Source organism: Protopterus annectens, chromosome 1.part0 (genome assembly GCF_019279795.1).
Source record: "Protopterus annectens isolate FY-2018-M chromosome 1.part0, PAN1.0, whole genome shotgun sequence".
Lineage (NCBI taxonomy): Eukaryota > Metazoa > Chordata > Ceratodontiformes > Protopteridae > Protopterus > Protopterus annectens.
In genome coordinates, this window is record NC_056725.1 from 944,020,612 (window position 1) to 944,164,790 (window position 144,179).

Here is a 144,179-nt window from a genome sequence, read left to right on the forward strand (position 1 = left end):
TGAACTTAAAACAATGTGGCAACATTGCCATCTGCTGTAAAGAAAGCTAAGTCAAGGAATTCTTGTTGGTCCTTTGAAATTAAAATTATTTCATCACTGCCTTTGATGTTTTACAAGTTGGCTCCAGTCTGGCTAGATGAAGGCTTCCTGCCTATTGTTTTAAGGCTAAAGTTAATGACCAGAATTTATATCTGGAATGTCCTTAATTGCTCTAAGTGTAAAATAATGTAAATGCAGTTTCTGTCATACTGGGAACTCCAGGAAGTGTAAAAAGATGATGTAATATTTTAGCAGAACTGCAATTTCAATTTAAACAGTGAGAACCAGAGATTATTAAGCATTTTTGTCTGGACATCCAACTCAGCACTGCCTTATGCTCTCTTATAGTAGTATGCTAGAACAGTGTTTTCTCCAAGAAGTAACTAGGAATTAGAAAAGATTAGACTAAGTGTTTTTCTGTGATGTCAGAACTGTAATTTATTTTAAGTATTTCTGTGTGATCTCTGAACTTGTGACTAACACTGTATAGTAGAAAGTATTGTTTTGTGGTTTTAATTATTTATTATTAAATATTTTAAAACCTTTTAACTGTAGCTGGTTTGTATAGAGATAAGTTAAGCTCTAAGAGTACATTGCATGTATTTAAGGATCCTGTACCAAGTCACTCTAATAAGCCTTTGACTGATTAGTCACACTTACCAATTGGATAATAATATTGCACAGTAATAATTGGAAACCCTTTTAAGGGCCTTTGGGTAGCTGCTAATATTAGCTGGGTGGTGGCAGTAATTACTACTGTATAGTCTGGGTAAAAGGGGGCACAGCTGGAGAACCTGTGCCAGCCTTCCCCAGAAGTGTCTGTGTGGTTGTGTAAACTCTTATCTCAAAGTGTGTGTGTGTCATCTACTTGGCCAGGGGCATGAAGCACTGGTTGGACAGAGAGGGTGCTGGAGATTTTAGCTTGCCCAGCTAGGCTGAGATCTGGACCCTATAGCTGTGCCAGTAGGGAGTCTTATTGGTGACCTGGGGAGCAAGGGAGCGACTAGCCCCGGACTGACTGTGATCTCTGTGTGCTCTAAAGGGAAATTACACTTTACTGCGTGTATTTGCTATCCTTTCCTCATATATGAGATGCCCTCTCTAGTTTTAGTGGTGAGGATTGAGGCTACTTGATTGCTGGGCCAGGGCACGGGCGTCACAGAGGGATTAAGAGGGACAGAGCTAAGGTGTGAATGGAAATCAGGCACATTTGGGAGGCATGCCTGTCAGTGTAGAACAGCTGAGTATCAATGACATGTCATTGCCATAAGTCTAAGACAGAATTACTCCTCTAATCCCTATTCTCCATACCTCCATCCTCCCATCTGCATCCTGTTATATGGAGAAATCAATTCCATACTTGGTGGAGTGCAGTTGTCCTTTGTTAAACTTTGTTTCCGGTAATCTTTTGAAAATGTGCTCTCTGTGTGAGGTAAGTCTCATACAGACATGTTCCCCATAACCAGCTGCTTGCCTTTTTAAGGTACTGCTCATTAACAGATACTTGTCTCTGCACCAGTCTGTGGCTCTCATATGGTAACTGCAGCCAAAACAGCTGAATTGCACTATCATTAACCAATGACATGCCACCACAGTGCAATAAATAAGACCTTCATGTAAACTCGGGCCCCTTTATTAGCTAAGATGGACATTACTGAGGTGTGGAGACTACAGCATCTCTGTGGGTGGGTACCATGACTGTCAACTGGAGATATTTATGTAGTATGTCCACAGTTTCACCTCATATGTGTGGTCAGTGTCCCATGACATTGTGGTCATCTGGCAGTTCACTGGCAAACATGTGGTTTGAGGTCAGTAACGGAAAACACACACTTGAGTGTCAGACTTCATACTCCTTCCAATATGCATGCTACTATGTAAGAGCAAACTGTAAAACATGCCCCAATCTCTGGAACCTTTGACCCCCCCCCATTAAGTATGGCTGTATCCGAATTAATTGTGCTATGCGGGTTGAGAGGTATGGTAGGTCTGCAGTAGCTACCTTTACGTACAGATATATGTGTGCTACAGGCTGCAGTTGCTGCTGCAGCCTAGAACACATGGGAGGAGTGCGAACACTTTGGAGGACAACAAGTTGTACATGTAACTGTGGCAGCTGTGGCAGCCCTGTCATTATGGCAGAGCCAGGGCCAGGATAACGGTACCCTTTATAGTCCAATCAAGGTATGTGATTAAGGTACATCTGTTATGCAACAGTGCCAATAACAGAGTTGTAGGTGACATATAGTTATGCTATACAGATATTTGCAGTGTGCCCCTACCTGCAGGCCTTTGACTTGCAAAGCTGGATAGCAGTTCATTAATTAGCAGAAATCTGTGTGGATAAGGATTGCATGACTCATTAATTGCTGTCTCCACAATAATGTAATTGAACTGCAACACAAGACTGGATTTGGACCCAGGACTGTGTGTGGCAAAATGTATTGCATGCAAGGCATTTAACACAGTGAGCTACTGAGTCACTGCTACAGCAAATGTATTTGCAAGGTATATATGCAGAGATACAGGCTGTGGCACACTTTGTCTGCATTCATAAGTATGTGCATGTTTTTCTATGGCTGTATTTCTGCACTAGGGTCCAAGCTGAACATGTCCTTTGCCATTGCTGCCTCAGCAGATGTCTTTCTACATGTTGCTGTCACAAAGACACATTACACTTACATCAATTTTTTATGTCCTTAGCTGTCTAGTGGTATATTATTGCACCAGAGTCTGAGGTACATTCCCACTTTTCCCTTTAATTTTTAATTCCAGTTTGCACAGTGCAGCACAACATGCAGCTCTGCTGAGACATGCCTAATGACTGTAAGTGATGATAACTATGTTTTGATGAAAACACTTTTTTTAATTAAGACTTGTATGGTGTGGTGGGTTAATGCAGTCTGTTGTGGGTGTGTTGGACTTGGGTTTGAAACATGACAGAGGTGTCTATTTTGTACATGTGTCTAACAATGTTAAAAACACGTTTATTCATTAAACCTTTATTTAGCAGAGCTAAGCAAAGCTGGGTGGCGTGGTGCACCATGCAGCTCTGTGCTAAAAAATATAAAGAAAAGAAAAAAGAGGAAATAGGAAAGTGATGAAATGGGGGCATAGCAGAGTGAAAAACATAGTGAAAGTCAGGTAGGGATGTGCAGGAAGGGTGTAAGAAAGAATCATAGCTATCCATTTCTTTGTACAGCAGCAGCTGTTGCACTTTGACAGATTTTGTAGATGAATTTGGACTCTCCATCCCCAGAGAGAGAGAGAGAGAGGTGAGGACAACATAACTGTGTTGTCAAGCTAATTGGACCAAATTACTTGTGTCCAGTGATCACATGTGCAAAATGGAGAGCTATGTATGGGGTGATTATTTTTTATTTTTTGGGACAGGTGCCCATTTATTTTTATTAAGGTGATATTGGAATGATGGGGAAGGGACACAGGTACATGTGGGGAGGTAAGCTGGGTAGGACAGGATGCATTTGCCAACAGACAAGACAGCAGACAGGAGCAGTGTGTGACACATGAGGTGGGTGAACACCTTGGATGGGGAATGTGTTATAAAATCCAAGTTGCACATGCCTTCAGACAAGAGAAACATGACTCATGTCCCTACCCATGGGACTGTCAGCACTGATCCTTCACTGCCCCGAGGGTGGCTGTGCTGGAGGCTTGGCACCAGAGCAAGGCTGCCCCACAGGTCAGTCAATGTGCTCTCAATCTGGTGCAGGCAGCATTCATAGCTGGGATGAACAATCCTGTGCACCATGACCAACAGTTGATCCTGGGTGACAATGGCCCCTGTTCCCTGAGGTGGTCCCACCCAACACCACAGGTGGTGCAGGGGCAGCAGAGGGGACATCACAAGTCTGGGTCCCAGATATGCCAGGACCTGGTGCCACGGCCAGTTGAGGCAAGGCAGGTGGATCAGCCAGAACCGGTCTACCCTGATGTGCTGTGGTAATGGAGGTATCACAATAAGTATAGGTTAGTTTTGAACAAATCATTGTTAGTAATAACAGCATGGCAGAACATTGGAAATAACTCAATTACATATCAATGCATATTATGTAAAATACAACAATAAATAACAAAACAGTCAGTATGTTAACAGCATGCCAGTAGCATTTACAGCATAACACCAACAAAATAGGTAATTTAACAAAATATGTTAATATGCAACCATTATAATACATAGCAATAATAAAACACATGTCCCAAAATACAGTTAATGTAACAACAATGAATAACAATAAGAAATAAATGAAGATAAGGGGTGAGGAGACAGAGAAAAACAGTCCATTAGTGACATTTCCGGTTATTTCCTTGACAACAGTACCACTATCTACTTTATGTGTCTGTATTTTCTTTATGTTTATTGTGACTACATACATGTTTATTGTAGCACATACATACCTCTCAAGCTATTAGCATGGGACACTATGGGCCAAGCAGTAACAACTACAGGCATACACAGACCTCCCAACTGTTCCAAATTATTCATTTTTTACCGAGTTTTGGGTTCCAAATGAAGGGATGCCACGATTCCCAAGTGGCACCCCTTCATTTCCAATTTTTTTGCTGTTTTTTAATTGTCGCACTGTCAGAGCTGACGTCATCACATGCGCAATGACATCAGCTCTGTCAAGCTACCAGCCAGTCATAATTGAGCTCAAATCATAATTTCCGGCTGGCTGAATTGAATTGCAAGCGGGCTTGAATGGGGAACAGCAGAGGAACTTGTGTGCGACTGCGAGCAGGATTTGAAGCTGAAACAGCAGAATTTGTGAGCAGGAACTACTCAGAGCAGAGTTCCTGAGCAGAGCAGGGATTAATGGCAGAGGAACGGGAATTACTCAGGTTAAGCTGGAACCACTCATTTTTCAGGGTAAGCTTTGATGCTGAAACCACTCATTTTTCAGGGTAAGCTTGGTGTGTGTGTGTGTGAAAATGCCCCCATGTAATACACCTGGTGGCAAGAGGTATTCAGGCTCAAACCCTGTACCTTTGGTACAGGGTAAAAAGAGCCTAATATCCCTAGCCACCACCATTTCTGAGCTTTGTCAACATTTATTTTGTGCTAAGAGTTGAGAGTTATGATGAGAAGTGAGAACATTTTTTTTCTGCTAAGATTTGAGAGTTATGTTCTGAGCTTTGTCCAGATTTTTTTTGTACTAAGAGTTGAGAGCTATGATGAGAAGTAAGAAAATGTTTTGTGCTAAAAGTTGAGAGCTATGATGAGAAGTTAGAACACAGTTTGTATTCCCCCATTATTGTTTTGTGCTAACAGTTCAGAGCTATGGTGAGTGAAAAGTGAGAACTGAATTTGTATTCCCCCATTATTGGCTTTGTTGTTTGTCCATGTTTTTTTGTGCTAAGAGGTTAAGAGCTATGTTGAGAAGTGAGAAATGAATTCACTAAATGAAGGCCATTAAGTTTCAGTCTTCTTATTTTTCAGACAGCTACTGATTTGGCATAGTGGTATGTTGTTCTGACTGTAGTGTATTGGGTCCTGGGTTCAAAACTTTCCAGTGAAATGCATGGTGGTAACATAACATTTTATTCTAGCAACTTTGCAAAATTATACAAGCAATGTTTAAAATGTGTCCCTGGTTTTTGACCTTTTGTCTCCCTCTCCCCCAAAAAATGAAATTGAAAATAAGTGTGAGATGCTATGAAAGATGCCTATGGCTTACACTACTGTCATTCTATTTATAGTGTGGATGTGGAAGCAGACTTTTATGATGGAAATATTCTAAATTGGGCAGTTTTGTCATTATTGGTTCATGTGTTTTGTTTCATTGCCTACAGTACAGCCTACTGGTAAAATGTTCAAACAATAAATTTAAAATGCGCTCTAACAAGTGCGTTGTATTATACAAGGAATATAATTTAATAAAGTCAGGAAGGTTTATAAAGAAAAGAACACATGTACGTTTCTTGTTTTGTGTGCAATGGGCCAATGATTTGAAAACAGCCCAAAGGTAATATTTATCCACCACTGGACAGATGCATTTTCTTTGGATGTGGTGTGGGTTTTAGTGCTGTTTCAATGAATGTGAGTTTCAAGGGCAGAGAAGTTTTAATGTCAAGCTTATTTTCATAGTGAGACAGTATTGCTTTGTTTACCAGATGATGTCGATTAGTGCATTGTTGTGCTGTAAAAAGTAATAATAAAATCCAAATAATCATTGTAGAAGTAAAGCAGTATGCATACATTAGTGTTTATGGTAAATGGGGTGAAATAGCCAGGTAATGAGACATTGGAATGGCTGCGGGGGGACTCTGGTACCATATTTTGGTTGTATGTTCTTCAGTTTGCATTTGAAAGTTGGTATCCCACAATTCCATTGGAGTGGGTGGGGTTACGGAATTATGTATGCAAATTCAATGTTAATCAATGTACAGATTTGTACCTATTTTTCATGGGCCTTCTCCAGATTTTTGATGTTTCCAGGTTGAGAGGTATGGGTACACAACTACACAGAACACTCGCACATCAGGTGGACGTATATAACTACCATGGTGTTCTGTGGGCTGATTTGGTGATACTTTGCAATCTAGGTAATCATTTCCATGGTAATCCTGTGACAGAAGGATTACACACTATTAATTACATAATGTGAAATCGTGACACTTGAGAGACATGTATGTGTACAGTGCAGACACTAAACAGCTGTCATGCCTTGGTTGGTAGGCATGGGACTAGAACCTAATAGCAGTGACTACAGAGGACATCTGTATAGAATGTATTAATTAACTGCAGCAACTTTTAACAGACACCCCAGGCATATAGCCATACCGGAATTACACATTTTACTTCTGAATGAACATTGCTAGTGAACACATTCTTGCTAATGATTTTAACAGTCTGTGACATCTAAACACACAATTATATACTCATAATATGGGCTAATTCACCCATTTACCTGTAGTTCCTATGGAGAGAGAAATTATCATTATGTGATTGCTACTGTAATATTTACTGCCACATACCACTGGATTCGAACCCTGGACTGTTTGTGACAAAATGAACTATACACAGAGTATTTAACAAACTGAGCTACTGAGTTGCTGATGATTACTGACTGATTGATATCTGTCTAGAGCTCACCTGGAGCCAAAATATGACCTGGTAGTACTACTACAGTGTTACACTAGACTGCAGTGACAGTAGAAGATACATGCATAAAATACAAACATAACGCAGATAGTAGGTAAGCTGTATTTCAGTATCATATCTGTGAAGTCAACAAACAATATCAGCTCATGGAGTGGGCTACTTCACCCATATACCTTTATTATCTGATGTCTGTGAATGACAGAGCCTTATGTGATGAATATTGGCCTAGAGACAGCCTTGAACAGCACTATATGAGTTAACAAATACAATTTGCAGCTATTAGATTTGCATTCTACAGCTATTATACTATTATGCTTGACTGCAGCCCCTTACCTTAGAGCCTCAATGCATACAGCTCTACTGCAGTGGGTACGACAACACCATCCTGATGTACACCATTTTCCTTGGTGTTATTGTTTCATGTTTTTATTGACTACAGTTGGCATTATTCATTTATTGCACTACAGCTCTAATTCCACATTTATTGCACTACAAACTTTATTGTATATACTTTAATGCAGCTACTAGTATTTTTTCATGTTGTTTTATTTTTGCACTACAGTTGGCATTATTCATTTATTGCAATACAGCTCTAATTCCACATTTATTGCACTACAAACTTTACTGTATATACTGTATTGCAGTTAAAGATTTACTCTTTCTTGCTTATTTCACTACAGTTAACATAATACATCCATACTCACCGCACTCATGGTGCAACCTGGCCAGGCATCTGGCATGTGACTCAACATCGCAAGCCTTCTGAGCTGCAGCTGTTTGAAGAGAAGCACACCATTATGCATACAAGTTTTGCAGACATTCAGATTAGATATTGGTAAAACAAAGGTAAAATTGCTTACATAATTGTGGGGCATTCCCTTCCCTTGCTTCTTGGACCCAGGTGTCCAAGGTTCCTCTCTTTCACCTTTTCAGGTCATCATGGTGGTGATGACACTGCTCACCTGTGTGGGGGATACCAGTAACACTGGTGAGTTCTCTGGCCAGCAGGTCCCAGGCCACCACCTTACATTTAGAGCCCTGGAAATCTCCCTGCAGCAGCCTGTCATCATGTTTTTTCATGAGGAGCTCAACCATGACCCTGGACCCAGAATGCCCCAATGCTGTGCCCAAAAGTGCGCACCTTCACCAACACCACCAATCATATTATACCTTCAGTTGACAGAACTCCAGTGGATTCTGCTGTATTCCCATCTATTGGGCTTAATATATGCTGTTTTCCCGCACTTACACATCATTGGGCAACATTCAAAAAAGCTCAGCATCGCTTAGCATCACACAAACCAGCGCAGCTGAGCTGAGAAGTTGAAAAACTGGCAAAACCATAGTCTTAGTGGAGCTTAGCAGTGCACAAACCAGCCAAGCAGAACCAAGCAGTGCACAAACATTGGCAGATGCTACATTTATGCAGTGCTTAGAAGGTCTTAGCACAGTTAAGCAGAGCTTAGCAGAGCACAGCTGGTTCATGTTTTAAAATTGTCTGCATAATATGTGTATCAAAATTAAATAATATTTTCCCTTTGATGTATTCAAACTCTGGACCTACTGCACACAAAGCTGTAACTATCTCCATTTAGCTATGTGAATATTTAGAAATCCAGTATACCTTCACATATACCACTGAGCTAACTATAGGCAGTGCTGCACACTCTGCCGGCCCACGCAAACATGCTTAGACATGCTTAAACACATCTTTAAATAAATAATTAATTACATCCAGTAATTACATCCAGTTTCTATATTTAGATGTCTGGTAGGCGTCTGCTATCTTATATGTGAGTGCACCTTGGCATTGCTGCATTCCATGCTGCGCCACGCAAACATGCTTTTTTTAAAAAAATAAAATAAAATAAAAATAAAATAAAATGATATTGCAGGGGGTGTCATACTCATTTGCAGCCACAATTAGCACTACACCTCTCTTTACACTGATTCAATAACCATGTTCCCGGCTCTCCCTCAGCAACATGCCATCATTAATATGTATGGCTCGCTGCTGAGGGGGAACCATACCATGAACATGGATACATTCCATGTAGGCTCTACACAGTGCCTACACAGATTGTATTAAATCCTGGGTTTGTGTAGCTCACCAGACAGCAGGTAGAAATGGGAATTAAAACAAAGCTATTTCATGTCCTGCTGCTACTGTTTACTGGTCAGTGCTGCCTGCTTTAGGAGCAGACACAATGCTATCAATGCCTAGGGGGTGCTTAACAAATGTTAAGCATCCCTCATAGTGTTGTTAATGTTGAGTCTTGTGATATAGCAGTGCTGACCCGGGAAATAATTTAGCCATTTCTTAGAGTAATCAGGGTGCTCCACACACTACAATTAAATTACTTGCAGTAATAGCACTGTTTAAAGAGACAAAGACACCCTCAATATGTTTCCGTTTGGTACTCAACTACTTGTTAGTTTATGTAGTCAAATAAGTCAGTCTACATTATTACAGTTTATGCTTAATATCATTAATATATTTATGCTGTGCTGTGAACATTCTGTGAGCATTTCGTATGCAAAAAAATATTGCCATACTTTGAAAGCACCATTGATATCACTGTATTCTATATTTGTCTTTGAAAAAAATCCCTTATGAGTCCTATGAACTTCCAGTTAAGTCAACTATCGAATGAATGAATGACTAGATAACCAAAGGACTTAATAGGCTAAGCAGGATACTACAGCAGAACATGTATCTGAGCATTTCCTACTTCTATCTTGACAAGAATTTTAGTGTGGTTAGGGAATAAATTAGAAAATACTTGACTGCTGGGATAGTAATATTGGTAAAATACTGGCTAGGAAATTGGGCATAGAATATCTCAGTAAATGGTGTCTGAAAGTAAAAAAAAATGTGAATGAACACAGTGACTACATTCATCAAGCTTCTTTACCTCTGCTAAGCAAGATTTAGTAATTCACAAGGATTGTTCTAAAAAGAGTTATCTTGGATAATTATTTTGTTATTTTTATGTTTTCAAATTCTACAAGGCAGTATAGTACAGCCTTCTAAACCTTAGAAGCTGCTTCCCCCTGCATATGATGTTGCTACCATGTAAAGAAGGAGGCAGTGCATGCTGTGGTACTAGCCCTTTAATTACTTTGAAAATGAAATCCATACTGAAAATAATAAAGGAACAGGATTCACATTATATATCATGCAATATAGTCACCTGATGCACAAGATAGCGAGTGTGCTATGCTGAAATACATGATAGCCCTCTCTGTGGTTTGGCATAACTTCTTTGAATTGATGATTCACAAACTTAGCTAAAAGTTTCTTAAGTTTAGTGAATTTTTGAACCACCAAGAAAAAGGAAGCCAAGTAGAATAAAATGACCAAGACCAGCACTTCAAGAAGCACATGTTTAATAAACTGGCAAACTCTCTAGCGCCTCAGCATACAAGCCTTCCAGGAGACATCTCCTGGAAGGCTTATATGCTGAGGCACTAGAGTTTAGTGAATTTTTGATCTGTTATACTGTCCAATATGTATCTAAAATCACTCCATGAGTTATGTACAAGGTTTTCTAAATCAAGATTAAAGACTAATTAAATCAGAGCACTGTGAGCAGCAGGGCACCTTAACAGTTAGCACATCTCTCAACTCTCCTTGTTTGGATAAATGCTACTAATTTTAGCACAAACAGTTGCTCCATCCCTCAGAGAAATAGACTTTATTGAGAAGTTATAAGTCAATATACCAGTACTTAAAAGCTGTCCTTATTTGGGGCCTTTCTTACAAATTATTGTTGTTTTGTCCCTATGTCTGGGCTGAAAGGTTAAAAGCCATAGTAGCCATAATGGTAATCATCAGTTTGTGAGTAGAATGAAACATTTTCTTTTCCAGTGATTTAACAAAATTATGCAAAAGGACTGGAGCACATTAAAGAACAGATAAAAATACAATATTGGATGAGTGATCCCTAAAACAGAAACTTAATGGCACTGCACAAACACAGAATAATGAACAGAAGAAGCAAAACGTTCCAAGGAAAGGAGTGTCCCAGCTCAAGGAATACAATTGGTACAATGCACAAAGTGACCTACTTGAAATTATATTAAGAGAAACAACTAGCATGGATAGCAGAGGGAATGCTGCAATATGAGGGGGTTAATAAAAAGAAAACCTACACCGTTATCTCACAGAACAGGCAATGGGTGAAACCCCATTTGAAATATTGTTTGCAACTGTGGGAAAGTTGTTTTTCAAAAATGTTTATGAAGACAGAAGCAGTTCAGAAGAAGCCAACAAAGTATCAAGTAATTTACATCAACGGTCATACAAGGAAAGACTACAAGATCATAATGTAAGATTTAGAAACACAACTGAAATATTTAATTACCTCATGGATATCCGTGGACTGCAACTCACTATGACCTTTCATACTAAGAAATACATTTGAATAAGAGAATGCAAATTGTTAACCAGGTTGATAGACTGGTTCGAGAGCCTTTTTAGTCACAACCAGAATTTTAAAGGTAGAGGCAGCACACAAACAGTTTGCATACATTAGTCATGTGAAACTGAAGAGAAATAATGATAAAAGTAAAGGTATCTGGGAATCAAAATGCACCCAATGCTGTTACGACAAATTCTTCACATACAATATGAAAAAAGCAGACTGACTTAAGAAACAATATAAGTGCAACATGATACTCTGATAACCACAGTTAAAATTAAATTTATTAACAATATTCATTTATTATAAGGTGACATCACCATGATATCATGGATATATAACCATAATTCAGCATATATATTGCCTTAGTGTATAAACTATCTGTGAATGAAATTAGAATATTTGTGATTGCTGCTGAGCTGAGGTAGTAGGATCAAAATGATAGACATTAAATACTCCCAAACCATATTTGATCGGATAAAATATGTTTTGGAAACATTTTATTTGTAGCAATAGTCTGATGCCTCACACTTCAATGTTACAGACCGCTTTTACATTGATTTCATTAATCAGATAAGATTTTAGAGACTTCTTGAACTGCTTGCAATTTTCAGTTTTTCTAATTGTTTCAGGAATGCAGTTCCAGCTAGGCGGTGCAATTAAACAGTATTCCCCTTGATAGATTATAGTGTGAAAGGTAGCCTAGGGAACTGATTGCAGTCATGAGCCATGTTACTCATGAGGGAGTAAGATTGATTTCTAATGTGCATTTTGTGTACATTAAGTTGAATAATCAAAAAAAAATACATGGGGAAGTAGTATTAAAAAGAAGGCTAGTGGTTGTTTAGAACAGGCTTTGTCTAGAGGAAGTATGGTCAAATGCGCTAAAATAATTCAAAAAGTTGTGTTCCCAGCAAGTTTCATTTCTTATGAAGAGTGGGGTAAGAAAATGAAAGAAATAAGGAATTAAGTTTTTGCCTAAAGAAAATATGTTGCATATATAGTTAGTAGGGAAGTGAATAGAATAGGTCAGCCTAGTGTCTCTTACTCTGACAATAAAACTGTGTGAAATGCTTTGTGTAAGCATTTTAATTCATAACAAATTATAATCATTAAACAAGCACCAAAAAAAAAAAGATCGCTATACAGAATGTTGTGAATCTACAGCATTTAGTCTATCCAAAAATAAAGAAATCACACCAAAACCTATAACAATGGTCTTTAGATGTCCTTTGACAACTTCTGCAACTGTTTGCTGTGTAGAGGACACCCCTCCCCATATCTACATCCTTAATTTAATTTTCAATGGTTGCCGTTTCCTTTTTTTGTACAACAGCTTTCTTTTGTTATACTTCCAAACAATGTGTGTTTATATTGCACCGTTACCCTGAGATGTTTTATACCCTTTTAACACTTGTTCATTCATTCATTGTGAACCATTATTTTTTGAGTACAGGCATGGGTTTTGCAGTTATTTCCTGTAATACAGCATAGGATCAAAGACTGCCCTGTTACCCCCCAACACACATAATTTGACCAATTTGGCTCCTGCTTTCATGGAAGTCCACTTGCTAGAAAAGAAGTATGGAGAAAGCCTAAAAGTACTGACGAATTTTCAGTATTTCTAATAAACAATTAGTAAGCTGCTATTGGCAGTTTCATACTATCCAACTGTTTGGAATGTGGTTGGGATAAAGCATAAGTACCATTTGTTTTTTTAACTCATAACTCCAGCAATAATCAATAACTGTGAGAATGATTTATAGAGTATTCTTCTTATGGCCTGAATTATTAACTTTGGCACTGTCATTCTGCAATTCTGTCCCAAATGGCAAATTTTCTTTTACTTTGCAAAATATCTTTTGGAACAGAATTTTAAAATAATACTGGCATAGTTCATTGGATTTGGATATGCATTGTATATGAAAAAAATGACTATCTGGTATATTTACAAAACGTGTTTGTAAATTAATTTAATTTCATAATCATAACAAAAAGCATTAATTACTATTGGCTAGGTACTCAAGATTTTTCTTGCTATGACCCCATTGCCCCTATTACATAATTCATCATATTGCTATTGTACATTCTCCCATATTGAATAATGAAACTAAGCTATTCAGATGAAGAAATGAAAACCTGAGCATAAATTATAAAAAAATGAGAACAGCACAGCATGCCTTCCCTAAATGAAACTTTATTAGTTTATCACGCATTAATAATTTCAGCTTTATTTTCAGTTTCATTATCCTGTGACTGTGGCTCATGAACTGTGGAATTGTTATTGAATAATTCTCAAAAAAGTGATGATTTTGTAATAATGTGGCATTGGCATCCTGGGCCGGATTGTAAAGTTAAAGACATAGTTCATGAGTTGAAGGTACACTGTGCAAAGTTTCATGCAAAGCATAATTTTTCAACATCAATTTTTAAAAACTTAATACTGTTTCATAAATGGCATCTTGAAAACAAGGGCCCAAAATATAGAATACCAACAAAACTGAAAGCAAATATTTTCAATTTAAACTCAGACTTTTTCATAATTCTGGAGTTTATTAGTAATGGTAGATGAAAGTTTTTTTTTTACGTTTTTTTAATGACTAGTGTAATATGGCAGTTTCTTAACATCATGGCTTAGCATTTCAGAATGTAACATAATCACCATGCCTGATAAACTATGTAGCCATTTTTTGTAATTCCTCCAAAGAGCATCTTGCGCAGTAATTACAACAAAAAAGTCACTTTTCTGGGCAGCAATAGTCCTATAGCCATGTCATGATATTTTCCCCTTAAATGGGCAGGTGTAACAAAATAGTTGATACTGATAATAAATAAAATTAAACAATAGTGCAATGGGTTCTCTGGGACTGCCAAGTCAAAAATCAAATGAAAGAAAGGAAACACAAAACTAAGGAAAATAAAGAAAATGTCTTTACCAATGTGCTCAATAAAGATTTAGTTTAGTAAATATTTCCTGCCACCTCTTCCAAGTATCTAAGTATCTCATGGATATCCATGGACTGCAACTTACCATGACCTTTCACTTTAACAGATGTACTATTAGTGCATCAGAGCACAGGTCTGACAAGAAAACTTATTTAGCAGTTCCTACAAAACTACTACCCTCGTAGGATTTTTCATGTTTTCTACATTACATTGTGTAGAAGACCAACTGAGTGGTTGCAATAAGAGCTGATGAAACACTGGAAATCAATAATTTTATTAAATTTTGTAAATATTACCTTATAACCCAGGGATATAAATGTAGGTGTATCTCATAATGAATATGACAGCACAACTTTTCAATTCAAGCCAATATATTTTTATGATGTTGAAATGAGTGTTTAGGTTCCATGCAGTACAGTTAGCCAAGTAACAGGTATTTTTACGTTTACCAGCTCAGTCTATGAGAAAAAATCATATTTTTAAAAGTTGCAGTGAAACACATTGTACACTAACAATTTTGTGATTCTATGTTGACATTCTCAGCAACAGTTTTGAATGCTTGTAAATATCGACACTTGACTTGAAATGTCAGTGATAGAAATGTCATCTCAATTCATTTTCTCAATCTAGCAGCAGCTATTTTCTGATCCATACCAACATGTAATACAGTTTGCATTCAGAAAGGACATTTTTATTTTTTTGCACAATACATTTTAGATATACACACACACACACACACACACACACACACACACACACACACACACACACACACACACACACACACACACACACACACACACACACGTCTACTTCAGTAGACCGAAATTCCACTTACCCGACTTTTAAAAGACTGAGACGAAAAACCCAAAATCCAAGGAGACCAACCGCTCAGAATAATGACAAGTCACTACAGGTAAGTAACCACTTGGCCAGCATGTTGACCTTTGCCCCTTACATCAGTGGTAGTGCAATCTGGGTGGGTTTTCTTTGCTTTGGTTTTAGTGTGTTTGTGAGGTTGGGCGAGCAGTTACTTACCTGTAGTGATCTGTCATTGTTTTGACCGGACGGTCTTCTGGGATTTTGGGTTTTTCGTCTCAGTTGTTTAAAAGTCGGGTAAGTGGGATTTTGGTCTACTGAAGTAGACCCATAAGTATATATATATATATATATATATATATATATATATATATATATATATATATATATATATATATATATATATATATATATATATATATATATATATATATATATATATATATATATGATAGATATATATTCTGTCTTTAGACTGCACATTATAGCTATATATTTAGAAAATATGGGCAAGAATATTAAATAGTGCCAAAGGGTTTTGATGCAGGTCACTGTAATAAGCAATACCTCAATGTAAGCTTAACCAACATTATGTCTGCATTGTGACAGTGTGCATCCTCCTCACTCCCATCTTATATTTTCCAGCCTACATTAGCACCACCTCCAAGAAATAGAAAACACTGTAACATTATTCACGATTATGAAATGTAATGTTGACATACAATGGTAGTATGTTCTGTTCTTCATACCTTTCAAAGAGGACCTTGACAACATTATGACTGCAGTATTTGCTACTTTATTATGAGGCTCCCTATATGCCCACCAAAAAGTTTTAAAATGCATGAGAAGAGAGACTATCAACCATTGTGCTTCTACTTTAAATTTGTTTTTTTTGCAGGAGGGCAAACCCCCCACTCCCCCAGATGTGTATATACCATCGGTGATATTGCTACACCTCAACGAAAAGGGAATATCCTAAGAAATACCATCTCAGACTTAATATATGTAAGTCCATATTTTTGGGCATTCAGTTTCCATGTTTCAGAACTCATTCTAGTGGGTACCAGCATTTCAAATTGTTGCCAAGTTGCCTTGTTAATGAAGCTTCTATCACTGCTTTTCCTTTGGACTATATAAAGTATTTGGTAGTTATTGAATTTACATATCACACTTAAGGGAACAGTAGATTTAAGCAGACCAATTGTCGTTGTGATATAGTGGGATATGATGGAACTTGAATGAACTTGTCTGGCATGCACTCTCTCGAGGCACTCCTTAAAATGGAGAACATCGACATCTGTGCAGTGACAGAGACCTGGTTCAAGGCTCCAGAGAGTACCCCTGCATTACTAGGCTATAATTCATACCATACCTTTCGGCCACCTAACCTGGACCGAAACACTAAAGGTGGAGGCGTGTCCATATTCATTAAGGATATCCACACCTCCAGGCTAGTTGCTCAGCATAATGCATCCGAGATTATCCAAGTGCAACTAACTCTGGGCAAGACTGCAATCCAAATTGTAGCTTGCTACAGATCCCCCACCATGCCCCAGGATTCCCACTCCTCATTTCTTAATACACTGGAAAATATTAGGGTACAACCTAACACCCTAATAATGGGCGATTTCAACTACCCTACCATTAACTGGGAAAACTACTCATGTACCAACTCTTGTGCTCAACGTTTTCTGGAATTCATAAATTCCAATGCCATGGATCAACTTATCCACACCCCACCAGGGGCAGCAATATCCTAGACCTGGTTATTAGCAACATGGGCAACCAGTGCTCCACACCAGAGGTCAATTCCTCATTGGTCAGATCTGACCATAAGCTAATCACCCTAGACATCCACATCCCTCCCCCACCACCCATTAGGGAAACCACAGTAAAAAATTTCTCCAAAGCCAACTTCACGCTTCTTAAGACAGAAGTGGCAAACTTCATGACACCCATGCTGACGGACAATAGAGGTATGACTGTTGAATCCTACACAAATGCACATTATAAGCACTTACATGAGTGCATGGATCGTGCAATCCCTAACAGAACCAAGATGCTATCCTCCAAAAAAAGGAAGCCAATCTGGTGGTCCCCTGCCATAAACAAACTCTACAACAGAAGAAAGAAACTGTTGCAAAAAAGAGTAAAATCCCATGATTGGAGAAACTCCCTGGTCAGCTTCAGTAAGAAGCTGAGTTCCCTCATAAAATCCTCCAAAGCTAGTTATGAAAACAAAATCGCCACTGACTCTAAAGACAACCACAAAGCATTCTATAGCTATGTCAAGAATCTCAATGGCAACACTCAGATCTGCTCTGTGTTACAGCACAATGGCACTAAATATACAGACCCAACGGATATTGCCAACATCCTGCCAGATAGGTTCAGTGCTAACTTTACCCCTCTGTCATCCCCTAAAGGGTCCATCTCTATACCAGAAGAATGCAAAGTTCCTGTAATCACGGCTGCACAGGTAAAAAACACACTATCCAAAGCCAAGAACACAGCATCCATGGGACCTGACGACATCCCAGGCTGTATTCTACATGAACTACAGAACGAACTGGCACCCCACCTAAGTACCATGTTCAATCATAGCCTCACCTCAGGCTATGTGCCCACTGAATGGCGCACAGCGACAGTTATCCCACTCCACAAAGGGGGAGCCACCACAGACCCTGGAAACTACCGCCCCATTAGCCTAACGAGCCTGGTCTGCAAGGCTACCATCATGTATCATCATGGAACTTATAAACAATGACATTGGTAATCTCCAAACTCAGGACCCCACCCAGGTTGGGTTTGTAAAAGGCAGATCATGTCTCCTAAACCTGATAGACTTCTTTGAAGCAGTCACCAAAGCCGTAGATGAGGGTAAGGTGGTTCACACAGCCTATCTAGATCTCGCCAAGGCTTTTGACACCATCCCCCACTCTGGAATTATAGATAAACTCACTAAACTAGGTATAAATCCCTATGTCACAAGATGGGTTGCCAACTGGCTCACTGACAGAACCCACACTGTGAAAGTAGCAAACTCCAAATCCAGCTTCAGACCAGTGACAAGTGGAGTACCACAGGGTTCAGTCCTGGCTCCTCTCCTGTTTGGTATCTACTTCTCTGAAGTACAGGCCAACACAGAAGGTCTTTGGCTAACAAAGTTCGCAGATGACTGCAAACTAGGAGCCATAATCAAAACTCCAAAAGATGTGGACATCCTACAAAAGTGCCTTGCTGAGACAGATGCCTGGTGTCAAAGCCATGGCCTCAAGCTCAATGCCAAAAAGTGCATTGCCATTCCTTTTGGTAAAAACTCAGTACCCATGAACTACCACATAGGTGGTAGTTTACTTAACACCGAAAGTGTGATAAGAGACCTTGGGACACAGGTGGACAGTAGTCTCTCCTTTGATAATCACATCGCCACAGTAGTCAGGAAATCCTTCTATGTGGCACACCTCATCACAAAAGGTTTCTCATCCAGGAAAAAAGAGGTAATTGTTCCCCTCTACTCATCACTCATTAGACCCATTATAGAGTACAATGCCCCTTTTGGTATGTACCTCACAAGACATCTACAACAACTGGAAAGGCCACAGAAATACCTCACAAAGAGGATTACAGGCCTCAAAAAGATGCCCTATGCAGACTGTCTCAAGAAACTGCAGCTTTACTCCGTTGCATATCGCCTACTCAGAGGCGATCTCTGCCTAACACACAAAGCTATGTCAAACCCAGAGCTGTTGGACATGTTCCACTTAAAGAAATCCCAATCCCTATGAGCTACATGCTTTAGGGACCAAAACCTCATCACCACAATAAACAGAACGTGCTGGAGGGATAGATTCCTGTCCCAGAGACTTCCCATACTCTGGAACAAACTACCTATCTATATCAAACAAAGCTCCTCATTAGCATTGTTCAAGAAAAATCTTGATGATTGGATGGGAGATAGGAAATTCACCCTGGGGATCACTTCTGTGGCTCTGCTTGACAGTGGCACAGGAAAATAATTTTCTTGGGTGGCGAAAGCCAGGGTACCTTTGGCTAGCCTTATATAGGCCCTAGGGCCAATAGCCTAGTACCTACCTACCTATGAACCTATGACATATACAGATGAGCAATATCATTTCTATTACATCATATACAGCGTAATCACCTTTTCTCCTGCAAACAGATGCTTAACACTAGTAAATATATTTTTGCAAGACTGCAATCCAAATTGTAGCTTGCTACAGATCCCCCACCATGCCCCAGGATTCCCACTCCTCATTTCTTAATACACTGGAAAATATTAGGGTACAACCTAACACCCTAATAATGGGCGATTTCAACTACCCTACCATTAACTGGGAAAACTACTCATGTACCAACTCTTGTGCTCAACGTTTTCTGGAATTCATAAATTCCAATGCCATGGATCAACTTATCCACACCCCCACCAGGGGCAGCAATATCCTAGACCTGGTTATTAGCAACATGGGCAACCGGTGCTCCACACCAGAGGTCAATTCCTCATTGGTCAGATCTGACCATAAGCTAATCACCCTAGACATCCACATCCCTCCCCCACCCCCCATTAGGGAAACCACAGTAAAAATTTCTCCAAAGCCAACTTCACGCTTCTTAAGACAGAAGTGGCAAACTTCATGACACCCATGCTGACGGACAATAGAGGTATGACTGTTGAATCCTACACAAATGCACATTATAAGCACTTACATGAGTGCATGGATCGTGCAATCCCTAACAGAACCAAGATGCTATCCTCCAAAAAAAGGAAGCCAATCTGGTGGTCCCCTGCCATAAACAAACTCTACAACAGAAGAAAGAAACTGTTGCAAAAAAGAGTAAAATCCCATGATTGGAGAAACTCCCTGGTCAGCTTCAGTAAGAAGCTGAGTTCCCTCATAAAATCCTCCAAAGCTAGTTATGAAAACAAAATCGCCACTGACTCTAAAGACAACCACAAAGCATTCTATAGCTATGTCAAGAATCTCAATGGCATCACTCAGATCTGCTCTGTGTTACAGCACAATGGCACTAAATATACAGACCCAACGGATATTGCCAACATCCTGCCAGATAGGTTCAGTGCTAACTTTACCCCTCTGTCATCCCCTAAAGGGCCCATCTCTATACCAGAAGAATGCAAAGTTCCTGTAATCACGGCTGCACAGGTAAAAAACACACTATCCAAAGCCAAGAACACAGCATCCATGGGACCTGACGACATCCCAGGCTGTGTTCTACATGAACTACAGAACAAACTGGCACCCCACCTAAGTACCATGTTCAATCATAGCCTCACCTCAGGCTATGTGCCCACTGAATGGCGCACAGCGACAGTTATCCCACTCCACAAAGGGGGAGCCACCACAGACCCTGGAAACTACTGCCCCATTAGCCTAATGAGCCTGGTCTGCAAGGCTACCATCATGTATCATCATGGAACTTATAAACAATGACATTGGTAATCTCCAAACTCAGGACCCCACCCAGGTTGGGTTTGTAAAAGGCAGATCATGTCTCCTAAACCTGATAGACTTCTTTGAAGCAGTCACCAAAGCCGTAGATGAGGGTAAGGTGGTTCACACAGCCTATCTAGATCTCGCCAAGGCTTTTGACACCATCCCCCACTCTGGAATTATAGATAAACTCACTAAACTAGGTATAAATCCCTATGTCACAAGATGGGTTGCCAACTGGCTCACTGACAGAACCCACACTGTGAAAGTAGCAAACTCAAATCCAGCTTCAGACCAGTGACAAGTGGAGTACCACAGGGTTCAGTCCTGGCTCCTCTCCTGTTTGGTATCTACTTCTCTGAAGTACAGGCCAACACAGAAGGTCTTTGGCTAACAAAGTTCGCAGATGACTGCAAACTAGGAGCCATAATCAAAACTCCAAAAGATGTGGACATCCTACAAAAGTGCCTTGCTGAGACAGATGCCTGGTGTCAAAGCCATGGCCTCAAGCTCAATGCCAAAAAGTGCATTGCCATTCCTTTTGGTAAAAACTCAGTACCCATGAACTACCACATAGGTGGTAGTTTACTTAACACCGAAAGTGTGATAAGAGACCTTGGGACACAGGTGGACAGTAGTCTCTCCTTTGATAATCACATCGCCACAGTAGTCAGGAAATCCTTCTATGTGGCACACCTCATCACAAAAGGTTTCTCATCCAGGAAAAAAGAGGTCATTGTTCCCCTCTACTCATCACTCATTAGACCCATTATAGAGTACAATGCCCCTTTTGGTATGTACCTCACAAGACATCTACAACAACTGGAAAGGCCACAGAAATACCTCACAAAGAGGATTACAGGCCTCAAAAAGATGCCCTATGCAGACTGTCTCAAGAAACTGCAGCTTTACTCCGTTGCATATTGCCTACTCAGAGGCGATCTCTGCCTAACACACAAAGCTATGTCAAACCCAGAGCTGTTGGACATGCTCCACTTAAAGAAATCCCAATCCCTATGAGCTACATGCTTTAGGGACCAAAACCTCATCACCACAATAAACAGAACATGCTGGAGGGATAGATTCCTGTCCCAGAGACTTCCCATACTCTGGAACAAACTACCTATCTATATCAAACAAAGCTCCTCATTAGCATTGTTCAAGAAAAATCTTGATGATTGGATGGGAGATAGGAAATTCACCCTGGGGATCACTTCTGTGGCTCTGCTTGACAGTGGCACAGGAAAATAATTTTCTTGGGTGGCGAAAGCCAGGGTACCTTTGGCTAGCCTTATATAGGCCCTAGGGCCAATAGCCTAGTACCTACCTACCTATGAACCTATGACATATACAGATGAGCAATATCATTTCTATTACATCATATACAGCGTAATCACCTTTACTCCTGCAAACAGATGCGTAACACTAGTAAATATATTTTTATTTCTCTCTCTCTTACACTACATTCTTGTCAAGGACTCTTTAGTAATAGCTAACTTATTTTCATTTTCAACCTTGAATAGGTTTTCTCAATGCATATCACTGACCATGCAACATTTTTTTTTATTTTTTCTCTTTAATTCTATTTTTATATTTTATATTTGAGTACAGCAAGTAATTTTTCTCACAGTTAGGCAAACAACTTACATATTCCATAGCACAAATAGCATTTTTGCAATCCATTAAATATAAAAACATGACATAATTCAATGCAAACTCATACAGTGTTATATAAATGGAGTCCAGTATGTAACATGTAGCACTTATTAAGCACCACATCTTTCATAGACATAAGGAATAGTTACACTGAAAAAGAAGAGTGTGCCATAGCATTTTTTTGCGAGCATAGCTTTACAGGAGAAGAAACAGATTGAGTAGTCCAGTCTTTTATGTCCTGATAATGTTAAAAAAAATTGTCAGATGCAGATATTGCAAATGTGGCCATGTAGTTCAGAGTCCAGCAGTTCCATGCTAGCAAAACCACACTATGCAATTCAACAACTGCCTGAAAGGTTCTGGGCAAATATGGAAATTCTGAATATTATTTGTAATATGCATCATGTGAACTCTAAAACAGCTGACCAGCAGAGCCTGCTACTCTGCATTTAGTCTCAAGAAAATTCTGGTAGGCTACACATGATGACCTAAGCATATCCTAGTTGTCTGTATCAAGGACATGGATTCAGTTTTGTACTGCATGCTTCAGCATGTGAGATAATATATCATATTCACAGCTATCTTCAAAGGAATAAAACAAATGCCATGCAAATGTTCCACAGAGATTCATAACTGAAAACTGTGCCTGTTGTTATAACTGGTGCCAGTATGTGACTCACAATAGGCATTAAGGTAATCTTCTGTTTGAACTGGGAGAAGTTTCCACCAACTAAGTGGACAAGTGATCAGCAATGCAAATGCCAGCCCCACCCATTTCTGTTGCAAGCAGTATGGGTATGTATGACAGGTATAACAGGGAGCAGGTGACAAGCAACACACAAAAGCTTCACTGGTAATTTTTCATAATACTTATTTTACATGCTTAATACATATTTGGATAATGACTATTATCCAATATCTCCAAATGAGGATATAGCCAAACATGTAAGTAGAAGAACATGTGTTTGACATCCAGAAGGGTCAGGCAGGTGTATGGATGCCTTCAGAGGTATGATCCAGTACTTAACATAAAATATAGTGTGCATTCTCCTGTCCTGTGCTGCATAGCATAATGTGTTGTTGCAGCACAAGATGATAATGTGGCAGCAGCTAACACCAATTCAGGATTAATGTGGCAATCAAAAGCCATTTAATGAATCTGATCTTTAACAACTGCCAGACAACCAGGACACTACCATATGTGATGAAGATACAGATGCCTAGGATCAGCCATTCAACACACATATCACAGCAGCCATCCTGAAGCACTTGTCATTTTTAGTGCAACTATCCATGCCTTGGTCGTAGCATGATTGTAACTCAGTCATAGGCACTACATGCAAAAAAAAAAAAAACTGATGCTGGGTTCATGACAGTATGGCTGCAGCAAGGCAGTTTGTGACACCAAGGGAGCAATCCATTGAGCATGTCTAATAGCAGCCATGAATGCCATGATGGTGCCTGTGTGAAACACTGCAGAGAAATTTCATAGTGGCTCACAAAATATGAACATGCAGTATATGTTCCTACACTGCTCGTCCCTGCTACTACATGCAGACACTATAGGCAATGTAAGTGGATATCCTGGAATCCACATCAAAAGCTCTGGCTGACATGTATAATGTCACCTTCTCAAAACTCGCACAAAGGTCCCAGACATCATTTATCATACCACAAGTCTTGGTATTGTTGTTGCTGTTCACATGGAACCCTTCTCCACTTCAGCCTTCAAAGCTCTAGTTTGAATATCTGGTAACCTACTGTAATGAGGTATGATTGCATCAGACACAGGTGATGCTGCCAATGGTGTCAATTGTACATCCCCACCACATACATGTTCTGAGTCCACGAGGTGTACAATACAGACTGCCCCATAACAGCATACAGATAGTTCTCCTAGTCAGTTGGCACACACTATTTCCAGTTTTCATAGACTGAATGGAAACATTGAGTAGCTGTACAGGTACTAGAACTTATTAAGCTGACACCAACATTACAGATTCTCTCTCACTGTATCCCTACTTAATTCAGCTGAAGGTACACACTGTGCTGTGGGATGCCCCTCCCCTGTTTTACACTATGTGTAATATATTGACACTGCCATCACTTTTGACACAAACTGCCTCAGCCACCCAGGTGTATATCTGTTTCACCTTCTTTTCAATGACGTTAGATGTGTCCCTGTAAGTTATGCATTCTGATGCCAGTTTTTTTCCCATAGTGGTAAGGAAATTACAGCCAAATGTTCTGACTTTCTCATGCTGACATTGGCATTGCTGTTCACATTAGATGTGCTACCTGCATGCATGATATGCCAATATGCATTTCACAGTGTATGTTTTAATACATACAAACTACATTTCAGAAACTAATTGAAATGATGCCCAAAGCCAACTCACCTGTGTAGACACAAACATCAGAAATTTACTGCTGTCTCTGACTACCAATGTTGTAAGGCTCCAATGTCACAACTTGTGTTGGCAGTTGGAATGGTTGTACCTCCATTCTCCCATTCTGCAAGTGCTTGAGAAAGTAACTGTACAAAGCTGTTGAAGTTGTTAGATCTTGTAAACACACACATGCATATCAGTAATTTCTCCCTCTCTCTCTCTTTCTCTCTCTCTCTCTTTCACTATAAATGATCTAGTTCACATGACTGAAAACTCAAAATACTGAATTTCATTTGACCGAGATCACAATATCTTATTTTCAAAATACCGAAAACTCATTTGACTGAATCTCATTATACTGAAAGCTTAGAATGCTGAATTTCAAAATACTGAATTTTAAGCCATAGACATGCACACTTACAACAACAATGACTCTTTCCAAAACTTAAAAACTACTTACTTACTCTCTCTTAACAGAAACCGGATGATATAAAAGCAAACTCGGTGGGGAGAGGGCTACATCCCCCACACCTCCAATGTGTGAGGCTGCACTCCCTACACCCCTTAATTATATGTACTAACTCCAGGATCACACTACAGTGGGAAAAGGGCATATGCCTTTTATTTACCTTACAGTACTGTAACACACTGCCACTACTGCGGGAAGCACACAAAAACGTCTGCAATATTACTTTAGATACTTCCCATAAAAATGTAAACAGACATACCCACATTTAGAAACACTACAACACTACTTTCTACACTACTATTGGTATTCTGACAGTTGGCACTTTAAGTAGAGTAATTTTTTTATCACAAGCGACAGGTGAAGGGAAACACACATCACATCTATTTTGAAATTCAGCATTGTAAGCTTTCATTATAATAAGACTCAGTCAAATGAGTTTTCAGTATTTTGAAAATTAGGTATTGTGGTCTCAGTCAAATGAAATTCAGTATTTTGAGTTTTCAGCCTTGTGAAGTAGACATTAATTATATATAGATAGATAGATAGATAGATAGATAGATAGATAGATAGATAGATAGATAGAGATATAGATATAGATATAGATATATAGATGTATATATCTACACACACGCACACTCTCTGTTTACTATCACAGTCTTGAAGCCAACATTTTTGAAAATCATAATTCTGACAATTTAATATTGAAAAACTAAAATACTTAAGCCCAAAATATTGAACTCCCACACTTGCACCTCTGCCCTGCAGCACTCATTCCTAGATCAACACCCAAGCTGAAACCATGTTAGTGCTTGTTCCTAGGTCAACACCTCTGCCGAACCCATGGTAGCACTCGTTCCTAGGTCAGCACCCCTGCTGAACCCATGTTAGCACTCATTCTTGAATTCATGTTGGTAGGGAATTTGCTAACATTTTTAGACATTGTTGTGTTCAACATTTCAGTCTTTTAATATTATGGTCTCAGGATTTTGATTTTCAAGAGAGTGTTTCAAAACTGTCATTGTAAACCCAGTGTAATATCTCATCCAAAGAATGACACAATCAGGAGTGCAGCACCTCCCTTATGTAGCACTGCAGTGTTAACAGTTATCTCTCTGGTGTGAGAATAGAACCTATAGCCTTCTGCACCAAAGGTAATTATACTATGTTTTGCACCACTGACAATGCATACGTGAGTTACACTATGGATAAGTTTGAGTATGTGCTATCACAGTTCATATTATGGGATATCATAACTAATACAGGGCAACTGATCAAACCCAGTAGTGAGAAACAAGTCAATAAGCTGTCCAGACAATTGCACTACTCAGTCTTATATTCATAGATTCATTTATATTCCAAGGCCACTAAGTCTCATAAATATTCTTAAACTATAAGCCAGTACCCAGACTCAGGCAGCATCTCTATTCTTCAGGAGGGCCATACCAGTCAATTCTGTAGTACATTCTTGGCTACCCATCCAATCTTTCAGGATATGGTGAAAGGAAGGTAGTGAGTTGTACTGTTTAAAATGCAGGGGAAGTTTATTACACAGTTTGCAAGGTTCTGGGTTATCTACCGGTAAAGATTTAGGTCCCTGGTTCTAGTATTAATGGAGATATTGGCCTTACACAGAAATAGGAGGTCCAGGACAATCCAGGCTTTAATAGTTCAGTAAGAGAGGCAGAGATTTCCCCTCAAGAGTCTGTTGGAAAGTGAGTAAATGGATTAAGCTTCCAGTCTCTCTTGGAAGTTCAGGGACTTTAGGCCTGTGAACCTTTTGGTTAGGGATTGTTTGGCAGGTTTAGTCTGATACATGCAAAGGGGGACATTGTACTGGATAATTGGCCTGATCAATGCTGCATATAAGGAAGTGATTACCACTTAAAACATTGATGATATTCCATTGACAATTAGCTGGGTTAACTGAAAGGATTTCCTGACAATCATTATTACATGATGATCAAAAGAGAAGGAGCTATCAACACAAGTACTTAGGTTCTGAACTAGATCTTAGTTTGAACAGGTGTATTTTCTAAACATTATGATGACAGGAAGGGTTGTCTACCAAAAGTGATGGTATTACACTTTTTAGCATTTAGGTTGAACCCATTTTTAGTAGACTGAGAGTTTGCTAAGGCAAGTTCATTCTGGAGAGTGTCATAGGATGATTTAATAACAACTCCCAGATTACAATAGTCTGCAAATTTTGCTAGCCAGATGTTTTGATTCCCTACCCATAGATTTGAGAAGTAATTACCAAAAAGGAGAGGACCGTGCATCAGCCATGAGGGACACCTCTGGTCACTTTCATACATTCTGATGAGGTACCCGCAACTCACACTGTATGGGTTCTATCAGCCAGTTTGCTATACATCCTACTGCATATGAGTCAATGTTTAAAGCATTTATCTTTTATATGATGGGGAATGTTGCCAAAAGCCTTACACGTGTCAAGATATGTCTTGTGCACTGCAGAGCCTCTGTGACCCTGTCAAAGACATTTACCAGATTAAACAGATAGGATCTAAACATCACAAAACCAAATTGTTGGGGCTTTAGTCTAACAAGATTCTTTATATCACAGTTTATGAGGCCAGTTATAGTATAACTCATGGCTCTGCAGATGTGGCTTGGAGGGCTGTTGGTTCTATAATTACCTGGGTCGGTTGTAAAGCCATCCTTAAGGAGTGGCATCACCACTGCTGTTCCTCTTTTATTAGTGAAAATGAATAGATAAATTTATGTTAAATCATTTGAGGAGAGTGCCTGCAAGGGAATGTTTAATGGTATTGATTTAGCAATGAGATATATCTTCAGGTCTCATGGAGGAAGTATTTTTGGTCTTGACTGGTACTTTCACTAAATGATTATTTCACCCATATTATATGCAAAATAAGTACATAGCAAAATTCAGACAATAGTAAGATGGAATACAGATAGGGTAACATTAAAAGGTCCAGTCAGAGCACATTAAGAATATATATATTGGTCTGATAAACTACTTTTTCTTTTCAAACTAAGTAAATTATTTAGTAGTCAAAGCTTTATTTATATGCATCATTGGCATGACTATAGTCATTGAGATTCTTAAATGCAGAGATTGTCATGGTATCTATACTGATCAGCTGAGAAGACTATTATTTCTTTGCTTGCAAAGTCTTTCCTTATTATTATTTTGGGTGTTAAGGCTATGTGCTGTACATGGATGCTCCTCTGTGTTAGCTATAAAACATACTCCAGCCATATCTTATCATTGATACGTATTCACTGTAATAAATGAGATATAGTCTCTACCCAAAAACAGTTTTTATGCATTCCTCCATTACAGATAAGGATAAAAATATCCCTAATATGTTTTCTTCTTTCACACCTTAGCCACTCTCTGTTTAAATAGACTTGTGACTTATTTTGGATAGCAACTATCACAGCCATAAGCTTTCCTAAATGCCAGTACTCATTTATTTACTTGGATTTTCCAAATCCAGATCACCTGTGCAATTAAAAGACCCATTACCAATGCTTTAATTTTCACTGATAGAGATCTGACATTTTGGCTTTTAAAATATGTAACTGAAAAGAAACTTCCATTTGCCTAGAGTTATGCTTCTTTGCTCCCTTGAGTCTAAGACTGCAAAATGCAGAGCACACTTGCATGTTTCCAATAAATGCATGAAAGGGAATGGGGCTTTCTGATGGTCAGAAATAAATTGAGATCTTATCACACTTAAAGCTAGTTAATTAAATGTATCCCTTCCTCAGTTTACATTTACAATGCAAAAAAAAAAAAAGTAAGTGTGTACTACAATAGCTCCACTAAGTTTTTCTTAAAGTTCAAAGCGTATCATTTTGCATCTCTCTTAATTTAGTAGTTAGGACTCAGTAGTATAATATGCAGTTTTTGTCTTCTAACCATTAACTGACAATTGCTTGCATTTGTTTTTATTAGACTTACAATCCTCTTTCTTATTTTAACCTTTTCTAAAATCAATAAATATATTTATTGCACAGCTTTTCTCCCAACGCTTCCACTGAAGATGGCCTTGTTCCCAGTCAGATTATCATGATAAACATATGTTTATAAATATTAAATAAATCAAAATAAATCTGTATATTCTGAATATATCATATAAAGTAAAGACATAGACTGACTGACAAATAAATATGTAGATAAAGATTCTGAAAGAGAGACAAATAGAGAGATAAAATAAGCTATTCACCCAAGAGAAATATTTATTTTACTATTCTGCAAACCAGTAATGTGATGGCCATCTTATATAAAGATCCCCATAAGTGATGGCATTACACTGCTCCAGTATAAACTGAGTTCTCTATATATGTATTTATTGTAAAGCTTTTCTCCCCATGATACTCTGAAGAGGTTCCTTATGCCAAGTCAGATTATCATGGTAAACACGTAAAAAAAAATAAAATCTAAGTAAATATGTACATTCTGAATATATCATATAAAATGAAGAGCTAGCGAGACTGACTGACAGATAAATATGTAGATAGAGATTCTCACAGAGAGACAGAGAGATAAAATAAACTACTCACACAAGAGAAAGACTTATTTTACTATTCTGTAAACCAGTAATATGGCAGCCATCTTTCATAAAGATTCCCATAAGTGATGGCATTACACTGCTGCAGTATAAACTGAGTTCTATATTATAATGATATCAAGGAAATAGGAAATTCTACAGGCTATATCAACTTTAACTGGAAAAATAGAATCCTTAATCAGGAAAGGTCTGCAAATGTGGAGGGTGAGTGTATAGTGCTATTGGGAGAAGGTCATGACTCTAAAGACTGTGATAAGTTAAATTTGAAGTTTAGGTTTATTGTTTTTTAAGCATTTTATTAAACATTTAAGAATAAGAACAGAATTTGATAAAATTTGACATGTACAATAATATAAAACATACATAATTCCTATAAATAGAAAGAAGATTACAATATACAATACACCTGAGATCAAGATTTTAAAAGTGAATCAGACTAAAATTGAAATCCTAGAAATAAAACTATAATGTTTAACTAGATGTAGAAAATGAGTCTACAGGGGGCATAACCTTCAAACAAGAATTGCTCTTTAATTTGTTAGGATACATTCTTCTCTCTTTTGCTGCAGTTTCTTTGGTTGCTGTGTCTTTTAGAAGAATTAGAAAGTCTTCAATCTTTGATTCAGTAGAAGTCTTCCAGTTCCTTGTGACTATTTTTCTAGCCACAGCAAGTATTGTGCAAGTTAGATATAAATAGTATTTTTTTTATTTGTGTGTCGAAAATATAAACAAAAAAACTATTTCTTTCTTTAAAATTAAGGTTTCATTCCACTAGGTTTTAAAAATTCTTGAACCTTATACCAAAAATGTCATACCATACTGCAATCATAAAACATATGTGACAAATTAGCCTTTATATACTTTTACATCTCCAATATTCAATACTGGTTTCTTTTCTCATTTTCGCAGTTCTTTCAGGAGTTAAAGAAGCTCTAAAAAAAATGTTTCCATGTAAATATACTCCAGTAAAGTGTCCAAGAAGAGTTTTTAATAGAAGAAAGAAGTGTTTTTATTTTGTTCAGAAAAACTACAAAATGTCCTTTGTAAAAAATAACAGTTTTGGAAATATATTCTTGACTAATCTCTATGCTGTGAACTTTTGAGTTTGAATTTATAAGAACTACACGTATCTCAGTAGCTATAGTAAATAATAAAGTACAGAGAGGACAAACCTGTGTAGTTCCTTTTGTTAAATGTATGAAACTTGAGCTATATGGACCTAATTTTATGTATGATTTCTTATTAGTATATATAGCTATTAACATTTTAATAAATTGTAGAGGGAAATCAAATAAATATAATACTTCAAATAACTAATTCCAGTATATTGAGTCAAATGCTTTTTCAATATCTACAGTTATAAATAATGATTATTTTTTTTTATTATTTATCGCATCGATCAAAGTAATTAAGTTTTTTTCATATTGGCAGATGTTTATCTTTTATGGATCAATCCAGATTGGTCTAAACTAATTATATTCAGCAAAATCAATGTCATTCTATCTGCTAATATAGACATAAATATTTTATAATTTAGATTAAGCAATGAATTGGCTTATAAGAGGAACATTCTTGAGGATCTTTACCTTCTTTTAGAATTGGAGTAAATAAGGAATACTTTCATGAGGGTGATATTTGAACTAAATTTTGAACCTCTACAAATATGCTTTGTGAATTTATTATAACTTTTTGAGGAAATAATTTGTATAATTCTGGAATAATTCCATCATTTCCAGCAGATTTATTAGTTTCAATAATTTTTATTTTTTTGTGTTATTTATTGTAAAAACTAGGTTTTAACAAATTATTTTTGTAAGGAGGAGATTGTTTTAACTTAAGAATTTTCTAAGTTAGCTAGTAAAACTTTTCCATTATTCATTATTCTTTGATTTAAGGATGAATAATTATTTCTGAAAATTTCTAAAATGTCTCCAACATCTGAATTTACTTTATTTATTAAAGGATTTTTTAAATCTTTAATAACATTATTATTTGTTTAAAATTTGATTATTTTGGTTACATTTTTATGTGTCTAGGAGATCTTGAATAAGATGTTATCTTAATATTTTCTAGTGCCGTATCAGTCTTATAAAATAATTCATTATATTTTTTGTTTATATTTTTATTTCAGTCTTTTTACCTCCTCTTTTATTTTCATCATTTATTATAATTTCTTTCAATTTAAATTGGATAGCTAACATTTATTTATTCCATTCTTTTACTTTATGTTTTTGCCAAGAAATTGTTCTACCATAAATATATTCTTAAAGAGTCCCATATCATTATTAAATTAGAATCAGCACTATCAATGAATGTTAGTAAATTATCTATCTCCTCTAATAACCATGTTTTATAGTACTTCATTTTGGTGATCTATGCTGGGATTCTATTAATTAAAGTCAATCTTATAAAATTGATTTCTATTTTAAATGCAATGCATTGTGATCAGAAAAGAAGCAATGAATTATATTAAAATGTATTATTTTTGATGCAATATTTTGAGACATTAATATTGCATCAATCTTGTTTGAGTTCCGTATTTAAAAGAAAAATGGGAGTATTCTAAAGATTTTTTATCTTTAAAATAAATTGTCTTTTAATTTAAAAGTCTCTTTCCATTTTTTTAAGGATTTAGCAATAATAAGTAATTTAAACTTACCATTTGAATTAGTTTCAGAAATATCTAACAAACAAAATCACCTTCTAAAGTTATATTTCCCTTATAATTCTTTATTATATAATCAAGATGTTTATTGGATAATTTGACTCCCATTCCTGGAAGCCAATATAGATTAACCAAAGACCACATCCTACCACAGTATTTTTGATAATCACAGTGAATTAACCCTCATTTTCTTCATATTTAGATAAAACGTGAGGTAATTGAATCCCCTGTTTTCCATAAAATAGCTACCACTCTTTTTTAGATTAAAGGAATACTGCATTAAGGTCATATACTTGTTAAAGTTTCAAAATTGATTATTTGTTACTATTGAAAAATGTATCTCTCTTGAAGAAATACAACATTTGGTTTGTTAAATTCTAAATATTTTAGAGGATTTGTCCTCTTTTTAGGATTATTTAATCCATTAATGTTTAATGATAATAAATGTAGATCCATATTCTAGAAAAAAAAAAGAAATTAAAAAGCTACTTTTAATTCTGAATTGTAATATATATATATATATATATATATATATATATATATATATATATATATATATATATATTTAAGAAGAAAATAATAACATTTAAAAAATTCCTATAAAAAAACTATACATGGAATAATAAAGACTCTTAGTCTTCAATTGAGAAAACCAAATCTCAAGACTAACTTTCACCCCACAACTGAAAAAAGAAAAGAGATTTCCTTTAACATCTTAAGAGAATCCCACAGTAACCAAGTGATATAACAGGAATCCAATTTAACAAGTAATTTATATATATTAAAATGACTGAATAAATAAAATCTATTTAAATACATGTATATGATGTATACAGATATATGGACAATTTCAGGCATGTTACCACTCTTTTTTCATTTTACTGTATGCTTTCTCTAAAACAGATAATTATATATTAAAATGTATATGTTATTGTATTATTTTTGTCTAAAATAAATATAAATTATTATTTATAACATAATCCAATCCTTTCACCATTTTCTTTTCCAAATAAGCTCTATCAATATTATGAAGGAGTAAACCTGAACATACTTATTGTTACTTTGAATCAAGAGTCTATAGGAAGGTAACATTCAGCAATTCTCATCTGAATTGTAATAATTTTCATCCACTTAGTCAGAAAAAGAGCGTTGTCAAAGGACAATATATTGGAATTGCAAGGATGACTTCACATAGGGCTGAGCTGGAAACAGAATGTGATTAGGTTACTAAAATATTTTAGATAGAAATTACCCCCTTCCCTTGGTTGAAAGTATCAGTGAATATGTTCCGGGGGAATAGCAAAAAATATTTACCCCTGTTGGGGGTAGGGCTACAACAGGGGTTAACAAAGATGAAAAAGGTAAAACCCCAGAAGAAAGAAAAATTGTGAATGCCATGGTGTTAAAAGATTCCAGACAAACATCAATAGTTAAAGATATTTTAGGAATAACTCGAATATTTTCAAAACCAACCCTGACATTCTTGGGATAGTTGGGAAAGAACCTTTATTTGCATACAAGACTGGAAACATTTTTAAAGACTTTTTTGATAAAGGTAATTTTAACAAGAGAAAATGGGGTAGGGGAACAGTTCATGTAACCACATGTGGAATGTGTAATCAATGCCCCTATCTATGTGAAAAGGAGGAAGTTGTTTTAAACAATACCCTAAAATCAAAGGTGTTTTTTGTAAAAGGTAATTATCTAACTGAATGGTTGTATACATTGCTTTATGTGAAGGATGTTCAAGTTTTTATATAGGTAAAACAGAGAGAACTTTACATTGACATATTTATGAACATCTTTATGACATTAAGAACAAAAAAGAAAATAATGCCTTGTATAAACATTCAATAGTCTGTTCCTCATTTACAAAGATTTATTTTGCAATTATTGACTCAGTCAGCTATAATTCAAAGGATGAGGATGCCAAAGTGTTGCATGAAAACAAAGAATTAAAATGGCAGTTACCATTGCAAGCAACCTCTTACCCAATTTTAAATGAACATACTTCTACTCAGTCTGTTTTAATTATGAGCATGAATCATTTTTAATGGGTTGAAAGTTTTAAAATTTTATGTTTCTATTTTGTGCAAGAGATGCTTTGTTTCAATTTTATTATACACTATGTAATGATTTGTTCCCATTGTTCTAGGTTAATTGGATACGTGATTAATTAATTGGTTTTGTATAAAAAGGGCCATTTTGGTGATATGGTTTGATTCTGATGAAGCTCTGTTTGTGTTAAAGATGACATCACTTAATCGGTTTGGTCATAAATGAATAATATATTTTATTTTATAGAAGAATCCTTGTTGTAGCTTCTGGTTACTAGTTTATTTTTTTTTTCTTAATTTTTATGTTTCTAATCCCAATTTTCAAGAAAAAAAATGCATTTAACAAAAAAATAATTCACTATTTAGAGTGTTGAATAAGCAAATAATTATCTAATATATATATATATATATATATATATATATATATATATATATATATATATATATATATACATATATAAGTCCCAAAATAACATCCAGCACTCAGAACAATAGGAGGCAACACGACGGTATAAAGTATGTATTGCCAGCACAGTCAACTCCACAGACCGGTTTCGCTCGAAAGCGTCATCAGTGTGTGCTTAACAGCATTTGTGTCCAGATTCAAATAACAACACCAGTAGTTGCATTTAAAGTGACATAACTCCCAACAAAATCATACAGTTCAGCAGAACATCTATATGACCACTTACTTGTAAACAAATATACCCTTATTAACAGGAATATGGTACACATGAAAAACTAAATGCAGAAAGATATTTGCAACAATATGCAATATAAATATTATCAACATAGGATAAAACATATTACTATATATGTACGTTAACCTACCCTATATATAGAAATGGTACTAACTGCATATAATCATTTAAGAAACACCAACACATATCATACTAATATTTGATAACCAAACAAACCCACTTTGTAATATCAACAGGTATCTACAGGTAAAGGGTACGGCTATGGGGGCTACTTTTGCTCCTATTTATGCTGTCCTCTTTATGGGGTATCTTGAGGCCCAATATATCTATATTGATAGTTTTCATTTTCTGGCACAGCTGGTAATGTAGCGCCAATATCTAGATGATTGCTGGGTTATATGGCAAGGGGGACTGGATGAATGGGAAAACTTTAAATATTATTTAAATGGCAATGAGCATGGTATTAGATTTATTGGGAAGCTGGATTTATTTACAGTTGATTTCCTGGATGTTAATGTCACTAAGGTTTTGGATGGTACAGTGGTTACCACACTACACCTGAAACTTTTTTCAAAAAATTCTATTTTGCATGCTCATAGTTGCCATCCAGCCCATACCATTAGGAATATCCTGGCTGCACAATTTCAGAGAATTAAGTGGATTTGTTCTGCCCCTAGTGAGTATGAAAAACAGGCTTTGGGACTAAAAGAAAGGTTTTACGCCTGGGGATACTCCAAAAAAGTGGTGGATACAGCATACAAGGACTTAAAGATGACTAATAGGATGGCTTTGTTACAAGATACTCATCTTCCTAGAAGGGTTGGGCCCATGGGTATGAGGTTTATTACTACTTATGTTAGTAATACCTTCAAAATTATGGAGGTGATCTCCAAGTATTGGCATTTATTATATTTGGATCCATTTTTTTCTACTATGTTACAATCAAGATGTGAGTTTGGATACAGGAAAGGAAAATCTGTAGGACTATATTTGTCCTCTTTTAAGAAAGACCATAACCCCAATACACAGATATATTCCACCACAATGTGCAGTACATACTGTGGGCATTGTAAATATTGTAAGTTGATGTCCAAGACACGCTCATTTACTTCAGTCAACACTCGGAAAGTTTATGACATTAGAAGCCTTATTAAATGTACAAGTTTGTGGGTCATATATATGGCAGTATGTCAATGTGGGGCATTCTGTATAGGAAAGACCTCATGTACATTGAAACAGAGGATAGCCATACACATTAGTGACATAAAATGCAAAAGGACACGTAGTGCTTTGTATAAGCATATTTTGGTGCAATCTACAGCACATTTTGTGTTTGTGGGAATAGATATAATCACGACACATGTTACTAATGAAATAGCAAGGCACAATATATTGACTAATAAGGAGCGCATATGGATCATCAACTTAGGGGATCTTTTCAAATCAGGTCTTAACGACCAGTGGTGAATTTAGGTATAGGTTGTTTGGGCCTTTATTATTTGGCTACAGTATTTAAGATATCATTTTGTTGGCCCATTTAGGTATTAGTATTTGGTAGTTTGGGGAAGCTAATATATTTTTCACTTTTGGTATTACAAAGTGGGTTTGTTTGGTTATCGAATATTAGTATGATACGTGTTGGTGTTTCACAAATGATTATATGCAGTTAGCACAGTTACTATATACAGGGTAGGTTAACGTACATGTGTAGTAATATGTTTTTTTCTTATGTATATAATATTTATATTGCATATTGTTGCAAATATCTTTCTGCATTTAGTTTTTCATGTGTACCATATTCATGTTAATAAGGGTATATTTGTTTACAAGTAAGTGGTCATATAGATGTTCTGCTGAACTGTATGATTTTATTGGGGGTTATGTCACTTTAAATGCAACTACTGGTGTTATTTGAATCAGGACACAAATGCGGTTAAGCACACACTGATGACACTTTCGAGCGAAACTGGTCTGTGAGGTTGACTGTGTTGGCAATAAATGCTTTATACCATCGTGTTGCCTCCTGTTTTTCTGAGTGCTGGATGTTATTTTGGGACTTATACATTGTTTTTCTGTGCACCAGGTCTGGTTTACGTGCACCTTGTGGTTTGGATGTATATATATATATATATATATACATATATATATAGATATATATATAGATATATATATATATATATATATATATATATATATATATCTATATCTATATATATATATATATATATATATATATATATATATATATATATATATATATATAGTAGATAAAGAGATTTTAACAATTGTTCATACAATATCTATGTATGCATACATATATACATACCTACACACACACACACACACACACACACACACACACACACACACACACACACACACACACACACACACACACACACACACACACACAAACACATACCCACACACACACACACATAGATGTACTTATACTAACATAAATTTCATGTGTTTCCAATTATTTCAACTATCAAGAATCACAAACATATTTTTTTAGTCTCATATGCATGCACTCAGCTGAATGAATGAAATACTAAATGACTGCTGTTGTAATATATAATGTGAAGTTGTTGAATCTCGCCGTTTATTCTCACTTATGGATTCAGAGCTGATCCTTGGCTCCGACACGGCCGATAGCAAGGCACAAGGTTTGGTAGTAGCTTGAGACCAAGCTCTTTATCCCACAATGCACTGCTGATCTACTTCAGATCTAGTTTGCCGCGGCAAGAGAGATCTTGGTGATCCAGTCAGCTCGGACCATTTTTTGCTAAATCGCAAGTTTTAAAAAAATTCTTTCTCCTTCTTTTTGATAGATTATTCTTTATTTAGTGTGTGTGTGTTTCTCGTTAAAATACTATAGTTATAAGTAGGTTAAATTGTAGTAGATAGTGCCCTGTGTTGGCTTAGTTTCTTAGTGTTGGGCCTTTTGTTAGTCCTATTTAGATTTAACAATTTTCTTCTTGTTATTAGTATTTTTTTAGTGTGGGCATAGTTAGCCCTGTATTTAACCTCTACAGGTTAATTTTGTGGTGTGCCTGTTTCAAACATGTCTGATGAGAGGGAAAATTCTCATTCCAAATCAGGGTTTAAGAAATGTCCAGATTGTGGACAGAAAATGTCCATCACTGATGGGCATGCCCAATGTGTTTACTGTCTGGGGGCTAAACACCTCCAAGACTTTTGCAGTATTTGACACTCTTTTTTTTTCTAGGGTACTCTTAGAGGGCATGAGAAAACTCATTGATAGGGGGTTGCTGCACCATACTTTCTCTGAGGCGTTGGGTAGCCTGGAAGGTGCCAGCACGTCTTCAAAATCTTCTAAATCTTCAGCAGATTCTAAACTTACTAAGAAGGCAAAACGATTAGAGGGTACAGGGCCATCGGTTCCGCAGTCCTCGGAACCAAGTGTCCCTTTGGTTCGGAGCCAGCTCCCAGTCTTGATGCCAGTCTCTGAGGTTCCCTCATCTCCTCTGCTCCAGTCAGCACCTTCAGTGCATTCCTCAAAGTCTTCAGTCAGCCTCTCAGATATGGATATGGATCGGCTATGGGCACCAGGACTTGCTAAATTGTTGTCAGCCCCGACCATTTCTTCGGAGCCAAAGACCATTGAACTGGACTTGACTACTCCTCCACCGAGCCGTACTGGACTTTCGGAGCCAAAGAAGCCCAAACCGATAGTTATTGAACCTATGGAACCGAGAACCACACCAGTGTTATTGGTTCCATATACTCGGACGTCTTTAGTGCTGATCGAGGACGCTAGGAGCTGACACTCTCCTGTCGGGTCTGGGGAGGATAGTCAGACCGATTTGTCGGTGCCGACTCTTCCTCTCTGGGCTTCGGCTCAGATGAGCTCGGCTCCTAACTTGGGCTCGGAGCCCATGGTTTTGGTGCGGTAGGATCAGACGGTCCCTCTAGATCCTTCTACCCCTTCTCATTGGAGCCATGGTGCTTTTGATGCCATGAGGAGAGTCCTGTCTCCTAAGAAATCATCGGCATCAGTTTGGGCTTCCTTCTCCCCTCAAGCTCCTGTGTCTGCTTCTACATCTACCAGCCCCCCTAAGTGTAGAGACCCTGAGCCTCAAGTAGCCCCACAGGGTGTCCCCTGTTCTTCTGAGACCTCCCCAGAGCTCCCCACTGAGGTGGTACCCAGGAAGAGACTGTGCAAGAGGAGGCACTTGGACTCCCCACAGGAGTCTTTGACATCCGACACTGACTTGAATGAGTCAGAAGGGTCCCCTCGATCCCCCTCTGAGGATATCTTCTTTGCGGAGCTATTATAGATCCTGAGTCAGAGGGGCGATTGGCAGTCCAAAACCTCTACTGAGGATGAGTCAGTGCTCTTGAAGGCTTTTGGTTCTCAAACTTCCACTTCTTGGGTGTCTCCGCCTTACGATGAGCTCATGGAGCTGATCTCTCGTAAGGCGTGGGAGTCACCGGAGGCCATGGAACCTGTCCCCTGGAAGCCGAATAAGTTCATCTCTGCCCCAGTGGACAAAGTCTTTTTGACCAAAGGAGTGCCAGTTGATGCCATAGTGGTAGCTGCAGCCACCAAAAAGGAAGTGCCTGAAACATCCGCATCTATCCATACTCCTAACAGAGATTCTAGGATCATGGATAGATATGGGAAGCACATGTTTAGTTCAGCGACTTTTTCTCTGCAATCATTTAACTATTTAACCCATTTCATGAGACTGCAAAGAGATCTCCTGAAAGAGCTAGGAGATACTCTCCAGGGTACGGTAGCTGCAGGGGTTGCTGACAAAGGCAACACAGAGCTCGCTACCCTAAACTCGGTTGTGAACTCATCCATGCGCCTCATGTCTTATGCAGCTGATGGTTCGAGTAGAGCCGCTAATTCAGGCATTGCTCTGTGGAGACAAGCCTGGATGCATCTCTGTTCCTTTGCGGAGCCCTTTAAGTCTTCCTTTATCAACACCCCATTTGATGGCTCATCACTGTTTGGGCCTAAAGTAAAGGAAACTTTAACCAGTTGTGAGCAGGAAGGCAAGACCCTATCTGCCATTGGAGTCCATTTTTCTACCCCTACTCGGCCCTATCCCAAGGGCCCTAAGGGCGGGAAATGTGGTTCCGAAAAGTACAGGGAGCCTTTCAGGACACACATGGAGAAACCCCCTCTAGAGGCAGAGGAGGGGGTTATAATGGAAGACGCCACCCGCCCGGCATAGGGGGTTCACAGCAACAGGGTGACAGAGGTCAGTTCTCTGGTCAGTCCTACCAGCGCTCCTGAAAGAAGGCCTGGCTGCCTGGCTCTGGAGGCAGTCGGGGGGTCGCTTATCTTTGTACTCAGAAGCCTGGCTAAACCTAACATCAGATACATGGGTACAAAGCATCATTTCCAGAGGATATTTCATACTGTTCTCTTCCCCTCCCACTCCTGTAAACAGAATCCCAGATGTTCTACCTAGTCTCAGGGAACAAGCAATCATAGCAGTCCAAAAATTTCTAGAAAAAGAGTCATCCTATCAGTCTCAGCAGACCAACTTGGATTTGGAACTTACTCAAGATTCTCTTTGGTACCAAAGAAAACAGGGGACTGGAGACCTATCTTGCACCTCAGCAGACTCAACCAATTTGTAAAGAAAGAGAAGTTCCAAATGGTCATGCTTCAGTCCATTCTTTCCTTCCTAGGGAAAGATGATTGGATGTGCTCCATAGATCTCAAGGACGCATACGATCACATAAAGATGAGCAGATGCTCCAGTGATCACCTGCATTTCTGGCTGGGAGCCAATCATTACCAGTTTTGAGCCCTGCCCTTTGGTCTCTCTACAGCCCCCAGAGTGTTCATCAAATGCATGGCAGTAGTCACGGCTCACCTGAGGCGTCTAGGATTCCAGGTGTTTCCATACCTAGATGATTGGCTCCTCACTGCTACCACCAGGCATCAATTGACTCAGGCAACACAATATACTGTGAACTCTGCCATCAGTTAGGCATTACAATCAACTTCGAAAAGTCTGCCTTATTGCCATCGCAGCATACCATTTTTATAGGAGCAGAGTTAGATACCTCAACCACCACTCTACGTCTTCCAATCGAAAGAGTCTCACTTCTTTGCCAACACGTCATCTCAATGGTGTCAAACAACAAAGCTACAGCAGCAGAGGTCTTGAAGGTGCAAGGTCTGATGGCGGCAGCAATCCTGGCTGTACCACTCGCAAGGATGCATATGCAAATCCTTCAATGGCTCCTTTTCGCTCAGTGGTCTTACCAAAAGCTACCAATGCACCATATGATTCTCATCACAGATTCTTGCAAGAGAGACCTTCGGTGTTGGTTGACATCTCTTCATGTCACAATCGGAAGACCCTTTGCCCCCCCCCCAGTAGCTACTGTGACCACAGACGTTTCCCTGATAGGGTGGGGGGGCATTTTCAGGGAAAGACTGCCCAAGGCACATGGACAGATCAAGACTCACATCTGCATATCAATGTTCTGGAGTTGAGAGCGGTACTTCTGGTGTTGCAGTACTTTCAGGACTCTCTTCCTCTAGGGACAATTGCAATTCAGATGGACAACAGGTCAGTGGTCTGGTACTTGAACAAACAAGGTGGAACCAAGTCTTAGCCCCTTTGTCGAGAAGCCCTCAGGGTTTGGCAATGGGCTGTGTCATCCCACCATTTTCTGATAGCAATGCACATCCCGGGGAAATCCAACGTGAGAGCGGACAAGCTGAGCAGGGCAATATTCTTGCCTCAAGAATGGTCTCTCAACCAATGAGTTACAGATTTGATTTTCCGCAAATGGGGCCAGCCTTGCTGTGACCTCCTTGCCAGTCACATCAATACCAAATGCAGAAGCTACTTTGTCCTAGTACCACCTCCAGGATATTCCCCGAGAGATGCACTTGTACACGATTGGCCTCCGGGTCTCCTATATGCATTTCCACCTATTCCATTGATACTCAAGGTTTTACAGAAAGCAAAATCACTGGGAAGGACAGTTATCCTCATAGCCTGCTACTGGCCTCGACAGATTTTGCTCCCCTTCCTTCACTATCATCTGCTGGAGGATCCATGGATCCTGGAGCTAGTTCCGGACCTTCTGACACACCCGTCAAAGGACCTCCATCCTTCACTGCAGTCCCTAAAGTTGAATGTTTGGCTAATCCACTTCCCCTAATTGCCAGGCTTCATTCACTCTCAGATGATACAAGACAAATCCTTTTGTCTTCTCACAAGCCATCCACCAGGAAACTATACCGCAGTAAGTGGAACAGGTTCTCAATTTGGGCCAACATACAGAAAATCAACACTTTCCAAGATCCTCCATTGTCCATTTTAGAACTTTTGACAAAGATTTTAAGGAAGGAGCAGCAGCTGCCACAGTTCGAGTCCAGTTAGCCACCATATCAAATTTCCACCTTGGATTCGATGGGTTGAACATTGTGGGCCATAAGTTATCTAAGGCCTTTCTTAAAGGTGCTTTTCACATGAGACCTCCTGTCAAAATTCCTTATTCTCCATGGAATTTGAATTTTATGCTGTCTCAAATAATTCTCCCCCCCCCCTTCAAACCAGCATCTTCTTGCAATCTCAAATTTTTGTCCTGGAAGACTATATTTCTAGTAGCCATTACTTCTGTCCGCAGAGTGACAGAACTTCAAGCATTATCTATCAGACCTCCTTACATGATTTTCCATGCTGATAGAGTATCTCTCAGAACAAACCCCTCCTTTTTTCCTAAAGTCTGTTCTGAATCCAATATAATCAGGTCATTGAGTTGCCAGTCTTTTTTCCTAACCACTCTAACAAATTGGAATACATGCTGCACAAACTTGATGTACACAGACAGCTCAGATTTTATCTTGATAGAACTAAGGATATTAGAAAATCAGATCAACTTTTCGTATCCTTTTCAGAGGCCAGAAAAGGTAATGCAGTGGCTAAAACAACCCTATCTAAGTGGTTAGCAGAGTGTGTATCCTGTGTTTATGCAAATGCAAACATGCCATTGGCACACAAACCTAAGGCTCATTCTACCAGAGCCGTTTCTACATCTTCTGCCTTTCAAGCTAAATTGTCCCTTGACAATATTTGTGCTGCAGCCACTTGGTCTAAGCCTCATACCTTTATCACGCATTACAAAGTAGATAAGGCTTCTAGGGACAGGTCTTCCTTTGGTTCCACGGTACTGAAAAACATACTTCCATGAGTCACCCAAGATTGAGGGTGCTAGGGATGCTACCCATCAGTGAGAATAAACCGCGAGATTTAACAACTTCACATAAAGAAGTTATGTACTCACCATAACATTCCATGTGAGTTGTTTATCTCACCTTTATTCTCATGTCCCTCCCTCCTTCCCCCTCCTGGCTGACAGTTGATGTAGAGGCTAGTACCATCCTGGTTATTCAATACTTTTTCTTCCCCTTTGGGAAGTGTTTCCTTGTAGAAAAAGAAAAAAATAAAAGCGTATATATATACTTGCAGCAAACAAGATCTGAGGTAATTCCAGCAGTGCATTGTGGGATAAGGGGCTTGGTCTTGAGCTACTGGCAAACCTTGAGCTTTGCTATCGGCTGTGTCGGAGCCGAGTATTGGCTCCGAACCCATCAGTGAGAATAAAGGTGAGATAAACAACTCACATGGAAAGTTATGGTGAGTACATAACTTCTTTTTATTTACAAAGCAGGACAATCTCTATAGATACTGCGTTTACCAAGAACTATAAAATCATGTTTAAAACCTTAAACCTTAAAAATGTCACCAGAAAAAAAAAACACCTTGCCTGTTATATATAGCTGACTAGCAACCCTTGTGGTTCCAGAGAAATAAACTTCCTTGTAAAACATGAATGCATACATTTATTTTTTTGAAAGCCTATTCTCTACTTCTAGAGAATTACAATACATTAAACAATCAGTATACAATTGATTTAATCAAGTAGGAGTAATTCAATACTGATCATTACTGGGCATCGAGGTTTTCATTAAGTTTTAAGTTCTATACAAGATATGTGTACTGACATTCAAACCATTACTGTTTGTGTCCACGTACATCTTAATAACTTGGTTTAAAGTGCACAATCTATCCTGAAACCTAAAGCTTAAATAACTGTTATAACTTCCAATTCTCAATTTTACAATGAACTAACAGTAAAATGTGAAAGTCCCAACTAACCCCTAAAGACTACCTTCCCATAACACATACAATTAGTGAGAAAGCTTACCCATGAACTTAAGATCACATACTTCAACCTCTTCATTCAGTTCCAACCATCACATACAATACCAGGCAGAGAGCTTCTTCAGCTAACATTTATAAAAGTAACATCCTATTTATTTAATATGATTAATTCATACAAGTCACCAAAACAAGATATCAATAAGATAAGTAAAACTATTAAGAATAAAAGAAGAATAAAATAAGTATTTTTACTAAAGCTTTACCCACATACTTCTCAAGCACATTAGCAAGATTAAAAAATCATTTTTGTGAGCTCTTTACCTACATACCTCTCAAGCACAGAAGTGAGATTAAAAACTATTTTTTTACAAAATCTTTACCCATATACCTCTCCAGCTCAGAGGTGATAAAACATCCAGTCCCCATCAGTTTTGTTTCAATATCTCATACATTCAAGCTTCAATACAGAATGTTCCTTCTCATCCATGAATTAGAACACATTAGCTGTAATACTATCTACTAGATGTGAAAAGCAAACGTTTTAACAGCAGCCATGTTTTAATCAAGAAGTTGAAAGGAAGTGATACCTTAGTTTGTAGTTAAGCCCTTCCATTTCCAGCTTAATGATAATCTTACTAAAGGATATATTATCAAAAAAAAAAAAAACAAAAACAAATGTAAGTACTTTAAAATGGATTCATTTTAACTGTAATTAAACTACTTCATAAGTTCCCCTCTTTTTTAAACAAAATATATACAGTATAACATTTAAGTACATTTGAATGAAAAGTGAATGTAAAGAAGGTAGAAATTAACTTGTTTATAGAGGAGAAAATGTAAAAAGAATGTAATAGTAATGAAGGAGGGGGAAAGGAATGTATATATTCTGGTAACTTTATATGAATGAAAGGTAGGAAAATGAACAACTAAACAAATGCTTTGCCTGGTATTTAGCTGAAGATGAATTATGTTATACTGAATAGTCCATATTTTTTGGTAGCTATATCTTTAAAGAAGTTTGTTTTTTTGTTTCTTTTTTCTTAACATTTGATGAATTGTCTTTTTCTGATGATCTTTTAAAAGTCAAAAATATCCAGTCCATATCCTCCGAGAGAAATTATGTTGTTATTTTTAATAAATGAGAGTGCTTCATCAGTAGTAGAAAACATCCTAGTTTCAGTAGACAGTTGAAGTCTTATATTTGCAGGAAAGACAAGATGAGCTTTGATTTTGTATTGTTTAAGATGTTTAATTAATAGCCACATTTTTCCTTCTAAGCTCCATAGTTTTGGATGAATAATCATTGTCAAATCTAATAGTTAACGATCCAGATTTTGTTGGAGCTTTTGACCATACTGGCTTTATTACTAGTTCTTTGTCCAAACAAGATAAAAAAATTGTAATAGATCTGGGGTTAGCTGTAGTATTAGAAGCAGATGTTTTTTGAATTGATCTGTCTGCTGTTTTAATCTCATAAGAGAAACTTTCTTGTAGATTAAGTACCTAGGAATCCAAGTTGTTAAAAAAAGAGACCACATCATCACTGTCTGACCTTTCAGGCAGACCAGATATTCTTATGTTGTTCCTTCTCTCTCGGTTTTCCAAATCATCCAGTTTGTCCATCAGCCAGGAATTGTGTTTTTTTAGTGTTTCTCTTTGAAGTTCATTTTCTTTTAGTCTCTTAGCAATATCAGTTAATGCACATTCAATATCTGAAACTTTTGATTTAAGCTGTTGAAATAAGTCTTTAAATATATATTTGTTTTGTTTAAGATTATTTTCTTTTACTTCTTGAAGATTTTCTTGGAATCTGTTTATTTTAATCATTAATTCTTGAAGTGTTATTGTCACCAGATGTAATTCCTTCTTAATAGAAAAATCAGAATGGTTGTCCTTTGAGTTACTCATCCTTCAGAATGTGATAAATTATTCCCTAAAATGTTTTGACGGGAAATTTTCTTAAAAAAAAAATCTAACTTTACAGTACAGTACAGTAGTAAAAGTACTTAGAGAAAAAAAATTGGTTATAAAAATATTATGATTTAATAATTTGTACTGTCAGAATTTGTAAGATATTGCAGATCTCTGAAAGGAGCTATTAACTCAGTGCCATCTTGGCTTCACCTCTGCAAAATTCAGATACTTATAACAATTGTCAGTAATCTATAGAATGTCACAAAACTTCAAATCCACCATTTTGAAACTGTCACTAAGCAAGCCATTTCACATCAAAGTTTAGGTTTAGTGTAATGCTTATTTCCCAAGTGTTTTTTTTAACAAAATTTTGAACAATATAAATGAGGCAACAAGTGAAATGTAATAAAAAAGGAAATATTACCAATAACAATTATCTACAAGAAAATATGTAAATAATAAATCACAAAGAAAAAAAAATAACTATAACAAATAAAAAGTCAATTCCAAGCTGCTGGCACGCTTAGTATGAAAATATGTCCAAGCAGAAGATACAGGAGATAAACAGCAGGAAAAACAATTAAATAAAAAGTAGCCCAAGAACAAATAAACAAAGGTGATGGCAGAAGGCAGTGGCCGTAGAAGACAAAAAGCAAAGCACTCCACAGAAATAGCGTATAAAACCTTTAATCACCGCTTTCATCGACTGACTTCCTCAGAATACATTCAAAAGGAAAACACACCCTTAAATACACATTCAAACTGATTAATAATTAGTCAATTATCAATTAAAACTATGTTGAATACTAAACAAATTCATCTTAAAAAAAGGGATAAATCATGATTTTTGTCAATACATAACTTCCGATATTTTAAAAAAACACTTTACATTTATTGTTTCGTTTAAACCAGGCGGTTTATCCGCATTCAATTTAATCTGCCATAAAGTCTCCCTTTGTTCCAGGTAGTTCTTAAAGTCACCAGCCCTTAAATCCTGTTTACAAACCTCCACAACTGAAAATACAAATTTCTTAAAATTTAAACAGATTGTAGAGTGTTTAAACAAGGCATTGTTGTAATCTTTTGTCTTTATATTATATATAGCAGGAAAAACAGGAAAAACAAGTTCCTCCAGTAAAACTTCAAAGTCATGTATACAAATTCCAGTATATCAAAAAGACATTAGGACAGGCCCACAATCTGTCAGTGACCTTAGGTTAATAGCACAAAGAAAAAACAATGCCTCATCCAGCAAAAAGCATTAAGTCACTTGAACAAAGTTCCTGATATCCAGGATTAATTTAGAATTGAACAACTATCTTGAGGGGTAATGAAGGGGGAAAGAAGCTGCAGTCCTGACAAAAGCTTCAGCAAGAACAATCATGGGACTCCAAATCCAGCAATATCAATACTGTGGTCATGGCTGGGGTCTAGACACTACAACAAGCAAATCCCAGGAAGACCAAAAATAATGAAAAGCAGGCTGCAATGCCCAAACTCACTTGTCTTCAGACACAAAGAGCTCCCATATACCTGGTAGTTCAAATACCAGCAGCTAACCAGTTGAAATGATCTAATCAAAGTCTATCACACCAATTAGACCAGGCTCAGAGAACTGAAAGTTACTAGAAAAAATAGTGAAAACGTAGACATGGTCCATCCTAGGGAGAGCCCAAATTAACTGCAAGAACCTTTAAATTACTGATATGTGATTTCTATGTGTGGTACAAAATATACAATGTAAAGACGAATGAGGCATTCAAAACAAGATGCTCCCACATTAATAAACTGCATAATAAAAGAGGGAAAACAATGAAGATTTGTAAGAAATTCCAATCCCCTTATCTAACGATTACACTAAAACATGCCAGTGAGGAACGTAAGAGCACTATTAAAAAAAGAAATGCCACATTTAAGCTTAAGGTTGCTATAGATGCCAAATAAAGCTACAAATATTTCTTAATTTATGTCACAAAATTAAGGAATAATGTTCAACAATGCAGTTAGCTCATCCATAATAATGTCGCACTTTCCAGGCCCAAGGATATAAGTAGAATATTAAGAGACAGATTTAGTGCTAATTTTAACCTACCTACTGATATTGTCGTACCCACTTTCCTTGAAAATTTAGTTTCCATTCTAATCACCTTCAAACACATTTTAGAATCCCTGTCAAAGGCTAAAAATTATGTCTCTGTAAGAGCTGATAACATATGATTCTGCATTTTCATCAGTGTCAAGTATGCACCACCTGATCCTCTGCTTAAACTGTTCAACCTCATGCTATCCAGAGTGTTTGTGTCTGATGCCTGCAAAACAGCCACTGTGAATCCTCTACAAAAGACTGACCCCTGTACAGACTCACATAACTATAGTACATTAATTCTCACTATCCTTAAATGCAAAGCCATGGAATGCATCATAGAAGAATTCATTTTTATGGATATAGACACCTTAACTGATCTAGACTACAGTCACTTTGGTTTTATGAATTGTAAGTCCTGTTTACTGAACCTAATAAACTTCTTTAAAATGATTACAGAGGCTGTGGACAAATATCAGTCTGTGTATGCTGACATTTTGATATGCCAAGGCTTTTGATACTACTACCAATGCTGGCATTTTTGAAAAGTTAGACAAGCTTAATGTAGTCCCCTGCTTTGTCTGCTGGATTACCAACAGACTGCCCAACAAATTCTTAATAGTGAAAGTTGCTCGTACCCTCACAGAGCATAAAATTGAAATTGTAACTTGAATGCACACTGTAAGTATTAGTGCTGGTATTGGTTCTGTTTGGCATTTATTTTGCAAATATCCAGTCCAATATCCCTTGAAGTGTTACTGACAAGGTTTGCTGATGATTGCAGACTGGGTACTGTTATTTGCTCATCTATATATATTAAACTGATAGAAAAATGGCTGAAATACATGCATGCAAGAAGTACTGAAAATGGTCTCAAGCTACATGCAAAAAAGTACAGAACTGTAATGTTTGGTCAAATACCTCATATGTTATAAATGACACTCCTCTTCAAGCATAGAGAGTTGTAAGAGGCTTGGACACTTATGTGGACAACTCTTTATTTCATTATCATCATGTTTCATCATAATCAGGAAATCCTTCTATCTGATCCAGTTAATTTCCAAGACAATACCTTCAATATCCAAAGAAATCATCTTACCACTGAACTCTTACTTTATAAGACCCATCATTAAATACAGTGTTGACTTTGCATGTACAAATTTAAATATATCAATCAGCTGGAAAGACCTCAATGATTTAAAATAAAAAATAAAGGCCTTAAATGCTTTAACTGTGACAATATATTAGACAGCTCTCCTTATATTCAGTAGCCTATAGGATACTCCACAGTAACGTGTGTCTCACTTTTTAAGTCATGGAAGATCCAGTACTATTTGACTTCCTATTTATTTGCAAAATCAGTGGCTCTAAAACACCCATACTAGTGACATAACGTTTTACCAACAAACAAAACAAGATTAGTTGGAGGATAACATAACTCAATATATTCCTACATTGTGGAATATCTTACCACTACAGGTTAAGCAAGACACTACTTTGTCTGCATTTAAGGCTAGTTTTGATGATTTGACAGCTAGACATAAATTTACTCACACAATGATCCAGCAGAGCTGCAGTTCAAAAACTAAGCCAAAAATTAAGGTGCAGCAAAAACTTTATTAAATCAAACCAGCATGTGGAAGAATGTAGGCAACAATTTTAAATTGTATATTGATTTTAAACCACAAAGCTGTTTCCTCAGTACCAATGGTTTAAAGACATAAGGTATCCTATGTACAATGTCATACAAATGTAGTATTTGCTTCTGTTTAGCTTTAAGACATTTAGGCTCAGTCTGTCCAGCAGTTTTGCCAGACACAAGTCATGGTATTATTTTGTAGTACACCAGACAAGAATACCATCAGTTGTACCTACGGTTCTTGAAGAAATCTGTGCAGTGCTTTTGAAATTGATGAAATTTCAAATGGTGACCTCAGAATTCCATATCTTTCTACAGATATATTAAAAGTACACTGCCTAGAACTGGATCCATCCAGCTAAATCTGTATGAACCCTTGGATAGCATTAAGCACAGATATGAACATAGAATTATGGCAGTTGCTACCCTCTATTTAATTATCTGAAGTTAAAAGTATTCCTTTATAACTATGCTTTTAATTGTCTGAAATGAATAGCATTCCCTTTTTTCCACTTAAATAGGTCTTAAGGACCTATGCATATCCTTACATTGTCCAACTTTGCAGCTGTCACCATGCTATTCACCTATTCATTCAGTTTAGCTTGCTTGACTATGACTCCCATCATTTCCACAGACTCCACTCTTTAATATTCCTAAATCTGTCATAACTGTAATCTTATTGAGGCATGTGATATAACCACAAGGGAAATCTTCATGCGATATTCATCTTGCAGACAACTCAAACAGTCAAGTCCAAAATGTAATCAGTACTCTGCAACATTCTCTCTGCACTCTGTTACTTGTGCTCTTGGACTTGCAGTGAAATAATAATTATATACCCCCTTCATCTGCTTGACACATCAATTTCTTTATTATTAATAAAATGCATTTGTGAATACTTTCCATGAACTTGAGCATCAGATTCAGCAGCCAGCAGCTGACTGCTTCTGTTGCTCAAACATTTGTGCTGAACAACCTTGTGACTTTTCTTTGTGAATGTGTGCCTGTTTTGACACTGTGCCACTTTGCCTTGCATTATACCTCTCTTATGACCTGCATCCGATAATATGTCACTTTGGGATTGCACAGCATGAATTATTTTAACCATACCAAGTGTTTCACAAGCATTTTGACACAAACATTTGTTTGTTTTAACTGAGCTTTGAAGGACAATATTTGAAACATCAGACTATACCTTTTACATTAGCACTAACAGTCTAGTTAGATTTGCCTCAAAGGTTTTGGTTTATGACCCCATATGAGTGTCGATGTTAACACTTTATCATAAAAACTGCATGCCTCAAATTTAGATTTTGACAGAAGTTTGCACTGTGCTCCAGCATGAAGCTTGCATTCAATTGGCATGCATTTATTCAGCAGCTTTTCTAACCATTTCTGTCAAAATTATCAGTACCAAATTAATCTGAAAACAGTCATTACTAAAGTTACTGCTTCACTGAAACAAGCATTACACATACTATGTGTAATTCAGTTGTGCCAGAAATCATTTCATGTTTAGATTGTTCTTTTGCTTTTAAGTCATTTGCATCATTCCAATATACCATGTTTCAGTTTTCTGCAGACTTTAGCTAAATGTTTCTGATCCCAACAAGCTTATAGATGTATCAAATGTTCTGTGATGCATTTTTCTTGTGCCTTCAGCTTCATTGTTTGCGTTGGGTGTAGTTTCTGCCTACTTGTTTATTACAGCTGATATCATGAAAATCATGTGGTTTCTATCACCTTCATTTTTTATTTTTAATAGTTTGGGATATTATTTTGCTCTCATTCTCACTCAACCACTATTTTATACATTTTCATCCCCAATGAAAATTTTTTAAGATAAGAATTTGAAAATTTACGCAGTTTGCTCTCATCAGTCACATTAGCTAGTGTCAGATCAAGTTAATAGTCTGCCTCTTAATATACAATATCTGATTCTGCAAACAATTCTGTCTCTTCTAAATGAATTAGCTGAAATATCAAACTGAGTCTTATGTTCCATGATTCATCTCAATCATATAAGTATAATTTTTGCCACATTTTTCTACCCCACCACTTGTTGACCATCAGCCTATCTCCTGGCCAATTAGCACAATTATACCCCTTCAGTGGGGTGGCATCCAACTGAGAGGGGCCATCATTTAGGCAACCATCATGGTTGTTTCTTATATTATATTAGGACTTCCACCAATAAATGATAATCCAACAACTAAAGACCAAGTAAACACACTGAGTTCCAAACGAAAATGAGGTATTCCACCGGTTTTTATTTTTAAACTTTAAACTTCCACGAACAAATAAAAAACAAGTAACAAATAAAACCAATCTCCGTAAAGCGCTTTTCGTCCGGATCTTATCCGGACTTCATCAGACAAACGGCTCACTTTAAAACTAAGTTTAAATAACTTTGTGTTAATGCACTGACCAATCAGGACAAAACCAACCTCTTAAATAACTATTTAAAGGTATAATAACTCTCATCTAAAACAGGGTTTTATAATCTATTAAAAAGTAAGGTACGTATACATTTATTATTCAATAACCGCCTTACTTCCTTTCCCTTCAGGCAAGTTTAATGTACAATATAAAATCAAACTCTGTCTATGTAAATGTTATACAACAAAAGGCAAAAGTCTATCCAACACTAAAACAGGACCTAGTAATAAACAAGATACTTGTATGTGCACAATGCAAGGTAAACAAACAAGCAAGTCTATATGTAAACAGTTTATTCTACACTATATAGCAACTTGTCAGCAAAAAATGAAGTGGTAATAATGTATATGTGTGCTATTCAAGGTTCCGATTGTATTAATCTGTTAGATTGTCTCTTCCGACATAATATAGATGTCTCTAAGGTCACCAAATAGAGTTACTAAAGTTATTCATGTCTATCTAACTTTTCTAACTATTTAACACTAGGTGTCCTTATACCATTTTTCTAGGAAAATCAAACAATTAATAAAGGGGCCTTGTGCTCGATAGATATGACAGTTTTTAATAAGATATTTTTGTCATAAAAAACAGCATCCACTAATAATGAAAATCCACTAAAATAGCTCATCATCCGGACTGGGACTTCTTTACCTATAAAGACTCCTTAGTTTCAATACACAAGCTATTGAGCATGTTTCGTTCAGACCTGGTTCCATACATGCCCATAGATGCAGTTGCCAAGTTAATTCACTCTTTTCTAATTGTAACTTAATATAGTTATCATTGAAGTATTTACCCCCTATATTTTCATTGCTTATCTTACAGATAACCATAAATTTAAATGTGTGCCCAGTATTTTGATCAGAATGCCTAGCCAAGGCATTGTCATTGTTTCTTCTGCTGATTGCATATATGTGTTCATAAATTCTATCTCTTAGACGACGATCGGTCTTGCCAATGTAAAATGATGGGCATTGTTGGCATTGAGCCAAGTAAACTATTGATCGATTGTTACAATTAAAAATGTCATGGATTGAAAACGTTTCCTTTCTAATTGTAAAGGTGTTAGAACTGTCTATGAAGCAACAATATTTACATGCTCCACATTTATGTGTGCCTGGGTTGTTTTTCTTAGTTTTACATTGGGTTTCCAACAAGTTCTTCATGTTGTAACCTCTTTTAAACGTAATAGTAGGATATTCTCCAATCTTCTCAGAGATGTCTTTATCTAATGATAAGCAGTACCAGTATTTCCTCACAATTTTCTGAATATCTGGTGCTACTGGGCAGTAAGTAAAGGTAAATGCTAATGAAAAGTTTTTATTCTTGTTTTGATTGTCAACAACTAGCCCCTCTACCTCTCTTAGTCTTAACTGTCCGTACCCTGAGGTACTACTATTAATGTTGTCTAATAATATATCGTCTCTCATGGTTGCACTTCTATTCAAAATAGGTCTGTAAGTACCATTCCTTCTTTTTAATCTCACTTCCTGAAATATCTCTGTTAGGAATTGTCTTGGATAACCTCTATGTGTGAACATTTCGAACAGCAATATACATTCCTCTTCAAAATCCTTGTCCATAGTTACCATCCTGGCCACACGTACAAGCTGGCCTTTCACCACAGATTTCTTTTGGTGATGTGGATGTGAACTAGAAAAATGTAGGAGCGTATTTGAATATGTACTTTTCCTATAGATTCTTGCTATATATCTACCTTCTTGTACATTCTTACTTAGCTCGACATCTAAGAAGTTAGTCTTGTACTCCTGAAAGTTTTTAGTAAACTTTAAAAATAGACTAGTTGAATTGAAAAAAGTAACTAGCTCTTCCGCTAAGCTACTATCCCCTTTAAAAATAATAAAGATGTCATCTAAAAATCTTTTATAGAGGAAAATTTTTTCTTTCCACTGACTATTCAGTATAAAGGTTGTTTCCCAGTAGGCCATAACCAAATTTGCGAAACTTGCACCTACTGGGGAACCCATTGCTATCCCGATCTTCTGTAAGAATAATTTGTTATCAAATGAGACATAATTATTTTTCAAAACAATATCTAACAATTGTTCCACTACTAAACAATCATTCTCTGTTGCCCCCTTAGTTCTTATGTAGTCCACAACCCATTGTGTACCCAGATCTTGTGGTATACATGAATACAAGTCACAGACGTCCACTGTGAGAAAGTTGTGTTCACTATTAAATGTTAGTAACTCAATTTCTTCCAAAAAGGACCAAGAGTCTTTTAATATCTGTGTTTCCTTTTCTACATACTTTTTCAATATTGAGTCTATTTTAACCACTATTTTATACATTTTCATCCCCAATGAAAAGTTTTTAAGATAAGAATTTGAAATTTTACGCAGTTTGCTCTCATCAGTCACATTAGCTAGTGTCAGATCAACTTAATAGTCTGCCTCTTAATATACAATATCTGATTCTGCAAACAATTCTGTCTCTTCTAAATGAATTAGGTGAAATATCAAACTCAGTTTTATGTTCCATGATTCATCTCAATCATATAAGTATAATTTTTGCCACATTTTTCTACCCCACCACTTGCTGACCATCAGCCTATCTCCTGGCCAATTAACACAATTATACCCCTTCAGTGGGGTGGCATCCAACTGAGAGGGGCCATCATTTAGGCAACCATCAGGGTTGTTTCTTATATTATATTAGGACTTCACTGAGCAGGCTCATTAGCATCTAGGGATTGCCATGCAGTGGCCATTGTGATGCATTCCCTATCTCTCTGTGACATGATCTACTAGCCATGTCTCCTTTTAGGCAAACACCTCCATGAGATTTCCATGCTCCAGTGGGGATTTTACTATGGCAAATATGCCCATGAACACAACAACTCCCCTGAAAAGAAGTGAGCAGGCTTAACAGACTTCATCGCCTCTCCTCACCAGATGAACTCAGGTCTCCTCGGTCACACTGAGGGCTTTGTCATTCACTAACGGTAGCACTGTTTCTCGTATTTTATTTATTTAATATATTTCAGTTTGTTAACCTGAGTAGAAAACTGTTCATAATTGCAATGACTGTTTCAAACTGCAAAAAAAAAATAAAAAAGAAGAACGACAAAATAATAAATGTGTACTGATACAGAAAATAAAAATGAAACAGTAAACAATATTAATATTTGTATAGAACATTTCAGATTTCATAACACAGTAATCAGGACTGAGTAAAATTGAGAAACTGAAAAATTAGGGATAATAAATGTGAAAATACTAGGGAAAAAGTGGATAAAAATGAAGCATTATAGTTTGAAGGTGAGTGGTATAGCATGCAGGGTATACGGGATTAAATATATATAGTATGTCCACATAAAGAGGTTCATTTAAGTAATGTAGGTGCATTGTATAGTGGAATATGGTGGGAGAATGGAAAAGGGGAAGGCTAAAGAATTCAGGTGGCTATGGGTGTCTTGTAACAGTTACATGAAGTTTACATAACCATCTATTGACCTAAATCTGTTATTATGGTTTGTAATATTGCAGTTTGGCATTGTGAATGTTAAGCACCATGATTTCGACCAAGCAGCAGTTGTACAACTTCCATTCCAAATTTTGCTATTAAACCATATAAATATATATATATATATATATATATATTAAGAAAAGAATTTTACTTATTATAAAACTCTGGCCTTCTTGCTATAACCATGTCAACACACTCTGCTAGCTGGTCAGCACCACACTTTTACAAATTATCATACCTATAATGGCACTGCTGACTTGAATGGGTTATACCTATCAGGGTTGACAAGTGGTCTCCCAACTCCTGCCAGCTATTGATTTTTTTTCCCATGTATGTGATGCATGCACACAGAAGTGTAACTGATTCATCTAGCACCCTAGGCCAGTACTATGACTAGGAACCAGTGCCCCACCCTGTCAGCTCTTCAATATGCAGTTGGCTTATTGCAGTTATATCTACCCCAGCCCCAACCCAGCTCTCGTATTCAAGAGCAAAAAAAAAAAAAAAAAAACATTAGAAGTTTCTTCTACAGGCATACCAGCCAGGTGGCTCCCCACACAGAGTGGGGGTCTATATTACTTCTTCAAAAAACATGCCCACTGAACAGTACATCATCGACCCATATATAGCAAAATTCACTTCCACAATTCGCTGAATATACACCCCACAGAGTGCTACAGTGGTCAGGTTTGACTGCAAATGCAATATTGGCTTTTAAACACCAATATTGCTTTAAAGAAAGATTTGGATAAGCTGATCACAGCCTCCCCCCCCATATGCTTTGCACCTGGGGCAGTTGCCCCTCTCTTCTCACCCTAGCTACACTACTGTATCCACATTTGTATCTTCTCCAGGTATGAGTCATGCAAAAGGTGGAGCATGATTAAAGCCTTTTTCTCAGACTTGCTAAGATTGTGGCCTTATGCCTTCATGGGTGCTGCCATCATTCGAAGAGCCAGAAACAAAATGAGGAAAGTATAGTGAGGGATGTATTAAGCAGGGTTAGAAGCACTCCCTGTTGAGTGTGAAATTTGATAAAACCTTTTCTGCTAGCATGCTTAATAGAGTAGGTATTGATACTGTTGGCAAGATTTAATGTAGACAAAACTGTTCTGTCACATACTGATTTTCTTAAAGGAAAACACTTAACCTGTCTTTTCCATGACATAAGTATTTTTTAAATATATGGATAGTGACTGACATTATTAATGCTTATTGATAAAATTAGTGCTTTGTTTAATAACCTAAGAGCAATATGTATCATGCATTGCAGTGGGTTTCAAAAGGTGGGGATAAATAAATGCCAGCAGCAATATATGCAATTATTTTTATGACTTAATGATATGTACTAGTTGTTACAGTGTGACAGACAATGTTGGATGGGCTGGGATTAACCTTCAGATTGCTTTCAACTTGATGTTTAGATGACTCAATTTGGAATTTTACAACATTCTTACTTTGGCTAGCTTAGGTAAATTAGTATGCTTTAGTGGACATCTGGGCATTGCTGCAGACTGCCGAGGAGTTTGCTGACATCTGCAGTGTGTCCATGACTTTCTGAAATATGTTCATGTACTGTAAGAAGTGTGTTCACAATCTGCATAATGTCAAAGAATGCTGATGTACTTTGGGACTTGTTTGCACTACGAATCATAGACATGCATATAAATTAGCCTACTTTGCATAACACGTGTAAATTGGCCTGAATTTACACCATTAAGTTGAGCACTGTCATATTTATTTGCAAACAGCTGAGATAGATGGCAAATGTCTTAGGATTCTGCAGAAATCTCAAAGTAAGGAAAACTTTATGAAATATTTAGTAGACACTTTAACAATGACTTTATTATTGATTTAAAAGTCACCTACAATACATGCTTAATGTGTGTACTGTGCATTTATTCATACCATTGCATAACTGGAAATTTTTGGTCATTCAGAAGTTGCCTCTCATGATACGTCTAGTACATTAATAATTTTAGGAAATTATCATTAAGGAAGTGTAGTGTAGTGATTGTGAGTATGTGGCAAAAAATGTTTCTTGTATTTGAAAAATGTCAGTGTGCAAAGGACAGGAATAGATGTGTGATAAATATGATGCTCTGTTTCTGACAGTGAAAAGAAAAATACATGACAATGGCAGATAGTGCAGGTTGTTTTTTGTGTATGTTGTGTAGTTTAGATAGCATTGCTGTTTGCATATTTATTGAGATAATACCTCACTGTGGGTGGCAGGAATAGCTGGCCAGTTGTTTCTACTTTAACAGTTGATCTCATCCAACTAGTACTGTCACAAGTGTCTGACTGTAACCCGCCCCCCTTTTTTCTGTAGTACTGAAGAAGAATAAGGGATCAAAGCACAGACATGGTAACTTTAACCATGAGGATAATTGTGTCCTCATGGCAGCACTTTGGTTTGGGAGACTTCTTTTTGGTAAATGGGAGCCCAGACAAGCCATGAGGAACAAAGCATGGAGTCAAATAGTTATTGAAATCAATAAATGCAGTTGGAGGCAGAAACAGATCACTGGCACAGTGCAAGAAAAGGGCAAATAATATGGTAGCACATGCTAAAAGCAAGGCTAGGCAGAATGCAGTTTCCTGGACCACTACAAGAGGGACCTCTGAATCTTATTAAGTTAACACGCGATGATGAATACCTTCTAATCATCCATGGGGATGACTATAATACAGAATATGGTGTAACAGGAATAATAAGCAGTGGTGTGGATACTGCTCCATCAAACCAGTATCTGCAACAGCATTTACATTCATCAGAGCATTGCAACAGACAGTAAGCTAGAAATAGTCAAAGTACTACAAGGCATGCATTATGATTTCTAGCACTACTTTGAAATGGGAGAGAGCAGGGAAAATGTTATGGTATCACTGATGCGTAGAATGGTGGCACACCAAGCATCAGCTGCAGCCTCCATTTGTTCACTAGTTAGCACATACCAGAGTCAGGCTGGAATTAGGCTTATGAGGGGTAGGGGACAGGGTACTGTCCAGACACATGGGGGTAAAAATCACATGATACAACTGCTGCTTCACAAGACAGTAATCTCAGTACTCACAGTGAACAATTACAACACATTTCACACAGACTATGGTCATCTACACCTAGGAGAACCTCACATTCCAGGTCATGCTCACTGTCATGCAGCAATGTCATGTCAGTGATAATAGGATCACCTTGCTCCTGTATGATCACACAATCAGTCTTACTCACCTTACAGTTGTCACGGTAGCTGTCATCCAAATCAGTTGCACCTTCACCATGCCTAGCAATAGGATATATGTATGACTCATTTGATCTGGAACTACTGTGAATTACATTCATTGACACAACTTTCTGTTTAGTTGTATTACACTACTGTTGGGGGTGGTGGCATATATATTCAGTTATTCCCTTTACAGCTATTAGTTACACCATACTGTGAATTCAAATCATTGCATCTATTAAGTACAAGAATGAACATCAGACAAAACCCAGTGATAGATGGATTAACATTCCTTCTGATGTCAGTTACATAAAACATTACAATAATAATGAGCAGACATTTTCAGGTCCAATAAATCATAAGGAAATGACACATTAAAATAAGTATTCTGACATGTAAACTTAACTGCTGCCACTACACCCTCATCACTGCACAAATGATGACAGTTTCTGAAGTCAGAATTTAGTTTGTATGACCCAATAAAATAATCTGAGGTGCAGTACAACAGAATACAGTAAACAGAAATGGAATAGCATATATAACTGAATGTTTTTTTTTGTTGTTGCCAGTACTGCTTTCTATAGCATAGTGAATAAATAATTAAAGCAAAAGCTATTCAGTACAGCAGGTACAACTGTTGATTTATTTATTGATTTGATGCTTTTCAGCATCACTGAACAAGAATTAGTGAGCAATCAAGCAAACAGGTAATAATATAAAACTATTTTAAGATGAAAGAGAATATCAGTGACAGCAGATGAGTCATCACACAGCATAGCCAACAAACATCATTGCATGGATCAATTATACTCTATGTTGTTTTTTTTTTTTTTCAAAAAAGGAAACACTAAGCTAAATGTCTTTGTCTATAGTTCTGGACTAGACATTGCGTGTTATCCTGTGCTGCCATATGCCATGCATGAGCCTGCATCATGAGGTCCCGTAATACTGCTGCCAGCTTGTCATCATTAGTTAATGCGGGACAAGAATTAGGAACTGCAATGACAGCATGGATCACTTCACCCCCAGACGAGAGCATGATCCCATTATGCAGAATGCAAAAGGCAGTAAACATTGTGCATGCAGTAGCTGGGTCATTCTGAAGGGCACCTGCAGACTAATTCAGGCACCTGAAATGGCACTTCAGAGGTCAAAGACCCTCCCATTGACATTACAGGTCTGGGACAGGTATGTGTTATATGTGTACTCCACAGTTCCAAAAGGATTTCTCACTGGAGTCATGAGCCATGGCTCCAGTGGATATCCAGCATCCCCTTAACAAAACAGAGAGAGAGAAATGGGAGGAGACACAAAAAAGGAAAATAAACATTAATATACAGCAATAACATTTAACATGAATAAATAATTAAAAAAAAAAAAAACTACCAACAAGATGACCACTAGGCATCCTACCATGCAAGAAGAGCTGGTACATTGAGCTAGTGTGCCAAATAAGATAATCATGTGCACTGCTAGTATACTGGGAAGAGACATTGGTGATGCATCCTCATGCATCACACACTACCTAGCAATTGATGGAAAGGTAGCCTCTCTTATTGTGGTAGTGCTCCCACTGTAGACCAGGAGGGCACAACATGGGTGTAGTCTATTGCACTGAGTACCTCAGGGAAATGTGCCAGCCCATAAAAGGCACACGTAGTCCTGGCTTGGTCCTAAGGTGACATCGGGGAAATAGATGTACTGAGCCACATGTGCCAAGACTGCATCCAGTAACTCCTTCAATATCCTTGAGGCAGAAGCCCTGACATTTTCCCATTCTGTCTTTGGAAAGTCCCCGTAGCAAGTATCATCATCATCAACCCCATTTTACTTATTTTCTACATGGGGTCAGGGTGTCATGTTAACTATCACCATCTCTCTCTGTTCAATGCCACACTACTGCCTTCTTTTATTCTCATGTCTGGACTGTCACAGATCTGCTCTCACGCAATCCATCCATCTCTTTTCCGGATGTCCTTATTTCCTCTTGTTTTCTTCCTGTCTGTCCCAAATTGTCTTCACCAGATTGTCTTCTGCTTTTCTACACATGTGCCCTAACCAACGTAATCTATCCTCTTTGATCTTTTCTGCAATTGGAGCTACTTTGGCTTTTGCTCTTATGTCCTTATTTCTTAGTCTGTCCCAAATGTGCATCCTACCACCCATCTCAGGCACTTTATTTCCATCATATCTAGCTTCTTTATCTGCTCTGCTTTTACTGCCCAGGTTTCTATACATACAGTAATACTGGACTCACCACTGTTTTGCACACCTTATGTCAGCTTCTTTGACATTCTTCTGTCATACACTACACCTGACACTCCATGCCAGCTGGCTGCAGCCCCTCTGATTCTTCCTTTGATTTCTTCATTCAGACTTCCCTTCCCTTCTTATCAACCATTTCAGACTTCTCCTCTCCACAACCACCCCTCCTAGATATCTAAAGCTGGTAACCTGTTCCATTATCTTCACTTCTATCTTAATTTCATATTCTTCTGATTTCCACAATTTGTTGCCATTCCTACTGTTTCATCCCCTGTGCCTTCAGTTATCCATTCGATTCCCCTAACCTTTGCTGAAGTTCTTGCTCAGAGTCTGCCTATAACGCCATATTGTCAGCATAGGTTCATAGGTTCATATGTGTGTACTAGGCTAATGGCCGTGGAGCTTTTACAAGCCTGGCATATAGGATTACCCTGGCATTGTGCCACCCGTCCTTAGTTCCCAGTGCCTCTGTCGAGTAAAGCCACTGGAGTGATCCCTGGGGTGAATTTTCTATTTCCCTTCCACTCATCAAGATTTGTCTTGAAAGAGGGCCAGTGAGGTGCATGGGAAGTCTATTACATAGGATGGGCAGTCACTGGGTTATGGGCCTGTCCCTCCAGCATGTTCTGTTGATGGTAGTAATGAGGTTGAGGTCTCTTGAGTGTGTGGTGCAGAGAGATTGGGATTTCTTTAGATGTAGCATTTCTAACAGAGCTGGGTCAAACATGGCTTTGTAAGTCAAGCAGAGATCGCCTCTAAGTAGGCGATATGAGGCAGAGAATAGTTGAAGTTTTTTGAGTCTGTCCATATAGGACAAATGTTTAAGGCCTAGGATCCTCTTTGTGAGGTACTTTGCGGCCTCCCCAGTTGTTGCAGGTGTTTAGTGAGGTACATGCCAAATGAGGCATTGTACTCGATGATTGGCCTAATGAGGGAAGAGTAGCGGGAGACAATGACCTCTTTCTTCCTGGATGCAAAACCTTAGTAAAGATATGTGCCACATAGAATGACTTTCTGACCACAGTGGCAACGTGGTGGTCAAAAGAGAGGTTGCTGTCAACCTGTGTTCCCAGATCTCTTATAACCCCTTCTGTGTTCAGTGAACTACCATCAATGTGGTAATTCAAGGGAACTGGGTTTTTCCCAAGGGGAATAATGACATTTTTTGGCATGGAGCTTGAGGCCATGGTTCTGACACCAGTTATTGGTATCTTTGAGGCCTTTCTGTAGGATGTCAACATCACTTGGGGAGTTAATAATAGCTCCCAACTTGCAATTGTCTGTGAACTTTGTCAGCCAGAGTCCCTTCATGTTGGCCTGGACTTGAGAGAAGTAGATACCAAACAGGAGAGGACCCAGGAGCGAACCCTGTGGGACTCCACTCGTGACTGGTCGGCAGTCTGACTTGGAGTCAGCTACTTTCATAGTGTGGTTTTTACCTGTGAGCCAGATTGCAACCCACCTAGTGTTATAGGGGTTGATGCCTAGCCTAGTGAGTTTTTCTATGATTCCTGAGTGGGGAATGGTATCAAAGGCCTTGGCCAGACCAAGGTAGGCTGTAAGAACCACCTTGTCTTCACCCACAGCTCTGGTGACTGACTCAAAGAAGTTGAGCTGGCATGATCTACCCTTCACGAAATCAAACTGTGTGGGATCCAGAGTTTGGAGATTCCCTATATCCTTGTTTATTTGGTCCATGATGATGCATTCCATAGCTTTGCATATCAGACTCATCAGGTTAATGGGCCTATAGTTCCCAGGGTCTGTAGTTGCTCCTGCTTTACGGAAAGCGATGACTGTAGCAGTGTGCCATTTGGTAGGGACAAAGCCTGAGGTGAGGCTGTGATTGAACAGGGTACACAGGTGAGGTGTCAGTTCACTCTGTACTTCATGTAGAACACAGCCAGGGATATTGTCAGGTCCCACAGAAGCTGTATTCTTGTCCTTGGACAGTGATGTTTTAACCTGTGCAGCAGTAATACTGGGTGCCTGGCAATCTACTGGTATTGTGACTGGTCCCTTGGGGGGGAGGGGTAAAGTTGGCACTGAATCTTTTGGCCAGTATATGAGCAATATCTGTTTGCTAGGTATAGGAGGTACCATTGTGCAGTAGCTCAAAGCAAATCTGGGTATTGCCATGGAGATTCTTTATATGTATTTATTTAAGTTTGATGACCAGTGAAGTCCACTGGGTCCGAGCCCCTTTTCAGTGGAATGCCCAGGGAGAAAAGCTTCACAATAATGAAGGCTACATCACAGATTTTTTTTTTTACAAAGATATAATTCAAACATATTCAGCTTTTGCAAACACAGTAATTCAATACAGAAAACTAAAACTTTTCAGTTTAGATGCACAATATTTGCAGACATAAATTGTGACAGAATTTTAGCATTTTTAGATTACATACATTACATTGTGCAGTTTGAATGCACACGTTATAAAGAGAGACATGACTAATAGAGAGAGTAAACATTACATAATAATAAGATATTATGATATGACTTTCCTTGTAGGGTTAAGCAGTCTTAAAATATATAGATACTAGGCATATGCCGGTTAGGAAAAAAAGTATGTATATAGAGGGAGGATTAGAATAGTCCTAAGAGAGAGAGAAATATTAGTTTCTGGAGGGGAAGGGAAAGAAATTTGGAAGAAATGAGACATTTTGAAGGTAACTGGAGAAGATATCAGTGCAAGGTAGAAGGAGTGAGGGGGTGGGGGTTTATATTGGGGCATGACAAGGGCATCCCCACTTGGAAGATAGATGTGCATGAAGCTGTGATTTAAAATAGGTATGGTTAGGGAGATTGCATAGGGTAAGTGGGAGAGCATTTCACTTTTTGACTAAGGAGTAGGAGAGTAGTAGTTGGCCAGCAGGCCGTGCTGGTTTGTAGACCTGAAGGAGGTTTTGGTGTGTGGATCTGAGTGAGTGTTTGGGTACATAGGATTTTAAGGAGGAAACTGAGGATGGGCTGTTCTTAGGTTTAAAGATGAGTTTGTACACTGTGGTGATTTGCAGGTAACTGATGTAGTTGGGAAGTTCAAGCCAGTTTAGGGTGAGGAGTGAGTAGCAGTGGTGGGACAAGTTTTTTGAGCTGGTTGCCAATTTGACGATCTTGTGATAACAGGATTCATGTTTGGATCTTAGGCCAAGAGTGAGATTAGTGAACAGAGGAGCACCATACAGAAGGGATGGGAATAGGAAGGTGGATGCTAGGGTTTGACAGGTGGAGAGGCTGAGGAAGTGGTTGTGTCTATAGAGAAGACCTATCTTCTGGTGGGTTTTCTTGATAGTGTAATGGATGTGTGACTCAAATTTAAGTTCTTCATCTATGGTGATGCCGAGAAGTTTGGTGTTGGGAATTATTTCAAAGCCTTGTGGTTGTCTTTGCTATCTGCTGCAATTCTGGCTTTAGAGGATTTGATGAGGGATCTCACCTTTTTGTTGAGGCTGAAAAGGGAGTTTTTCCAGTCTTGGGACTTCACCTTATTCCACATCAGTTACCTCCTTCCATTGTAGAGTTTGTTTATGGCAGGGGACCATCAGATTGGCTTCCTTTTTTTGGAGGAGAGCATCTTGGTTCTATTCGGCGGTCATGCAACTGATCTCCATTTGCATGGGTGCCATGAAGTTAACCACCACTGTTTTTAGGAGCCCAAAGTTAGCTTTGGAGAAGTTTTTCATGGTGGTTACCTTTGCGGGGGGTGGAGGGGATGTGGATCTCCAAGGTGATTAGTTTGTGGTCAGATCTAATCAGGGAGGAGCTGACTATTGGTGTAGAGCAACGGTCGCCCATGTTAGTAATGACCAGATCAAGGATGTTGCTACCTCTAGTGGGGGTAAGGATGAGCTGGTCTAGGGCATTAGAATTAATGAATTCCAGAAAATGTTGGGCAAGTGCATTGGTACATGAGTAGTTTTCCCAGCTAATGGAGGGGTAGTTGAAGTCGCCCAGTATGAGAGTGTTAGGTTGGACATTAATATTCTCCAGGGTGCTTAGGAATGTGGAGTGTGAATCTTGGAACATGGTTGGGGATCTATAGCAGGCTATGACCTGAATAACTGTTTTACCCAATGTTAGCTGCACCCGAAGTATCTCAGATGCATTATATTGGGCTACCAGTCTGTCTGCGCATCCTTTGTGAATATGGAAACACCATCACCTTTGGAGCTTCAGTCCAAGTTCTGGGGCTGAAAGGTGTGGAATGAGTTATAGCCTGGCAGTGCAGGGGTGTTTTCTACTGCCTTGAACCAGGTCTCTGTTATGGAACAAGTGTCAATGTTCTCCATTTTAAGGAGTGCTTCGAGCAAGTGCATTTTGAGATTTAGACTTCTAGCATTGAGCAGCATGACTCTCAGATTGCATTTGTTTGTAGCTGTTACTGTGGTAATTTGGTCTTTGCAACACCACCTAAAAAAGGCACTGTAGGGGTGGCAAGAGCCTTGGCCAGTATCCAAAAGCCTAGTGGTGACAGATGCAGGCCATCTCTGGCAAAGCATCGAGGTCTGTCAGTCATGTCATCCCATGCAGGCAGATACTGGATCCCCTTAGAATGACACCAGAAACTTAGCCAATTGTTGAAATCAATTATTTTCTGCTTGTACTGTGGTATCATTCTGTATGATGGTAGGATGCTGCTCAGGGCTAGGATCATACCTGCCTGGGCTACATAATCTAAGAGCTCCTCCATGTCTCTTTTCATGTAATTCAGGGAGGTACGTCTCAGGTCATTCACACCCACATGTACAATACAGAGTCATATTTGTACCTGTTGTTGAGGGACCTGAGTGTATGCGTTATGTGGTGGATCCTGGTGCCTTACAGGCAGCTGACTGTTACTTTCTCCTTATTCAACCTACTGAGTGGGACATCAGTGTGCCTCACTATCGAGCCACCTATGACTAGTGTGTTGGGCATGCTGTTTTGGCTTAGGGACCGTTTCTGCCTTGTAGGTCTCTGCTGTTTGGGTAGATTTTTATTGAGAGCCTTCGCAAAGGTGGGTGTGCGGTTTGTGTTTTTATGTGAAGGCAGTACTGGTGTGTGTCTTCTGGAGGGCTATGTGTTCCATGTGGTGTGGTGCATGTATTGACCTTCTCCTCTTGACCAGCTATTCTGGTCTTGGCTGGAGAGTGCATGGTTTCCAATTTGGCTATATAAGTGCATCTCTTGCAAGTCTGAGTGTTGGGATGTAAGAGGAGAGGGTTGTGAGTGTACATGAGGCAGTTGATACATTGCCTCAGGATGCCTAAATTCACCAGGTTAATAGGAGAAAGCACAGGGAACTGACATTTAGGCATGCCTGGAGGGGTGGGCATTAATAATAAGTACTGGAGCTGTTTCCTTGTAGAACGTTTAGTGCTGGTAGCACTTTTGCATGCTAAATTAATTGTTACAAGAAGTCTGGTTAAGTGCTAGACTAATAAGCAAGTAAAAGTGCAGCAGAAGAGAGAACTAGCAGATCTAAGGGAAAAATTAAAGAGCAGACTTTGGCACTGCTCAGAAGCTTACAAACAGTCCTGCATACAGCAAATCTGTATCTGGACTAGACTAGTTACAGGAACAACTTTGTTGCTCTGTCAACTCCCACCTATTTGCAACTGTAATCCATCACCAGTATGAACAGAAGTGGCTCAAAGCTGAACCTGAATCATGCCCATACCCACTGGGACCCCCCCCCCCCGTTAGACCAAACACTGTTTGTACATGAGTCATTGGGTCCTTGCACATAACCTGTACTAAGTCTACACATTTTTCTGAGACTTAAAACCACCAAAGGTCTGTCCAAATTGGCTCTCTTGGGAACTTTTCATATGCTTTTTCCAAGTCTAGGAATGTCTAATTGGACTCTTTCCTCATCTCTAGCTTCTTCTCAACTATCTGTCTCATTGCAAACATTACGTCATCTGTGCTGCATCCAGATTTGAATCTGAACTGCTCATCTCCCTTCTTACCAACATGAAAATATTACTCACAAATAAATTAAAGGTTATGCTGTTAAATGTCAGGAGTTTAAATCGGAAACTGCACTCTCTGGAAGCACTTTTATCCCTAGAGCATGTTGACATCTGTGCAGTCACATAAACTTGGTTCAGTGTCACAGAGAGTATCCCTGCCTCGCAAGGCTACAATGTCTTCCACACTTTCAGATCGCAAAATGAATGTGTGAGAACCAAAGGAGGATGAGTATCTATCTTCATCAAAGATAAATACACCTCTAAACTGGTTAGACAGGAAAACTCCATTAAGTTACTCCAAGTTCAACTAACTGTGGATAAGACCCGCCCCCTTCAAGTCATCATCAGCTATAGGCCCTCTTCAATGAACCAAGATACCCATGCTGCTTATTTGCACCTACTTGAGTCAATCAAATTACAACCAAACACTCTAGTCATGGGTGAATTTATCTATCCCTCCATTGACTGGGAAACTTACACAAGTATCAACGTGTTTGCACAAAGGTTTCTGGACTTTGTTAACACTAATACCCTGGAACAAATAGTATGAAACCCCACAAGGGATTTAAATATTCTCGACCTGGTCTTTACCAACATGGGTGACCGTTGCACCACCACAAGTATAGGACCATCACTGGTTAAATCCTAACACATATCAGTCACATTTGAAGTAGTTATAGCACTCAAACTCCTCTTAGGTGAAATCAGGCTAAAACATGTCACCAAAGCTAACTATAACTTCCTAAGGGATGGCATAAATAATTTCTAAGCTCCTGTTCCCACAGATGGCATTGACATTTATACTAAGATATAAACAAATGCCCTGTGCAAACACTTACACAAATGTATTGACATAGCTGTACCAGACAGGATCAAAACAAGATCCTCAAGAAAAAAACAAACCTCCCTGGTCGACCTCTAGCATTAATAAGTTATACAATGAGGAAGATGTTGCTGACTAAGAATAAAAAAGAGAGGTCCCAGCACTGGAAGAACCCCTTCCTCTGCTTGAAAAAACAAATAAGACAACTTGTAAAATCCTCTAAGGGCAACTTCTAAAAGAATGTAGCAACCATAGCTAAGGATAACCATAAGGCATTATTTAGTTACATCCATAACCTAAAAGTAGGACCCAGACATGTGCCAAACTAGCTGTGGATGGCATCACATACACAGATCCTGCAAAAATAGCTAACCTATTAATGACAGGTTTCGAAAAAATTTCACCCCCACGTCCCCTCCAAACATTCCACAAGGCATTCTCTATACACCCCCACCACCTTGCATATCCAAAGAGAAAGCCATTAATGCTCTCTGCAGGGCTAAAAACACAGCCTTTATGAGACTGGATGGCATCCCAGGTTGCTTTTTAAATGGCCTAAGACATGAGTTAGCAACTCCATTAGGTACTCTCTTCACCCACAGCCTGAGTACTAGTTTTGTTCCTGCTGAATGGAAAACAACAACCGTCATCCCCCTTCATAAAGGGGGTACAGCAACAGACCCTGTAAACTATAAACCCATAAGCTTAACCAGCCTTATTTGTAAGGCCATGGAATGAATTATCATGGATATTATAAATAAGGCTATAGGTGATCTCCAAACCCTTGATCTGACACAGTTTGGTTTTGTCAAAGGCAGGTCATGCCTGTTAAACCTTGTGGACTTCTTCAAAAATGTCACCATTGCCATAGATGAAGGCAAATCTGTGCTTCCAGCCTACCTTGACTTAGCCAAGACCTTCAACACAATCCCATATCCAGGCATCATTAATAAACTCTCCCAGTTGAATATTAACCCTTATGCCATCAGGAGGGTTGCTAACTGGCTCACTGACAGATCACACTCAGTCAGAGTTGGAGACCTTACCTCAACCAGCAGACCTGTCATCAATGGGGTTCCACAGGGGTCAGTGCTGGGCCCGCTATTGTTTGGAATATACTTCTCAGAAGTTCAGGGCAAAACAAATGTGCTGTGGTTGACAAACTGCTGACAACTGCAAATTAGGTGCAATAATTGAATCCCCAAACAATGTCAATATAATTCAAGGGGGACTTACATAAACCAATGATTGGTGCCAAAGCCATGGACTGAAACTCAGTGCTAAAAAATGCATTATCATCCCCTTCAGTAAAAATGATGTCCCTGCAGGCTATCATATAAATAGTAATACCCTAAGTAACAACTCAGTAATGAGAGACTAGGGAACAAAGTTGATTGTAGCCTAAACTTTGACCACCATGTGTCTACTGTGGCAAGGAAGGCATTCTACATCACACACCTCATTACCAAAGGCATTGCCTCAAGAGCAAAAGTGGTCATATCATCCCTGTACTCGACCCTCATCAGGCCAATAATTAAGTACAATGCTCCCTTTGGTATGTGCCTTACCAGGCACATGTAGCAACTTGAGAGTCATCAGAGACTTCTAATCAAGAAAATTCAGGGTCTCCAGCACATGTCATATACTAACGGATGGAAGTCACTGCCACTGTACTTAACAGCATACAGGCTAATTAGAGGAGTCTTGTGCCTTGCCAAAAGAGTAATCTCTGATCCAAACCTAAAGGAAATACAGCACATCTGCAAGTAAAATGGGACAAGGGTCATCTGCTTCAGGGACCTTAACCTGGCCTGTGATATAAATAGCACCTGCTGGAGAGACAAATATGTCCCTCGGAGGTTGCCACTCCTCTGAAATAAGCTGCCAGTTTACATCAAACAAAGCCCCACTATGACCTTGTTTAAGCATAGCCTGGATGACTGGATGGGAAACACTAAATTCCTGCCAGTGATTTCACCGATGACCCTCTTATATATGGGCAGTCATTACTAAGATCTCGAGTTTAGGCAAGATCCTCTATATTGGGTTTCTCTAGTATTATACTGGGTACACACGGCTAGACTTATAAAGACATTTGGGTCAATAGCCCAATAACCACCTATGAACCTATGAAACTATAGACTATTCTGCTTATCCATTTATCAATCACCCTCTCCAGAACTTCATGCAATGTAGCAGGAGTTTGATACCTCTGTACTATCCACAGTTGTGATTATCCCATTTGTTTTTGTACACTGCCATGAGTATACTTATTCTCCAGTCATCTGGGATATACCTTTCTCTCCACAATGCTATGAGTACCCTAAGGAGCCATTTCTCCCCATCTCACCCAGCATCTTTATCATATCTGCTGTGACCTCATCTGAGCCTGCTGATTTTCATGATTTCAGTTTCCTTAGTGCTGCTCTTACTTTTTCTATGGTGGACTCCTCTTCTTCTCTCATTGTAGGTTGTATCTGGGGTAATACAGCTTCTGTGGGTATTCATCATTCAGAAGCTGCTGGAAGTACTCCTTCCATCTGCTTTTGATATCCTGAAGACAGGTTGTTGCTGGCATCCCTTATGAAGAGTGTCTGACTATATTCTTTATCTTCCTGTCTTCCTCTTGCAACCTGATAGAGTTTCTTTGTGCCACCTACAAAGTCATTTTCCAGAAGCTTAATGAGTGCTTCTGATGTTCCTGTTTTTGCTATTGCAACTCTTTTCTTAGCCTCTTTGTTAGTCAACCAGTATTACTTCCTAATCTGGTCATATTTTCCATCTCTCACTTTTTCCTGTAGTCCTTCTTTCTTTTGATGACTTCCTGGACTTCTGCATTCCACTACCAGTGTTCCTTATGTACCTTATTTCCATATGGCTCTGATATATATCTATTTTGTAGTCTTCACACATACTGTTTTAAGGTGTTGACATTCATCTTCAACTCTACCTGTTTCCTCCTTTTCTTGGGGTGCTAGACCCCTGAGTAATTTTTTGAACTGCTGTGCTTTCTCTCCAGTCAACTACTGGGTTTTCAGCCTGGTCTCTGTTAACTGCACAGCTTTCTCCGACCACTGCTTGCCTCTGATTTTGGCAACCAGTGACTTATGCTGTGAGTCATCTGTTTTACTAAGGACAACTTTGCAATCATTGATTCTATCCCATTGCCCTTTCCTTACTAGGAAATAATCTACCTGAGTTGCATATTGGGCAATCTTGTATGTGGCCTTGTGACTGTCTCTCTTTCTGAACTATATGTTGGCTACTATGAAGCCACTTGCCAGACAGAAGTATACAATGGCCTCCCCTTATTTATTCCTGCTGCCCCACCCACGTGAACCCAGGCAGTAGTCATATCCTGTTCTGTCTGTCCTGATATGTGCATTCAAATGACCCATTATCAACATCAATTCATGCTGTCCTGCTTTATCTAGTAGATCCTGCAACTGTTGTTTGAATGCACTTTTTTCCTCACGATTACAGCCCTGCTGTAGGGCATTGGCTGAGATTATGGATACTGCACTATCAATAGGCTTGTGTCTGATTGTCATGCATCTGTCACTAAATCAATTATAGCATACAAGTTAACTATACAAGTATAGTGAGGGCTATACATACTTTGGTGTGCACAGGAATAGGAAGAACATGCATTCCTTCAGTTTCTCTGTGGGAGTCAAACATGCTCCCTTAGACCCTTCTAATGTCCTTATCCACTCTATACCTCCAAGGATTTTTTGATTATCAAAGGTATTATGAGTAATCCTTTACTTATGTTTTCACCTTGTGGGCAGGCGAGTGCAGCTGGGGACAAGCAGTTTTGGCCTGGCCAAGACAAGCAACTCTGACCTAGAAATAGCTTACCAAAAGAGATACCATTTTTGCCAATTGCAACTCTGATTTTGGAATGCTTCCCTTTTTACAACACATTTGTGACCAGCAAGAAAAAGTGGAAAAATTGACTTTGATTTGCAAATGGTGTAAATAGACTTCATTAGCATATAAAAATTTACATCAGCACTCATTTCCATCACCTGATTTGTCCATTTGCATAAGTACATTTGAGGTTATCATGAATTGGAATATATTGCCTCTAGAAATCTCAGCTTAGCTCCTCTCATTCAAGCATGCCCCTCTGAGCTTTAACTCATCTGCGTAACTGATTATGAATACCTGCCTATGTTTTATTCTTTCCAGAAAGCAATGAATTTCTACTAATGAGATTAAGAACCAGAACTTATTATTCAAAATTTTATAATATAAAACAAAGATTTTGTACAGATTATATAGCATATCCTTTGGATTGTTTTTGTTATATAAAGTTTCAGGTAAAGTGGGAGTATCTTTGTAGTGTGAAAGAGGAAAAAATATTCTGTGCATGAAATCTGATACTTTGCAAAATTAACCAGTCTTGGGAATCTAAAATAAATGCTGAAATTATTGATTGTATTGATTTAACTTTTGTGTCCCTAATGCTGTTGTACCAGCCTACGAAATTGTTTTTTTTTTTTTTTTTTTCATTTTTTTATTGAAGAAATTCCTGAAAAAGAAGTTCCTTCAAAAAAGTCCTTTGGGTATACTAAAATGAATTAGTGTTTCAAACCATAATTTTAGTTCTACTTCACCAAGGATAATAGTATTATTTTAATTAACGAATCTCAAGTGTGTGGGAAATACATATTAAATTGAATAGAGTTACATAAATACAGTCACATTAAGTTATGTGTTATTTCAGTAAAAGAAATATCAGTTTTCATTTTATAAGGATTAAGGAGTGAAATGTACAAGGGTTTCTAATTTTCTGTATTTCTACTAACCAGCCACTTAGCTACAACTGTAAACATTGCTGCTTTGGCATAGACTTCTGTGCTTGGAAAATTAATGACCTCTAAACCCCCTGTACTGGTACAGTAATCTAAAGCAATTCTTGGCATTTTAGAAATCCAGAAAAATTTAAAAGTAACATTATAAATGTTTTAAACAGTCCAGATTAGAAGAAAAGACTAAAGTTTGAATGATATTCAAAATCTTTGGAAATAGAGCAATTTGTATTAACTGAAGTTTGTCTTCAATATGGGTCTACCTAAAAACTCCAAAAGTTCTAAACCCTGATGACGAGAACACCGACACCGGAAGATCGACAACGGAGAAGACCGACAGTTGAAAATCCCGATGCTGAGAACACTGACATGTTAAGGTAAGTGTGCGATATGGATGGACGTTAGGGTCAGGGTGTGGGTAAGGTAAGTGTGTGATAGTGATGGGCTACTGCTATACCTACTGCCAAGTCATGTGTAATTTAAAGGGAATCATATTGAACACGTGTGCTGGAAACCCTGGCAGTTACCATGATTCACATATCTGGCACACCTCCCAGCTGTACCAGATGTTTGCTAGAGGGGAAATCCCACAAGATCACCTACTGGGAGATGCAGACTATGCACTGGAACTGTGGCTGATGACACCCATCAGAAATACACACACACACACACACACACACACACACACACACACACACACACACACACACACAGAAGAATGTCATAATGAGGCATACGCTGATACCAGAAATGCCACAAAGTGTGTGTTTGGGCTGTTGACGTCATAGTTACAGTGCCTAGATACAACTGGGGGAGCTCTGCAGTACAATCCATGGACATGTACAGAAATCCTAACAGTATGTGCCATGCTACACAACATAATCCTGAGGAAACAGCTGTAGCAGGATCAGCAAGGGGGAAGGGTAACAAATACCACTACCACTGCAAAAATCACCACAGCCACAGGCAGATGAGGAGTCAGAGGGGAAGCACCAGCTGCTGTGGGTGTAGGCAAACATAGGGATGCTCAGTATGCCCTTGCATTGGCTAAGAGACAATGCATAGCACACTCTCTCACCACCTAGGGGCCTAAATCCTTCCTCCTACTCACATGCATATAGTAACATTGATGCCAGGCCACTCACACAACCTTTACCTCCCCATGCATTGGCTATGTACTGCTTGCATCAGACAGAGTCAGTGCTGAACTAACACTGTGGCAACTACTGCATTTACAAGATAAGTTCTGAACCTGGAGTGTATTGTTTAATAATAATATTATGGCATATCCATGTATTTCATCACTTGGTACAGTAATCAATAAAAGGTGGGAGATTTGTACAGAAATAACCTTAGCATGTGACACCAGAGACTTATTTGACTTATATGTGTTCATTAGTAAGTAGTAGGCCTTTGGCATCAAAAGTTCACACAGTCATACCTCTCAAAAGTACTGATGATCACTGCATGCCCTCAGTCTAGCACTATAAGTTTATATTGGAAAATCATTAAAGAGAGAAGTCAGAAAGTAATGATACATATTGCAGAGTCTGATTTCACAACCCTTACAAGATCAAACAACAGGCAGGATACAAAACAAGGAATATAACAAGAGCAACATATCATTGTTTGTGCCATAACAGTAACTCACCTTTGCTCACCCCAAAAGAAGAGTCTATGCTTGTTTGTGTCATACCAGTAACTCAGCTTTGTTCCCCCATCAAAAGAACAGTGTACTTTTGTATATGCCAGCACAGTAACTCAACTTTGCCCCACCCCAAAGAGCATTCCATGCTTGCTTGTGCCATCCAACCTGGCTTTCAGTTGTTGGCACCTGGATATCATATTATTCCCACTTAATATCCTCACACATTTTAAGGCCACTGATATAGAATGGCTTACACACTACATGTGTCAGAGCACTGGTCAGATAACTGATGAATGACCAAGAAACACAGAAAGGTAAGACAGAACAGTATATTTGCAAGCAATAATCATAACAGGTTGTGTGATCACTAAATGCAGTATGTCCAAATATAATACATTTAATATGTAGAAGTAACAGTTTATGGTTTGATATCAGTGTACATTCTGTTGCAGTTGTTTGTATGAGGAATGACTTCAGTTCTTTGCTGCAAAGCTGTTTGTGTGACAAAGAAGGATAAGGCACCCATACTGTTTTCTGAAGGTGCATTGGAGTGAGAGTTGAAATCCAGACCTATGTAGAAATATCTTATGTGTACTAACATTTTTTACTGTGTATGTCATAGATTGCTTTTCATCATTTCAACTATTTTTTTTTTCTTTTTGTTAAATACAGGAACCAGAGAAAAATAATGTCAGGCTTGGCTGCGCTTATCTCATTTGCACAAAGCATGGCAGTGCACAAACTGGATAAGATAACCACCCACAAAGTAGACAGCCAAAAACAGAAACCGAATACATTCGATCATGTTGTTGCCTGTGGTGGCAGGTGTAAGGGCTAGAGTACAGATAGTCCTGGATTCTGGTACAGCATGTGCAACTTTTTTTTCACTACTGTGAACTGAAACATAGACAGCGGTTGTTTCAACTGTCTTGTGGTAACAGGTGCTATTGTAGGACTGCTGCAACTAGATGCTTCGCACGGACGGCTTGCACGGTCAAACCAAAGAGAGCAACCACAAACGACCAGCAAAGGAGATGGTGAGCCCAAGTACTTTATTAATCAAAGTAACATATAAAGATATGTCACTATACCAGACCGGTTTCGGCCTTACAGCCTTTTTCAATGGTATACAAAAGTAAATTAAATGCAAAAAAAAGAAGAGCTGATTCAAGATGCATTTTATACTCCTCCCTATTAAAACAGGAGTAATTGGTATAGCCCAACCTAGTGTTTGGGATGTATATATGCCCAAAAAAATATATGATTGGTATACAGATGCAATTCATATGCTATTATAAAACAAGCAGTATATACATTAAGTAATGGAATACTATAATCAGTGAAGATGTGAAAAATTAATTCCATAATACTGTAAACAGATATATAAGAAATATGAAAATGGCAACTTGTGATTTTAGAAAGGCCTGATAAATGCACAAAATTCATCACGGCCATACAAGAGCTAATGAAAATATATACACATGATATAGTATTGTAGAAAAGTATTATAATGACAACCACTCAGTGTAAAAGTGTACATTGGTCATCCTAATTTGTCTAATTATATAGCTCCTGAGCATATATTATCAAAACCACATAAGTTTCACCAATCAGAACAAACATACCAAGATATGACTTTACACGGCATGTATTAATCTAAATAAATAGACCTAACCTCTTCATAAATGGTCATTAAGACCAGGCGGAAAAAGTGCCCCAAGCTTGGTAATCCAGTATTGTTCTTTTTTATTCAAGATAGAGTGCCAACCCTGTTGGTGGCTACGATCCCCTACAATTTTATCAATAACCATAAACCTAAATTGTGCATTTGAGTGTTTGATGGTGTGTCTATTAGAGGGCATTAGTTTCCTTTTTATTCCTAATATCACTCTTATGTTCCGTCATACGTATTCGAAGGGATCTAGAAGTTTGGCCCACATAAAATGATTTGCACTGACAGGTGGCCAAATAGATGACCCATGTAGTACTGCAGTTGGCAAAGACCCTCATCCGGTACACCCGTTCTGTATTGGCACTTGAGAATTCTTTCAGTGTATATACTTGTGAGCATGAACAACAATGGCCACAAGGAAAGGTACCTATGAGTCTATCTCCTGTTAGTGTAGTTTGTTGGTAGATAGCTCCTCCACCTTCCTTGTGTTTGTAGTGGGAAAACATCCCCCCCAGGGTTTGACCCCTTCTGAAACACATATGACAGGTCGTACCTAATAGTGTTCTCAATTCATCATGTGCCATCAATATATTCCAATTGGAAGTCAAAATATCCCTCACCAGCTGATGGTTCCTGCCGTATGTGGTGACAAACCTGATTGTTGAATCCTGATCTTTATTATCTGGCTTTTTATACTGCAATAAAGTCTGCCTATCCAATGAGTTACTCCATTCGTTAGCCAAAGAGATATCCCTCATTTTATATCCCCTGTGTTTAAATCTGCAACATAAGTCATTCCTAGCTGTTTCAAAATCACTCCCTGATGAACATATGCGTTTTGCTATGGGATCACCATGCGGATCAGCATTTGCAAACTTAGTAATGTCTTACTGTGTCTTACTGGGAGCATCAGGTTATTTTTGAAAAGGAGGAAATCATGAGCAAAATTGCTTTTTACACGATACCTGAATCTAAAAGTTTTCACACCTATGTGGACATTGTGTCACAACACACAATGTGTAAAATGACCATATAGGCTTTATTGAATCCCATTGTATATCTAAATGTATAAGTCAATAAATAGAATAACACTATACCTCTTGAAAAAGACTGATGAATCAGAAGGAGGACTTCAAATGTTAGAAAAATACTATAATGAAAATAAGTAAGAATATACTCTAGCATCCCTGTAATTATATCCCCGGACCAGACAGTATTATGGGATGTGTTCTACATGGGTTAAAACAGGAATTAGCATCACCATTGAGCATGCTTTTCAATCACAGCCTAAGCAATGGCTTCATCCCAGTGGAATGGAAAACAGCTACCATCGTCGCTTTGCACAAAGGGGGTGCATCCAAGGACCCCAGGAACTATAGACCCATTAGCCTCACCAGCCTTATCTGCAATGCCATGGAACAAATCACTACGGACCTTATTAACAAAGATATAGGAAATCTCCAAATGCTCAACACCACCCAGTTTGCTTTTGTCAAGGAGAGATCGTGCCTGTTAAACTTGATTCTTCGAGACAGTCAACAAAGCCCTAGACAAGGGCAAATCTGTGCATACAGCATACTTAGACTTAAACAAGGCCTTTGACACAATCCCCCACTCAGGTATCATTGATAAACTCACACAGCTGGATATCAACCCATTTATTGTCAGGTAGATTGCAAACAGGCTCACTGATAGACTATACTGTCAAAATAGGGGACTCCACCTCCTCTAGCAGATCCGTAACCAGTGGTGTTCCACAGGGATCAGTTCTGGGACACCTGCTTTTTGGAATCTACTTCTCTGAAGTGCAGGCTAAAACTAAAGGTCTGTGGCTGACAAGGTTTGCTGATGACTGCAAAGTGGAAGCAGTCATTGAAACCCCTAGCGATGTCAACATCCTGCAAGAAGGTCTTACGCAGACTAATGACTGGTGCCAAAGTCATGGTCTTAAACTTAATGCAAAAAAATGCATTATCATCCCCTTCAGCAAGGGTAATGTTCCTGAAAACTACCACATCAATAACAATACACTGCACACAATCAGTGGCGAAAGGTCCGGGCACACAGGTTGATAGCAACCTTAACTTTGATCACCATGTCTCCACAGTAGTAAGAAGGGCATTTTACATTGCTCATCTCATAAGTAAGGGCATTGTTTCCAGAAAAAAGAGGTTATACCCCTCCTCGTATTCTTCCCTCATCAGTCCAATAATAGAGTACAATGATCCCTTTGGTATGTTCCTTTCCAAACACCTGCAGCAATTGGAGAGACCACACTGGGTTCCTTACAAAGGAAATTCAGGGTCTTCAAGATCTGTCTTATGCAGACAGACTGAAATCATTGTCACTTGACTCTCTGTCAAACAAACTGCTACGAGGCAACCTGTGCCTTGCATATAGTACAATCTCTGACCCAGCTTTGATGGAAATGCTGAACATTCGCAAGTCAAATATCATGTGGGCCCCTTGCTCAAAGGACCTTAACCTGGTATGTGACATCAACAGAACTTGCCGGAGACAGATTTGCCTCACAAAGGTTGCCCCACCTTTGGAACAAGCTTCCTATTCATGTTAAACAAAGCCCCTCATTGGCCCCATTTAAGTGCAATTTGGACGACTGGATGGTTAACCAGAAATTCACCTCAGGGGTTCCACCTGTGTCCCTCTTGGACAGGGGCAATAAGTGCTGATTTGAGTGTCTGCTTGAACCAGACACTCTTGGAAACACGGATTGAACTTGATTAGACTTGTAAGGGCCCTGGGTCCATTAACCTAGTAACCTCCTATGCGCCTATGATCCTATGAAATTCCTAGTCTTGAAGTGAGCAGTCCACTAGACTAACTCATTAAAATGAAATGTTTTAAACAGCCTTAATAAGTAAGTAAAGCAAAGTAAACCAAAATAGAGCTTTGAAACAGAGAATTTCAATTTGGAGAACAATCTTAATATGTCATAAAAATAAGTGTTTTAAATTCTGTGTCCAAAATGTACATTTTTTTGTTCATAAGCATTTGTGAACTTTTTCTAGTAAGTAAAGAAGAAACTAAGAAAAATGTAGTTTTGATAAAAAAATGTCAACTTACAACATAAGTGCCGGTCAGTAAAGTTTCAAATTGACCCAAATAGTAAAAAATACAACACACTTAAGACCAGTTATTAACCTTCTAAAATTCTAGAAACAACATAAATAAATATATAAAGAAGTTAGCATTTAAAAAGCTTAGGAATGAAAGTATGTGGTAGATATACATTAAAGGTTCTTTAATATACAAGGTCTAAAGACAATCATTAAAGAATACGATATTTCTTTTCTATTCATCTTCTTCTATGCTGAATTCTTTCTGTATTAGAAAACAGTGAAATAATAGACTTAATAGATAAAACAGGTTCATAGTTATAGGCTAAAATAGCTATACTTTGAGCGTGTAACAAGTTTATATCTACTAGATAACTGGTATTTTGAAAGTACTTATTATAACATGTAGTAGTCTTGTTCACATTTGAGTAGCTAAACTACATAGAATGGGTTCATATTTAAGCACTTAAGCACTGGAGCAAACATTATATACTATCTGTTGCTATTCTGTAGATATAGATATTATTTGTATACATATCTACAGTATACAACAATGTATAATCCATCAAAGTAGATCAAACTAAAAGAAACCTCACCCCAAGCATTTTGGGACCTGGATAGTGATTCCAGCTCTACATTATTTCACCCTGGCAAAGAAAAGACTGTATAAATTCAGAGAGCTCACTGCACTGTAGGAGGATGGCATAATGGGTAAAGTATTTATCTTACAGACACAAAGGGCATGGTTTGATTCTCACATGGGGTAATTAGCTAGGCTTATAATGGCCCACAAGGGCAGTTAGCCTAGTACTAGCGTATGAACTTGGTGGTCAGTCAGATGATGTAGTTTAGTGAATAAAAGTTTCCATAACTAGGATCACATACAAACACTTATTCTTTGTCTTAGATACTCATTACTGTTTGTATCCATTCATGAGCCATACATTGTACATTTGTTATTTGACTTTTATCCCTGAGGCATGTTTTATAAATATATATATATATATATATATATATATATATATATATATATATGTAGATATATGGGTCTACTTCATAAGATTGACAGACCATTTGATCGAAATTCATTTGGTCGACAACCAGTATTCAAGGCACTTAACAGGGATTTGCCCCCCTCCCCAATGTTGTGCAACCCTGGAGTTGTTATATATAGTTTAAACGAAAATAGCTGGGGGGCTTTGCCCCCCACACCCCCCTAACTATATATATCAACTCCAGGGTCGCACAACATTGGGGAGGGGGCAAATCCCTGTTAAGTGCCTTGAATACTGGTTGTCGACCAAATGAGCTGTCGACCAAATGAATATCGATCAAATGGTCTGTAGATCTTATGAAGCAGAATCATATATATATATATATATATATATATATATATATATATATATATATATATATATATACATATATGCTGCATATAAATATATATATATATATAGATAGAGACATCTATATGAAGAAAGCATCAAGTGTGAGGCCTGTTTTTCCACCTTTAGCCCAGGTTAATAACAGATGCGGTAGACATAACAGTGTAGGACTGTGCATAATACCATTTGGGAAAATCTGGGACCCTCCCTGCAAATGTGTAGCACTAGAACTTTAATTTGTATTATTTCTAAAGGAAATCAGGAGTTAAAAAAGAGATGTGCTGGATGTAATATGGGAATGTAGTCTCATTTTAAGCTAGAAATAAAAAAGAACATATTTGTGTTATACATCATTGATTTCTAAAAATCTCATTTTCCTGCTTATGTATTATAACTGAATATCTTTAAGCCAGCATTAGTGAAAGCAAGCAGACATCTGTGACATATTGTCTCTTGAATTAGATGTGTGGAAACATGCATTTCTATATGTGTGTGAAATTGCATCTAAACCATCAAGGAATAAGAAATGAACTTAACTCTATTATTGCCACCGAACGGACCACCAGTTAATGTTCATGTCTTCATTTTGAATTTAAAAAAATCTGCATTGGTCTGTGTATATCAACCTATCATAAAATAGCCAGATTTGCTGCACAACAAACCTACAAATCTCACCACTGTATCTCCCTCAAACATCTAAACTGGCTTGAACTTCCACACCTCCTATTGCTCTCTCAGCTCCAAATTATACATTATTTATTCACCACCCTACTGTCCAGCAATAGGCACCATAACCTCCCACTATGTCCCATTAAGGCTCAGGAGCTTCACCCAAGACCTTTTACAAATCTAAAAGCCCAAGTCCAAAGTAGGAGCCATTACATACAGCTACCATCCCTCTATTGCTTGGGACAAACTCCCACAAGAAGTTAGATCACTTTCACATCCTAAAGTATTCAAACTAGCCACTACTTAAAAAGTCACTGGATTTGTAGCTGTTCTCAGCCTCCTTGAATATACCTTTACTAAATAACAAGCCTAACTTCCTCTGTCTTGCCATCATTCTTCTCCTCTATACCAAAACATTTACAACTTAAACTTGTCTACGCCATCATTTTTACCTAACACTATCTCCTTTCCTTCTGCTGCAGTATTCTTCATAACATTTTTATAGATATTTGTAACTGCATATAAATGATAACTGTTGTACAAGTTTTATTATGAATGATTATAATGTTAACTGTGTTTGTAACTGTTATATTTTTTGTAACTATGTTTTGGAGACTGAGCCAGAGCCATTTATCAGCAGAGTCCAGTAGAGAAAAACTCCAAATACAAGACAAATAAGCTAAAGTTATTACAAACAGATAAAAGACTTTAATATTAACACAGCTGTAGTTAAAGTTACAGTTATACATTTAAAGAAAAGAACTTTGATATGTTAATTCTAGACTATACACTCTCTATTAGAACCTTACAAAGTGAAAAGAAAAGAGACAACAGAAAAGAGAAGCAAGTGTTTAAAGAATTGAAACAGTAATGATGTCTTAAGAGCTTAATTTCAAAGAAAGAAAAGGAAGTGGGATATTAAGAAGAAGGAAGAGGGAAGAAGTAGGATAAAAGAAAGTGCAGAGATGAATAGATGGCAGAAAGGAAAGGAAGGAGTTGGAAAAATGAAGTAGTGCTAAGGCAGTAGAGAAGACAATAGAGATTGGTGGAAAGGGTTCTCCAGTTGGATGGTTATAATCAGGGAGGATGAGAGCAATGGTAGATCCATTGTTGTTTGAAAAGTTCTTTTATGGCCAACTTACATTGTTTGGGATTCTTCAGATATCTGATTTGAAGAGGGAGCTTGTTCCAAGCTATTGAAGGGAGGTAGCTGTAAATATGGTGACCTGTTTTAGATGTGGGTTTATAAATATCTAATAGATCATGGGATGAACTTCTGAGATTTCTTATTGGGGAGTAATGTGAGATTAGGGAGGACAGGGCAGGACAGTAGGCTGGCTTATACAAAACTGGTTGCATGGTTTGGAGCTAGGTGAGCTGAAGTAAGGGATCTATATCACGTTATCGTAAAATCAAAATGTTGAACAGCATAACAGCGAAAGTGCTGAAATGTCAAGGGTCTGTTTTTGAGATCGCAGTACAATGAAGATTGGGATGTTTCCCCTTTCCTCACTGTAGTGTGATCTCCGAGTTGGAATATATATTTAGTGGGGACACCGAATTCAAGTTTCAGCATTTTCGCACTTGTGAGCATTCGACATTTTGCACCTTCGATGTTATGATATAGACGCAAAGTAAGTGGGGTAGTTCAAGCCAGTTTAGGTGTTTCAGGGATAGACAGTGGTGGGATTTATAAGTTTGTTGAACTGCAAATCTAGCTATATTGCAGTATGTGACTCAAGCTTTGATAGTAGGGAACAGATTAGATTTACAGTTAGAATTTAAAGTTAGAATTTACAGTACTTTATTCCTCTTTTAATAGGTAAACACCAATTACCATCTGCTGAATAGATATTTTTGCTTTGCACATTTTCTCTCTGTGTTTTGAATTTATTGTTTTTAACTGAATAGATAATAAGTCAATCTACCTAAACATTAGCCTGAGTTAAAATGAAAGCAGTTTTGACTTTCTGAAGACATATGTTGACATGCAGTGTAAATTTACACACTTATATAGGACAGAGACAAAAGGCCTTTTTAGTAAAGCTTCAGAGTGAAGTTGGGCCGGGGGGGCGGAGGCTGATGAGAGGAAATTTAGTTTGATGGTAAAATGGTTCATATCAATGCCAGGTAAGTAAAGCATTTTCACCATTTTATCACGCGGCCCTGGGAAAAGCAAAGAACAGAGAACAAGGCAATACACCTATTTTAATGGGCTAAGCTTCAGACATATTACTGAGATGTTTTCCTAAGTGTAGACTAAAAATAGTATACTCTGTAGCAGTGCAAAAAATACAAGGAAAGGGGTTAATACCTTACAGCTGATGTGACTATGTAACATCTGCTTAAAGTCCCAGTATAAAAGAAGACCAGAGTGAATGAGAACTACTCACAGAATCACTTACAGGCTGCCAAACAACTAGGAAACTTATGCAGAATGTATTACATGTCAAGCTTTTCATCTTGTGTGAAAAGACTGGCTGCATCCTACAACTGTTATCAGAAGTAAGAGTGAAGGAGGTCAGAACCTTGAAACCCTTTCTTTTCAAGATGACACTGGCATCGTATATGGGCTGTATTTCCTAAAGGACAGTTAAACATTTTCGCTTTTTAATATTGAAAACTGCATTAGTATATGTAATTGGGGTTTTAAATGTATTAAATAAAATATATCATATGACTTACAGTTGTGTATATTATGCCAAGCCTCCTGGTGTTCCTAGTGAAGGTTACTTTAATTATAACTCTTAGTTGTAGCAGAATAATGCAACTTGGCATTCAGTGTAACTATTTAAATATAACAGGGATAAAAGACGAAATAAACACAGAAAGTGGAATCAATAGTAAAAATAGCATATGTGCAGCAAACAAAGCACTCGTGTACATAAGACCTGAAGCAACCATGAAAGTAGCAACAGGTAGCACCAGATTACAGAAAAAAAAGAACAGAAAAAACAGGATAATGCTAAAACAATATGTCAAACCTATAAACATTTTGAATTGCAGTAAGAATGTCAGTGTGATATATGACAATGATTTTCCTTCTAGTGCTCGAACTGTCAAAAGTTCGGGCACTTGAAATACAGGCTAAATCATGCAAAACTTATCATTTGAACATTGTATATAGTTGAACATGAACAATATAGTAAGAACTTGAGATTTTCCCTTTCCCACTGTAGTGCAGTCTTGAGTTGGTGTATAAATAGCAGGGGGTATGGTGCATTTTTCTTTTTACTATGTCTTTTTTTTAATCTTCATGATTTGAACACATGTTCAGTGTCTAAATGCTCAAACTTTTTATATTTCGAACAGACTCATGACTACATTATTAACAAACAGAGGATTATATTTTGGGATTATTAGTATCATGTTACTTATTCTCAAACCCCCTACCAAAAGTTTATGCGCACATGATCAGGTCAGCAGAAATAATATTAGGAAATCTGATATTTTAAATCAGTATTTTTGCATTGAAATGTCAGCACTGCAGTTATGGATTGATTAAATTAACTTGCTAAAGAATCAATGTTTTAAAATAAAATATGCATGCAGTATATGCACCATCTAAAGAATACTCATACTGTTTAACAGCTCATTGTTAAAACAGTTGCACTCAGTCTATGCAGGAACATAGCAACTTTTCTGTTAGTGATAATCACCACCATTGAAGATTCATATGTAATGTAAAACATGAAAAATATCTATGCGATAGCTCATCTTAGCAGTAAATCTATAAGTAATAGGACTATTGTTTCATTTAGCATAAAATTCTATCACCTGGGCAAATCAACAGAAAAGTAGTTATCAGTATCAAATGGTAAACAATGAAAAAGTTGCATGATAAATCAAAAATGACAAGTAACAGAATAATTGTTTCATTTATTTTAGTATAAGATTTTATTACAAGGGCAAATCGATAAGAAAACCATATATCTGTATAAACTGGCACTGACATTTGAACCTTTGGATAGTGACTCAAGTCTGTAGTGATGTAGCAACAATCAAACTTGTGTTCTTCTTATGTTGTGTTAGATTTTCATTTTATGTCCCCGTCTTCAAGTTTGGTCTAAGCTTTAAGAAATAACTAAAAAGAATAAGGTTGCAGATAGTAGCAATAGACAGATGCCCCACTGAAGGGTAAATGAGCCCACTCTCCGTGATAAAGGAAGAATCTTGGCAAACAAGAAGGATCTCAGAATATAGCTGCTGCCCTCTGTGGTTGATATGAGTCAGATGTGGTAGTCTGAGCATTTATTTATCATGACTTTGGGTAACTTTCATGAGAAATCTATTAGCTGGGAAGAGGCCTGGGGGCAGTCTCAAGATATTCTGAATAAATTATTCTTGAAGAGACCATAATGTGAGATGCAGACTGTGCTGGAAGTTGGGAAATCTGTTTTGCCATGCTTAGAATGGAATACCATGGTCTACACAAGCACAAGGACTTAGAAATCGAATGGCTAGATGTATCGATCAATCATTTCATGGAGAAAGTGAACTGATTTCACAGTAAGTGAAACACATAGGGACCAAGTGATAGAGAAGCATGCATATATGACTTCCATTGAACAGAGGGCACTTATACATTAGCAGAACTTATTATGTGAATGCTTTGTAACGGTTAATTTTGGTATGATCTTCTTGTATTAATTTCCATTTCTCTTTGATTAACACACTGTAATTTGTTACATGCTTATTAGAAGTGTTTATTTAGTAAGATGGTAATGAAGTATATGCTATTTCTCCTCCTTAAGGGCTCTTGCTATTTTGTTGCCAAGAAAAGAATGGCAGAATATTATATTTGGAAATGGAGCAGCATTAAAATAAATTTGTGTTCTGGGATTGGCATTCTTTCTTTCTTTCTTTCTTGCTCCTCAGTTCTGAAAAAAAATGGCAAATTTGGAAGATTATTATAAAGGGAAATGCATATTCTTAGAAGTTATGTCTTTGTCATGTTTTATCTATTTCATCTTTATTTTACATCATTGCTAATGTGCAAGTACTTTGAAAAACAGCATGTTAAACAAATTTATTTTAGCGGACATGAGAAAGAGTATAGTAAAACAGTCTGTAATATTGTTGTGCAATATATTTTTTCTCTCGTTTCAAATTCTTAATGATAAAGAATGACAAAGAAACACTAATCATGTTTTGCAACACCTTATTTAATGTCTATTACTTAGAATTAATTAGAATTAATAGCCTGATGTAAAAGGGGGGGGGGGTGCTTGAAGTCATACTGATGAGTGATAAGTAATTTTAATGAACCAGTGATCCTCATGTACATTAATACATTAATATAGAAAGGCCAGTATAAAATCCACAAAATATTAAAACACATTTGCAACATCTTTTCAGTCTTTTGATTTTGTGTACTGATTTGCACATTAATTGTGACATTCGTCATTTAATATCCTTTATTCACAACAATTATTATTTTCTGCTGCATGATGTGCAACTAATGACATCAGTACTAGGATATTGTTGACTGTGGGGTGCATTTATTATTATCATTTTGGCATACAAGAGCAGTGATCACTGAGGTATTAGTTTTCTGAGAGTTGAGGTGATAAAATGATTGCTGGAATTGTGGTGAAGTGAGTCTGTACTGTAAATGCTGAAGAATATAAAAAATTAACATATAGCTGCTGTAATCCACTTAAATAAGTTGACATGACTTGTAGTTCAGAGCATCAGACAGGCATTTCTGCATTCCCAGCATATGGGTATACATTTTAACTACTTGTTGGAGACTGTGCAATAAAGAAAGGTTATGTGCATAATTATAATGGAGGGTAACATAAACTGTATGACTGAGTTTTAGTTACAGGTTTATCACATACACTGACAAGAAAATTGTTGCTGTGAGCAGGAAATAGTTAATCAGATGAAGGAGATAAGTCTATTAGACCTGCAGCCAGAAATGTGTGCATGTATAAATCCTGATGTATAGTATTGGCTTATTTGCATTTCATAAGGTGCTGCAAAGCATTATAAGTGTTTCTTTCTCATTTTGATTTTTCTTAAGTGGAAATATAGATTGAAGTATGTGCTGGTCAGAACAAGAGAGCAAGTGGGTGAGAGAGGATATGCTTATACTTATGCTGGTTTCTTTCTATACAAATGCAGTACAATCCCCTTATACTCAGTGTATACATATTAATGTGTGTGTGTGTGTGTGTGTGTGTGTGTGTGTGTGTGTGTGTGTGTGTGTGTGTGTGTGTGTGTGTGTGTGTGTGTGTGTATAGGGTTGCAAAGGTAGGTGGACCAGCCCTTAAACTTCAAACATCTTACCTGGCCTCATTGGTAGAAAATGTAATAGAGCTATCCCCAGGTAAAATATAGAGGCATCAAAATATCAGTCAATATGGTTCTACAGCAAGGCGGTCCTGTCATTTCATCGCGATCACTTATATTACTGATTAGCAAAAGTGGATGAAGAAATGCAAAACAGCTGTACCCATCTTGATTTCAGTTAGATCTTCAATTTCCACCCCAAAAAGACTACTGTGAAACCCATAGGACTAGGGATCAGAATGTGATGGGTTTATTTAATTTATTTTTATTTTACAATATGATAACCAGGTAATTTTGTAGGTAAATATTAGGCACTCAGTCTGCAGACTAGTACAAGCCTGGTCAATAACTAGACATTATAATTAAACTCTTTACCTTGTGTCTGTGAGGTGAACACCTTATCCTTTACGCCAACCCCACAATGTAAGTGAGCCGGACTACTGACACTTTTCATTCACAACCTGAGTACTAGAATACAGGAAGCTAACAGTATATTGATAAACAAGTATGCATTGCATGTAGGTATTTAATATTAGTGTAAGTACTGAAGGTAACAGTATATTACACATTCACACAGTGTAACCAGAACATTAGTCTAAAGTAACATTTAAATAGCAGAACAATTGCAACATTTAACCTAAATGAGGTACATGATGAAAATAATATAGTAGTACAATTTCTTAAGGAATAATAACCTGGATCTTAAACTTAGAAATGATAATTACAATGACAGAAATGATAATTACAATGAGTACTGGAACTGAATTATAGCATTTAGTTTAAAATCAGTTAGCCAATGTGATGTAAACAGGTGCACTTTGCTGGATGAATATTGGTCTGGTCTCAGGTGGAAAACTGCAAACAGGACTGAAAAATCTAAAAGAAAGAGACAGAGTAATACTGAAGAGATCACCTTGGGTTAAATGGGAAGAGAAGTGGCCAGAAAATGCAGAAGGTGGTGGTGAAGTATCCCTACCAGAAGAGGCAGGGATAACTGGTGAAGTGATGCAGGAGTTTGTATTGAGTGCAGACCAGAAAAGACTCATCTTATGTGTGGTTGCAACATGACAGAAGCTGAAATGAGCCATACAAGGAAGATGCCTAAATACAAATATAAGGAAATTGGCAAGATTGGCAGACAGGTAACAACAAAGCTTGAAGAATGATACATGCTGTGACAATATGGGCAAGGGCCAGCATAGCCAGCTGGAGTTTCATAAATAATGATATGTCCTTTGAATATCAAACTGATTCATACAAGATGCTTGTGTTACAAATGTATTAGAGCTGTATGCCATTTGCATATCAAACCGATTTGTACAGATGCTTGTGCTGAAAATGTATTTGTGAAGTATGCTTGTGTTAGAATGTATCAACAGTGCACCCTGCTGAAATGAAAAGAAATGTATATATATTACTGCAACTGAATTAAATGTAAATATTTTAATAGAAGACACTGGGACAGCAAAAGTTAACTTTCAGAAAAAAAGGGGAAATGTAAATAATCTGTCAAACTATTAAAACATCACCCCGCAGTGCTGCACAGGACCGGAGATGCTGGGTCTTGGAAAAAGCCTTTGTTCATTAGCTCAGTGAAAAGAGGGGAGGCCCCAGCACTGCCATAAACATTTGGGCGTGTATTGTGGTCATCTGTGTTAAATTCCTGTCTCAGCTTCAAAGGGGAATACTGTGAGAATTTAGAGTCAGGTGACCAGATGAGGTCATTCTACCAGCCCTCTTGGAAAGTATACTTTATATATTAAAAAGAGAACTCTCAGAGTATTGAGCATTCTGTTTTGGGATGCCTGACTATAGAAGACCTTCACCCATACATTTTGCCTTGTGGTAGTAAGTAAGTTAACTAGGGAAAGGTAATTCTTTTAAATTAGTCAGGAATATAGTGACACTTAGTTTAGATGTTGTATTTCTTTATTTGTATGAGTCTGTCCATTAATGTTAATTTCAATATTTTCTGTGATTTGGACTGTGGTTTACTGTAAATATATATTCAATATTTGCATAACCTATTATTATTTATTATTAAATATATTAAACTTTTGTTGTGGCTGGTCCTTGTAGAAAGTATTTAACCTTTGAGAGTACTCATATTTATTCAGTGATATTGTGTGGGCCACTACAGAAGACCTAGCCATCTTGATGAACTACTACCATTTGTATTAGTATTAATATTGCACAGTATAATTGGACAACCTTGGTTAAGGCCTTATAGTAGACAGTAGCTGATTGTGGAGTGTCTGGTGGTGGTGGTAACTAACTTATACTCTGGGCAGAAGGGGACACAGCAGGTAAATTTGTGCTAACCTTTCCCAGGTGTGTGTTTGTGTGTGTGTGTGTGTGTGTGTGTGTGTGTGTGTGTGTGTGTGTGTGTGTGTGTGTGTGTGTGTGTGTGTGTGTGTGCGCGCGTGAAAAATCAAATCTCTCACTGTGTGTGTGTGTCAACTACTTGGAGCAGAGACATGAAGCACTGGGTTGACAGAGGGGGTGCTGGATTGGCTTGGACACTCAGCTGAGGACCTAAACCTACAGCTGTACCAGTGGAGAGTCTTATTAGAGACCTGGAGGGAGACAGATATAGAGACATCCAGAACCCAGGTTGAGTGTGCTTTTTGTGTGCTCTTAAGGGAAATGTACTTGAAGCATAGAGGTCTGCATCTGGAAATACATAGTGTATCCATTTGTATTCCAAGTGCACATCCCTCTTCACTGTCAGTGGTGAAGATTCAGGCTCCTTGATTAGTGGCCCAGCATGGGAACGACACATATTGGTGGCCATCACATATTGGTAGCAGTGGTGGGCATCACACATGCATGTTGTTCCATTGGCAGTACAAAAACCTGGGAGTTAAAATCAAGGCTGATATGGAATTCAATCTATGAAAAAAAATAGTTGCTACTCACAGCACAACTTATCATCAGGTATATACCCTAAGTTAGCAGAATACAAAAATAACAGATACTGACTCCAGATACAACAACAAAATTGTTCCATGCTACTTGACACTGTCAGTTCTCAGCTGTAAAACTGCATACAGACCTGGAGATGCTACAGGAAAGAGGTATAGTAATTTTGAAAATATTAGAGAGCATGTAACTAAGAGACTGAAGTAGTATACTTCTTCTAAAAGTAAAGGAACTTGGGATCTCCACACTAGAATCAAGGGAAGCTGGTTATGTGATATCATTGCAGGACATCTTGTGAGAGTCTGTGAAGAAACAAATGTTAATACACTTGCAAAACACCAGCAAAGACAGCTTAACATGTGTATTAAATATTGATTTCTTCAAAGTCTTTTATAGTGTAAGCTATAATATATTATTATACTAATTGCATCCTCCATTTCCTCAACCATATAGTGGTTTGCAAGTTTCTGACAGAACCTTTATAGTTAGATCTAATGTAATTGTGTCACATCCAAAAACCACCTTTATAGGTGTACCTCAGGTGTCTGTTGTAAGCCCCATTCAGTTCAGCTTTTTCATCAACCACATTCCATTTGATTTTAAATGATCTATACTAATGCTTTTTGGAGATGGTCTTGTGTCCCTTTGATCTGCCTCTCAATGTGCAACAATATCAAACATACTTCTAGCAATTGTCTGTATGACTACAATATAAGCAATATACATTAAGTAATATGAGTACCAAACTTATGTTCTTTGGCACTCCGCCAAAACTCTAAAATCTTGTCCATTTTTACAACTTACCTTACCTACATTGGTCGAAACAGTGTGTAGCTAACCTCCTTTAAATGCCTATACTTAACTCTCACTCTTATGTTATCTATGTCTATTTACATTTATAAATTGAAAGCAAAAATAAACTCTGGTCTATATGGCTGTCACAAATGTCTCACGTCCTTCTTCCAGAAGACAGAAATGCAATATTAAAAAAAATATTTTACAATCACAGCTTGAATATTGTCCTTGTCTTATAACTCTCCAATATTATCCAAAAAAATTTGACATTTTATTCTTCTCTCCTGCTGAACAGAACATCACTACACCACCATTAAAAATAACAACAGGCTTCTAGTACAGAAACTTGCCCTTGAACTTCTACTGAAAATTATGAACAAAATCCTAAACAACAATCTATATATTTTTGTAGCAAAATTGTCAAAAAATGCTCTGAATACTATGTACATTCCAACTCAAGTAAACCCATAGTACTGGAGAGATGCACCAATAACTTACTATTACAGTTTACCATAGGTAGTCTCTTACTATACATGCTAGGTATTTCGAGAGATTGCATAGCTTCCTAACAACAAAGATCACATACCTAAAAGACTCAAGTTACCATGAAAAGCTGGAGGTTCTGTCCTGGTGTTCTATAGACTCCTTATCGGTGATTTGTGCCTTGCTTTTCAGACCCTTAGGTATCCAAAAATCCAAGCGCTATTATATCTATACAAATCAAATGATCCAGCAAACACTAAGACTACAGATCTGAACCTGCTTCAGCAAGTAAAGAAATCACTGTGATGGGATAAATTTGTCATGCAACCACTACCCCTTCTGTGCAACTCAATTCACTCCAGGTCAAAGAATGTAACATACTATCTTCCTTTTAAAAAGAGTTAGACAATTGGATGGCATTTCAGCAATTCAGCCCTGACATGACTGGCCTATTGCTCCTTGAAAATAGAGAGTGAGTTAAGATATAAGGATAAGGTCTAAAGATGGGTGCTGGTAAGGCGTAAATGGCCACATGACCCAGCCACCTTGCATTTTCTATGATTACACAGTTTTAGGCTCCAAACTGTTGTATGAGTTACCCAACTACATTAAAAAATGTCAAGCAGAAAATGAATTCAGGATAAAAATAACAAGGCACCTCAAAAACAAAAAAAACAAAAAAAACAACAAAAAAAAAACATGTACTTGCCCTACACAACTAGATCTGATATAATCTTCCACAGTTTCAGTTTCCACTTGTGTGCAAATGGCATTACCACTTCCAATCCCATTGCTGACTGCTTACCTTAAGATATATCTTCTTCTTCTTTTGGCTTTTTCTCGGTTAGAGGTCGCCACACTGGATCACCTGTTTGCTCATGATTGGCAGTGGAGTTTTTCAGTGCTGAGGTGCCAGCCCAGTGCCCAACCTTCCACAGAAGGCACACGCACACTCACACCTACGGCCAATTTGGAGTGACCAATCCACCTACAGCATGTCTTTGGGATGTGGGAGGAAACCTGAGCACCTGGAGGAAACCCACGAGACCACAGGGGGGACATGCAGACTCCACACAGAAGGCACCCCAGCCGAGAATTGAACTGGAGAACCTCTTGCTGTAAGGTGGCAATGCTAACCGCTGCATCACCATTGCTGCCATGCTTGCCTTAAGATATATAACTATTATAAATACTTTTAATCCATGATCTTAACAAACATGATATACTACCTGGTAATGATGTACTGAGCATTACTTTGCTATGTTCTTGAAAGTATTTCATACTTTTACACAGTAGTACTTTATCTATCTATATATGCCATCCCATCTAGTTATTTGTTTATCTATTTTATCTGTCTGTTTTCTTGTCTGTGCTTATTGCATCTGTTGTTATGGTTCAGGCTGTGGCAGGAATAGTCCTGTTAGATCCATCAATTACAATGCATAGCAAACTTAATTAATTAGAAAAGAGGTTATATTTCATATGTAAAAGTGGAGGACATTAATTATAGGTAGAAGAAGCACAATTTAAATTAGATTTAAGATAGCACTTCTTGGCAGACTACAACAGAAAGGAATAAAGAAAGCAAAGAATGAAAGGAATTAGACAACCAAATAAATTATAATCTCCAACTCAACTAATTGCCTTCAAAGAGTATGAGATAGGTGGAGAAGTGACCAAAACATAAAGCTAGAAGCAGCCAGTACTATTAATCCAAAGAAGGGTTTCTAAAATTTGAAATAAGGAAGCTCATAACTTCATATTAAATAACATATTGTGACAAGTTGTGAGCTTCCTTATTTCCAATTTTAGAACTGTTTCTTGGATTAATATATGGAGACATGGGGAAGTGGGAGAGGGCCAGTAGGACAGCAACTATGTGGTAACTACAACCATAGACTAGGTACATATTCTGATACCTTTGGCCAGTTTAAATACTTATGTATATTCTGTGAAGGTTGCAGTGGACTTGGAGCAGTGATACTAAGATCACATGTACGTTTGCTAAGTTATTCACACGGGTGCATAGTAAATTATGCACTCCCACAGTCTTGTGTTAACCTAATAAATAAAAGAAACAAGTTGTTTTCTCTACAGACTGGTAAGTTTTGGAGTTTAAAAACTGTGACTGTAACTACCAGTGAGCTTTTTCCAAGGGGTACTTATTTAACCATGCACACAGTTTCTTTCCATTGCCCCTTACATCAGGAAATATAGGTACAGTAATTATAGCTCTCTAGGACAAAATTCTCCATCTCATCCATATAGTGATGTGTCCTGATGAGAAACACTAAATAAACAAAAAAAAAAGTTAAGAATAGTCACTTTTCCCAACTCAACCCCATAAAATGGTGTTGTTTGAAAGAAGATTTTAATTTGTTAACTAGGCAAGAAGTGGGATTATCTGTGTATGCTTTTCACCCACAACCTCAGCAGGATGTATATAATCCAGTCAGCTTAATACAGACAATCATTTGTGGAAATGGATGAGAACTTCAGCAAATGAAAAAAAAAAACTTACAGGGAACATATAAATTGTATGGTAAATCAGGATCAAACCCTGTACCTAAAACTATTAGGAGCAGTCCATAAGTTATCCACAAACCATTCGCTGATTGTATCAGTACACCTCATATCTCCTATACTAATAGCCAAGGAAGAGACCATGTTTAATAAACAGCTGTTTCTGTAGCACTTGTACATCCAGGCACAACAATTTGGTCAGTAGTTCAGACTAAGCACAGAAGGTCTCTTACCGTTACAAGGGGGTTATGAAAAATCATGAACTGTATCAGTTGAGCAAGACAGGTACAAAACTATCCAGATAAGATAATTAGGGTAGTAAACTTTTAGGAAAGAGGAAAGAATGCAATCAAGTAAAAACAGTTTTATGTAAGCTAAAATAGATCATTTATAGTGCCGAATATAGTGCCTGAATACATAGATGTGTGATGTTTTTAATGCAGTTTACATAAAAATCCTACGTGCATTTAGGTTTTCACTGTGGGTAGATAAAATAATTATAATTTCTTGTCAAATATACAGAGCAGTTTCAACAGAAATTGCATCCACTCCAAATGTTCAGTTCTTTGTTGACGCTTATCTAGAGTCCATTAATGTCTGCTGTGAGTGTGAGGGGGAGTGCAGAAAAAAATGTGAAAAATGTAGAACACTTTAAATATGCTTTCTTCTTAGGATTTCATTTATTGTAAATACAGAAAAGGGGTTTAACCTTGTAATCACATATTTCTTCTTGTATTTGTGTGAAGTGCCAAGTGGCTTTTAAGTTTAGAAAAATAACCAGAAGTAAGTTATTATATTCTGAAGGATGCACTCATATAGTTTTTTTCTTTTTTTTTCTCTCTCTCTGTCACTTTTGTACAGCTTCATTGTGACAGGGTGCTGTCTATGGTATCTGTAGATGATTTCTAGTGTTAAACTTTTAAGGCATTGATGTTTACTGAAAGGATGATAAAACAGTTTCTACTTTACCCATCCTGGTTGTCAGGAAGTGGAAAAAAAGGTCAATTACTACATATATATGTATCAGATGAGTTCGACATTTAACGTGCAGTGAAATATAATTAACCTCAATACATTTTCCATAAAAATTCCCTTTAGTACATTTTTTGCATAATTCCTATAGGTCTATAATTATGTTGCTTGTGACAGGAGAAGAATTTTGAAGACCAGCAAAGTAGTCTGGGAGCACTCATATAAACAAGATGAGATACAGAGAGCAGGTCTGGGAAATGCAACATCTTATCAGTGGGGTAGAAAATGAAGTTCATTCACATGCAAAGTCAATCACTAGACAAGATTGGGAGTGGTGGTCACAGATTAAGCCAGGAAAATGTGTAAGAGACTATTCTTAATTGCAGATGGAAACAGCAGTGGCAGGGTAAGTTATCTAGCAATTGTTTATTGCAGAGAAATTACATTTTTGAGCTTGCAGCATGCCATAAGCTGGTGAAGGAAAGATGGTGAAGGAAAAAAGGGTCACATTTGAGATTTCAATGTTTAAATACAGGGAGATTGAATAAGAATAATAGCAAGCCCAGCTGGTGGCTGTCCACACCAATGCTGTTGACAGAAACAGGCCAAAATAAAAGTAAGTCCCATAGAATGTAAGCATTAAGGTTTTCACACTCCATAAAGCAGCTGCAGTAAATATTCTATCCATGGGAACTGTAATTTGTTGGCAGGCTTGAAAAGTTAAATGTCACAATGATTCCAAGCAATAGGAAGTTTGGCAATTCTCAAAAATATTTGCCATTGCCAACAGCACAAAATGTTAAGGTACAATAAGAAGAAAGGAATATCAGAACAGTGCTGCTGTTTTAACTTACATTGCACATTTTCATACTGCTTTTAGGCTGCTATATGATTCAAAGACTAGGGCATACATGGATCCGAGCACTTCCATGTTTATATGTTATTCTGAATGAGTTACGGTAGATACTGCAGTCTATGTCTTAAACATTGGGTGGGTGTGTGTGTGTGTGTGTGTGTGTGTGTGTGTGTGTGTGTGTGTGTGTGTGTGTGTGTGTGTGTGTGTGTGTGTTTCTGTCTGTATCTGTGTATGTGTGAATTTATATACATATGCATTTTCCATATATTCTGTTAAAGCATACCTGTTCATTTTGGTAGGTAAAAGTAAAGGGTATACAGATTACGTACCAGTTAAAACATAAAATGTTCCATATAAAACATGGTTTGTACATAAGTGAAGTATAACTGTTTGGGAGTATCCAGATGAAATGTAAAGTACACCGAAATGATGAGGTACTAGGATGTTTTATTTATCTGAAAGCCAGGTAGGTTGGCTGGACATCTATTCCTTTTCAGCTGTTATTTGGGTTCACAGGAAGAAACAGGAGTATAACCAGAAAGCATGATGCATACATTTGAATCACAGTAAGGATTATGTACATAACAGTCAAAAGTAGCAAAAAGCACGTACATCATATTAACAGAATTGTACCAGAAGATCAGACATGATTCATACATGTCAATAACAGCATGAAACTCAAACATGCCCTGCTTACATCAGTGGCAGCAAGAATTCTGCCCAAGGTATGAGCTGCACTGTTTTGGCAATATATATATATATATATATATATATATATATATATATATATATATATATATATATATGCAATTATGCAATCATGTTAATACAGTGATTGAAACAATTTAAAAGATATAAGATTGTTATGCTTGGTAAGGAAATATTTCTGAATTACATAAGAATAGCATTTGCATACTACATTTGTCATTTTAGCCATTATCTCTGAAGAAGATGCTTTCATTGTTTTCAAATATGTACTCTTTCAATTTTATTTTACAGCCCTTCAAAGTATTTTGATTTCTAATCTCATTTGGGAAGTGTTTCCTATGTTTAAAGCAACATTTTGCAGACTCTTTCCCCAGTTACAAGAATAAATTGTAGTAGTTTTAATGAAATTGCTTTATCTTGATTTGATAGTCCCTTGAATTATAGGATTGTTCTCTTATAAATTCGAAGGTTCTAGTTTTGAACAGTGTTGAAATAAAAAAAAAAAAGCAAGTGTGCTGAGGATGAGAAAAGTTTTATTTTTGAATCAGAAGATATTGTAATTCTTTACCAAATTGCTGTGATGCCAAGTGTATTAAGTGACATTGTTTCTGTTTTCTGTCAAATATGTCAAATATAGCCGGATATGAGTGAGAAATAGAAGAAGGAAATGATCAGATCTGGTTGAAATAACAAATGTACTTACTCTGAGAACATGGAGCTACCTGAGTTATACTCAAGTGCTTCAAAGGATGCTTGTAGGTATATTATTTATCTAGAATGCAGTAGAGATACTAAGCATATCAGTAAATAAAATTCAAACACACTCACACAAACACTCACACCACAGACACCCTCAAGATGTCAGCACCCTTACAGGTTCATAGGTTCATATGAGATTACTAGGCTAACAGCTTAAGGGCCCTTATAAGCCTAGCCAATATAATCTAATTTTACTCAATATATGGCCCCTAGAGGCAAGTGAATGGCATGGGTTTCTGCCTCTGCATTGAGTATCTTACAGATTACTCCTGTCTATAAGGGACATAGACACTACTCAATGTGTGAATTTGTTATTCGCCATCCATTGACCCAAACTGCTTTTGAAGAGGGTGAGGGAAGGGTTCTGTTTAATATGAATAAGAAGCCTGTTTCAAAGAAGGGGCAGTCTCTGAGACACATATCTGTCTCTCCAGCATGTTTTGTTTGAGTCGCTGACTAAGTTTAGATCTCTGGATTGGGTGACCCTTGTACTGTTTGACTTGCAGATGTGTAGCAACTCCATCAGGGCTGGATCTGTGAGTGCCTTATAGGTCATTCCTTCCTAGTCAGTAGAAGACAGAGTAAAGGGATAGGGCTTTTACTCTGTCCGCATATTTCATGTTTATTGCACCCTGTATTTTTTTATTATTTTTGAAGAACCACTGAGGTTGTTCCAGCTGCTGTAAGTGCCTAGTCAAGTGCATGCATAGGCAACAGAATCATAGAGCAAGGGGAGGGAATGCCCCTCCACTTCTACAGCTGCAACCTGCAAGACCTGTAACATTTTTAAGACCTAAAGGAGGACTCAAGCGTGTGTCGCACGATAACGTGAATTTTAAACACAAAAGTACGTGGGTTCCCAATCAATATTAAGCCTGCTGCCAGAGTCACCCATGTTAAGCACTGCTCTGTTTTGTTTTATGAAGGCTGTAAACTCCATTTTGGCATGTGTGTGTGTGTGTGTGTGTGTGTGTGTGTGTGTGTGTGTGTGTGTGTGTGTGTGTGTGTGTGTGTGTGTGTTTTCCATTTTGTTTTATAAAGGTTGTAATCTCCATTTTGGTTTATGAAGGCTGTAAGCTCAGTTTTGGTGTGTGTGTGTGTTCCATTTTGGTTTATGAAGGCTATAAGCTCCGTTTTGGTTTATGAAGGCTATAAGCTCCGTTTTGGTTTATGAAGGCTGTAAGCTCTGTTTTGGTTTATGAAGGCTGTAAGCTGTTAGAACAATAATACCACCTCTTCTGTCTGACCCTTGCCTTTAGGAGAAATGGAAAAAGTTCTCATCTTGCTGTTTTATTCTCAGTTATTACTGCTTTTTCTTGTAATGTAAACTTAATACTTTTTGATTACTCTTCAATAATGCAAAACTCTTTATTTGGAAGAAGACAGCTGAATGAATTCCTTTACCAGATTTTGTTGGTGCCAAGATTTTTAGATACATTAATTCTTTATCCTAAAAATGGAAGGCACACCGTGGGAATAGTGAGCTATATTTTTTGTCAGAATTCCACAAAACATTGAACAATCTAAAGTATGGCACTGTAACGTGTCACTTTGTTTAACAAAGTAATTATTATTGCTTGTACTTTTATTATAACACTGTCAATATGCATTTCCTTGATGTTTTATAGTACCGTCAGATTATGTTTAGAATTTCTTGAAATTTCTTTTGGGTTGTTAAACTCATTTGAAAATTCCCAACAAAAATATTTTTTTTCTGGCTCTGCCTTAAAGAATTATTTGCATTAAGTTTTCTGCCTTTGAAGTGGATCACTCACCTTGCCTTAACTGACCTGCTCTTTTAACAAATAAATATCCATGTCCTATGCTGATATAGTATTCCATCTTAACACCCTAAGCAGTATTCTCAGATATGTGCAGTGTTGTGACAGTCAGATTGCATTAACAACAATACAAAAATAACTAGAAACATGCAGTGATAGAAGAGAAATAGAAAACACAGGGAGTGAGTACCTGACTTTCTTTTGCAATAGGATAGAGTTTCTAGACATCTTTTTTTCCTTTGGCATTAGATGAGTTTCTGTACTGGTCTTTCAATACAAATGGAGTTCCTATACTTCTTTTTACTGTTATCTGAACTGAAGTCTTAATTTCTTAAAGAGCCACACAGTAACAGTTGTGTTGTGCCATCATAGTAGGTGCTTCCATCACACAGTGTAACTACCGATTATCGTACTGTCCATAAATACGTAGCTTCTTTAAGTTATAGTAATCCTTTATAATGCGGATTTACAAAGGGCATTGTCCATAGTTGCTCATGTCAGAGTTCCTTTAGTTCATGATTAATACTTGCAACATTTGGAGTCATATGTACAGTTTCATTACAGAGTGAAATAACAACATTGTGAGTCCCACAAAACACATTCCTGTATTGATGCTTGCAAGTGAAGCATTACTATTTCATAGTGTAACACCTGTCTCACAGTATGAGTGTATAGCTATTTTAATGATGTTGGAACTGCTTGAGTATGTGCTCAAAGTTTTTACTGTGGCAGAGTTTGCCTGTTACTACCTAGTGTATTTATATGTTGACTGAATTTCTATTTAGCGAAGACCCTCTAAGACAAAACCCTTTTCCACAGCATAACATTAAATGGTACAACTGCAGAGGTTATGGGCATTAATGAGGAGATCATACACCTGCAGATTGTTACAAGTACAGTACCAATATAATGATTGTTTTATAAACATTATGATGTTTCCATGCATTATAAAAGTTCCTGTTTTGAGGGAATCCAAGCTATAATGTCATTATTTAGTGTTTTACAGCTTGATTTTTAGGGAGTAGCAACATGCATGTTGTTTTAAGATGTGTACAAAGACAGCCGTCTATTATATCTTGTGCTCAACAGCTAAAAACAAATGAAATGCCTTTAATAAGATGTGCTACTGATTTTTATTATGCTAAGTGTGAAGACCATCTAGACGTGTCTGTTTACATTAAAGGCACAGGGAGAAAAGCTCCAGCACATGTAATGATGCACTTGCACTATTACATCCTGTGACTGGTAGCTCTTGTAACTGCAAAGTATACATTATTACTTTGTTCACCTCTCACAAACCTGCAGCAACATGTACACCAGATTATTTTGGAGTAACTACTCTCTATGTATAGTTACTTTCCCACTTTATGTAGTACATTCTTGTAAAAATAGGCAGGATGTTTTGGAATTGTGGAGGTAAATATAACTCCTTCCAGAAAGGAAATACCAAAGGGCTTTGGCCGGCTATGTTTGAGATGACTGCAAGCTAAGAGCAGTTATTGAACCCCCAAATGACTTATGCAGGAAGGTTTGTCCCAAATAATAACTGGTGTCAAAATCATGACAATGCCCTCTGAGAACTGACCCAATTGTTTGGCATTTGGGAACTTGTGTGTACAGTGACCTAACTTTTGACCAACATGTGCCCAGAGTCATAAGAAATCCTTTCTATATTGCACAGCTTATAAACAAATTGATTGTGACTAGATCTAGAGATGTTGTTGTCCCCCTTTACAAATCTCTCATTAGGTCAATCATTTTGTATAATGCCCACTTTGGCATGTATCTGTCCATTCCCATGCAACAACTGGAATACCTTCAGAGATACCTTACTAAAGGATACAAGTCCTAAACAATAGGTCTTACATGGACCACCTCAAAGATTTATTATTACACTCAGTATCCTACAGAGTGCTTAGAGGTGACATGTGTCTGGCATACAAGGCATCCTCCGACCTAATACTGATGGACCTACTGAACATCAGCAAGACAAATGGCATCAGAAATACTCAGTCCAGGTATCTAAACAGAATGTTGTGGAGAGATGGATATATATCACAGAGGCTACCACTGTTCCAGAACAGACTATCCATAAAAATAAAACAAAGCTCATCCGTCCATATTCAAATGCAACTTGGATCTAAGGATGGGTAATAGAAAATGTACTTCATGATTCCCCCTCATGCAACTAATGGATAGAGGTAATTCCTAAATGCTGCATCCCTTACATGGGTCCCCTCAAATTATCTACGGTATGATCATTGTTATTCTCACTATGGGCTAATATACAATTATCAGCCATGGGATGGGTAAGACCAATCAGAAAATGTTAATTCAAGCAGGAAAAGGGAACTGGCTAAGCTTAAAATGTCCTCCAAGTGAACCTATGTTGTGGTACTAAATAGTTATAAAAAATTGCACTTTTTAAATGCCCCTCTCACCCTCCGTCCCCCAGTCTTTAACAGCTTCTGGAGCCTATGAGTACGTGCCAAATGGTGCACTGTATTTGATTATTGGTCTAATGAGGGCTGAGTACAGCAGGACTATAATTTCCTTGGGTCTGGATGCCGTACCTTTACTTATAAGTTGTGACACATAAAAGTATTTCCTCATCACTGTGGACACATGTCAGTCAAAGTTCAGGCTACTATTTATCTGTGTACATAGATCTCTCACCTTTGAGTCCACTCTAAAGGGCATGTTGTTGATGTTGTAATTTGCAGGGATATTTGAGTTCCCAAAGGGTATGATAATGCATTTTTTTTTGCATTTAGTTTTAGGCCACGATTCTGGCAGTAATCGTTTGTCTGATCTAGACCCTCCTGAAGGATATCTACATTGTTGGGGGAGTCAATGATTGCCCAGCTTGCAGTCGTTGGCAAACTTTGCCATCTAAAGGCCTTCCACATTTGCCTTGACTTCAGAGAAGTATAATGCAAATGGAAGGGATCCCCATACTATCCTCTCAACTTCACAATATATTAATGAGGTGCAAATTTTCTGGGTGCAGGACAAAAAAATTCACATTTCCCACGATATTAACAATTCTTGGCTAGAGGAATAGTGAATTCAGTCATGTTGCTGAAAGCAATTATAGAGTTTAAAGGATTCTGAAAGCAGCACAACTCCTATTGCTTGTCAGTAATACTTTCACAGTATTAGAAGATTGTGCTTTAAAAGACTACACATTGTATTCTTTATCACATCACTAGAAGCAAAATTAGGTAAAAATAAATGAAGGGATTCATTTTCTCATATTAAAATGGAATGTAGCAATAAAACTGCCATAAAATGCCAACAAAGTACTCTGATCTGGAATATAGATTCAAAGGGAATGAGTGAAAATCTAATCAAGAAAACTGTTTAATGTTTTTCTTACATTTTTCTCAAAAACACATGCTATCTTCTTTGCTAATAGTGTCTGACTATCTAGGGCCATATACTGAGCATGTATATGTTGGAAATGAAAGTGAACAAGTAATAATTTAAATGTAGTACAAGGCACAGCCGGCCTTATGCATAGGCCAACTAGGCGGCCACCTAGGGTGTCGGTGTAACATGTTTTTTTTCCCAGTTATCTGAATGGTGTAGGTAGACCAGAATGGGGGCACCAGGTGGTGTGGGGATAGGGCACTGTGGATCCCTTTTGCCTATGGCACCAGTTGACCAAAGGCTGGACCTGGTAAAAGGAGCACAGTGATTATACTCCAAAGTGAGGAAAAGAGTAATATGCATAATAAAGTTTTGTTAAGCACCCTTTCAGAACTGCTAAACTATAGTTTTATATATATATATATATATATATATATATATATATATATATATATATGGATTCACTTTAGAAGCTCGAATTCCCAAAATCTCGAACTTCATATGGTCGAGACCAAAAGATCGAGTTTTGGAAAATCGAACTTCTAAAATGAAACCCCCCCAAAAAAAAAAAGTCAAACATCGCTTTTGCAGGGGGGCTTCCCCCCTGCACCCCTCACAACCCCCCTACTTAAATATACCAACTCTGAGATTGCGCTACAGTGGGGAAAAGGGAAATCTCCCATATTGCGCTGTATGCGGAAGAGCAAAACAGGAGATTTCCCACTTCCTGTCAACACCGCAAAAAAGATAAAAACATTACGTACACACAGAGTGTACAAGAAGCCTTGCCTCTGCGTGCACATAATATTTTAAGGAAAGTAAAGTGTTATTTTTTAAAACTTTACATATTCGATTTACTGAAGTGTCGATCATATGGTCTCATCCATATGACATTCGAGATTTCAGTAATTCGATTATGTAAAGTGCTTCCATATATATATATACATATATATATATATATATATATATATATATATATATATATATATGGTTCTACCTCACATAAACGAAACACCACAACACCGACAACGCAATCACCGACACCACATAACCGACAGTACAAAAACACGAAATCCCACATGCCCGACAACGAAATAACCGACGGTACACAAACACGAAACCTCATACACTTCACACACCACAATCAACAACCAAAACACATTCCCCGTCCAAAAACCACATACACAACACAAGCACACCAAAATCCCTACAAACCCACACTAAACCACACATACACAACTACCTACAACCCTGACCCAAACCCTAACCCTAAGGTCCGTCACTACCGCACAGTTACCTGACCGCTCCTAACCCTAACTCACTTATCCGCCCTAACCCAAACACAATCACTACCGACACTTACCTGACCTGCTCCTAACCCTAACTCACTTATCCGCCCTAACCCAAACACAATCACTACGCACTTACCTGACCCGCTCCTAACCCTAACTCACTTAACCCACCCCTATCCCCACTTACCTTACTCGCACCCTAACGTCCGTCACTACCGCATACTTACACAGCCTTTTCCCATTTCGGCATCCTCGGCGTCGGTGCTTTCATCCGTCGGGTCGGTCTTCTGCTTGTCGATCTTCTAGGTCCCGTCGCGTCGGTCTTCTGCACTGTCGATCTTCTGGGGCTCGCGATTTCCCTGTCGATGTTCCGGCGTGTCGTTGAAGTGAGGTAGAACCATATATATATATATATATATATATATGGGGCCTACCTCTACAGAACAATCGTGATAAGCTAAAGCAACTATGAAAGCTGTTATACACTTCACTGACACACAAAAATGTAGCAGACTGAAATAATGTAGCAGACTGAAATGTCTAATACCTTTTAAAGCCATTGTTACTTACTGTTTGTGGACTAATTTTGTGGCAAGGGTAAGTGTTTTATATCTTTTAAAGATGTAAAACACTGTGTGCGCCTACATTTTTTTTTCTAACTTGTAGTATAGCAGCAACTAAAGTTCTTATGTCCTACAGAGAATTATGATCGGGTCTCCCAATCATAATGCAATTGTTATGCATTCCTGACATGAATGTCAAGCTTAATCTTGCAAACTTTGCTACTACATTTGAAGTGAATTTTTTTTTTACATCAAGATCTTGAATATATAACAATTTGATTATATGTATAGACCTTCAGCCAAATTCAATAAAGCCTACATGGTAGCACACAGTTTTAGATTCAGTAAGTGCTGTGTAGAGGCGCATACCACTGCGCAGACAAGGTAAACACCATGGCATGCTAATTACAACATTCCAAAACCTATTAGAATGCACCCATGGAAAGGAGTCTACACAGAAAGAATGACAGTGGCTGCTGCTGCTTTAATTCATTTGTATATACAACAGGCTGAAGCCTATGCTGCTGCTGCTACCAGTAGACCTAGGCCAAGAAAGAGAAGAGTTTTCAGGCCCTGTTTAACTTTTCATAACCTACATGATGTGGACAATGTAGAGCACTAAAGGATGGATAGGGGCACTCTACAGGAACTCTGCAACCTCTGCAGTCCTCAACTCAGTGCTACAGCCATCTGTGGGTAACCCATCCCAGTGGAGACAAAGGTATGTGTAACTTAGAATCTTAGCTACAGGTACTTTCAGAGACCAACATGAGACATGCTGGGGCTGTCACAGGCATCAGCATCCATGATCTTCCATCAATTCCTGAATGTTCTGCTCCAACATGCCAGTGACCACATATATTTTCCCTGTACTCCAGAGAATAGGGCCACAAATGTGCAAGAGTTCTACCATGTAGCACACTACCCTGAAGTACTGGGTGCCATAGATTGTACACATATAGAAATCAAGGCTCCACCTGAGAAACAGGGAAGGGTGTACATAAATAGAAAGGGTTTACACTCTATTAACTGCCAAGTCATGTGTAATGTCAAGGGAATAATCTTGAATGTGTGTGCTGGCAACCCTGGCAGTTACCATGACTCACATATCTGGCACACCTCCCAGTTGTACCAGGTGTTCGCCAGAAGTGATATCCTACAGGGTCATTTACAGAGTGATGCAGGTTATGCACTGGAACCATGGTAGATGGCACCCATCTGAAATGCACACACCCATTGAAGAATGCCATAATGAGGCACACACTCAAACCAGAAATATCATAGTGTGTGTGTTTCAGCTGCTGAAGTCATTGATCTGGTATCTAGAAACATCTGGGGGAGCTCTGCAGTACAATCCACAGACATGTACTGAAATATTCACAGTATGTGCCATTCTACACAGCATCATCCTGAGAAAACAACTTCAGCAGGATCAGCGAGGGGAAGGAGTACACATCCCACCACCAATGCCAAGGCCACCACAGCCACAGGCAGATGAAGAGTCAGAGGGGGAGCCACCAGCTGCTGTGGGTGTAGTCAGACTTCAACATGCTCAATATGCCCTCGCATTGGCTGAGAAACAATGCATAGTGCACTCACTCACCACCTAGGGGCCTAAAACCTTCCCCCTACTCACATACATATAGTAACATTGATGCCAGGCACTGCTCACAACCTTTACCTCCCTTTGAAGTGGCTGTGTACTGCTTGCTTCAGACAGAGTCAGCCCTGAACTAAAACTGTGGCAACTGCTGCATTTACAAAGTAAGTCTTGAAACTGGAGTGTATTGTGTAATAATATGAATGAGTGGCATATCCTTGTATTTCATTACTTGGTACTGTAAGCAAGTAAAAGGTTGGAGATTTGTACAGAAATTACCCTAACGTGACAGAAGATACTTATTTGACTTATAAGTGTCCATTATTAACTAGTAGGCCTCAGGCATCAAAGATTCACACAGTCATACTTCTCAAAAGTACTGATGGTCACTGCATGCCCTCAGATTAGCACCATACATTTGTACTGGAAAATCATTAAACAGGGAAGTTAGAAAGTAATGATACACATTGCAGTTTATGACTTTACTACCCTTACAAGATCATTCGTAATAAAGTTGGGAAATATTGATACTATTAGCTGCTTAATTTTCCAAGGCCAATACATGTCAAAGGTACAATTATCAGTTCAGCACCACAAATACAGATATACGAAGCACTAAGTCAGCTATGCACCTGAGCATCAGACACAAAGCTTATGTATCTCTGAATTCAAAAGACTGAAAACAGGGATATGGCACAGTTATCATCACTTGCATAGGGTGTTGTGTGTGTGTGTGGGGGGCCTACGCTGACACAAAAGGTCAGTAAATAAGTGTGTGAGTAAGAAAGAGAAGCAGGCAGACATTTGGATAAACCAACAAATGACCAGTGAGACAAAATGAGTTTTAAGTTGCATGGCTGAACCATGTAACTGTTATGTGTGTGTCTATAGGGGTACTCTAGTTGAAATTAGTGTTTAAGTGTCTGCATGAACACAACCAAACTTTGTGCTAACTCTATGTTTTGGTATGTCAGACAAGTGTGAGCCATATATGGGAAAGGTGGCAGTTCATTGTTTTCATCCACAACCATGAGAACTGGCACGTCCACACCCACAGTCAGATGCACTGCTGCTACCTGAATGTGACTGATGTATGGACAGATCACCCACTAATGGAGCACTGGAAGTACTGCCACTATGGAACCGTGATTGGGCACGGCCACATTGGCTAACAGCAGATGCTGTGGCTGACCTATTTCCATGAGGATGCTGTTCCCTTCCCAGCAGATGTTCCATCACAGACAATGCACATTCCTTGACAGATACCCCTTGTTCCATCACAGACACCCCACATTCCAAAGTGTCATTCATCTGATCCATTAAATTGGCAACACTGTGGAGGCATTCACACATGTGAGCCTGTGCCACATCTACAACCCTGAGCATTTGTCTGGAGAACCTAAGGGAACATGCCTGTGCCTCCATGATGGCCCTAAACATATATTGAGTGGCACAGGAAGAGACATCTGGATCAGGTGGAGGAGGGGCAGCAGGCATCCTCTGACCACCCATAACAACCATCCTGTTTGGCACCTATCCCACACTTTGACTATGGCCAGAGTCAACAGGTACTGAAGACCTAGTAACCACACTTCCCTGATCGATTGTCCACCCTCCACCTGCCCAATATCTGTGGGTTCATTGGAATGGGTAGGAGTAGGCCTATTGGCCGTGACTGATGAAATTGCAGGAGATGGCTGTATGCCAACTTCAGTGTCACATTCAACCTCTGCACCCCTTGACTGTGACTCTGTTTGGCCACCACTACCATTATCAGAGTTTGCTGATACATTGACATCAGGTGGCATAGATCCCGAACTTCCACTGTCATAATCACCTGTAATGAAAAGCAACAGTCACAGAAAAAGATTAATACCTACAGTACTATAGTCCAATACGTGTTAACAAAATAACAGTGGTGCCAGTTTACAGACAGTACAGCAATACACACAACAGGCTTGACATCAACATCATACACTACAATAGTTCTTTAAATTGCTCAGCAGTACAGACATAAATATGTTTGGCTTACCATCTGCAAATGAGATTCTCCTCTGCCAGCCAGATTACCCTGGCAGAAGTTAATCAAAGGGTAAGGGGAACATCATCGCAATTAACAGTAACACTGGGGTTAATACCTTTACTCCCTTATATGTCCATTAACTATACTTTCAACAAGAACTTGGCTGACAAGTCCAACCTAAGCTAATCAGTCAGAATGTGTTAACTGTAACAATCTTCAATCCCCCCCCAAAAAAAATATATTGTGACACAGAAGTGACATAATGATTTCAATTGTTTTACTATACAACAATATTCAACTGTTGAGATAAATCCTACCTAGAAGTTCCTCCTGGGGCATACTTGCACTCCCTGACACTGTTGCACCGACATCCACTACTTGCTGTTCTGCACTGTCCTGGGAGTTGTCTGGATCCCTGACAGTGGCCAGAATCTCTTCATTCAGTGCTAGAGGTGGCTCCATAGCAGGCCCTCACCTAGTAACTATCTCATCATGTTCAACTGCAGCTGCTCTCCATGGAGATGTGATCATGTCAGTGGCCCTGTGGTGTCCCTGCTCATATGTCCTGGCATGGCCACCCACAGCATTCACATCATCCACAATCTGGTCAAAAATTTGCATTCTGCATGCCATATCTCCCCATCCCTTTCAAGCAGGAAGGCACCATGTTGCTTAAAGGCTTCCGTTATCACCTGATTTTCAGCATCAGTGAAGAGTGGTTTCCAAGGATTGATACATCTGCGGGACATACTCCTAGCTGTCCTAAAAGACATCAGAAGGATAATGCACATAACTATCACATAACTACAAAATAACTGTTCCCAGATAAAACAGAAAAGGTAGCCTTTCAGTATTACCCACTAGAGAAACATAAAACAGTGTAGAGATGTGAAATATGAACAGACTGGATGCAAAAAAAGGAGAGTAATAATAGCAACATGTCCTTGTTTATGCCGTAACAGTAATTTAGCTATGCCCTCCCCCCCAAAAAAAAGAACAGTCAAATTACACATTCCGCTAACAAACAATCTTTGGCTGAAAGTGCTATCAAAGGAACTGTTCCTAAAACATTTTAGCATATTTATCACAGAACATTCAATTCCCACATATTGACAATCCTATATACCTGTGAAATGCTTTGATAAATATGCCCTTGACATCAGTACACTTCTAACTAATCCAGACAGATAAAAGTTTTAAAGCCTTTGCTTCAAAATTTTCTTAATTACATTCCAGCCGATACAGTATGTAGCTGACAAAATGCAAGCACACCTTCTGAAGTTCAGTAATCCTTTGTGAAGATATATCTCAAAGTAATAGCTTATGTTCAGTCATCTCCACATAAACACGCATCCTCACAATCAGTTTGCCTAGCTATATAGTTACCTTGTTATATGATGTAGATTTAGGGCTGTTAGCATGGTGAATATGCAAAAGAGGCATGAACTGATTAGAATTGCTGAATCCCAAATACTTGGATCCGTGTAGGAAATGTAAACATAGTGCAGGCACTCCTGCAGTGTTTATTTTTAATGGATTGCAACTGTGAATGATTACTGGTTGGGAGAAGGAAACACAACAGTACTGCATGCTGCTCTACATCCATTGGGTGTGTCAGGTTAAATCTATAAAGTGTTAGATGTAAGCTTGGAAATGTAAGTAAGCAGCACACAATTCACAGGTTGTGTTCAGTAACATCCAAACTGCCTTTCATTTGTTGGCAACTGCATATGATTTGGTTTTAGTGTACCAAATTTCCTTTTGGATTTCGTGGTTTAATTTTCAGATTTACTGCCATGGAGAGACCGGACCCTCCTGAAGGAAAAGGGACGGATGAACTGGGTCAATCTAGAATGCTCATTGGGCAGCTTAGTAAGCTAGTGGACCTGCTGACACCCTTAACTCAATCACTGGTTGGACTATGCAATAACGTACGCGTTCACAATGCGGAAGTCCAGGAAGCGTTGAAAGGACTAGGCATTCATCGTGAACCGACGAGAAGTCTTAACGGATCGAAAGATCAAAATAAAGATGGTGAGGGCTCTTTTAACGCCGCAAACACACCAGGAATTCTTTGTGAGGGTGTATATAACAAAGAGAGGAGTAGCGACTCGAGAGGAACTGTTCCAGCAGGTCAAAAAAACATCTTTTCCAATAGGATGGTTCCAGGTACTGTTTGTAATGACAATGAGATTCTTGCACAGCCTAAAGACATTAAAGACTGGCTATTGCAAAAATATTCTTTCAAACAAAATGTGCCTAATGGGCAACCAACAGTGACTGATTCTTATAGAGTCAAACTGGATAATTTGTACAAAATAATGTTAAAATACCGAACTTTAGAAATAGAAAATGAGTATTTAAATGAGTGTGTTTGTAGGGGGATAGTCCCAAAGGGACTGAGGGTTTTTAAATTTCCGAACAATGTGCTTGAGGGGTCTGTTTTTTATAAAGAGCTAACAGAACTTTTCAACAACTGTGAGTTGGATATGTTAAGGCTCATGATTCAAGAAAATCATAGGGTACAGGATGCCCTACAAAAAGAAATAACTGAGTTGGATAAATGCATTAAGGAAGACCCGAGTTTCACTATAAGGGAAGAGAAGGACAAATATTTTATGTGTTTGGGATTGATTTCTGTGTTTACTTGTGGATTTTAACATTAAAACTTTGGTTTTGACATCCGTGGCTCTGGCAGTTTGGTACTTCACTTTGTTTCTTGGTTTTAGTGTACCAAATTTCCTTTTGGATTTCGTGGTTTAATTTTCAGATTTGCTGCCATGGAGAGACCGGACCCTCCTGAAGGAAAAGGGGTGGATGAAATGGGTCAATCTAGAAAGCTCATTGGGCAGCTTACTGAGCTAGTGGACCTGCTGATACCCTTAACTCAATCACTGGTTGGACTATGCAATAACGTACGCGTTCACAATGCCGAAGTCCAGGAAGCGTTGAAAGGACTAGGCATTCATCGTGAACCGACGAGAAGTCTTAACGGATCGAAAGATCAAAATAAAGATGGTGAGGGCTCTTTTAATGCTGCAAACACACCAGGAATTCTTTGTGAGGGTGTATACAACAAAGAGAGGAGTAGCGACCTGAGAGGAACTGTTCCAGCAAGTCAAAAAGACATCTTTTCTAATAGGATGGTACCAGGTACTGTTTGTAATGACAATGAGATTCTTGCACAGCCTAAAGACATTAAAGACTGGCTATTGCAAAAATATTCTTTCAAACAAAATGTGCCTAATGGGCAACCAACAGTGACTGATTCTTATAAAGTCAAACCGGATAATTTGTACAAAATAATGTTAAAATACCGAACTTTAGAAATAGAAAATGAGTATTTAAATGAGTGTGTTTGTAGGGGGATAGTCCCAAAGGGACTGAGGGTTTTTAAATTTCCGAACAATGTGCTTGAGGGGTCTGTTTTTTATAAAGAGCTAACAGAACTTTTCAACAACTGTGGGTTGGATATGTTAAGGCTCATGATTCAAGAAAATCATAGGGTACAGGATGCCCTACAAAAAGAAATAACTGAGTTGGATAAATGCATTAAGGAAGACCTGGTTTTCACTATAAGGGAAGAGAAGGACAAATATTTTATGTGTTTGGGATTGATTTCTGTGTTTACTTGTGGATTTTAACATTAAAACGTTGGTTTTGACATCCGTGGCTCTGGCAGTTTGGTACTTCACTTTGTTTCTTGGTTTTAGTGTACCAAATTTCCTTTTGGATTTCAACTGGATATGATATTATTTCTAGTTAATATCCTCACACATTTTAAAGCCAATGATATAGGATGGCTTACAGACTGCATGTCTCAGATTTCTAGTCAGATAATTGAGGAATGACTGACAAACACAGAGAGGTAACACAGAGCTGTATGTTTGCAAGCAAAAATCATAACAGGTTGTGTGGCCACTAAGTGCACCACATCCAGAAATAATAAATGTACAAATAACAGTTGCATGGTGTTATATTACTGTAGATGATGATGCTGCAGTTGGTTGTATGCAGAATAATTTCAGTTCCTTGCTGCTAAGCTGTTTGTGTGGCAAAGAAGTGTAAGGCACCCTTACTGTGTTCTGAAGGTTCAGTGGAGTGAGAGACTAAATCCAGACTTCTGTAGAAATACCTCATGTGTGCTAACATGTTGTAGTGTGTATGTCATACATTGCTTTTCCTCATGTCAGCTACTTTTCTCTTGTTTTTTTTTTTTCCTCTGGAATTTTTTCATTACTTTTATTTCATTTTTTAGCCAGTGTTTGCATGATTCAGTGCATAGTGCAATCATGGCAACAGAGGAAATGAATGCCAGGTTTGACTGTCCTTATCTTATTTGCATGAAGCATGGCAGTGCACAAATTGGACAACTGGACCACCCAGGAAGCAGACAGGACCCAGACAGCCAAAAACAGAAACCAGACACATTCAGTTCATGCTATCGGGCACTGCTCAAGCCCGATAAGTGACATTGTGTCACAGTTAACAGAGAGACCTTAAGAATGATTATTAAATTATGGAATGTCATGTAACTAGTCCTGTAGCAGTAGTTATAAGTGTAGGGCTGGAGTCCAGCTGGTCCTGGCTTCTACTACAGGGTGTGAACGTTTTTTACTGTTGTGACATTGCAGTAGATAGCAATGAACTGAAACATGAACAACTGTTATTTCAACTTTCTTGTGGCAACAGGTGTAAGTATAGGACTGCCATACACATGGTCCTAGGTTCTAAGATAGGATATTCCATACACTTTTATTGTTGTTCCACTTTTCATTATATTCACTTTCACTTATAACCCTTTAGATAGTGGAGCTGACATTAATTATATGAATGAGGGACGAGACACTGTTACTGTGTTAACAGATTAACCTTTCAATTGTTGTTATTTCATTTCTCACTGCTTGGCACTGCTACTCTCCACTTACCATCATGCAAATGCATTGCTTGGATGTGCTCACACCAGTAAACATGATAAGTGGAATTGGTGGGAATACATCAGTCTCCATTGCTCTCGGTCTGCTGGTAGACATGGCTGGAGATAGTGGGGAAGGTCACAGTTTTACTGCACAGAGGTGGGGTGTCCGGGATGCCAGGATATTTATTGGCCTTCTGCTAAAGCACCACAGTCATAGGCTTCTGCAGGGGGACCATTCTGGCTCCCAGTCCAAGTCTGAGGCTTGGAATAGTTTACCTCAGGCTGTATACAGTGCTATTGGTATCCCATGCACTGGAGAGTAATTTAGGCATCATTTTGATGACCTACAGAGAAGGAAGAGGGATACTCTTGACCATTAGTTGAAGGAATTTAGGACAGAAGACATCCCACAGCTGTATAAGTATCAACTAAAGAGAGTAGAAAGCTTAATATAGGCAAGACTGGTATGCATAATGGGCTTCTGTTCTTTTCTGTTCTTTCCTCAGCTGCCAGAGGTAGAGAGTTCAATGTCGGGGCCTATGAAACATGATTGAAGAGATTCAGGGAAGCAAGTGGTATGTATGCCGCAGAGGAGAAGTGTTATTGTACCATTAAAAGTTAAAGACAGCTTTTTTGTTTTTTATAGAGTTGTATCAAATTGAGCATGCATATCCCAACTGTAAAAGCAAGTATGCATTAGTCTGTAGCACAGCAAATTGTAAGAGTCCAATATTAGAATTTATTCAGAGGTTGTGGGTTCAAATACCACAATTTACAAGTATACAATACTGTTATTTCTTCAATAATATTTACATTAAATAAAAACATGTACACCAGTGGCACAAATGCCCTACTGTAAACTGTAATCTGTGTAATTGGAACATGCATATGTGCAATAAATGCACATTTCAAGGCTTACTTACAGCAATCTGTAGTATAGCGTGTATTTGTTAGGAGGTACACTTAAATGTAAAACTTAAGATAATAGAGCTGTATAATCACATTAATGCATTGTATGTCATATATGATGGTACTAATTGTATCTCTTTTTTTCTCTCATCCCAACCCGTATCTCTCTTTTTTAATTTTCTTTATTTTATTTTGTTTTTCAAAATATTTGTATTATTTTATTTTATGTTTAAAACTGTTATTTTTAAAAATAATGTGTTTCTTATTTTTATTTTATTTTATTTTTTTCTTTTATTTTTATTATGTGTTATCAAAATGTGTCCATGTCATCCATGTGTACTACATCACTAAATGCTCCACAGCACAGCAAGGTAGGCCAACCCCATTGGATCAGTCAGCCCCATTCCAATGGCTCCAGCATTAATGCCCAGCATGTCTGGGAACCAACCTGGCAGCACTGCCTCTGCTGCCCCTGCACTACCTGTACCCTCAGGTAGTCTTGCTCCAGAGGCTAGTCCAGTGCTACCCACCGGGAGCAGTGGCAGGGGTGATTATTTCATCACCTGCAGTGAGTTATCAGGGATGGTGCATAGGGTGGTGCAGAGCAGCATTGGTGGACACCTACACCAGATGGAGAGGCTGCTCTCTCTCCTGCTCAGTAGGAGGAGGAGGAGACATCAAGCATTCCAGCCACCTGGAGAGTAAGGTGACAGTGATGACAGTCCAGTGGGTGAAGGCTCAATTGTTACGGTATCCAAGCTTGATGGCCATGGGTCTGGGTTTTCTCCACCCTTACCCTAATTATGGTGTCCCCAAACCTTTTGCATCCATCACAATCCCTGTCTTTTGACTTGTTTGTCTTGTCTGTCTGCAACTGCTCCCTCACCTACCCAACTTACCTGACTGAGACATACCTATGTCCTTTCCTCAACATTCCTCTTTCTGTTTAATAAAAAATAAATGGGCACCTGTTCCACAAAAAAAAAACATAGCTTTCCATCTCGCACATGTGTCTTCTTGACACACTTGATTTTGTCCAGTTGGCTATAAAACAAGATGGTGTTGTGGTCACCCTTCTCGCTGGAGGTGACAGTCCAAATTCAGTTAATATTCTGCACATATTTTCAGTTTACACTGTTAAAGAAATGGATAGCTATGGTTCTTTCCTACCTCCCTCCTGCATATTTTTGTCCTGCTCTCCCTTTGTTCTTACCCCTGCTTGCTCCCCATTTCACCACTTTTCTATCTACCCCATTCTCACCACTTTAATCTGGTCAAGAAATAGAATCACACACAATACACATAAGTAGCAGAAAAGGCACTGGATCCCTTCAATTTTTTTGGGCTCCATGTTTGCATGGAGGTGTACATCGTGCACCAATGTGCAGCAATGGTGAGCAGCGGCAAAATGCCGCAGTTACCTCCACCCAATCCCAGTTAACCCTGCTGTCCTATGCTAACGCACAACACATGTACTATAAAAAAATTCATGTCATTCCATCATCGGTGTTTAATTAAAAGTATTTAAAAGTATTAGATACACCTGGTCTGGAACCCAGTACCTTCTAGGCCCAAAAAGGAATGTATCCATGCATTAACATGTGCTGCCCCAGAGTCAGTTAAGCAGCAGGTGTGTTTCATAGACTCAGTACTAACTAGCAATGTGGCTTGCATTTGCGCATTACTTAGATACATCCAAACAAGTGTATCTTACATGTGTGTACACTTTGCCAACTGTCTCACAAACCCACTTCTCAACTTGCTATGGAAAACTGATTATTGTTATGTATTAGTGCTGTTTACTGTCCATTTTCTGTCTATGACATTAAATTACATGTGGAAACATTACAAACTAAAGGCCCTATATAACAGTATGTTACATATTTATCATACAGCCATGTGTTGCCACCACTGCCCCTGCAGCACTGCAACCCTGGTGTCTCTGTATTTTTTCACACATGTCACCTTCACTACAGAAAGTAATATCAAATGTTGTGTGATATGTAATGCACATCAATCTGGTAACATGCAGAACTACAGCTGCTGACACATAAGCCTAAAAAGCCTCATCTACACAGCTAGGAAAGGAATCAGCATGGACCTTAACCACAGAGATATAGGTGGCCTTCAACATACTTGACCTGACACATTTTGTTTTTCTCAAGGGTAGATCCTGCTTATTGAACTTTGTGGATTTCTTTGATACTGACCTGTAGAAAGGTAACAGGACATACCTCCTATGTTGAGTTATCCAAGGTCTTTGACACTATCCTCCATTCATTCCTCATAGTGAAGATCTCCTATCTGGGAATTAAGCCATACAGTAATAGATGGATAGCCAACTGGATCACTGACAGAACACCCACTTTCAAAGTTGGGGACTGCATGTCCACCACTAGCCAGTTATCAGTGGAATGCCAGAAGGATTTGTGCTGGGCCCTCAACTGTTTGGAAGCTACTTCCTTGAAGTGTAGGCAATGGTAGATGGCTTATAGTTTACCAAGTTTGCAGATGACTGTCAACTGGATACACTCATATAAAGTCCTTCAGTGATAGTAACATATTACAGAAGGGGCTGACACAGACAAATGATTGATGCCAAACTCATGGACTGAACCTTAAAGCAAACAATGCCTCACTGTCCCCTTTGGCAATGAAGTACCCCTGCTAATTATGATATACATAACACCCCTCTAAGCTCAAACACAGTGTTGTGAGACTTGGTAACAAATGTTGATAGCAATCTGCACTTTCCTCACTATGTGCCCATAGTGGTATGACACACATTCTGCATTGTGCACCTCATACATATGGACATCACATCCAAAACCAGGGAGGTCACAGCTCTGCTGTACTCTACCCTTATCGGACCACTACTTGAGTACAATGCTCCCTTCTGTCTGTACTTCATCAGACACCTGCAGCAACTGGAGAAAACACAGAGGTTTATGACTGGGAGAATCCACGGCCTCCAAACATGACATACATAGAAAGACTGAAAGACCTGTCACTGTACTCAGTATCATTTTTGCTGCTGAGAGGTGACCTATGCCTGGTCTACAGAGAAGTCTCAGGCCTTGGCCTACTGGAAATAATGGACATCTGCAAATCAAATGGGACAAGAATAACTTGCTTCAGGGTTCTCAGCCTAGCCTGTGACATAAACAGAACATGCTGGGCAGACAGATATAGTCCCAAGTGATTGACACTCCTCTGCAATAGGCACCCACTGCATGTGAAACAGTGCTTTTCAATGACCCTGTTCAATCACAACCTTGATGACTGGTTGGTGATTGTAAAGTTACCTCTGGGTTGGCACTTATGTTCCTCATGGACAGAGCTATTTGGTGCTGCTCACAAAATCATTCTACTAACAATGACCATCTAACTATGCTCAGTAAGGGTACTTGTGTTTTTACACAGCTAGGCTTGTAATCACCCTAAGGCCATCAGACTAATAGCCTGCTATGAACCTATGCAGGCCTTCCAACATCTTCTTGCCCATATGGCCTGCTGATGTTACCTACTATAAGTTGGCCTGCATTCTTGTAGATATTAGACTTGTGCTGTAGAACTTGCATAAAGTACTAAGTTCTCTAGTCTGTGTACTTAGATAGGTAGGGGTTCTGCTCTCACTGCAGTCAAATGTGTGTGTGTGTGTGTGTGTGTGTGTGTGTGTGTGTGTGTGTGTGTGTGTGTGTGTGTGTGTGTGTGTGTGTGTGTGTGTGTGTGTGTGTGTGTGTGCGCGTGTGTGTGTGTGTGTGTGTGTGTGTGTGTGTGTGTGTGTGTCTAGACAGAATAGCAAAAGTGTGTATCCTACAGTTACTGCTCCAATACCATGGATTGACAGTATTTTGATACTTGCACATGCCTACACATCTATTTCATGCAAAATCTCCCAACATCTCTCCCAAGTGGCCTGCTGATGTCAGTTGCTATACGTTTACTTGCACTGTGTAAAAGTCAGATTTGTGCCATGGCACCTGCATAAATTACTATGTTCGGTAGTCTGTGTACGTAAATAGGTAGGAGTTCTGTTCTCACTGTAGTCAAGTGTGTGTGTGTGTGTGTGTGTGTGTGTGTGTGTGTGTGTGTGTGTGTGTGTGTGTGTGTGAGTGCACTTTTATGCTCTTGCTTAACATTACAGAGAGTCTTTTACACCAGCATATGGGACACTGTTACTATCATATTCTCTTCTACAGATACTGCTGACATCATCAGCTATAAAATGTCTGAGACACTCCAAGTCACATTTGTGCCATGGCACTTCTGTAAAGTACTGTGTTCTGTAGTCTGTGTACTTAGAGAGGTAGGGATTCTGTTCTCACTGCAGTCAACTGTGCATGTGCATGTGATTGTGTGTGTGTGTGTGTGTGTGTGTGTGTGTGTGTGTGTGTGTGTGTGTGTGTGTGTGTGTGTGTGTGTTTGTGTGTATTTGCTTGACATTACAGAGAGCCTTTTACACCAGCATGTGGGACACTGTTACTACTATATTCTCCTCAACAGGTAATGGTGATGTCATCAGCTACAAAGTGCTGTCTGAGACTCTCCAAGTCAGATTTGTATTGTGGCACATGCATAAAGTTCTGTAGTCTGTGTACTTAGGCAGGGGTTCTTTTCTCACAGCAGTCAACTGTGTATATTTGTGTGTGTGTTTGTGTGTGTGTGTGTGTGTGTGTGTGTGTGTGTGTGTGTGTGTGTGTGTGTGTGTGTGTGTGTGTGTGTGTGTGTGTGTGTGTGTGTGTGTGTGTGTGTGTGTGTGTGTGTGCACATGCGGGCTCTAGATTGACATTACAAAGAGCCTTTTACACCAGCATGTGGGACACTGTTATTACCATATTCTCCTCTATAGACAATGCTGATGTCTTCAGCTATATAAGATTTGTGGATATGCAGTACTCCCACCAGAGCAGGGTCAGAGACTGGCCTGGAGGCCAGGCAGATGTCACCTCATCCTATGCGAGACAGATTAAAGTGACATGGCTTTTAATCTCTCCACATACATCATGGCATGGTCTGCAGGCCCTGTGTTTTCTTGATGAGAAAGCCCTGTGGTCTCTCCACCTACTGCATGTGTCTGGTGAGGTACATGCAAAAGAAAGCATTATACTCTATTAGTGTTTTAATGAGGTTTGAGTACAGTGCTGTCATACAGTTCTAAGATCACGACTTATGATGTGCATAGCATAGGCTTTTCAATACCAATGTGGACAATGGGTGGTTGATGTTCAGATTGCTATCTACATGTGTTCCCAGTGCTTGCATCACTGAGTTTCAGCATAGCAGGACTGCTATCAATGTTGTGATTAACATGGAATTTCACTTTTCAGACAGGCAACATAAAAAAGACACATTTCTGCATTTCTTTTTAGATTGCGTGCCTTTTTCACCGATAATTTTTCTCTGTTATCTCCTCCTGTACTATGTTATCATCATTGGTGGACTCAGTAATTGCACCCAGTATGCAAGAATTAGCAAACTTGGTAAGTCAAAGGCCATATACTTTAGCCTGAACTGTCGAGAAATATAGTCCAAACAGTGAAGAGCCAAGCACAGATCTGTGGGGTTTGCCAATAGTGACAGCTGTACTGGTACAGGTTCATTCACCAACTTTCGGAGTATGTGTTCTGTCAGTGAGCCAATTGGTTACATACCTAGTGATGTAAGAATTAATCCCCACCTGGGAGGGTTTGTCAATAATACCTGCATGTGGAATTGTGTTTAAACTCTAGGCAAGCTCACAATAGGCAATATGCACTGTATTACCTTTATCCAGGACTATCACACAGAACAGGCTATGCCAACATCACAAATCACATATGGCATGACTCAGAACATGCACCTTCCTGATACAGTTGAATACACACTTCAATACACCCTCCAAATGGGCCATGTTCCCATTGAAGAGTATGCATCAACATGCATCCATCTGAGTTAGGGGGACAGCACTTGATACCTGCATGTATAGAGATATCCTTATTCTCCTCAACTGTGAGGGAGACCAATATGTCATTATGGATCTCGTCTAAATGGAAACTAATAATAGTACATTTATGTGCAACAGATCTGTGTGAGTTTTTCATGCTAAATTATGTCTATTACATCTAACAGATGTCCTGAAAGAGGTCATCAAGACATGCATGATGGCAACAGGATCATCTTGTGGAACTTGACCTGGTCAAGGCATTTGACACAAATCCACACTGATGTATTCAATCAACACTGTCATATGTGGCCATAAACAGATATCTCATCAAGTGTGTAGACCAGTGTATCACATACGTGGTATCTCACAATGCTGAAATATGTAAGGTGACCTATATCTCAGATCCAATGATCAAATCTGTACATCAGGGCTGTCTGCTAAGCCCTTTCCTGTCCATTATTTAAGTGATGGAAACCACAGATGACATACACATCCTGTGTCCAAACAGCTACCTGAAGGCCTACAGATTGTGGGCAATCATTGGCTCCAACTGTGATATTAGTATAATACAGGCAGTATCAACACATACCAAAAATTGCTGACACAGCCATGACACTTGCATTGACAAGAAACAAGGAGGGATTTGTTACATCAGGAAAACAAACTCACAACCCAAGTATAATGTGGACATCACACTCTGTAATCAGACTAATAGGCATGTGACCCATGTTGTGGGGTACATGGTAAGTGGAATATCCACCAGCATGTAGTCACAGTGGTGACAACTCCCTTGAATGTAACATAAGTACTGGGTATTTGAAGGATATACACATAAGTGGCCTTAATACCTTCAAAGTTCCCAGCCTTCATCACATCCATAACTGAGTACAATGCACTCTTCTTCATGTACCTCGCTACACATCTTTCAGTGATGTGTAAGTAAAGTGTACCATCTTTGAAACAATGACCTGTCATATAGCTTATTGGCCATACCTAGTTAATCTTTTTGTGGAATATGCATGCTGCCTGATGGTGTTGAACACAAATCAAGTTGTTACACCAGATGCATTTGTGCTACTTGTTCTGCTGATACATACATAGGTGTTTCACAGTATTAATGGCATGGATATCATTTGTGGCAGTGTGGATTGTATCATGTAGGTGTGTGTATATATACATATATATATATATATATATATATATATATATATATATATATATATATATATATACATATGTATATATATATTTATTTTATTTTATTTATTTTATTTATTTTACATTTGTTGACCGGGCTAGTCTAGCTGGAGACATGTCCATTTTCAGTAGAGGCCCGGGGAGAAAAGCTCCAAGAAATTGTACAGAGTTTATACAAAGTTAAAATAGAAGTTATACAGATATTGAAAGAACAGAATTATCACAATTTTTTTTATACAAATAATACAGATTAGAATTTCCATGGTCATTTTGTAAGGTACAGAGATACAGTATACATATATACATATATGTTATATGCAATAATATAGTTTATTGATACATAAAAGGTAGTTACTATAGGATGGGGTGAGATAAGTGAATAGGAGAAGATTTAGTCAGGGTTAGTACAGGTGCATAGCCAGTGATTATTGAGATATAGTTTTAGATTCCTTTTAAAAAGTGAGAGAGAAGTCTGAGATGTGATTTCAGAGGGGAGTTTATTCCATAGTTTTCCAACAGAGTTAGAGAACAATGACTCACCTGCTGAGTTGTTGGGTTTAGTAGTATTGATCAGCAGTTTGTTTGAGGAGTGTAGGTTTTTGAGATTATTATAAGGTGTAATGAGGCTAGAGAGTATTGGAGTATTGCTAGGTTGATACAGGGTCTTGTGGGCTATTGTCAGCTGGTGAAATTGAAGCTGGTTAAGAAATTCAAGCCAGTTTAATTGTTTAAGATTTAGACAGTGATGGGTTCTGAAAGGAGAGCCTGTAGCAAATTTAGCAATATTATTATAGGAAGTTGTAGTTTATTGAGGTTGTTTTTAGAGAGATTGGTATATATGGGAGAGGCGTAAAGCAGAGTGGATATTAGGCGAGTTCTGGCTATGGCGGTCCTAGCTTCTGGTGTAAGATAGGGTTTAATCCTGTAAAGGGATCCCAGTTTTTTGTTAACTAATTTTATTGTAGCGTTTATGTGAGCATCAAAGTTTAGATTGTTGTCTATTGTTATTCCTAACAGTTTAGTGTTAGAGTCAGGAGAGATAAGAGTACCGTTGTTAGAAGTGAGATTGAAATGTAAAGAGGTGGACTTTCAGGTTGGTGTGAAGAGTAGCAGTTTATAGGTAAAAAACTTTCTTACACTGTGAAGGACACCAATGAGGAAGAGAAAAGGCAAACACTACTAAAAACTCCTGATGTCCGCCACGGCAGGAAAACTTAATAGTAAAATCAAAACTTTAATAAAAAGAATATAACATAAAATAAGCAGTCCTCAGTCTTCCGATAAGCGCTTTAGGCAAATAAGCCTTCCTCAGATCGTATATCATATACGATCTGAGGAAGGCTTATTTGCTGAAAGCGCTTATCGGGAGACTGAGGACTGCTTATTTTATGTTATATTCTTTTTATTCAAGTGAAGAGTAGCAGTTTAGATTTTTTGGGATTTAGAAGGAGGCAGCAGTGAGAGAACCATTGTTCTACAGTGTTGAACGCTTTTTGGGTAAGAGTCTGAAGTTCAGTTTGAGAAGTGGCTGAGCAGATTATGGTAGTCATCTGTGTACTGAATGCAGGTGGAGTATGGAATAGCTGTTTGCAGGTCATTAATGAAGATTGAAAATAAGAGTGGGCCTAATATGGAGCCCTGTGGGGCACTGAGGGAGATAGGAAGGTGATTAGATAGTTTATTTTGCCAGAGTACAGCCTGCTGACGATTATCAAGGTAAGATGTAAACCAGTTCAAAGATAGAAGATCAAGTGAAAGAGAATTTAGTGTATGAAGGAGTAATTGGTGGTTAACCATGTCAAAAGCTTTGGATAAGTCAATGAAGACTGCAGATGAAAGACAATTATTGTTGCGATTATTGTTGGTGCAGTTTGTGAATGATAGCAGGGCAGTGGTGGTACTATGGAAAGGTCTGAAGCCATGTTGACAGTTAGCAAGTAGGTTGTTCTGGAGAAGGTGGTTGAGTAGTTGTTTATGGATGCATTTTTCCATAATTTTTGCAACAGGGGATAGTAAAGCTATGGGACAAAAGTTGGAAAAGTCGTTGGAGTCCCCCCCTTTTTTGTAGTGGGATGATATGCAAAATTTTCCAGATTGATGGGACAGTTCCTTTGCTTATTGATCTATTTATCAGAATGGAAATAAGATAGGCAATGGCTTTAGCTCCTTTTTGCAAGAATTCTGCTGGGAGTTTGTCAGCTGAGGGGGTGGTAGGTTTTAACTTTTGGAGAAGGGAGGAAATGTAGGAAGTAGACACTGGTTGTAGGTGAAATAGAGGGGGTGGATTTGTAAAAGAAGTGGGCAGGTTAGATATATCAGGTGATAGGTGGCTAGCTAGAGTTTGGATGTTATCTGTGAAGAAAGAGTTAAAGGCATTTGCTGTTTGTGTGGGATTCTCAGGGTTTGAGCCTAGTGGGTTGGGTGTGATCAATTGGCCTGGGTAAAGAAGATTGTTAATACTAGTCCAAAATTTTTTAGGTTCCTTGAGAGAGGTTTGTTGTAATTGGAGATAATAATTATTTTTATCTAGCAGGATGGCTTTTTTTGTACTGTTTCTATGTTCTCTAAAGGTTTGGTGGTCTATCAGATTCTTAGTAGTACGCCATTTTGCCCAGGATTTATTTCTAAGTAGGATTTTTTATTTAGTATTGTTGTTAGGCCCGGCAAGCCAGCACGTAAAAATCTACTGCCAATCATTAGCGGACCGGAGTTCCGCTGTGGCGACCCCTAACCGGGAAAAGCCGAAAGACACAAACAAGAGTGAGCCAAGGGGCTGGTTTAGCTTTGATTCTAATAGAGCGAGTTGGAGCATGGTGACCCAGGGTGGCTAAGAATGTGGAATTAAAGTATTCCACTGCTTCATTTAGAGGGAGAGTTTTTAATGGTGTCCAATTACATTGTTTCAGTTCTGTTTGGAAAAGTACTGGGTTAAATTGCTTTTTAGAGCGTATTGTTCTGAAAGTGTTAGGAAATATTATGTTGGTTTTATATCTGATAATATACGTTAGTGAATGGTCACTTAGGTCATCTGGAAGGGTTCCTGTTGTGTAGGTTTGCTGAGGAGTATTAGTAAGTATCCAATCCAAGGTACTTTATTTGTTATTGAGTCTATTGGTTCTGGTAGGGCAGTTTATAAGTTGTGACAAGCCATAAAGGTTAATATGGGTGGTGGGGTTAATATTAGTACAGGAATTCCAATCTATATTAAAGTCCCCAAGGACTATGGTTTCTTGTGGGAGATTAACAGAAAGCCAGTTAAGGATATACTCAAGTGTATTACTGTTATTTCCTGGGGGAAGATAAACACAGATGATGTTTATGGCTTTACATGTGTTTACCTGAAGTTTGGAGATAATTATTTCTGCACTTGTGTCCATAGGTAAGTTAAGATTTAAAGTGCTGACTTGTAGCTCTGTTTTATAGATGATTGCTACTCCCCCTCCCTTTTTGGAAGTACGGTCAAGTCTAATGATATTGTAACCAGGTGGGGTGATTTCAATGTCTTTAATGGTTGGTTTTAGCCATGTTTCTGATGAACATAGGATATCAAATAGGTGAGCCTGTAGGAGGGCGTGAACTTGAGCAATTTTATTGCAAATACTACGTATGTTCAGATGTGCTATTGAGAGTGAGTTGGTAGGTTTGGTAGGTGATATGGTCATAGTTTTGTCTTGGTTGTTGTTTGCAGTGTTAGGGGGATAGTTAGGGCTAGGGTTGGAGTGAATGTCCCCATTTATTAGTGAGTGGGGGAGTGTTAAAGGGTTAGTCTGTTGCGGCTTACAATAGAAATAGAAGTCAAATAATTTTCTAGTTTTTAGGTTAGTGAACATAATGTGTGCTAATCTATGATATCTGGCTAGTAGGTAGCTGGGTTTGAAAATGAGGTTTAGGAAGTTTTGAGAGAAAGGTATTGTTGGTGTTGAGGTGTGTTTGGATGGGAAGGGAAGGGTATAGTGGAGTGAATATTCATAGGAGGTAAAGAGATAGGTGGTGACTAGAGGAGGTAATAAAAAGACCCAAATTAATAAATGTACTTTGTGGGGGATGATTGGCATAGACATTTTAAAGGATGGTGAGGTGAGAGAGAAGTGGGAGGTAGGTATTAAAAGTATTGGAGAGATATAGTAGTAGGTTAGGTATTAGGAAAAGGGGGGATGAGAGGTAGATATAAGTGGGTGGGTTGTGAAAGAAAGGGGGTTGGGAGTGTTAATGATGTGTTTTGTATGACAGGTGTAGGTATAGAGGGGTGTGTCCTTTAGGGGAATAAATGTAGGAGTGTGTATATATATATATATATATATATATATATATATATATATATATATATATATATATATATATATATATGCCATCCACACCAGTCAACTAGCCTGTAATACTCATAATATTTCATACATGTATAGCAGTGTCCCTCCTAATACTGCCAGCAGATGTTACAGTGCCAGGACAGTGTGCATGGTTACCCTCATAGATTGTGGATGTATCATAATAAATTGTTCAAGTGTGTTTGTGCAGACTCATCTCTTATCACTCTAAATCACATATGTTATGTCAGAGGCATGAATTACTGATGGTATTATTCTGATATTGCCCATGACTGTGATTGGTTCTTTTAAAGTTTTCCATGAACCTTTACCTGTGCCCCACTTGTTGGAGACCTCTGCTGAGATTACACTCATATTCAGGCATGTCCGTTTGCACATCTTCACAATATGCACCCTACCCCAATTGTATATAAAGTCCCTGATAGATGTCCTCTGCATTATTCATATAAGGATGTTCATCTCACACAGGCACCTTCCCCATTGTTAAGTCATCTTGTGTGACAATCACATAACACACATTTTCCCGGTACAGTCCCTACTGTACCATATAGATATGTGATTGGTGTTGCTGCTACAACCACCTTATATTGACATTCCCTCATGTGCTGTACATTAGGTTATTTCACCTGTCCTCTTCCCCTGTTTTCATTCCTACAATTCATGTGTGTATCCTTATTGAATACATACACTTCCCTGAGTGTTTATTTTACATGACAGCCCATGTACCATTACAAATCATTTATACACAGCTTCAGTACAGAATGCAGGGATGGAATATCACAATACTCTGCACTGTAGATATACTCTGCACTGTAAATACACTGTCATGTACTGTGTTCGGACCATATACTTTCCATTCATACTCCTTGACTGTTCAGATATTCCCAGGCTGTCCAGATATGTTCCTTATCAAATTTGTGGCTTTCTGCCATATCACTAGGATGCTCTCAGGACTGATGTGACTCAGTATTACATACATTTCAGTTCATACCTCTCAACTGTCCTGCTTTTTGCAGAATGCTCAGTTTTTGTCTCATATTTTTATCTTTTCCCCATAAATTTTTTCTAGCAAATCATTGGCCTGTCATTGTAAAATGAATTCAGAAAATAATGACAGACATTTGAATTTCAAACTTCGTGCCCTTCAGTAAACTCATGCTAATGTTCATAGCTTCATAGGTTAGTACTAGGCTAACTGCCCTTGCGAGCCATTTTAAGCCTAGCCAATTATCCTTTGTGAGATTCAAACCCTGCACCTTGTGTTTGTAAGGCAAACACCTTAACCATTAGGCCACCCTCCCAACCCAATGTAAAATTTATTCTATCAACTTTCTAAGTTTGTAAGAGCAGTATTAAAATCTGTCCCTATTTTTGGGCCTTTGTTCCCCCAATATTTATGGCTTTGTCCAGATTCTTTGCTCTATGAGGTTGAGAGGTATTTCTGAGTTTCATTCTACCACATTTCTATGAGACATCTATGTCAAATATGTCCAATTTCAGGTTAATTGTCCCCGCATTATGTTGGGCTTTGTGCAGATTGAGAGCTGTATGTGAAGCCCTGGTGATCATTGTGGCATTCTGCACAAAAGCATGGACTGTACGTCCTCTTCTTTAAACAGTATTGCTATACATGATTGCTTAAATAGTTTCCTGGTCAGCAACACTGCTGCCAGCCACAAAACCTAGCTTAGATGTGCCATGTGGCATGAATATAGATTGCATGTTGCTGCTCGTCACCGCTTGCCATGCACCACCATGCAAACATAAACTCTGTGTAAGCTTTGCGCAGAACATACACAGTGTTTATTGAATCCTGGGTTGTATTGTAACCCTCTGTGTTAGAGAACAGAAGAGCCCTAAGATTTTATTTTATTTTATTTCTGTTTACATTAATAAGATGGCATATTTCTGATGAAATTCTCAAAATAAAATAAAATTAAAAGAAAATTTTGAATAAGTTGTTCCTTTTTGTTAATTTTAATACAGCTTTCCACTGTACAATAAACAACTTAATATATGTGTACAAACAATTAGCCAGCACCATGACATAGAGGAATAAAACCCTAATTATGACCTGGGCAGCAACCTTTTGATTAATAACTTGGGTGTCTAACAAGCTGTAGGAAGAAAAAAAATGCTTTGAATGAAAAATATATACATTGCTAATATTTATAGCCATGGTTATTATTAGCACATTATTATTCCCATATTTGCTACTGTTGTTAATATCATTATGTATATTATTTTGTGTTGCTTTCATAGCACATTTGTTGCTGTGCATTGATTGCATTTATTGATTCTGCCTTCATGTGTTGCTGTGTAATAACCTTCATAATCTCCTGATATCATGTGTCAGCATGTAACAAAAACACTGAAAACACAGTATATGAAGATATGCTTTCCTATCTGGTATGCCTCTGAACTATACCCTCTGCTATAGGTTTTCAGGAAAAGGCACGCAATTTCAGACTTGTTTTTCTAGCAAACATCTGCATTAAGTACCTGCATCTAGCTCAGCAAAAGGAATACAGCCCATTGCATCACTCACTGAGAATGGAATTCAAAGCTACACATGTAAACTGGGCACTTTGTTCAGTAATATTAAAGCTTCAAGAGGTCTGAAAGAGTGATAAAAAAAATCACAGACTGTGGAAGAATCCTCAGTGTATGCAAAGCAACACAGCCCTCCCAGCCCAAGAAGTAATAAAATGGGAAGAGAAAAACAAGCTGTTGCAAATGGTGACATGAAAGAATCATGTATTCAAGGCTTGACTACCTCCAGTAGAGTCAGACATACCAGAGGAAATCCAAAGCCTCCCCTCCTATTTGGATATATAGATATAGGGGAGTGCTACAAAATCCTGAAAGCCCAAAATCCCGAGACCAAAATCTTGAAAGTTCAAAATACTGAAAACTCTAAATACTGAATCTCATAATACTGAAAAAACACAGGATACCAACACTTACTATATTCCAGCACAAGTACATACAGAAACAAATAAAAGACAAACCATATAACTTTTCTCCGAGTATAAAAAGGGGGGAAAGCCCCTTGCACCCCCCCATGTGAGGGGCTGTGCCCCCCACACCCCTTTCACTTAAATATATCAACTCTGAGATTGCACCTAGTGTAGTGAAGTGCGATCTCGGAGTTGATATATTTAAGTAGCAGGGGGTTTGGATGGCTTACCCCCCTGCTGATAGTTGAAGGGTAATATGTTTCTGTATTTACTTGTGCTAGTATATAGTAAGAGTGGGTATCCTGTGTGTTTTCAGTCTTATGAGATTCAGCATTTTGAGTTTTCAGTATTTTGAACTTTCAAGATTTTGGTCTCAAGATTTTAGGTTTCAGGATTTTGGGCTTTCAGGATTTGTAGCACTCCCCGATATAGCTATAGCTATAGCTATAGATATATATATATATATATATATATATATATATATATATATATATATATATATATATAGATATAGCTATAGATATAGATATAGATATAGATACGTATTGCAGGGAAACTACCTCAGTGAGTCAGATATTCAGTTTTACTCCTTCTGATTCCTCCTGTGATACTTCTGCAGTCATACTAGGATTTCTGTTAGCTGCCAGCTAACAGCAACTGACATACTCTGAAATAGCTTTGCAGAGAGCTGTTATACTGCTACACATTTGGAAAGAGGAACCAATGATTGTGAAATTGCATCTCATTAATTCAAGTCTTTGCCATCCATTCAGGTAGATCCATTTGCAATGAGGGAAAACAAAATTTGCAAGAAAGCTATTCAATAAAGTTTACCTGCAACTGGCTTTACCTTTTGCCTGCAGAAGATCCAGCATCAATGCACAAGGAACTATCTTCAGCTTTCAGAATTTTTCAGACCACAGAATGATTTTCCACTCGTCTTCAAGCAACAAATAACATTACATGAGAATAATTTGCTAAGAGAGATCTTCTGGACACAGACAAGAATTGTTCTTTTCATTTGGACTCTACACAGTTAGGTCATATGCCTGACTAATGTACATAGAACAGATGTTAGTAATTTTTGTGACTTATTACTGATCTACAGTATTTTTTATTAATGCCTACTCAGTCATTAAATTATTAATGTATTCTCAATATTGTAATGAATTCTACCTTATACATATTCATCCTTTTGCATGCTGTTTTAATTCTTAGCTTGACTGGAACCCAAAACAATACGGACAAATAAGTGTTGGGATAACTTGTTTTCATCTATAGATAAATTCATAGCTTATCATTTAAAAGTAAGTGTTTGCACTGGCAGAAGACGATGTGTTTATCCATGCTGAGGGCAGTGGTGAATGCTTAGGTCACATCTGGGTTGAAAGTTCCCTGGTGGTGACGGAGAAAACAACAATGAAGGTACTACTAATGGTGGCTGGTGTGTCCTCCTTATTTAAGGCATGATTTAGTGATGCCCTTTGCATGTCCCATCCTCGCAGATGTTACTGGGCATGCACATGGGGAGGGAATAAGTCAAAACCCTCCATGACAGCAAGATTGTGGTGCACCAGATATCACCAGCCCCAGACATGAGTTGGGAGTTGCTGAAGGCAGGTGAAGGAAAGCCCAGAAGACATGGTGAATGAGATGAGGAACTGGTATCAGCTGATGACCAAGTGCAGGGAGCCAAAAAGAAGCAAAACAATAGTATGTGTATATATATATATATAATAAATAAGGAGGAAGAGGCTGTGTGTGTTAATACCATGTCAATGAGGTATCACTCATCATTATTCAAGAATGCCAACATTTGTTTGCTGTATTGGTGTCCATTCTCAGCAACAGTACTTTTGGTGACTAATAAAAGATGAAAGCAACACTATCACCTCAATGACATACTAGTCATTCCAAAACTAAAAATCTTTACAAATGTTGATATTCTTAAAATAGGCTTAATAAGTATCACTTTGGTCATGGCATCTACTGATATAAAATTAAATTAAATTCTAAATCAAGAAATTGTAGAAAGTTAATATGTTGCATTTGTTGGTGCTGAATTTAAATCATATATTTCTGTGCCATATAGCATTCAGTTGCCCAGAAGCATGGCACTATATATGGGACTGAAAAATACATTATTATGCAGCTTTGATTTCAGTGTTAGAACCAAACATGCTTGCTTACTGCCAGCTAAACTTTAACGCAAAAATACTCGGTACTTAAGAGAAAGATTGCTCGTGTTTGAAATCTGGGGACATAATGGGTTTATGAATGAGCCATTTTCAAACATGGCTGTAGCTCCCAACCATGTAACAAACTAGAAAGTTCTTATTATTCAGCAGCGGCATTATAGCAAGTATGGATTTTTCAGGGCAACCCTTCTTGTTATCGTATGAGTCTCATTGGTGGCATCAGTACAGGCTAAAGCCACACACTGGATTTGTCTGCCGTTTATGTAAGTCATGATTCTAAAAAAAATAAAAAGACTACCTTGGCAATATTTCTGTTAATTGTCTATTCACAAAGTTTTTTTTTTTCTTTCTTTTTTTTTTTTCCTTTCTATACTCTCTCTTCTCATCTTTGAGGATACTTGTTAGTATGTGATTTCACCAGGACCGGTTAACATCCAGGATCTGGATGTCTACATGTGGTTATTGATATATATACTTTCAGTGTGTCTTTGTATTAGATTTTTAACCCCCCCCCCCCCAAATGACCTGAACCTGGCCTGAATGTTCCAAATGCTTCTCAGAAGTCAAAATTCTTTATGCAAGTCATTGTAAACCCTTTTCATTAACTTGATGAATTATACATATATTTCTTACTTTTTGCCAGTTATCATTCACTCCATTATATAAGTTAAGTTCTACCTTCCCTTAAATTTCACTCCTCCTCCTCCTGAACATTATTCTGCATGTATTGTTCTCACAAATGCCATTTACTTCTATGCATTGTGCTCCCTCCCTTTTTAAAGCTCCCACCTCCCTTCTTCTTTCTCCTTTATAATATCCAGTATTCAGTTATGGTTGAAATAGATCTCCATTTCCATTTTCTTGTAATTGCTTATTTTCGGCAGCCACAAGCATTACACTTAGCAAGGTTTACATGGTCTAGGCAATTCAGATTTATTTGTTTATTTATTGACATCTGTTTACTGGGAAAGCCTGACTGTGCATATATACACATTTTCAGGTGGGGCCTGGGGAGAAAAAAAATCCGCAGGTCTCATATCCAAGCTAAAAAGTATAATTTTCTTAATTATAATAATCTGTTCTGCCAACATTTCTGACAAAGTACTCTATGCTGATTTCTTTTTAAATCTGCCAATTTGTTACATTCTCAAAAAGTATGCTTATCTCTTTCGGATCACACCTACGCTATCTACCTGAGGAAAAATACTCTGGTGTCTACTTGAGGTATAAAAATCCTTCTGCAAATATTTCTGTGCAAAAATCTTAAATATTCAGGACTTTGTTGCATTCCAGGAAATCATACAGATGACTCCCTCACTGTTTCTTTGGGTACTGCTTTTCCATTCTCTTTTTCCAATCTTTTTCTAATCTCTTCTGATTATTAAAATTATCATGCAAAATATTTTATGCCTTACTAATTATCTCTTTTTAGCAGTAGCCTTTGGCCTTTGTTCTTGACTTAACTACAAACTCAGACAGAGCTGGTTATTCACTTAGCATGGCCCAAACCCTTACTCTTTGCCTAAACTCTGCTAGCAATACCTGATTGGGAAGGCAGCATTTAGCCTGCAGAGCAAATTTCCCCTTGGCCTAATCCCACTTTGTTACCTTTTTTCCAAAGTTACTTGATCCCAAATCTTTGGTTCTATTGCTGTTTTTCTCTAATAAATTCCATTTCCCTATTGCATATTTTCTAAACTACAATTACTTGCAGTCATCCCTACTGGTAAAATATCCTTTCTTTGTTCTCATGTTGGCTTAGTTCTTAGAATATTTTCTGCTGTATTTTAATATAATATTCTGTATGGTTGCTAATTTCCTGAAAGGCCTGCATCCAAAATCCTATTGTCTCCTTAGTTTTTGAACTCACCCTCCTCCAATTTGATCATCATGCCTTTCTACTTTAATTCAGACCTTCGGCTTATCTATATGAGCCTTAGCTGTACAGCCTAAAAGTACCCCTTAGTATCAAGTAATGGTAAGCCACCTTGCTCTTATCCCAATTTACTCTTGCCCTATTCCCAAATAATTTTTTTCAACTCTTTACTAATTATGGTGCAGAACTACTCCGCTGGTGGATAAAAATGTGCCTAACCTGTATATAAAACTAAGGAGACTAAAAGCATTCTCACTGCTTATATCTTACTATTCATATGCATAATCAAACGTCCAAGTTCTCAGTTTTTGCATTATCTTTTGTTATGTCTCTACCCCATATCTTTAGCTGGTGCAATACAATACATATTAATCCATATACTGATTTTTGATATCTTATTATACACCCATCAGAGTGAATAATTCATGTAAGGTGCGATGGCCTCTCTTTACCCCAGACCAGTAATCAAGGAGCCTTAATCCCCACCACTGACACCTGTGAGAGATGCTGACAAAAACATGAATGGATTTACACAGTATTTCAAGATGCAGCTGTCTGCATCAAGCACAATTTCCCCCAAGAGCACACAGGGAACATGCTCCAGACCTGGAAATGGACTACCTGTCTCTCCAGATCCTAAACAATACTTACTTTGAAACACTGTGTCCTAGTTCCAAGTAGCTGACACACCCACACCTGCGCATTTGATTTTTACACACACACACACACACACACACACACACACACACACACACACACACACACACACACACACACACACGCACACATACACACACTCTTGGGAAAGACTGGTACAGATTTACTAACTGTACCCCTTCTGCCCAGACTTTAAGGAAACTTTGCTGCCACCAGTTAACCACTCTCAGGCTCTTACAAGGTTATCCAATTATACTGAGTAAAATCAATACTAGCATAAATGGTAGAGTGTAACCAAAGCAGCCAGCCTTTTTGAAGTGGCCAAGGTGTCACTAAAATAAGCACAAGTACTCCCAAGATGTTAAAAGTATTCTCTAAAAGACCAGTTACAATGAAAGATATAAAAATATTTAATAATAAATATTAAAGTAGAAAACATGAGAATATTAAATATCTAAGTGCAATAAACACCTGAGTTTTACTCACAGGAGAAATAAAAATAACACAGTTGGACAGATTCAAACAGATGCAGAAAAACAATACTAAACTAATCTCACTGTATTTTCTGACTGTCTAAAGAATAATTGTTCCCTAGCTAATTTAATTAATATAAGCAAGGCAAGATTAGATGCTGAGATGTTTACTTCCACAAGGCAAGGTCATGAGCTTCTAACAGATTGAACTGAACAACTGCACTAACTCAATTGAACTGACTGTTATAACTGTCATAGATCTTTATATTAGGTTCCAAAGAAAACAAAACAAAACAAGCTGCTGTGAGAGTTCCATCCTTTCATTGCTGGTTATAGAATGACATCACATGTGATCACCTGACTGTGGTGCAATATACCTTTCAGAGCTTTGCTAAGATCTGTTGCAGTATTTGAAAATTATAGAACAATTTCAAAAACTTCTACTCTTCCCTTCCAGAATTCTTTGTTTAAACATAAACATTTAATCAGATATAATAACACTGTTGATACATTTTAACATAAACATCTGTACACGTCAGTGTGATAGTCAAATGACACAAAATTATTTACAAAACTCCAGCTAACTATGCTGGCATATGTTACACATGCACTGCCATATTTTCCCTGGCATGGATGGCAACACCTCACATTGTCACATAAGGGAACATAGTTTAATGCTATAGCCTTTGTTTTATCTTCATTTATTTTATATCCTGAAAAGACTTGAAGCTGTCTCAAAATGTTCAATAAAACTGAAATTTCCTTTTCCCAATTTATCAACTAGAAAATAACATCATTTGCAAAAAAGGCAAACTTTTCTTGATTACTAAACAAGTTATGTGTTTGAATTTGTGATTAATGTTCTTTATCAATGACACTAAGTATAAAGCAAGTAACAAAGGGGAAGAAGGGCACTCCTACTTGGTTCCTTGGTTCTAAAATAGCTTGCCAGAAAATAATCCTCCTACATTATTTCTTGCTTCTGACCCTTCATGTATCCTCATAATTAACCCTGATATTCTATCAAGGAATGCAAATGCTACCATCTCCCTTCTCATAAAATCCCTGGTGACTCTACTGAATGCCTTTTCTGCATTGGCCCACCAACAATACCAGCTTTTTCTTACACTTTGCGACCATTCTTATTCAATTGTTGTACAGTGTTTGCCTCCCCTCCACAAAACCACATTGATCCATAGCTATCAATTCTGGTAATATCTTTGTCATTATCTTAGCTAGTATAGACATGATTGCTTAATAATTGTGGTTTAAAATTGAATTGAAGATGCCACTGTTGCCAGTATTAAATTGGGAGGCTGTAACCATGAACAATCTCCAAATGTTATTCATACCCAGCATTAAAAACTTATTGCATTATGATGTCCATTTAACATAAATGTTGTTTGCCATTTACTTACATTTTAGAAAAGTTGATAAGGGTGAGATATTCTTTTTGTATTGAATGGCAAAGTAGATAATAATATCTATCTCAGGTAACTTACAGTCTTGGAATGATTCAAAGTGCTCCTGCTAACTAACTAGATTGTTTTCATTTCTCTCTAACTTTATTTGTTCATATACATGTCATATACAAATGGGAGTGTAAAAGTAGGTACTGTAGCTATACATGTCACCCGTTACCTGTAAGAAGTTCATATATCATATTAGCTAAATGAGAGGCAAATATCCTTTGTCGTACCTTGCTATCATTTATTGTTAATATATCTGTCAATGAGCTTTCATCTTCATTTCCTGTATTTCTTATTCATTTACTAGTGTCATATATTTTATTTCTTTGTAGAATAACCTCTTATTTTCCAGTTGAACAGGCTCTGACTCTTGAGTTTCAGTTTCACCAAATTATTCGTGATCATCAAATGTAGTTATAACATTAGATTGCGGTCTTAAAACCCTTCTGACATCTTAGCTCATGACACGACTGAGAGTCTTATCTGGATATATTGTTAGAAAACCCCTTTAGTGATATTGTACTTGTACCCTAATTCTGCTTGCCTACAGTGTTTCTGAGTTATCCTTTTCTTAGTAATGAATCTGATGACGTTATTGTCCATTTAGCAGATGACAGCTTTTCTTTTAGCATTTATAATGTTAACATCCATCTGATCATGACCTCAGACAATGTCATGGTTAAAGAGGCAGTATATTAATGGTGTTTTACAAAGTGCTATATCTCTCACTCTAGCGGAAGGCATTGTTTGTGATGCCCACCTAAGCCATGTTGTACATATTTGCTCAGGACTAAAATGACACAGGGATTTCAGCCTCTTACCCGTTCCTTCACATTGTAGAATTCCAGAGGTATGATTCATGCAAAAATCTAGACCTGAAATTATCAAAAGGAATTGCCTTCCCTTCCTTTGAAATGTTAGCCATGATTTTCTAATGGACTAAAAAGAACTGTTTATTGATGTTCTTCTCATTCGGAAAGGACAACAATAAGATTCTATTATTAAATGCTCAACTTCTCTGTATTTTTTCTCCCTATTTATTGGCCCTGCTATGAATAAGCAACAATACATCATTTAAAATATTTTAAACTGACTGTTTCTCTCCACTAGAAGAATACCTTACTGTACTGTGGTGGTTTCACTTTCAAAAACTTTTGTCCCTGTAAAAGCTTGCTGCAGTCTCCAATTCAGTAATGTCATCAAGGCCACTGAAGACAGATAGTTTTCTGACCATTTTCCTCCCCAAACTGACATCACCAATACTGTCCTAAAAAAAAACAACCAGGCTGTGATGTCACAGCTCCCTGGTCCTTCCGCTACTCATACAAAAAGTACAGGCTAGAACAAGGAAACAGTACATGAGTCACGTCTCTTGCTGTGAGCTGTCAATTGCAGCAGGAAATAGGTCAATTTACCCTTAGCACTTTGACAGCTAGGGAAATTAGGTGTGAAGGGGGGATGGGAGATGAGTCAAAGTAGTTCAATTCAGGCTTCACAAAAGACTGCAGTCTAGCCTTTCTGAAAAGAAGCAGCAGTAAAAAGCATTTTGAAAAAGTCTGTTCTCTGGCATTTGCACTGTTTGTGTTTTAAGTAGTCATTGAAATGCATGAACTGTTACCTAAAACTAATTGAATGGAAGACAGCAGTGTACGCATGTAAAATCAATGCAGTGACAGGAGCTTTAGGAAGAAAGAAGCCTGGATGATGTAATTTTTTTACAAACACACACTGCATTATGGGGTACATGGAGGCAGACTAAACAATCAGAATTACTTCAAGATGCCTGACCCCATGTGGTCAGACTCAGAAATTATGTATAAAAATATTTAAAAACCTGTAAATAGACCCAGAGTGGTGTTAAAATGTAGGAAACACCAAACCATGATGAAATAAACATGATTTTGAGTCTGTGGATGTGTTTTTCCTTTAAGCATTGTGATGTGAATACTAATAAGAAGTGCATGCTGACCACTGCGAACCTGAAGATGAATGTATTGAAATATTAAATCATGCTGTTTGGAAGCTCTGAATGCTGGTAGATGAGATTGTTCTTACAAGAAAGTCCAGTAGTACAAATTTATCTTTTAGCAACATGCACTACAGGGATGGTGGCAATCTATCAACAGCTTTTCTTCAACTGCCAATAGACTGAAGAAACTGTGCTAAAACACAAAAACTAGAATGAAACCAAATAACAAAATCTATATTTTTTTGTGGGTGGGGGGGAGGCCTGTACCTTCCATGTATATGTGTGTAACACGGGCTGTGCACCCCACACTTCCTGCAAATTATATATACCAACTCTGAAATCACACTACAGTTGGGAAAAGAGTAAATTCTTTAATCCCCACTGTATCACTGTCTCCATACTGATGTTTCACATTTTCAGAAAATTGAAAATATGTTCCCAGCCATCCAATTGCATGCATATATATATATATATATATATATATATATATATAAACACATACAGTTAATAGCCTGATAACCGTTATAATCCAAAAACCCATAAATTGTGTCATTTATACAAACAATGTTACATCAGATTTGTTGTGGCACTATTCTGAGTGCACAACATCTTGAATATAAGAAGTGCATTTAGATTGCCTACTACTGCATAAATCACTAACATTTATTCACAAATCCAAAAGAAATGTTCTCTGTGATTTAGCAGATTTTTCCAGCTGTAAGACTCCAAAAACTCACACTGCTTTTGTGAAATACTACTAAAAGTATTTTAATACCAAAATTCCCAATGGCATTTCTTTGGTGCTGTTCATCAGAGAGATGTAATCAATTTCAGAAAAGAACTACATAAGCAAATTCAAATCACAAGCTGAAACATTTCTGCAGCAAGCATAGATTGCATTACTTATGGAACGCATAATTTACCAGTGCAAGTCTATTCTAGTAATTACTACTTACTGTCATTTAATAAAATATTTCTCGCTGTGAAATCATAACTGACTGCTGTAAGTATGTGTTTTATGTTTTTTAAGTGCTTTCTGTACTAAAGGCATCTGATTATATGCTGTAATAAAACTGTGTTAGGTTTTTCTTGGACAACAAAGTACAGATTACATCTTGAAGACATTGTAGCAATGGAAAATTTTATTTCATTTAATTAGTATTACTCTTGTTAAAAGCTTATGGGCAGCATTTTCTCCACATCAAGTCACATGTGCATTGCATAAGGTCAGTGTCATGATTATGAAGTGCTGGCACTGAAATTCTACATATGCTCAAGACAGCATATTTTAGAACTGACATTTAAATCCTATGCATATATGGGCATGAAAATCCCTCATTCTCCATGAAGAGGTCTTAATCCTCGGTATCCCATTAATACAAGTAGCTCTTTGTCTCTGCCTTTTCCAGAAAGGGGACATGATCTCACTTGAAAGAGTACACTTCTAATTCAGTGAAGGACACAAAAGTGGCCATTGCAGTGTGTGTACTTCCCAAAATATATACATATGGACATACTCACACAAAACACATTTATTTTCACACACACACACACACACACACACACACACACACACACACACACACACACACACACACACACACACACACACACAAACAGTGTTGCCTAACAGTACATAATTCTCCAGTTTGGTTCTCATTTGTGATGTGTTCTTTGTAGAGTCTGTAAGTCCTGTCTGTGCTTATTAGAGTTTTCAGTGGGTGGTCTATGTTTTCTCCCACGTCCCAGTGATGGTCTGTAAGAGAATTAGTGATCCAAACTGCATGTATTCGTTGGTAATGTATATGAGTGATTGTGTGTGTGTGTGTGTGTGTGTGTGTGTGTGTGTGTGTGTGTGTGTGTGTGTGTGTGTGTGTGTGTGTGTGTGTGTGTGTGTGTGTGTGTGTGTGTGTGTGTGTGTGTGTGCGTGTGAGCGTGTGTGCGTGTGTGTGTGTCTTCTGCAAACAGAGGCATACAATCCAGGAGTAGTTTTTCTGTCTTGCAAACAATAAATGCCACGATAAACTAGGGTCCTCCCCAAAAAAACTGAACTGGATATAAGCGATAATTTCAGATTTAATGAACCCCCATTGTGTCATTACAAACTAGTTCAAAGATCACAGGCAAGTATTTAGTCTCACAGACTTTTAACATAAGAAAGCAAATTGAACAAATCAGGTGTTTTATCCAAACCATTTATCTGAAACACATTGTATTACTGAGAAAAATATCAAACACCATCATGATGAAATATGTGCACATAATTAACCATAGCATAAGATTCAAAAGATAGATATTTGGAAGTCAAATATGACAAGCTATAATAAAGATTATAAAATGCAATTAAAGTACAACTACCATGAATATCATACAATTCAGCAGTAATAAAAACATAAATAAAGAAGTATAACCTCAGATATTTCATATATGAAATAAAGTTTTCCATAGTTTCTACAACTTATACTAACATTTTTGTTTCCATTTTAGCAAATAATGATGTTTATCAAATGTTTTCCTGTCATAAATCATAGTAAGTACTGAATGATATACTGGCTTTGAATTAGGAGCATTTGATTTAGAGCACACATGCATGTCATAAATAAGCAAATGAAATTCAAGAACACACACAAATAATGAACTTTCAACCAACCTCTGAATTTCCTGCATAAAACTTTGTTTAATATGATGTGGGACTTAAAGATTCCAGGAAATTGTTAAAACAAGATAATTAATATGACTCCAAAAAAAATAACTGATTCTAAATAAAGCAATAAATCCATTATGCTTATATTCATGCACACACTCGGTACAAAGCTCCATTTACATCAAATGAGTGGCCTTCAAAAAAAATCCCAAATAATATGCATTTAGACTTAATTGTGTTTAATATTAGCTGGCATGTATTCTTCCAAAACGGAATTTTAACTACATCCTTTAGTAGATAAAAAAAAAAACTGCAGTTTGAATTTGTGAGTACTGGTAAGTATAATCTTACTTTTGGTAATTTATTAAATACAGGAGAGAAAATAATCCAGAATAACTCTCTGGGGCCACAGCAACCAGTTATTAATGCAGAAGAAGTGATATTTAATATACGTTGGCACAAAGAAAACATTTTGCCTATCTGGCCAAGCAAGTGAAAATATTCTAAATGAAACTAAAAAATTGGTTAATGGGTAAGAGAATGAAAAATCTTTGACATACCAAACAAAACAAAACAATGCTGTAACAGATTTAGATAGGCTGTGTTTAAAAGGTGTGGAAGCATCCTGCCATATAATTTTCTGGTCATATATTGGGATACACTGTTCAATAAGTTAATTGAAAACCTGTAGGGGAATAACCTTAAACTGTTGCTTTTGAGTTTAACACATTGCATGGCTACATAACATTACTGCATGCACAACGTTTACTCTGCTACACTGTATGCATTATATTTACTCCACACTTAGGTAAGTAGCCCCATTTGCCAGTACAGATTGCACTACTGACATAAAGACAACTGTTTTATGAAGTGCAAACTAGTGCACTTAGCAAAAACTTCCATATTGTGCACATCACTGCTTGTTTATCACCTGTACTGTAGACTTCCTCTTATTCGACCAACAGAGAATAACAGTACTTCAGCCTCCTCTAGGCTAAATAATGACAAACATTTGAGTTTTAGACTTCATATTGTTTAGACAAATGCATACTAACACAAATCCTGTTATTCTAGCTGATTCATTACCTATAAATACTATTTTGTATGCTTTTTCTTATTAACCAGCCATTCATTTATACAGCCTATGGCCCGGTCCCAGCGAGACAAGTTAAGAGGGAGTCTACTGTATTATTGCAATAACCAGCAATGTCAGTATGGTATACTGAAGATTTACCCATGGTTGGTGTGGTTTAATCACAAGAGTGAAGCCCAAGTGATTAAACAAATGCAACCATGGGTAAATCTTCAATACACCACACCATGGAGTCAGTTATTGCTATTATAAAATGGCATTATTTAAGAAAAAAATGACTTACTTTTCTTAAATAATGTCTTTGTATAATGGTGCCAAGGTGGTCTTTCACTTTTCCCTTTATATCCTGAAGCATTGCTGATGCACTGTGCATGTGTATGAGACTTGCATTCCTATGCTTTTTGCACTACACCAGTGCTGTATGAAGAAGCAATAGAGAAAGGAATATTTCCACTACTTTTTTTTAACTAAAAACAACAAAAAAAAGAAAGGCTTGTAACATACAGGAAAGATGGGACAGAGGAAATAAAAGGATAATCAGGTATGTTTATTTAATTTTGTATAATGTACCTGATTATCCTTTTATTTTTCTCTGTGCCATCTCTGTTGTTTGTTTTAGTCTCCAATTTTGTCAACTTATTAAAAAAATTAAATAAAAATAAATTTTGTGTTGCATATATTAATGAAAAAAGTCCAGGGGACCAGACCTTTTTCCATTGGTATGTGCTCAGATTTACAATAGGCACACTGATTGGGTTGACCAATCAGCATGCTCTTTTTCAAATATTAATGGCCAGTCAATGTATAAAAATAAAGAATGCACAGAATCCATCCTTTTGTTATATTTTATTTTCATTATAAAGGTGGTACATACTAGCTACTGTTAGTTCATTTGTAATATCAGCTCTTAATTCCTTTTTTGCATTGAAGAACACTCCAAAACTATATTTATCTTACAATTGATTAACAAGAGTGTACATTGTAATGCACATTCAGTGCCATATTGGATCATGAGAAGTATGTATGACTACAAACCATTTCACTTGCTACATCACTGGTTCTGAGGAGTGTCTAAATTAAAATGAAGTACAGCTAAGTTTTTCTTTCCACAATACTAGCACAACCTGATAATGTTTAGTATGATACATATTTTCATTCACAATTTCTTTTCCCTTTTCAACATAAGCAGGTACTGTAGCACCAGAGAACAGTGTCACTGTCTATTGCCTGATCATCTGTCATCATAAGGAGCTACACAAAGTTTCATGCTCCTTGAACATGACAGCAAGTCAGGTTTCACTTGCATATTGTGTAAATGAAATGATCCAGTCATGTTACTGTTCGTATTGGTAGATATCAATTATACCTCCATTGGGGAACAGTACTACAGAGTTTGCCTGCATGGCAAAGTGGTTCATTTGGTTGCATTGTCAATTCACAGTAAGTGATTTTCTGGTTTGGCACCTTCTATATGGAGTCTGCATGTCTTCACTCTAATTGCATGTGTTTTTTTTTTTTTTTGGTGATGATACTGTATAGCTATGAGAAGCATGACCACTGAGATTGCCATCATTATTAGCATGTTTGTTTATTGTTTTACAATCACTATTATTTGCATGTGGTGCTATGGCAACAGATATCCAAGGTCAGATAGGTCATGATGTATATAATGTAGCTAGGCCATAATCATATTCTCCTAGCTTTCCACACATACTGAGCAGCATACTCCATGATTCACAACTTTGTGATCTGAAAATAAACGTGGGGAACTTGGTTACATTCCTACTGAATACCTGGAGTCTTCTATATATGCATTAGTCCAGTATGTCTGTGTTCTGAGCGGTCCAGGGGTGTTTTATGATTTGTGTAGCATATGTTGGATCTGCTGTGTTCCAGCCCTACTCAGCTGAGTACCATTATGAATAGCATAACATGTCTACTGCCTGATTGGCTTGTAGAAATGGAAATTACAACATTAGTAAGCTGACAATAATGACACTAAGAGGCCAGGAATATTTTATAAAATATGTGGTGGAAAATGAAGTTTAATAAGTTGCATCATTGTCAGCATTTTAGCACTTACACTAGAAAGAATTTTAGAATGTAATTCTTTTATGTTTAATAAAGAAATAAACAGGCAGAAAATGGAGGGCAGGGATGGGTCCTGTTATGAGGACAAGTCAAGCCAAACTTGTAATGGCTGAATGGGAGAAGAGAACAATTTTGGAGTCTGATAATAATAAATAGGTTCATAGGTTGGTACTAGGCTATCGGCCCTAGGTCCTATACAAGCCTAGCCATAACAATTCCGTGGCTATTTCTTCCCACACTATTTACTTCCCTGAACCCCTGTCTAGCAGGGTGACTGACATGATCCCCGGGGTGAATTTCCTTTCTCCTAGCCAATCATAAATGTTCCTTTTGAAGAGGGCCAAAGAGGGTGCTCTGCTTGACATGTATGGGCAGTCTATTCCAGAGTCTGGGGAGTCTCTGGGTCTGGAACCTATCCCTCCATCATGTTTTGTTTATTGTGATGACAAGGTTTAGATCCCTGGAGCATGTGGCTCTGAGGCATTGGGATTTCTTTAAGTGTAACATGTCCAACAGCTCTGGGTTTGACATGGCCTTGTATGTTAAGCAGAGATAATCTCGGAGTAGATGATATGTATGATGTATAACATTTTTACTGTATACTTCTTGGCAGTCTATTTTTTATATTGAACTGTGAAGTAAATGTGCTGACTAGTTTAATAGTACATCCCACTGTTTGAAAATGAAAGGAAACTCTAAGATCATACAATAATTGATTTTAACAGTATTTAAAACAGAAAATAGATAATTTAGTAGCATTCATAGAAATAAAAACTAGCAATATTTTACATTATGAAAGTGCAGCATATCCTGAATGTTTAACAGAAAATATTGTGAAAAGTGCATTGATAAGGGCAGAATAATCTGATTTTTTGTTGCATCAAAGACTAATTTAAAATGTATGTTCTTGTGTAGGAGGTATC